At 47.7% G+C, this 144179-nt stretch overlaps 1 protein-coding gene across 1 annotated transcript; it reads right to left on the bottom strand.

Annotated features, from left to right (window-relative positions):
* Positions 1 to 39366: 39366 nt before the first annotated feature.
* Positions 39367 to 110700, bottom strand: LOC144129772 (histone-lysine N-methyltransferase PRDM9-like). Its single transcript, XM_077663847.1, has 7 exons — positions 110274 to 110700; positions 74175 to 74276; positions 73764 to 73840; positions 63399 to 63587; positions 62753 to 63005; positions 42160 to 42325; positions 39367 to 40011 (listed from the first exon to the last, which is right to left on the bottom strand). Exons 1-7 carry the CDS (start codon positions 110377 to 110379, stop codon positions 39501 to 39503), a joined length of 1404 nt encoding a protein of 467 aa, XP_077519973.1. The 5' UTR covers positions 110380 to 110700; the 3' UTR covers positions 39367 to 39500.
* Positions 110701 to 144179: the final 33479 nt, after the last annotated feature.

Raw genomic sequence — 144179 nt, 5'->3', positions numbered from 1 at the left:
GCCGATTTCCCCTGGACGGGTCAGGCCGGAGGCGCCGTCGATAAGAAGCTGGCGCCAAAGTGGTGTGTTGTCTCCGCCGAGGGGCCTGAAAGGTCCAAACGCTCGGCATCGGCTCAACCACCAGGATCCCATTTTCCCCGGACACGGCGATGCCACGCACGGCGAAGCGCGGGTTCTCGGATCCGTGGTGATGCACTGTTTACCATCATCCCCCTGCGGAGATGTCCCTGCGGATGCTCGGGAACCCGTGGTGTCGCCTCTCACTAACGCCTGCAAGCTGCAGACGCCTTCTTGCTGGGTGCTTCAAATTATAGGCCTCTTCCCGGACGTAGTTCTTTTGTAAGACGAAAAGACTTAAAAATCCGCAAATCGCCAGGATCTTTAGACCTAATACATCAAATAAAAACTGTTTTTTCTTTGAATTTTTAAATAGGTCATTCTTGATTCACGGCTTACTACTTTGTGCAGATCTAGGCCTTCTCAAACACAGAGAAATGTGTTTCTTATAACATGAGGTAAAATAACAACGAAGAGTTCAAACGCGGTATCTGCACATTGAGATGCAGAAATAATACTCCAGTCAACTTAGTGCAGTTCCGCCCGAAAGTGGTCAAGGTTTTTACATGTGATTGAACGAAATGTAGGAGAACGCTTATCTTTATTTTTTTACTTTACGATTTAAACTAAAAAAATGGCATGTGGTCGCTGGTGTGATATGAAAGAACACCAGACCTGATATCAGCCTGGCAAGAATTCGTGATGAAGAGATCAAGGCACGTTGAAGTGTCACAAGTAACTCTGCTAGGGCCACTTACGACGTTAAAAAACCTTAAGACAGTAGCAGCAGTTCAAATTCACGCCTCACGGAAGTATCAGCACAGAAATCAATGTTGAGGTCACCACCACGAATGAGGTCACCACCACGAAAAAACAATCAGAATTTCCTTGTGGTGGGCGATAAAAAACAGAGTAAACCGTACGGGCTTGCAAAACAGCCAAAACTTCATAATCATCGGAAACACGTAAGAATTTTTCGACACATTGCACGTTGAAATTGTTTCGCACTAGCATGCTGACACAGCCGCAACGTGAAAACTTCTGATTCGACTAAAACAGTCATCATTTGGAGTTCGCCAGGGAGGAGTGCTGTGGTAATACCAAGTTTCAGATAGCGTAATAAAATGAAATTCCGGGTTCAAGCTGGTAAACATCGCATCTAAGCTATAAGCTGCTAAGCTGCTAATCGCATCTAAGCTCGCGCATCACATCTAAGCTGCTAAACATCAAGCATCAAGCTGAGTATATATACAGGTTTTACGCGAAGGTAAAGCGCAATTTTTAAAAATCTGCTTTCTGAGATACTGAAGCAGCTTCTGCAGCGTTGTTTTGGCGGGCATCTGAAAACGCGCAAATCTGCCATGGTTATTGCATGGTTGTTCGAAATATTAGTTTCGTACTTCACAGAAAAATACAAAAGGCAGTGATATTCCCAAATATTCCGTGCCCATGCGATCGATACTGGGATCGGGAAACTCCTCGCACCGACAGCGACAGCCGTATTGAAATTCTCACGGGACGTCGCAAGGACATGCAGGCCGCAGGGTCGTCTGCAATGCGGCCTGTGGTTTCAGTGGACATGCCTCCTTTCGTCTACGATCGAGGTTGCATTCGCAGGTCGATGAAGATACTCCTGCTGACGACCTGAATAGCTGCGCTTGGCACAGCTTAAGCTTTTTGGAAAAAACGAAACGCTTCGCTAAATGTTATATAATCATACATGAACACTTGCTAGTGATGAGGCTCTCCTCAAATCTTATTCGGTGCCGGCGAGGCCGACTTCTTTCTCGACGAGTAAGCCTAGCAAGTGCGCAGATTCGTGTGGGCGATTTAACGACTGAAGAGAGCGAATTCACAAGTTTCATCTAAGGCAAAGGTTCATCAGTGTAGTTCTGTCAACAGCGACCTAAACAGAACATTACTTACGTCTGAGGAAGCGTGTACAAAAAGCAGCAAGTACTGCATTGATTCGGTGCGGTGACAAAACCTACAGACTGCCAGGGCCAGGTTTTGGCGCTGCCTGTGGGTAACAAACTCGTGGGCATTACTAAATGCAAACGGTCGCCAAGAAAGCTTGTGCGAAGAGACCTTTAAAATCGAGTATTTTTCACATCGTAGAAAGAAGATGCACTCAGAGAGAAGCGCTAGTCCTTAGCGGTGTCAACAAAACCGACAATGAAGCCTCGTTTCCATGGCAGGCGATCGCATCATTGGCGCCTCCTGTAGCGTTACAGTAGTGTGTAAACAACTAAAAATACAACCGGTGCGCACGAGAATGTTCTAGATAAAGTGAGCTTAGCTTGCGTTATATGCAGTGAAAACAAACAGTACCTGGCTGTTGGCTGTTTGTATATGCAGTTATGTAAACAATAGCATAGCGTTGCATGGGCGCAGTCGTAGTAATCGGTGCATTATTGGCGGAATTTTTGCGCTCCCACAGCGAGTGCTCAACGCTGTACTAGTTTCTTGACGTATTCATTTATTTAATAGACGAGTGGTGTTCGCATGAAATTGTATCAGGGTAAGGATTTTTAATAAAGGTAACTAACAAATTGCGTCTTCTACCTCGCGAACGAGCAGCTAATAAAGGAGCAATAATGTTCTGATAAAGCCTCACAAAGAGGTGAAATGCGACCTTATTTGGGAATATGCATATGAGAAGGAGCTCTACACAATGCAGTGTAACAATGCGCTACCGAGCATTTATATACTTCGCTCGTACTGCTCAAGCTTGTCTGTCGCATGTCAATAAAAATCTCACATCTCAATCATTTTCTGATTTGTTGTCTCAAATTCACTCATTGCCGTCAATATGAGCATGAAATACACTTACCTCCATATGGCACAATCCATGCACACTGCTGGTCTTTAGTTTATGGTGTTTTCCAATCCACAACCGCAAACAGCAATGCAGCTATGTATTGACATTTCTCGTTCAACCTGTTTCAGAAGGGGAAGTAACAGAAAAATTGCATGCAGTACATGATTCGTGAGTGGCAACCGCAAAGCAGTTCAAAACTCATTAGCTGCAAGGAATGTCCTTGCCTGAATATGGATCGGTAAACAGCTTAGAGAATGAGCCAACATAACTGCTCTATTCACACATTATCAAAGATCAAGGAAGACATGGACAGCGCACACGAGTTTGAAAGCAGAGCATGTTTTATAAGCCCACGTGACGCATTAAATAGGTTTTTGTTATAGATGCAGCACGAGTTAGTTGCCTCGCTGCAGTGCAAAAGCCAGCGGCTAGTATGATCCAGCTGCTCGCCGGTCGTCGCGTGCCAGGTTGTCCCCTTGGAAACACGTTCACATGCGTGCGGGCAGAACAGCTTCAATGTAAAATGTGGCTCACCTGCTCCTGTACTCGCGAGTTTTGCGCACGGACTGAGAGCGTAACGCAGTGGCCTAGCGCAAGCAGCATCCTGCACAGTACGTTACAGTAGTTCAAGGAAAATACCTTGCGGTACACTCGCAAAAAGCTTGCACGACTTGCATTGGGTCTCCGCTCAGCATAACCAGCTGCTTGTAATGCCCGATCTTCAATGAAGGGTACAAGTACTTTTGTGATACTCCGCCTCCTCTGCACTTAGCCACAGCACATATGTTATATATTTGTCCAGCAGGAAGTTCCAGCCACGGCGCATTTGCCGTTCGCACTTCCCGGCGCCCGCAGCCTTGAAATGTGGTTGAATATCTTCTTGGCTATGCGCGGGCACATCTCTAAAGTCTGACCGCCTAATTTTTTGTTGAAAATGCTGAAAAAATCCCTCACGTCGGTTCCTCCATGCTGCAATCGCGGACACATACGACGTAGCAAAAATTGGATAGAGAAAGGGCGCAGTGGTGGTGGCGTGCGATGAGTATCGCGCAATTGCAGTGAGGCTTCGTCTATGAGAAAAAAAAAAATAAGCGGAACGCGGCGCAAACTCGTAAACTGTTTCGCTAGCTGACAGAACATATCCACTCGCCTTGCACGCTCAATACACAGAAAAGAAAGGCGTTGGTAGACTTGCCCAACAACTCGGTTTTCAATTGGCGGCCGCTAGAGGGACGCCCCATTGGAAAAAAAGCCCATTGCAGAGTTTTGGCTTGCCTTTTGCCGACCATTGTTTAATCAATATTCTTTCTCCAATCTGTGATTAGTTCTCGGAAACATTATTTACCTTTCCTTAACCACTGATTGGTGAGGACAGCCGCTTTTTATCTTATTGGTTGCGGTCCCCACTAAGGGCGAAGACAGACTGTTTAAAAGTAAGCGCTCTGGGTTGAAGCAGGTCTGTATTCGTCTGCTCAACGGTTTAGACATCTTCTAAATAGTTTTCTGCTTGCTCGTTTCTTCTTGTTTTATTTATGTTGTAAATAAATAGTTGCCCTTCTTCTTTCCTCTAGTAACGTGAATGTTTGCGAGTTAGAACCACCGGGTCATCAACACACCCCGATTTCATGATCAACAATGTGTTTCCTCTCATAGCCACCTCAAGGGGATTGCAACTGGCGAAGTCGAGAGAAGATTGCAACTGGTGCAGTCTGAAAAGGAAACTCAAATGGCGCAGTCGACACAGGATCGCAACGTCTTTCTACTCGAGGCTTTGCACGGAAGGTGACAAGAACAATACAAGTCAGTGGACAAGCTAAAGAGCAGTTTGTCCTACTAGAGAAAACGTGAAGCTGCGTCGAAATACTGATGTCGAGAGCTTCAGGAACACTGGTCGTGTTCGACTGGACATCGGAGGCTCAAGTCAGCGAGGAGCTGAAGGAGTCGGGCAACGACAAGCCATGAAGGGTTCGTGTCAGCAAGCAGATAAAAATAACCAGGCGTCAATATCGAAAAGTTTCAGAAGGAGAACCAGGCGACCGACTCAAAAGAGACAGAAATCAGCAAACTGCTGAGGTTGAAGTCAGCGAGCTGTTGAGAGATCCAGGGCTCAAGTTGTCCGCGTCGAGGAGCCTGTCGTCATCACTGAGGATGACGAGATCACCGTGGCAGAGAGGAACGACTGAGGTATGAGACCTTTCTGCTTTCTCCGAATTCGCCATTTCGGTGTAGGCTTACGTGCTAGAAACGGTAGCAAAGAAAGCTGATGTGGTTCCGGCATGGTATGGTTGGGAGTGCATGATGCGATGTGGTGAGCAGGAGGAGGCAGAAGAACTGGGTGAAATTGAGAATTTGAACCTCCAAATTGAGCTGGGAAAGAGAAAACATGCACAGATGTAGTTGAAATTAAGGATGGTTACAAAATCCGATAGCAAGGTCTTATTCGCAGCAGTCCAATCTTTTAACTGCCTGAAATTTGGGCGCCCAATGATTTACTGTCCGAAAAAGCAAGGGCAAGGTGTTCGCGCGGTGATGGGATATTGTGCGAGCTAGTAGCTCAGGTGGAGATACCGGCGCCAGATAAGCTACGTTCCCAGTCGGAGATGACTGCTATTATGGTCAGTCAACCAGATCGGACGGAGGATCTGGCATGCGGCTACTTGCAATTCGAATTTTATACTGAAGCCTCTGCGGATTCAGGGTCCGAAATAACGCTAACAGGAGAACCGGTTCATTCACTTTGGAGGGGCGCATTCTCCGAAGTAACAAAGCAAGAAGGTGTGGTTCTCCACGTAGCAGAAACTGGTCTAAGGTTTTGTCCCGAGCGCAAAGAGAATGGTGAGGGCATAAGCAGTGCCGTAGCCAGAAATTTTGTTCGAGGGGAGCTCAAGTCGCAGCGCGGCCTCCTCCTTGTAGAATGCGTAGAGGGATCAAATGCATTAATCATAACTGCATTGCCATCGCCAATGATAGTGGGTATTAGATGCAGCAAACAAATTATTGAACGCTACGCACTGTCAAGACAAGTAAAATATGTATTTTTCATAAAAGATTATATTCGCATGTCCCAAAAACTGCGGCAGAAATAACTGATATCAGTGCTTCCATCTTTTTTTTTCTATTTAGTAAGTAAAAAAAAATGTGTATGAATTTTAGAATATATGACTTAGAAACCAGCAAAGCAATGCATGTGCCTGATATGAATAATCAAGTTCTGGACAAATATTTAACAAATATTTGTCATTCAAGAGCCTTGTTTACAATTTTGTACATATGAAATGGCCAGGAAAAAATCTGTGACGCTGTCCTTCGTTCCAGTTCATTGCGCGGCTGGAGCTATCACCGGTCGGGTATTGGAAGTAATTGCACCGAAATTGTAGTCCCAACAGAGAGCACATATAGAAAGCAGGAGTTCTGCAAAATATACAATAGAAATGCAAAGATACAATCGAATATCACAAATGCGGAGATGCAGATAGAGAAAGGCCAAAAAGCGGCGCTGGAAATAAAGTTAACTGCATGTATAAATAAAACAAGAAAAGATGACATCAAAATATATGTATATTCTTTAATAAATGTACATACTTAAGGTAAAGTTCTTGTATATAATATGTCAAACACGCCACATACACATGTCATTGCGCAACATGTCTATTGTGCAAAAATAAAACTGATCGCAGAAATTCTGATATGCATTTGGGCCATGCTGCGGTGGAGACAGCACCATATAGATAGAATAATAGGGGAAGAATACAGAAATCAATACGAAATTGTGTATTATCGCTCCCTGCAAAGCCAAAGCAATCATTCCGCACAGAAAATTTATTAAGGATATTGGTCTGGCTCAAAAAAGGCAGTAAAAGCAGGTAGCAGAAAAAAGGAAGGATAAGGGCAAACTAAGGCCCCGCATGAAGGTACAAGTTGCTCTACCCAACATCCGAGAGTGTTTGCTGTGAAAAGCCGTGTGGGCCGGTCTTTCAATGAGCAAGGTTGGTCAGAGTGGTTAACGATGTGCTCGTAATTTTCGCATTCGCATGAGAACTTTGACCATGATGCTAACTGTTACAATAAACGGCAATAATTTCTGCGGTTTTAAAAGGTAGTGAATAGTGATACGTTTCCCTAATTATACGTTTATGGACCTGAAGCAACACAGCTTTTTACTTGCATTGGTTTTGCTGCTTCTCTATATAAAGGAGAAAGTTTATGAGAAGTTGATAGCCATAAAGTTTCAGAACTGACATCCATGTGTTCCGTAGATTCCGCGGCCGCAATGAGATGCCGCGACGAGCCTGCTGCTCATCGAAACGCCCTTGTAGCTTTGTAATCGGATGGTGCTCCATGCATTATGTGACTCCAGGTGCATGGGCGTTAATTGCCACGCATTTCAGCCCGAGTTCGCAATGTTCGGGAGGAAATGTCTTTTCGAGTGTGAAAAAGACATTTTAGACAAAATGCAGCATGACTTCCAGTGCCTTTGGTTCTTTTGGTCGGCGGGGCATAACAGTACGAAAAAATTTGGACGAGGGCTGAAACTCCACAAGCCACTACCCTGGCTACGGCCCTGTGCATTGGAGAGTTAGTCACGCCTGTGATGTACATTTTGTCAGAGCGAACAGACATAGAGCTGACACAGGAGGCACATGAGTGTACTGTTCGCGAACAAGATATCAGCATCTTGCAAGAGCAGGTTGAAGCATCAGTGACACCCGAGATTTATGCCTCATGGCACACTTCTCGAATAAAAAAAAAAGACACCCGAGATAAAACAAGAGCTGGTTCTGATAGCGGGAACACTCTTTGTAGTCGATGCCAAGCTGGTTGCCAGAGATGAAGGGGTTCGCCAGCCGGTGGTGTCACTGTGCGCAGTGACAGCAGATTCAGGTGAGGCTGTAGGAAAGTTGGCAACACCTAAAACGCACGCGCTTATAGTGACGCCAGAGAGAGAGAGCGGCTACATCAAGAAAATGTGAACGCTCATTTTGAAGGGCATTTCAAAATTCTCCACGACCCTTGTCGAGACATACCTGAAGCCCCAGGCGACTTTCAGGCAGATCCGGAAGCTGCAAAAGTTTCTGCAGCTGATTGCAAGCAAAGAGGGACCGCTGCAACGAATTTCTCAGCAGGTAGGGTACGGGGGGATTCGGATACTGCACCCATTCCTGTAGGTTTCGCCAATGGGCAAGACGCCTCATTATCGGAACTGCGGTAGCAATGCGGAGAAGGTTATCGTAGAGAGCTAATGAGTGAGGGAAGGCTTTTCTCTTAGGAGAACGCCGGCCGCCAACGCTGCTAACATCTAGCACTGTCTGAAAAACGATGTCAAACAGCAACCAAAGTTGGCGATGAAAGGCTTAACTCGACTGGCAATTCACAGTAAGAGAGCATACAGATGCGATGGCAGGAGAAAAACGGCGAAGTGTTGGTGGCGCGTGAAGAATATCGCGCAAACTGATGAGCTATGTCTATCTTGACGAGGGTGACAATGTAGACCCGAAAGCGGCGGCAGCCTTTACAGCCGGCGGTGTGCCGGTTAATTCAAAATGTAGGTCCAATCCTGTGGACAATGCTAAAAGGAAACATGAACCTCTGCTTCGAATCTTATACCCCTGTCACACGGCAATTCTTACGGCCTTTGCCGTAAAGTTGTATTATTGCACTAAAGGAGGAAAACTGAAAAGGAGCAGCGGCGCTGCTACACGGCAAATCCAAAGGAGCTAGAACGCGGCCTCCGTGAATGCCAAAAGTGACCGCTGTGTGTGAAGCGGCGCTAGTAACATTATGAAATTAAAGCAGACGGTACCACTTCAGCTAAGAGTGCTTTCGTATATGTTTGAAAAAGTAGCTATCACGATAATAAACGAGCGTTCTGAGGTGAGAAACGGATATTTTGAAACAAAAGCTTCTTTTTTTTTTTCCATCGTTCCCGGTCCGACCACGGTAGGCGCACTTTTCCGTTCGGCTCCTCGTTGTGTGTTTGAAGCGTGCTTTGTTGCTTATGTTCTTGCTAGTATTTCAAAGCAATTAAGTTGTGCCTGGTTAGCGTGCTGCCGTAATCGTGAGCGACGAGCCGCAAGACGTTAGAACGAAGTGTGGAATTGCCATGAAGAGCAAACGAAGAAAAAACAGCAAAGCGAGAAGCGCAAGCACGTGTGTGTCGATGCGGCTGCTGAAAAGCGTTCAATTCCTTTTTTAGCAGTGTAGATGTCTTAAGTCATAGCCTCCTCTGCGGTTAAGTGCACTGTAACGCAAAATTAGCCATTAAATGAGATAAATTAGACATTTTTTTACGTTTTCAAAACTAAAAATTGCGTCATTTTTTTATTCTTTGAGCTCGCTAGCTGGCGCTGCCATCTGGGATGCTGCTTTAAGCAACTTTAAGGCCGCTGACGGCCGCCCTTGCGGCAGCGGACCTTTTTCGCAAAGGTCTCGACGCTTTGCCGTGTAGATGCGCGTCACGCGCCTTTGGGGCAAAGGACCTTAATTCCTAAGGCCTTACAAGTGCCCGTGTGACAGGGGTATTAGGCGGTTAGAAACTATTTGTGCCCGTTTGATGCACCGACATGACCTGGAGTATTCTGGAATGTGCAGATTGGTTTCCTAACCTTGTGTGTGCGGAATGAATTAGCCGCAATGTGGGCACGTTTGTGCGTGTTTGTAGACTCATTGAACAGCCGAGCATACATGTGCGCGTGTGTGTAATTTTGCTGTTCCAGGAAACTGTGGCTGGACTTTCATGTCACACTGACAGCAAGTGTCCTCGCGACATTTGTGTTTTGGAGGTGTGAAGTTCGATGACCTTTCCGTGGCCCTAGTCGGTATTGAGTTCGCGAGGAATGCAGCACCTGTGGAGTTACCTAGACTCAGAAGGACGCCCGATGAGGACTCGGCGGCGGCTGTTTTGTGATCAGCGCGTCGCCAACAAAGGTAACCGTCCCATCCCTGCCTTCCCTTCGTGCAGCCGATGTCTGTTTTCTTCGCGCCGTCACGGGCATAACCCGCCTTGAAGAAGCTTAGGCAGGAACAGCCGTCAACATGTGTGCGGCGTCAAGGGGTTGCCGAGACTTCGGGCCTGCAAGAGATACCTCTGGGTACGATCAAGTGACCAAGAAACCCATTCTTCCCCTCACATCCGTCTTCTTTTTTTCTGTAAATAACTTGAGTGATCGTCTCTTCAGCATACGTTTGTCTCGCATGCACGTGTCCGAAAGAGAAACAAATTAGGAATGTAGTAACTTCACTGCAGTGGGAAATGGTAGTGGTGTTTGTGCTATTTGTCGGTTTGGATGCAACCTCACCTTTCCTAAATCTGTGGCTAGTCGAGTGGAATTGCAGAGTTTTGGCTTGCCTTTCTCCGACCAATGTTTAATCAATGTTCTTTCCCCAATCTGTGATTAGTAGCCGGAAACCTTATTTTCCTTTCCCTAACCACTGATTGGTGAGGAGGGTCGCTAGTTACCTAGCAGCAGCGGCAGGCGAACGCACAGCTAACGCCTACCTGTCTACTACTTGCAAATCACATCGGAGGCGTACATACGCGCCTACTTTTCGAGCTGCGTCAGTGATGCGACTCATCGACGGCGTACCTTCACTGCATCGTGACGTCACCTCATAAAAAGAACTCGCCACAAGGGACAACGTTTCAAAAGGCCGTTCACCTCCCCTGCGGCGACCACTTGGCAGCAGCAGCGGCAGGCGAACGCGCGGCTAACCCCTACCTGTCTACTACTTGCAGGTTTGCTTTCACTTCTGTATTACTTTAAAGAAATTCTTAGCAACCTTTCACACTGCTGCTGCTGCTTCCACAGTTGTCTTTTCATGTTACCACTGAGACTGGGGAGCGCTACAATCAAGGCAAGGGGACAACACCACATAACAAGACCACGAGAAACGAGCGCTCGTGTCTCGTAGTGTTCTTATGTGGTTTAGTCATGTCGTAAATAGTTTTCTCCTTGCTTTGTTGCTTCTTGTTCTCTTTATGTTGTAAATAAATGGTTAACCTTTTCCTTTCCTCGAGTAACCTGGATGTTTGCGAATTAGAACCACGGGGGGATCAAGAAACCGCGGTTTCATGATCAACAAGGTGCTTCTTCTCATCGCCACCTGAACAGGATTGCAACTGGCGCAGTCTGAAGAGAAGAAACACAACTACAGGTGTCAAGGCTTGCCCACGACAGCTCGTTGGCGGGGCATCAGAGCATTAAGAAGACTACAGATTGAAATCTGGAAGAATATTACTGGCAGGGAGTGCAGGGGGAGATTAAGAGGTATGTCAGGTAGTGCGGCACCTATAAAAAAACGTGTCCGAAAGGCAAAGTAGGGAAAGCTCCGTTGGGGCGCATGACTCTTATCGACGCTCCATTTTAACGGGTCGCTGCCGATATTGTCGGTCCGCTGTCACCCACATCGGTGAAAGGGAACATATATATTCTCACTCTCGTCGATTTTGAGACGCGATATGCCAACGCCATGGATCTGCCAAAGGCAGATTCAGCAACCGTGGCAAAAGGTTTTGTGCAGATGTTCTTACGTATAGGTTTTCCGAGAGAGATCCTTTGTGGCCAGGGCTCGTGTTTCACTTCCGAAATGATGAGAGAGCTCTATGATATCTTCGCAGTGATACATCTCTGCACGACCTGTTACCATCCAATGTGCAAAGGGATGGTGGAGAAATTTAACGGCACACTCAAGCAGATGCTGAGGAAGCTCAGTAAGGAGCAACCCGAAAATTGGAAGCATTATATCGCTCCGCTTCTGTTCTCATACAGAGGGGTACCGCAGGCGAGTCTGTGGTTTTCTCCGTTAGAGTTGATCTTTGGACGACATATGCGAGGACCGCTCGCAGTCCTGAGAGAGCTCTGGATAAGCGAAGAGCTGGGAAAAGACACGACGACGACATGCGGTTACGTTCTCGATTTAAGAGAACGTCTCGAGGAAACTGAGAGCCGCACATCAAAATTTATTGCGTGCCCAAAAATCTCCCAAGAAATATTATAACAGGAACAGCAAGAAGCGGCAGTTAAGGGTTGGCGATCCTGTCCTCATTCTTTTGCCGAGCCGCCACAAATAGCTGCTAATGCAGTGGAAAGGTACATTCGTGGTTGGTGGCAAAAAGAACGATGTGGATTATTGGATCGACTTGGGCCACACTAAGAAGCTCTTCCACATATATATGCTTAAGCGATACGAAGAGCGTGCGCCCCAAGAGACTGGGCAGGTGTCATCTTTTGTTGTAATCGGATATGGTTACTCAGTTTCGAACGATGTATGTGCTGTTTGCAAAAGTCATTTGTAATGCGCCTAAGGGTGATGTCCATTGTGCAGTGCTACTGTCCGGTGTTTGCAATTGTTACCTGTGCAAATGTAGCCTGGTAGTGTTTTTACGTTATTTTTTTCTTCGTTCTACGGGTTTGGGTTGTTCAGTGTGTACATATTCGTCTTCATGGTGCAGACATGATAAAATATTCTGTTTGATATTTTGTGCTGTTTCATTTTGCGTTTTGTCACATGTATAAGGCTTGGCATGTTATCTGAGTGCGTCACTATGTTCCTCCATGTGTCACTGTGTAAAGTGTCCTGGGTGACTTCAACGACGTCTAAATTGACAGTTTATCACGTGAACATTGTTGTTCGTGCATCAACGGCGTTTGTCTGCTTACCACGTGAACATTCGCGTTGTGTTCACCGACGGCAGTTTTTTTCTGCGAAAAAACTTTATCGAAGGTAAGGGGGGGGGGGGGTGCATATGTGAGGTGCACACTAAATCATCGTGGATTTTCGAATGTGGTGCATCGGCAGTTGTGCGTCGGACCGCAGAGCGCTGCGCGTGCCAGCCCAGCGCCGCGCGTGTGCGCGTGCGAAGGCTGGATGCGATGTGACGGCGACGAAGAGCGTAGCGAGCACGAGGAGCGGAGAGCTAACGTGTCAGAAAACCGAAGTGTTAAGGAAGACAGCGCAGCGGAGGTTGTGTCATTCAAGCTTGGAGGTGACAGCTGTTGGATGTTGGGTCGGTGCTGCCGTGGTCCTCCCTTGGATCACCGACATAAGCTTACTGCGTTCTTTGCGAGAGTGGAGGTGGCAGCCGAGGGACTGAGGGTCCGTGCTGCCAACAGGTACTCTTGGATAGCCTACTTGAAGCCTCCGGGGTTTCGTAATGCCGTAGACGAGACCTAGCTACGGTTTTTCGGCTGCTGCGAAGTTCTTCGGGCTGATGACGGGAGTAAACCGGTGTCTCCCAGTGTTCCTCTCCGCTCCTAATGCCACCTGGCTCCCTTCCGCCGCTTCCTTCAACAGATCGCCAGCGACGCGTCGCACTACATCGACCCGCGTTTGTACTTTCAGCAGGGCATCCCCGCTCCACCTGGGACGCTCAGTACCTGGTGAACTCTTTCCTTTTATTCTGTCTATAGCGTTGTACGCGTGTTGAGCGCGTGTTTTTCTTGTTTTCGCTCTCATTTCTTATTGGCCCCTTTTCCCCTAAATTATAAATATGGTTTCCTTTTGTTTTGTTTGATATCTTTTTTCTCTTGTCTTGTTCGAACCTGCACGCGATAGCGTTCCCCCGCGGAAAGGCGGGGACGAGCTACCAGTTATCGCGACAGGGTCTCACCTTCGCCGAGAGAATCCTTTCGTGACAGTAATGTTTGTCAATCAGTCGCATGTTTAGAAATCAGTGGGTGAGCTTGCTAAAAGCAGGCAAAAAAGCGCTATATTCTTGCTTTGGTTTCATGAAAAGTGCTAGCCTGTTTCTAAAGCAGATTATTTAAAATTGTTTTTTTTAAGGAAATGGCGCCGCAGTTGTCCGATATAGCGCCAGACACCCGAATCGCGCCGTAAGGGGAGGCATAAAGGTTCGAGTGAAAGAAGGAAGAGAGAAAGAAGTGCTGTAGTAGAAGACTGCGTAATAGTTTCGACCAACTGGGAAGCCGGCCTGGGCTTAACTGAGCAAACGAGCGCATGGGAGGAAGAAAGATGGGGAGAGCGAATTCGAGAGCTCGTGGAGCAAATCCGTAGCGTGAAGGCAGGTCACAGAGCGCAACCTGCGGCAAAAAGAAGAAAGGAAAAGATTCTTCAGGACCACACTCGAAGGCTCAAGCTCGCGCGAGCGCGGCTCAGCTCATGGCCCTGATCCTCTTCTACCTGCGGCCTTGGGAAAGCGGCGCGCACTGACCTACGATTCGTGATGGTTTGATGGAGCGTGCTGCGTTGCGTTATGCTGTTCTTGGTCAGGCTTCGTCGAGCGAAGTAGACAAGCGAAAGACAGAAGGAAGTTCGCGCCGCAGAAGCACAAGCTCTTCGCCGCCATTACTGCCGAGAGGACCTTGCAGTTCGCGGCACGGACGAGAAGACCCTGCCGTTCACGCCGCTATCGAGGGGAACCTGCCGTTCGCCCCTACGAGACAGAGAGAGCTGCGCTCAAATTCGAAGTAGGGAGCATTGTAACCGTCCTCAGAATTTTTTCATTCCTTTTATGCAAGCCCTGCAAGAACCGGGATATGCTGCTTTTAGGTTCACTCATTTTTCTGCAGCAAACAAATAAAAAGGATGAGCTAAAAGATTTATTGCTGCGTATATACGCTGGGAGACTCGCAGACGCAGTCCAGAGGTCCGCCAGAGGTTCCAGATGTTCGACAGGTTCGCCATGGTGCTAAGTACAATCAAGCCCATTAATGCTTGAAAATTAACCTGTCAGCTGAGGGAAGAGTACCTTCCTTCCAGTTTTTGATGAAAAGTTCTGTTAGGGCTTGGGTGGAGTTCTTGTCCATATTTCGTATCGTTTTGTTTGTGATCCTGTCTGCACCTGGCGCAGACGTGGTGCGAAGATTGAACATTGCTGCTCTAACCTCCCACGTTCTTATGTCCGCGTCGAACGCGGGGTTTTCTACGCCCAAGTAGGAAGGGGGGGGGGGGTAATTTGGGAGTTGTTGCGAGGTACCTGTCTTTGAGATTCTGGATCAGGACATCATCATCCATACCTATTCTGAGAACGAGGCGCGTTACATTACGCTGTTGCGTGCTCTTCGTGCTGTGGGGTTCTAAGAGGCAGCGCAGAAATTTTCATGTCTCTTAGGCCCCGGTTGCCCTCCATGCGCTTGCAGAGCTGACCCTATTGCTGACGGGTTAGTAAAGCCGCGTGTGCCTCTATTTCATTGATCAAGGCTGATATCCTTAACTTGAGTGATCTGTTGTGTTTGTTACGAAGCCATCGTTTCTGCAGGCCGGAGTGAGCATCCCACATGCTAATGAGTCTGCTGTCGACCGCGTCCGATTCCCGATTGCTCGGGATCGCAGATGTCGCTGTAGCGACGTCCTTTGTAAGTTCTGCCACCCACATCGCAAGGTCTTTGATTTGGGTAGGGATGCCGTTCCGGAGGTTCCGAGACTTGTCCCAGTCTGTGATCTGAAGCTTCTTTTTCATGAAGGGGGTGAGTGAGTTTTGCGAAAGTGAAGCCTCAATTATATAGTGGTCGCTGCCTAGGGAGGTCTGCGTGTACAGCGACTGACATTTTGTGATATTCATTGTGAGTGTGAGATCGGGAGTGGTGTTGTGTTGCACGCTGTTACCGATGCGCGTACGTTGTTGCGGATTATTGACGAGGGTGAGTCCCTCGTTCTGAATTAGTGTCCAGAGCTGCGCTCCTTTCCTGCAGTTGAATTTGTACCCCAGCTGACGTGTCTGGCATTAAAGTCACCAAGCACTATAAGCGGGTGTTTAGCGCTGATATGGAGCGCTTTGCGTATGGCTGTGAGGAGGAGAGCTGCTTTTCCTTTCGGGCTGCTGTATGCGTTGAGGATGCATAGGCTTGTGCTATTTATAGTTTTGGGAAGGAGCTCTATTAGGTGACAATCTATGTCTTCAACCTCTACGGGGTGACCTGTAGCGGTGTATGCTCTGTGAACTAGGGTTCCTACCATTTGAATGGGTTTGTTCATTGGCGCGTGGGGAGTGTAGTTGACTAATCTGACAGGAGCTTGAGTTTCCTGTAGTGCGATGACTTTGGGGACTTCTGTGTCGGAGAGAGATTGAATGTGGTGTTGCAGATTGGCTTCGCTTGGAGCGATATCCTCTGCAATTCCACTGCCACACTCAAAGGGCCTTGTGGTTTACTGCCATCATACACTGGTCTGAAAACGAATGGGTTGAATCTGATTTATGTGCGGGGAAACGCTTGGTCTATTTTGCTCTGCACCTGAGAAGCAATGGCGTCGTGGGTGCTAGATCTCTGCTCTAGCGTCGTCATTCTGTTGTTGAGATTGCACGTTCATGTGCTCATGTCTTTGGTCATGGCTTCGAATTTCTTTTTCATTTTCTGCTCATGAATAGTGATCGCATTGATCAGGGTTTCTAACGTTGTCACGTCCTCAGTGGTAGTGTTTTCTTTTGCTCTGCGCTTGGCAAGTGTGCTTTGGGTGGGTGAGTTCAGTGGGCTAGCTACCGGGGTGAGAGAGGGGATATCTTGAGGGATATGTTGGCGGGATTCTTTGTAGTAGCAATTGGAGTTGGTGCTAAGGCTATCGATTTTTTTACTCTGATGTTGGAGTTGCTTCCTCTGCTGTTCTAGCTGTGCTTTAAGTTGATTATTCTCACGGACAAAGGAGGGAGATCGCGAACCCCAGCTCACATGTTTGTCAAATGCTGACTGTACGGTCTTTCCATGTTTCTCAGACGTGGTCTGTCTGGTTAGGAGTGGGAAGGACTCGGACCGGGACCGGGACCGGTGACGGTAGTTGGTACGGATTCTCGAGCTTGATCGCTGCCTGCGGCGGGATTCCCGGAGAGCTGCGTTCTTTGTCGTATCAACCTTGGGTGTCCGCCTTTTGTTGCCCAGCCGGTTAAAACGCTGCTTGCAGTCCTTGGAGCCCGTGAAGTGGGATTCGTTGCAGATGATGCATTTGGCTGCGCACGTGGGTGGCTCGACTAGGGAATGAGGCTCTCCACGGCGCTGGCAGAGTTTTTTCTTGGGTTGGATACAGACGTCGCTTCTGTGACCGGCTTTCAGGCAGATGAAGCATGCCTCGGCTTTCGCCAGGAAGGGATAGCGGTTATATACGGCTCCGTAAAAACGTAGTTGCTTAGGAACCGGCTTTGTGTTGACGAAAGTGACGAGTATGGACTTATTCTTGCCCAAACGTCTAGCGTCCATAATGTCATATGAGCTACTTTTGTTGAAAGTCTGAAGTTCCTGTACTATCTCTTCAGGCGTCTGGTCGTAGATAGCGTTGTAGAGAACGCATCCGATGGCGTTGTCTGGTTGGGCGATGTAGGCCTTTAATGGGCAGGTCATGTTGGAGATTTGAAAAGACTGAAGCCTAACGTAGCGTTCCGCTCTGTTCTCTGATGGGGCACTGATGGTTAAGCAGTTGTTTCGAGGATTTATGCGTATGGCGTCTTTTTGACGTACTGCCTGTATGAAGAATTTCAGGACGGTGCATACGAGGGATAGGATGTAGCCGCCATTGCATTTGCGGAGATCTAGGCCCCCACTCGGACGGTAGATGATTTTCCGGTCTGAGGCGGGTAGTTTGGGTAGCGGAACCTGACGCTTTATAGTTGGTGGAGGAGACTTGCCTTGCTTGGGCTGGGCGGTGTGGCGGGTCCGTCCGGTGGCTTGAGAGGCGAACTCGAGGCGGCGGGCTCGTGGAGCGGTGCTGAGTGCGCCAGTTTACGGGCTGTGAGGGCCCTGGTCTATTTAGGGTACGCGGCGAATTCTTCAAGCGAGATTGCTTCTCCGCCGACTTGGTATACCCTGCTGCTGCAGGCAGGCTCGGCGTTTGGTGAAGCAATGTGCGGACTGTGAGGCTAGGCCTAGCCTAGCCCAGGCGTGGCAGGTTCCAGCTAGGCCTACTGCGAGGTCCAGCGAAGCGCCTGACGCTCCGTGTCAAGCACAAATTTCGGACCCAGAATTCCCAAAAATTGGACGAAAATGGTGCACAACACCTTCACGAACCGTTTGCAGCACTTTCAATTTATGAACATTCGAAACAACGCACAAAACAGTAGCAAACTATGAAGCCGACGTGGGACGCGTCCGCATGCTCCGGCAGCCACCAGGCGATCTGCCATGCGCATGAGATGAATAGGACCCGTGAGACAGTTCGGGAACTTTTCGCATAGTCTTGTAGGTGTATCGCCGCTTTTGCAGAACGGGTTTGGAGTCGTCACACCAGCTATCCCACAGCTTTATTGGCTAGTGGCAGGAATTGAGCGTTTGCATGCCTTTATAGGAATGTTCCTCTTTATAGGCATAATAAATAAAGAATCATGTTAAAAAACACTTAAATGAAATTAAACAATCTATTGTCGAGAGAAATGAAAACATTGCACACGCAGTGTAACCAGTTTCATGCAACGCCGTTGGATTATTCAACTTCTTTGATTGGGTGCCACAAGAACCAGAAATTTAGACAACGTTTTTTGGCACAGATGTTCGGCACTGTTCCGGGTGGACGGCAAAGTGTGAGCACTTCTACCCCATGAGAAAATGCATGTTCAATGGAAGATTTTCACGCATTTGACCTCTGCATCCTAATAAAAGAGTAACTGAGTTCATCTTCAGGGTTCTATTAACGAGCACACGTTCAATTTGTATAGACTTATCATCTGGGGCCCTGTAAAGTGCCTGTGTTTTCCTTGATACGCCTTGCAGAAACACATGTTCAGCAAATTGCGGTATACCTCTACCGTCCAAGGAGATTTCCGTGTCGTCGGCGTAGTCAGCAAAAAAGGCTGGGCTAAAAATTGAATGCTACTCCGAATGCAAACCCGCCGCGTTGGCTCACTGGTTAGGGCGCTCGACTACTGATCCGGAGCTCCCGGGTTCGAACCCGACCGCGGCAGCAGCGTTTTTATGGAGGAAAAACGCTAAGGCGCCCATGTGCTGTGCGATGTCAGTGCACGTAAAGGATCACCAGGTGGTCGAAATTATTCCATAGCCCTCCACTATGGCACCTCTTTCTTCCTTCCTTCTTTCACTCTCTCCTTTATCCCTTCCCATACGGCGCGGTTCTGGTGTCCAAAGATTTAGGAGAGAGATACTGCGCCATTTCCTTTCCCTCAAAACTTCTACGTATTGTTAATATATTCGAAGCCCTCCACAACGGCACCTCTTTCTTCCTTTTTTATTTCGCGGCGGCTGCGTTTTTATGGAGGAAAAACGCTAAGGCGCCCGTGTGCTGTGCGATGTCAGTGCACGTTAAAGATCCCCAGGTGGTCGAAATTATTCCGGAGCCCTCCACTACGGCAGCTCTTTATTCCTTTCTTCTTTCACTCCTTCCTTTATCCCTTCCCTTACTGCGCGGTTCAGGTGTCCAACGATATATGGGCCAGATACTGCGCCATTTCATTTCCCCCAAAACCAATTATTATTATTATTATTTTTTATTTCACTCCTTCCTTTATCCCTTCCCTTACGGTGTCAGGTGTCCAACGAAATATGAGACAGATACTGCTCCATTTCCTTTTCCCGAAAACAAATTATTATTATTACTCCGAGTGCAAAAGTACCCGAGTGCACAGAAATTGTATATCATACTGAACACAAAGCAGTCATAATGTAAAAAAATAAAGATAATAAAGAACAGAAACAAAAATAAAAAACAGCTTAAATCGAAAAATCAAAATTAAATAATTGAAAAATTCAAAAAAGAGCCTAGAAAAATATAAAGCTATGTATAAATGGTAAACCTGTTTGAAAAAAGGCCCACAGCATACAGATCAGTACTCGTTTTCATTAAGTAAAACACAAAGCATGCATCAAAACACATTAAATATGATAAGGCGCGTGTGAACAATGGGAACACCATTTGCCAATCCAACTCAACCAGGCACCATTGATGGTTCATGGACTGGTTTACCCTGAGCAGCTAATATCTCTACATTTAGAATTGAAAATCTCAGTGTATATCATACTGATCATAAAGCAGTCATGAATTTCGTTGTGAATGAATAGAATAAAGGGTAATAAAAGTACATTTCACTTGTTTCTGGTTTCAGTCTTTGTAGAGCCCCGTGTGTGAATCTTCAACTGACATCGCAATGGGTAAATGGGTGTCGTTTAACAGCTTCACAGTCCAGCCACCTTCAGAGCGTGTATTAGAGCCACAATTTTTATTTACGTTTTTAGCGGCTGACCCAGGTCTAATCTCTCGAATCAATCTAGCTCGCCTCAATGGACAAACGGAAGCTCCTGGTTGGTGAGCGCACTTGTGTCTGTATACCGCACCTGCCAGAGAACATGGGAAAAACAAACGCGGATTTACGGAATGTACGTAGTTCTAGACTGCTAGCACTAAGGCTTCCATTCAGCCGAAAACCCACTGTTTGTCAGTTCGCTGTGCGGTCCCTGCTTTTGTGGCAGGTTGGTCACTTGTCCCGTCGGTGTGTGGACAACATGTCAGGTGTAACACCGTGGCAGGTGGCAGTTCAATTAATGACTGGTCGGAAGAGTTTGCTCGGGAAGAGAAACTTGCGTTTCACAAGCCGCACCGACGGTGGCACCTGCCATCGAAGTTCAGTGGCGCATTGCTTAACCACTGCAGCACGGCGCCAGGCGTGGTATGAGGACTCCAATACCACTCATACATCACGATCATACAGGATGACCAATTCTACTGTATAACATAAAAATTTCGATGAACACACATGACTCCACAAAAAGCCAAGATAAACATGTAAAACCAGAGCTAACCATGCTAACGCACAATAATTCGTGATTAGCCGGAAGGTAACTATCCCATGGATGTTTTCTGTTTCATGCTGTGGATTCACTGTTGTCATTATCAACGCTCAGAGAATTACATCACGAAATGGGCCTACTCTGACTTGAGATTACCAATGCTTATATAATCTAAGAACTTTGCTGTGTACTGGAAAAAAGGACGAAGCATTTACCGCCGTGGTGGCTCAGTGGTTAGTGCGCTCGGCTACTGATCCGGAGTGCACGAGCTCCAAAAACGCAAAGGCATCCGTGTACTGTGCGATATCAGTGCACGTTAAAGATCCCCAGGTGGTCAAAATTATTCCGGAGCCCTCCACTACGGGACCTCTTTCTCCCTTCCTTCACTCCCTCCTTTATTCCTTCTCTTAAGGCGCGGTTTAGGTGCCCAACGATATATGAGACAGATACTGCGCCATATCCTTTCCCCGAAAAACCAATTTTATTAACTTGACTGCGGCGGCAGCACTTCGATGGAGGCCAAAGGCTAAGGCGCCCGTGTGCTGTGCGATGTCAGCACACGTTAAAGATCCCCAGGTGGTCGAAATTATTCCGGAGCCCTCCACTACGGCGCCTCTTTCTTCCTTCCTTCCTTCTCTCAATCTGTCTTGTATCCCTTCTTTTACATTGCAGTTCAGGTGTCCCCCGAAATGTGAGGCAGACTGCGTCATTTCCTTTCCCCAACATCCAATTTTCAAATTCAATTTTCGAACTTTCTACAGGCTCGCGTACTGTGCGATGTCAGTGCACGTTAAAGAACCCCAGGTGGTCGAAATTTCAGGAGCCGTTCACTTCAACCTCCCTCAGAGTCTGAGTCGCTTTTGACATTAAACCCCCATAAACCCACAAATATAAAAACAAAAGTTATATAGGAAGAAACAATATATATATGAAATAAAAATAAAAATAAAGAAAAAAGAAAATGCATTTAAGAAAATGACCAGATAGAGGAAGGATAAAGGCTTTCGCATTTCCGCTCTTCAACAGACTTAGTGCAGTCGTATAATTTTAGCGTTAGTGAAATATTCCTGTAAAATTTGATCCGCCCATCGCGTTTCGGTCGGTTCCAAACATTCAAAACATTGAAAATTGATGTTTGGGGAAAGAAAATGGCGCAGTATCTGCCTAACTTATCGGCGAACACCTGAACCTCACCGTAAGAGAATGATAAAGGAGGGACTAAGAGAAGGAAAGAAGAAAGGTGCCGTAGTGGTCGTCTACGGAATAATTTCGACCACCTAGGGATCCTTAACGTGCATTGACATCGCACATTACATGAGCGCCTTTTGCGTTTCGCCTTCATCGAAACGCGGCTGCTGCGGTCGGGTTCGGCCCGAGTACTCCGGATCAGTAAGCGAGCGCCTTAACCAATGAGCCACCGAGCTCACTACCCATTGTCGAAATTGTGCCGAAATATCAAGATGGCAATGCATTTCTAGAGATACTCAGCGCCAGCACTTAATCTCAGCACAGCTGCTCAGCCCCTAAACTGCAACGTGTAATCCTGGAGTCGGAGTCTTCTTTTCCCCCTACAGCGCCCGAGTGCTGGTCATCCTCTATGGATCTACAAACTAGCATCCTTGTCAAGAACCACTGCCCTCAACAAGGACGTCTACCGCTTTCCCCTCTTTCAAGCTTGCCAGAAATTCTGCAGTCTGCACAGGATGATTCGGCAGCTAGGCAACTGGAATTTATTTGTACCGGGTGCCGCATCCAAAGTAAACATTATTGGCCACGTCTATTATCCGACGACGCACAATGGGTGAAGCCTACGGAAACTGCCACCTACGGAAGGCACAAATGAAATAGCCTGGAAGACTTCTACACCAATTTCACCATTCAAGAAGCAATTCCAGAAAATGGATGTGGACCTCCTAGGCCTTTTCCAGGTTTCGACGTCTGAAAACAAGTTGATAATAGTCGCTGGGGACCAACTCATCCGATAAGCCGAAACAAATTCCTGTAAAGCGACAGAGCAATTGAGGCCCTGTATTTTTTTATGGAATGCATCCTCCAATGGCATCATAGTGGGCTTGGCAGCATCACCCGGAGCACGATGTTAAACTTGGTGTTTTGCTTCGTAGTTTTTGCGGGTACTGCTCGGAAATACCGCGGCGGCAATCTTTCACCAAGCGACGGTCATGCCTGCAGGGTGACATCAGCAATACGGCTGCAGCACCTGCCTGATTGTCCAACAGACGCGCTGCATCTGATATGGCTACCGCACGTAGATAACTGCTATGTGACGTACTTATTGGAGCGTTCCTTCGGCACTACAGCGACCCCAGTGACATCATCTGAGCACTATACAAATCCCGGTCCATCCCTTGGTGCCTTCCAGTGGGTTTGGGAGCATCGCCAGGAGCATGATGCTAAACTTCGTGCTTTGCTTCGTAGAGGTCGGTGAAAAACGACCTTGTCATGATTCTCTAAGAAGCAGTTGCGTTCGTCTGGTTTTGCTGTCGAGCCCTGGCCTTGACTGTGAAGGCGTGATAGAATCATAGTGCGTTATTTGTTTGCTGTTAAAACTCATTGGCGACGTTGAGGAAAACCTGGTCATAAGGCCGATAAACTAGAACAAAATCTTCATACTATCACATCCGTAAAGGCTTCCCAGAATCTGCGGCAGCAGACAATCTCTAGATATTTATAGACCAATTTCATTAACTAGCTGCGCTGCAAGCAAATGAAGCATATAATCAACTAATCCATCACAACGGATTCCGAAGAAAATAACTTATTTTCAGCAGACAACGTGGCTTCAAATAAGGACTGTCAACAGTCACTCAGCTACTAGAAATAAATAATTTTGCACAAGTGATCGATTCCCAGCTTCAAGTAGATGCCATTCTAATTGACTTTAGGAGAGGATTTGATCATGTTCTACATTCTATATTAATGGAAACGCTCCGTACTATTAGCAGTATCTCCAAAGTGATAGCCTGGATAAAATCTTACCTAACAAGTCGCACGCAATATGTTGAAATTAATAAGGCACAATCCGAACGACTGAACCTTTTCTCCGGGGTCCCACAGGGATCCTTCTTGAGACCGATCCTTTTCCTAATATGTATCAACGACATCCATCCTGCGAGGAACCTGGAATAGCACTAAGACTCTTCGCTGACGACTGCATTATGTATACTACGGTACGTACACCGGACGACCAGTTAAAATTAAATTCTTCTGTAAATAACATTGCCACGTGGTGGGAAACATGGGGAATAGAAATTTATTTTTATTTATTTATTTATAAATATTGCGGTCTTGAACAACAAGACCATCGCAGGTGGGTACATAATTTGTGTAACACCAAAGGACAAAAAAAAAAGGAAATACAGCAGACAAGGCGTCACAGCAACGAAATTAGTACATCACACTGTATTGTATCGTTTCACAACCTCAGAATATATATACTGCAGTCATAGAGCCAAGCATATAATTAAGTAAATCTCAACAAATTACTCATCAACCGAACATTCAAAATTTCGTCACTTGTTGCAGCAGCGCCTCAAAATGGGACAAATTATTCTCTTCGACTATATTAACATCAACAAAACGTCTTGCATCTCATTTACCCATAAAAAAGTGTCTCTTGTATATCTTTACAATTCATCAGGATCTAACATAAGGAGGGTGGACACGGTGAAATATTAAGGCGTTACATCTACCCATAAGCTAAGCTGGAACACTCGTATAACCAACACGCGGGCAAAAGCATTCAAACAGCTCGGCTTTCTCCGTAGAAAACTGTCGGCAGCTCCTCTTCATGTAAAGCTAACAGCCTATAATATCCTCATAAGGCCCATTCTTGAGTACGGCACCATCATTTGGAGCTCTTATCAGTTATACCTCAGCGAGCAACTAGAAAAATTTCAAAATAAGACCCTTCGGTTTATTTATTCCTGCTACTCACGCCATGACAGCGTATCTTCCCTGCGAGGTAAAGCCCGTGTCCCTACCTTTGCTTGTCGGCGACGCGCAGCTTCCATGAAATTTATTTTTATTCTTTACAACGATCGTATAAGAATCGATAAAAATCAGTACATCAAGCTCCCTTTTCATCGTTAAAAGCGATTAAACCGTGCATCAGACGCATCCCAGCGCAATGCAGCACATATAAATTCTCATTTTTTTCCGTTAGCCATTCAAGAATGGAATAATCTGCCTCACGAATTCATGGATGACGTCTCTCTTGATATCCTTTTGGAAAACGTAGAGTCATTCTTTGAAAAACAGAATTTACGCTAAAAAAAACACTCCAACGATGTCTCGAGTTATTCACCGTGCGTGTTCAGTATAATATTATTTTTTTCTCAATTGTGCCTTTTGACTAGCGTGTTGACCTGATTGTATCTCTTCGTGGTTTCGTCGTTCTTCTTTCCAGTGTTCTAGATGCATCGAAATGAACGTGTATGGCAATGCGCACGTCGTTTCACAGTCGATGGTCTCTTAACGAACTGTATATTTGTTACCAACCTACTTGCTATGGTCTATCCTACTGCAGTGCGCATCTTTTTTTATCTTGTTTACGTTATACTGGATATGCTATTTTTTGTATAACTGCCCCAATATTTTTCCCACTCATCTAAGAGCTTAATTAGCCGCCTTACCGTATGCTTAAATAAATAACAAAAATAAATAAGAGCAGCGAGCGCTGCTTAGAAGATCCAAGCCATTTTGCAATAGAGTACGACAAGCCACTGGAGAAAGCCTTCCTAATATCTTTAGACCAGTTTGCCTACGCAGGTGTTGAACAAGGCCATCACTAGCACGGCTTCCATGTACAGTGGCGATAAATATGAAGGTGATCGCTCGAGCGGCGACCGAGGAAAGGAGCAGCGCCGCGTTACGTCATCACCCTCTGTGGCGAGGGGAACATCAGAGTAGATTCCCTCTCTCTTTTCGCTGTTACTTGAGCTGCTCTCACTCCCTTCTAGCAAGTCCCAAATTTCGTTGTTTTTTTTTTTACGCGTGAGCAGACAGATACGCACGTGTCGTAATCTTGTGTTTACTGCTAGACCGGACGCAATCAATTGGAAGTTAATCGTGCGAGCGTCAACCTATGCTAAAAAAAAGCCGCCTGGCGCGGCATTTTTCAGGGATAAAATTATGCTAGGTTCAGTTGCACTCATGCTCTTCCACAAAGAGCGGGCAGTCTTCTCAGTAACGATAGTGTCAGGTTTCACTTTTTTAATTCCTCATTTGCACTGCACACTGCCGCATCTATTAGCTCTGCAAGGGCAGCACATTTTGAAGCTCGCAGCTGATCGAAATTATTAACGCAAAGCGATACATGAGTAATCGGCAGGAGAAAGCAGCGGATGTGGCAGCGTCCAGAAAAAAAAACGACACCGAAAACCGCCCAATGCAGTCGGTCATAGGAATGGAAAGGTGCTTTCTCTAGCCCATTTCCTACGTGGGCTCCGATACTTCGTAATAAGGGATAACTGCACACCTGAATTTCGGTTAGCAATAGAGTGAATGAGGGAAAATCAAGAAAGTGAAGGCATAATCTATGTCATTCTTGGGGGGGGGGGTTGATAATTGAATACTCATGATTGGGATTATTTAAGTCAACCGATTAAAGATCAGATACCGATCTATGACATCTCGAACCAGCACTTTCACATTAACAGCACGAAAATAGTCTCAAGTGCCCCCGTATCGTTCCGCTGCCCTCAACTGCGCAATTTCTCCGTCCTTTTCTTCACTGCCTTCTGTGCCAGGGGTGACATCTACTGCGCCTTCATTTTCCAGTAACTACAATACTACAAAATTATAATACTATCAACTGTTTCGGTGTTTAACACTGCCGTTCGTTTCTACTCTTTGTCTGCAGCCGAAAAAGTTGCTATTACAGTGTCAAAAAGAATTCAGGCATAACATTGATCAATATTTGATTCACTGCAAAAAAAAAGGATAATTTTCAGCACGCTGCACTCATCCATAACATGCAACACAAACTCTGTCGATAATGCCCGCTTCAGATATGCATTGACTTTCTATCAATATTTGATAGGGCGCCCTCCTTTCCTTTGGAGGTCTTCAATTCTCCTGGGCAAAGGAGCATAGAGTGACTCTGCTATGGCCGGGTCTCCTCGATTGCGATTCTATTTGCCTTCTACCGCTTGCCGCAATGTTTCTGGACTCCCTGTGTCCGGATGCACTCAAGCCAGGTTAGCTTTTATAATCCCCCAAATGTTTTCAATTACGTCGAGGTCCGGACTCCGTTGTGGCCTCTCCAGCTGTGCGATGCCACTGCTGTTCCGGTCTACTGCACTACAGATGCAGTGTGTACAGGGCACCCATCATGTTGAAAATAAAAGCAGCCGTCCGGGAAGGGTCAATTAATACCATATGGGAGAAGAATGCTGTTACAAATTTCTATGTAAGCTTCAGCTGTCAGCCTCCCCGGAATGCGGTACAGCGGGTCAAGACCTGCGTAGCTGATGGTCCCCGACACGTTCACAGAGACAAGTCCGCTGGCAGCAAAGTTCACGACGTTGTCCTCATCGTACCTTCCGGAAAAGGGAAAGAAAAAATCAATTTTTAAATGCGCAAATAGCATGTGCATTCCTATCTTACTATTTTACCTGGACCTGAAGACCCTCCAGACGCGGAAGCGCTGATTCCAGCAAGTGGAGAATGTAGACTCATCGCTGAATATAACTTGCTGCCATTGGTGCGACGTCCAGTTTCTGTGACGGTTAGAAAATTCTAACAGTTTCTAAAGGTGAGTTGCTGTAAGGAGGGGCTTCCTTGCGGCTACGTGACTCTTCAGTCCTGCCTCATGAATTCGCTTTGGAATAGTGGGCAGACTAACATCAACGTCGAGCTGCTCGGCAATTTTTTTTTTTGCCGTTGTGAAGGGGTCTTGAACGGCTGCAGCTACGAGGAGGTGGTCTTCATTTTCAGTCGCTTTTCTGGGCCTGCGACGATTAGGGGCATCCGCTACACCGTTCTCTCTGAAATAGGCATCTAGGGTACGGTTTACAGTTTTCTTTGGACAGCCTATTATGGCAGCAATTTTTCTGTGAGAGAAGCATGCCTTTCCCAGACCGATTATTTCGCTGCTTTCCTCCGCAGTCAACCGCCGTGGCATATTGGGAGCGACTGAAGGCGGGAACAAAAGAAACGGCATGTGTCACGAAGAGGCTCGGAGAAGCCTGAAATGCTCGCCGGAAGCTGCACACTGAGGACGCTTGGTGACTTTTTTTTCTATGCATTACCAGTCCGGCGCAAGGGGGCCGTAGAAACAGTGACAGTGCTATCAAAACCTGTGACGACAGAAAAACCCGCCCCTGCAATATCGGCGAAAATGAAAAAGAAATGATATACAATGCCGATAAACCGAATCCCAGAGAACAAACACAGGAAAAAGGTGGCGAGGTAGTGATAGGGGTGACGGTTGTAGCCCGGAAGAGCCTACGAGGGAAAGAAGGCAACGCAATCTTTATCGTCGCAGTTCCGATATCGGCCGCTATGCAGCTGGAAAGGCCCGCCGGTCGATGCTCGCCCGATATCCTTCATATTGATCGCGACTGTACATATGTTCGAGGAAAACATAAAGCTAATCTTTTTGCTCTACGTCGTCTTCGCCTACAACAGCACTCTGCAGGCGGTCACCATAACAACGCTATTCAAGCTCGTCCAGAGCAGGCAAGCCGAACGCTACCAGTGAAAGCAACCTGGATGTCGCTGCTTATCTACCGCGCATACCTTAGGGCCTTAAGGAGACCGAGCTGCGTAAAAACTTGGTGGCTGTGCCATGGCAAAGACCACTAATCCGCTCTTCCTGACAATGCAGGTGCTTGTCACGATCATCGTCGCATTTCTGCCTGGCCTGACGACTGCGCAGTCGGGTTCGTCATCCCTACCGATTTATCTTGGCTGCGGCGGATTTGGGGCTGGCTGCGTCAACGTCACCGCTGCCGTCGACACGCCGCCACGGATCTGCCCAACCCTCGCTGCCTCCTGGATCGCCCCATCACAGTCGACATCATCATCTTCAGCTATAAAACCGCTGCATCCGTCAACGACACTTCGTGGGCTTGGTGGCTGTGCCATGGCAAAGACCACTAATCCGCTCTTTCTGACAATGCAGGTGCTTGTCACGATCATCGTCGCATTTCTGCCTGGCCTGACGACTGCGCAGTCGGGTTCGTCATCCCTACCGATTTATCTTGGCTGCGGCGGATTTGGGGCTGGCTGCGTCAACGTCACCGCTGCCGTCGACACGCCGCCACTGATCTGCCCAACCCTCGCTGCCTCCTGGATCGCCCCATCACAGTCGACATCATCATCTTCAGCTATAAAACCGCTGCATCCGTCAACGACACTTCGTGGGCTTGGTGGCTGTGCCATGGCAAAGACCACTAATCCGCTCTTCCTGACAATGCAGGTTGGTGAACAATACAGCCTGTTCGCTAAGAAAACTAGTAACTACTTCTTAGTGCAGCTACCAAGCCCACAGTGTCTGAGTGCTATCGCTGCCGATTTTGCCCGTTCTCTTCTGTTGTTGTTATCCGGTGATATTGAAACTAACCCCGGTCCTGATTCTGTCGCCATTCTTGCCGAGCTGCAAAAAATTTCAGCCAGTCAATCTCAACTCATCGCTGATGTGGGTGAACTAAAAAACCAACTACTAACGACAAACCAAACCATCTTCAATCTGAACGAAAGAATGACTGATCTCGAGAACCACTACCAAACCCTAAAAACCTTACAAACAGACCTTGATACTGTCCGAACTAACGCCGCCCAGACAGCCAGCTTAGTCTCTGCACTAGAAACACGCCTAGACGACGCCGAAAATCGATCGCGGCGGAATAATCTAATATTTTATGGCCTTGAAGACACTAATGCGGCCGAAACATATGCTGAGGCTGAAGAAATCATCATTCGTCACTGCCAGGATCGCCTTAACATATCAATCGACCCTAAAGAAATAGAACGCGCACATCGCCTTGGACGCCACTCTGGCGACCGCTGCCGCCCAATAATAACCAAATTCACGTCCTACAAAACTAAAGACAATATTCTCTCAAATGCCCGGAAACTAAAGAACACATCCTATAGCATCGGCGAAGACTTCTCTCGTTCCGTCCAAACCGCGCGTAGCCACCTTGTAGCATTCGCCAAAGCCAAAAAAGCTAAATTTTCACTTCGCTACAAGACATTGCACATTGGAGCTAAGCGTTACATGTACGATATCTCATCGCAGATGGTTAAAGAGATGCCATAGCGGTTACCTCCCCCAAATGTAATCAATACCCGTCCCCGCACTTTACCAAGCAATCATCTTTCGTTCTCTGTAACCTACACTAATATTCGCAGTCTTATGCCGAAACGAGAACGCGTGTCTAGCTTAGTCATATCATCTAACAGCAGTATGCTGTTACTAACTGAAACCTGGCTTACTAATGATATCACTGATGCTGAAGTTATTGCCGATTTGCCGAATTTTTCTGTTTATCGGAAGGACCGCACAGATTCTCGAGGGGGTGGCGTGCTGATCGCTGCTGGACCAGAATTATCTTGTTCACCCATCCGTCTCCCATCTAACTTAGAGATACTGTGGCTTTTGTGCCGTACTTCACCGCATTCAGTCATAATCGGCGTGTGTTATAGGCCTCCGCATTCTAGCCCAAACTTTTCTCGTGAACTTAACAATATGCTAAACCAGCTCATGATATCTTATCCGAACGCGCATATTCTTCTGTTTGGTGATTTTAATTATCCAGGAATAAACTGGCTCAACCGTTCTCATTCACAGCCAATCAGTGCAGAATCAAGGGATTTTCTAGATGTTTGTTTGAACTTTAATCTTTACCAACTAGTAACCAGCCCAACACGCACCGCAGGCGATTCGAGCAACATTTTAGACTTAATACTAAGCTCTCATCCTGACAGTTTGTCATCCATTACATACTTAGAGCCCATTAGCGACCATAAAGTCATTCAAGCCGATTTTTCCTTTCGCACCGAGCGCCATGAAACACAAAAGAAAACAATCACCCTGTATGACAAGGGTAACTACAATGCCATTAATCATGAACTGAGCATTTTTTTCCCACTCTTCGAAGCCGGTTATAACCAGAGATCTGTTAACGAGAATTGGCTAATATTTAAAAATAAACTTCATGAACTAACGCAAAAATTTATCCCTAGAATAACTTTTCGTGAAAATCGCTCTAAACCCTGGTTTTCTAAGACACTAAAAAGACTGGAGAATAAAAAGAAGCGGCTTTTTCGCGCTGCCAAATTTAAAAGCAATTCCGAAGCGTGGAAGAAATACTTTTCAGCCGAAAAAGAATACTTGACTTCCGTCACCAACGCTAAACACTCATTTTTTAACAGCGACCTACCGCGCATGCTATGCGATAACCGCAAAAAATTTTGGCGCGTTATCAATCCCGCACCATCACACTCAGTCACTCTCACTCATGCATCCGGTATTCAAGCCTCCGACATAGAATGCGCTAACATCTTCAATACGGCGTTCTCGTCAATTTTCACCCAGGAGCGCAACCCGCCTCCAAGAATACCTCCTACTAATGCCACCTCACCGATGGACGCAATAACTTTTTCTTCAACTGGCATCTCGTCTTTAATCGAGAAAATGAAACTTTCCTCGTCAGCCGGCATCGACGAGATAAACACTAAACTACTAAAAAACACAAAATGTATCAGTGCAGTGTATCTTGAATTATTGTTTTCGCAATCACTCTCTACAGGTCTCATTCCGGAAAACTGGAAAGTTGGGAAGGTCGTTCCACTCTACAAATCAGGTGACAAAAATTCCCCTCTGAACTACCGTCCTATTTCTTTAACTAGCGTCCCCTGCAAGATCATGGAACATGTCATATACTCTCAGGTAATGAACTTCTTAGACGCTAACAATTTCTTCCATCCATCCCAGCACGGTTTCCGCAAGGGGTATTCATGCGAAACACAACTAGCCATGTTCCTCAACGACTTACATACTAACCTGGACGCTAACCTTCAAGTTGACGCCATCTTTCTGGATTACGCTAAAGCATTTGATAAAGTTCCACATCAACGTTTAATACAAAAACTTTCTATTCTAAACATTCATCCTAACGTGCTAAACTGGATCAAGGCCTTCTTAAGAAATCGCTTTCAGTCAGTCATTGTAAATAACCAGTCTTCCAACCCTCTCCCTGTAACATCCGGCGTCCCACAAGGCTCTGTTCTTGCACCCCTATTGTTTTTAATATAAATGATCTCCCTCAATACGTATCCTGCCAAATTCGAATGTTCGCTGACGACTGCGTAATTTACCGCCAAGTAACAAACATAACTGATCATGAAGCCCTCCAGCAGGACCTTAACCAAATTGAACAGTGGTGCGCAGATTGGCTTATGACCCTCAACCCTAGCAAATGCAAGCTTCTTTCCATCACCCGTCGCAAAAAGACTCATGCCTTCCAATACAAAATCGCTAACGAGTTCGTAGAATCTGTATCATCTTTCAAATACTTGGGCGTCACATTATCTAATGACCTAACATGGAATGCACATGTTACTAACGTGATATCATCGGCTAACAAAACTCTGGGATTTCTTAAACGTCACCTTCGCCTCACCTCACATCACGTGAAATTGCTCGCCTACAAGTCACTCATTAGACCTAAACTTGAATATGCATCCGCCATATGGGACCCGCATCATATTAACCTCGTAAACGATCTAGAAGCCGTTCAAAACCGCGCTACAAGGTTCATTCATTCTTCTTACTCCTACGACGTCAGTGTTTCAGCCTTAAAAACCAAATCAGCACTATCGCCTCTTTCCGTTCGTCGTCGCATAGCCACGCTATCACTGTACCACAAGTTCTTTTACTCATCCCTTAACCGTGCCCCTTACATCACGCCAGCATCATACATTTCTCATCGCACTAGCCACACGCTTCAAGTTTTTCGCCCACGTGCCCGAACTGTTACTTTTTCAGCCTCCTTCTTCCCACGTGCAGCTAAGGATTGGAACGGCCTTCCCCAGCACATCGTCGACATCACCTGTCCTTCATCATTTGCAAACAATCTAAACAACATTTTTTGTTCATGATCACTAATGGCATTGTTTTGTGCCTTTTCCTGCTAATCCCACCCCTTATGTAATACCCCGCAGGGGTCTTTAAGGTAATAAAATGAAATGAAATGAAACTGGCGGCGCTTCCATATGCCTCAGGCTACAATCTACGGCGACGGCACGTACTTACAAAACTACGGTTCATTTTGCAAGATTTCTCAGCAGTTATACGATCACGACTATGTGCACCCTTTGCCTTAAAGTTACAAGACTGTGCGCATTAAAAAATGCGTATGACACTGAAATCATCTGTGCAGCACCCCCTCGAAATAGTCTCCCTTGCAGTCTATACAAAGCTTCCAACGCTTCTTGAGGTTTTAGAAACAGTTGGAAAACGCTTCTTTCGGCAGGTCTGTTAGCTCTTTTGTCGTGGCGTCTGGAATGGCCTCCACATTCTCCATCCAGCAACCTTTTAGGGCTCTCAGGAAAGGAGGAAACAGGAAAAATTCGCCCGGAGAGAGATCAGACAAGTATGCCGGATGGGGAAGTACAGTAATGCTGTGCTTGGCGAGAAATTTCGTCATGCTGAAAGCAGTGTGCGGCCTCGCATTATCGTGGAGAAGGCTCCATTGTCCAGATGCCTTTAAGTCAGGGCGACGGCGTTGAATTGCACCACGCATGTGTTAGAGCACGTGGATATAAATCTCTTGATTCACCGTCTGCCCTTGTAGGACGAACTCGTGATGTATGACACCTCTGGCATCGAAAAAAACTATCAGCATCGTCTTGTTTGGTCTTCTGCCGCCGAACCTTTCTCGACGCCGGAGAGCTTGTGGACCGCCATTCGGCGCTCTGCCGCTTTTTTTGAGGATCGTATTGAAAGCACCATGTTTCGTCTTCAGCAATGATGCTGTCGACGAATGCGGCATCTTTCTCTGCCTCAGGGAGTAAATCAGCTTTCACTGATGCCCACGTGTCCTTCTAATCCTGTGTGAGGGAGTGCGACACCAGTCTGGCATTCAACTTTCGTTTCCCCAAGTTATCGCGAAAATATTGGTGCCATGTTGTCTTACTAATGTTGAGAGCAGCTGATAGCATGCGGACTGTAATGGTTCGGTCTTCCTGTACGACTTCCGTGACCTGAGTCACTTTGTTTTCATTCCGTGAGGTTTAAGGGCACCCCTGCCTTGTGTCGTCTTCCACCGACGTTCTCCCCAAAACGAACCTCTTGTGCAGCTCAAGAACTCGCGCCCGCGATAATGTCTCTTTGCCGTAAGCGTCACGAAGGAGCTCATAAGTCTGTGTGGAGCATCTCGCCCTCCTTCTCCCTCGTTCACCCTCATTCGGGGGCATTCTCGCGCTCTTATCGATCGAAATTAAGCACTTTCCGCACTCATATCACGTACAGGCTCTTATGTGAAACCACAGGTTCCATTTTGTGGCAACAAAATGATGGTTGTTCAGCTCGGAAGCATTAATTGTTAAAAATTTAATGTACAACGGACGCTTTGGAACCAAAAGTTTCTCATTCATATGCGATTGTAACTCCTATACTAAGTTTCTTGTTGTAGGCCGCTGTTTGCCGCTTGGGAATTATTCAAGAAGGGAGTACGTGCGAAAGATTTTCGAACTTGGTTTTTCTGCTCTTTCGTTGGAAATGGTAAAATTCGGCTGTTCATAAAAATTGTACAGTTAAAATAAATGAACATGTCAAGAATCTGTCTCTTATGTGGATGAAATTTCTAGTGTGAAGTATGAATTTCAAAAACACAATGCCCAACGATAGAGAATCGGCTCAGTTCGTAATCGTACGAAGCGTGATAAGCATTGTGAACTCCCAACATGACAGACTCGACGAGCACTGTCATTAAGTGAATAGGTGTATCGGGGAAGGATGTCTGATGACACTCAATTGAGCAGTACAAGCGAAGTATATTTTTTTTATTTATTTACAAATACTGCAGGCCCTATTCGGGCCCAAGCAGGAGTGGGTACATACAACAACGTAAATTACCATTGCCAATTAGCAATTAAGAACACAATAAACATGTACATACATCATTGTAACACTATACGTAACAGAAATAAACATGAACGTACAACAGTGCAATACGTAAACAAAATAACAATGAAAAAGCGTAACGCAAAAGAAACTGCTCTCATTGCGGCAATTTTAGAGGTCAAAGAAAAGGTTATTTGAAAGCTGAACGAACGATTCTATTGTATTAGCGTTAACTACTTCTTCGGGTAATTTATTCCATAGTGAAATTGCATGGGGAAAAAGAGAATATTGATGGATGTTAAGGTTACTTAATGGTTGCTTAATTGTTTTGTTGTGGTTTGTACGAGCAGAGCGCATGGGAGGCTCTGGTAAATAACATTCACGCGCTATTTTGTAGTGACCATGGTACAGCTGATATAAAAATTTGATGCGAGATACAATTCTGCGATGAACTAGTTTTTTCAATTTCGCCCTGTCGCGAAAAACGGACACGCTTGAAAAACGCGAGTATGTGTACTATATAAACCGCAAAGCTAAATTTTGCACTCTTTCTATTTTCTTGATTAAATATTTTTGATGAGGGCTCCAGATTAAATCCGCATATTCTAATTTTGGTCTGACAAGAGCTTTGTATGCTGTTAACTTAACGGTTGATGAAGTACGGCGCAATTTCCGTTTCAAAAATGCCAGCTTTTTTAGCGCGTTGCTGCAAACGTTTTCTATATGGGGTTCCCAACTTAAATTGCTTGTGAGTGTAACACCTAAATACTTCACTCGCTGGGTTTTATGAATATAAGAATTATTAATAATATAAGCAAAATCTAAGGGTTCTTTCTTGTTGGTAAATGTAATAGCTGCCGTCTTCAAAGTGTTTAGCTTCAGTCCCCATGTTTCACACCATACGCTAATTGAGTGCAACGCGTCATTAAGTCTTACTTGGTCGGAGTGATGATTTACATTAGTATAAATAACACAATCGTCCGCAAACAACCGGATCTTCACAGGCGATTGAACAGATAAATAGATGTGATTGATATAAACTAAGAACAACAAGGGACCGAGAACTGACCCCTGTGGCACCCCTGAGTGCACTTTCAGTGTACTAGAAACGCAGTCTTTAACAGCAACGTATTGTTTTCTTGGGGACAAATAAGATTCTATCCAACGGATCATATTGCGTTCAATGCCCATTGAGAGCAGTTTAGTTACTAAATCGGCATGCGGAACTACATCGAACGCTTTGGAAAAGTCCAGAAACACTGCATCGATTTGACCCCTCATATTCAGCTCATTCATAAAATCATCCGTTATCTCAGCTAACTGTGTTATTGTGGATAAACCAGCCCTAAATCCATGTTGATTTGCATGAAGTAAATGGTTATTCTCTAAATGTGTTATAATCGCTTTAAATAAAATATGTTCTAGCAGTTTACAAGTTGTGGATGTTAAGGAAACTGGTCTGTAATTATTTAGTTCTAGAGGGGATCCAGATTTGTGAATCGGAACTATCCTTGCAAGGCGCCAGTCATCTGGTATCACACAGGATTCTAACGATGTTTTATATATTACATATAAGTACTCTGCTACCCAGATTGCGTATCTGTTAAGGAAAACATTAGATATTTTGTCCGGACCTGATGACTTTTTTATGTCTAGATTACGTAAAAGACTAAGGATGCCGTTTTTGCTTAAATCTACTTCGGGCATCGAATTACGAAGTGTGTAAGGTTGCAAGTGCGCGTGCGATGCGTTTATGGTAAACACCGATTGAAAAAAGGCGTTAAATTCATTAGCAATGGTCAAAGGATCGTCAATGCCTGTGCCAGATGTTCTGATCTCTGTGATGCCGCTTTTATCTTTAGATAAATATTGCCAGAATTTCCTTGGTTGCTCTGACATGAAAGAAGTCAATGTGGAAGAAAAGAACTGATCTCTTGCAGCGCGCACTTTATCTTTGAAAGTGCGTACTAGACTTGCAAGTTGTTTCCTGTCACCCCGTTTTCGAGAGCGTTTTATTTTGCGTTTCTGATGTATCAGATTACGATCCATCCACGAGTACTCCCTGTTGATGCGCTTTTTCTTCAAAGGCACGTAGGTGCTTTCACAGTATACTCGTTCGTGAATTGTTACCCTGCATTGTGTAGAGCTCGTTCTCTTATACATATTCGCACATTCCGTTGCATTTCACCACTTTGTGAGGCTTTATCAGAACACTATTGCTCCTTTATTAGCAGCTCATTCGCGAGGTAGAACTAGCAATTTATTAGTTACCTCAATCAAAAACCCTGACCCTGATACAATTTGATGCGAATTTCACTCGTGCAATAAATAAATGAATACGTCAAGAAACTGGTACACCATTGAGCACTCGCTGTGGGAATCAAAATTCCGCCAGGAATGCCCCGGTTACTACGACAGCGCCCATGCAACGCTATATATGCTATTCGCTACATAACTGCATATAGAAGCAGCCATGTACTTGTTTTTATTGCATATAACGCAAGCTAAGCTCTCATTATCTGAAATATGCTCTTGCGCAAAGGTTCTATTTTTAGTTCTTTAAACAATACAATAACGCTGCATGAAGCGCGGACGATGCGATCGCCTGCCTGGGAAACGAAGCTTGATGGTCGGTTTTGTTGACACCGTTAAGGACGAGCGCTTCTCGCTGACTGCATCTTCTTTCTCCGATGTAAAAAAAAATACTCTATGTTAAGCGGTTCTATGCACTGGCATTCTTGGTGACCGGTTGCATTTAATAAAACACTCAAGTTTTTTACCCACAGGTGGCGCCATCAACTGCTCCTAGAAGCCTGTAGGTTTTCTCATCGCACCGAATCACTGCAGTACTTCCTGCTTACTGTACGCGCTTCCTCCGCCGTAAGTAGTGTTCTATTTAGGTCGTTGTTGACAAAACTACACTAGATGGTCACTTGCATTAGCTGAAACTTCTGAATTCACTCTCTTCAGTCGCCTAAATCGCACAGACGAATCTGCGGACTTGCTAGGCTTACTCCTCAAGGGAGAATTCGGACTGGCCGGCATCGAATAAGATTTCAGAAGAGCCTCATCACTTGCAAGAGTTCATGTATGATTATATAATATTTTGCTCTTCGTTTTAGTTTTTCTAACAAGCTTAATGCTGTGACAAGCGCAGCTATTCAGGTCGTCAGCGGGGATATTTTCATAGAGCTGAGACTGCAACCTCGATCGTAGACGACAGGAGGCATGTCCACTGAAACCACAGCCCGCATTGCAGACGACTCTGCGGCCTGCATGTCATTGAGACGTCTCGTCAAAATTTCAATATGGCGGTCGCTGTCGGATCACAATATCGATAGCATGGGCACTCAAACTTTGGAAAGGTAATCAGAGCCTCTTGCATATTTCAGTGAAGTTCAAAACTGCAATACTTGGAAAAACCGTGCAACAGCCCGCATAAGAACCTCACCATTTACATGATTTGCGCGTTTTAAGATGTTCGTGAACACAACGCAGCAGAAGGCGCTTCAATATCTCAGAAAGCAGATTTTTTAAAAACTGCGCTTTACCTTTGCTTAAACACCCTGTATATATACTCAACTTGCGCACATGCTGGCCAGTCAATTCGAGATAAATTTTGTGCTAAACAGGGCCCATTTAGGCGCTGTAATGGAGCTCAGCAAGTGCTGGTAACGGCAAGCTGCAAATGTTCATATTTTAGAAATTAAACTAAGCGTTATGGCGAGCTTGTCGCATCTAAGTTGAATTGTGAAATATGGCTTGCAGGTGCAAAGAAAGTGAAAACACATTCAACAGCCAGTGACTGCCACGCATAGGTTCTGTGCTGAGGCGAGAGAGGAATAAAACCGCAGTGGAATGAAGCCACTGACGAGGGCTGTAGCATGTGATAGAAGTTTTTCAGTGATATGAGGAGCAAACAAAAGTGAGTTTTCCAGTGGGCGGTGAAAAACTACCCCCTCCTCCCCGCCTATTTACATTCTTTATTTCGAGCTCTTTGAGATCTGCGCCATTTAAGAGAACGCTGAAAGCGGAGCCAAGCATCGATAGCCGAGCAGAACAACATCAACAGGACGAGTGCGAACAGAGCAGCGTCAGTTTACAATTTTCGATGGCCAAATCATCTGCGAACACCACGCTGACTTCTCCGGCGTTATCCTGCCAAACTGAATTGACCAAGCGGGACGAATACAAGCTTACCAACACATGATTGTCTAAGCATTTGCAGTAAAGTAAAATTCCTGCTCTTTTTTTCCTATCGCTGGGAAAGTACTAACCGAATGTAGACAGCTCCACCCAAGGCAACAATTTTGTTTTTTTTTCTGCTTTAGTGTTTCTGTGTTTCGCTACATGCTATATATTCACGTCAGTTTTTGTATTGAAAACTTTCTGGACAACTTTTTTGTGATGGAAAGTTTTTCTGGGCCATCTCCGATAGAAGTAACAGACCTACTCATTCACATTCCGACACCTGCCACTCAGCGTGGGGGTGCCGCCTGACAAAGAACTTCTGTCGAGACCGGCGCAGTATGCCCTTCCCTATAGTGTACTAGATAGCTTCTCGAAGCCAGAAGTGATTTGACAAGTGGCGCTCCCTTGCAGAGTGCCACAGGTCGCGACTTGGAGGGGTTCTCCGCTACTTTTGCCCACGATATTAACTAGGCTCCTCCAATGGCTTTCAACTCTGTTCGGCTTTGTCCTGCCTCTTGGCCCTCCTCGATCTTTCCTTTCTTCCGCACGAGCTTAACTTGGCTTCGCTTCGCAATTCACTGTACGTTTTATCTGCCTTTCACGTCGGCATTACGACAGAAGCACATACCGCTTCCCTCGCCTGTGGGCGCATAATAGAGCTCGCTCAGTCCTCGCTGTACTGTGGTTCCTCTTTCTCAGCGGAAGAGTGGTGTCTGCGCACGTGGATTCTCAGATGAGTCATGTCCGCAATGCCCAGACCGCAGTGCGGGCAGTGCAGCGCGTACTGGCGGCTATGAACTGCTCTCTCATGTCTTGTGGCATTGCTCTGCGTCGTGAACTTGCGCCCACACTGCGAACAGGCATGGGGCTTCTCTCCAGTGTGCGTCAGTATGTGCGCTTTGAGGACGCTGAGGTGTGAGGAACCTTTTCCGCAGAAGCGACACACGAATGACGCAAGCCTGCCGCCGGAGGAGTGCCGCACTTTTCGGTGACGCGCCATATCATAGGCGAGATTGAAGCGCTGTCCGCAGTCGGTGCACTCGTGAGATCTGTTCTTTGAATGCATCAGCAGGTGGCCGGTGAGGTGCTGCCGATGTTGGAAAGCCTTTTCGCACACGTTGCACACGAAGGGCCGCTCGCCCGTGTGTTTCCGCTGGTGTCTGGTGATGTTGCCTCTATGTGAAAGCAAATGAAAGGAGGAGGGGAGAACACATATTTTCACAGGCATAGTTGACAGCCATTGACAGAAAAAAAGAATATTTCATGCATAATACATAAACAACCAGCGGTACACATCATCATCATCAGCTTGGCTGCACCCACTGCAGGGCAAGGGCCTCTCCCCTGTCTCTCCAATTATCCCTGCCCTAATCTTTCCCAATCCTATCCGCCCACTAAATCTTCTGGCGCCCCTGCTACACTTGCCTTCTCTTGGGATCCACTCTGTTACACTTACGGACCAGCGGTTATCTTGCCTTCGCATCACATGCCCTGCCCAAGCCCATTTCTTCCGCTTGATTTCGACTAGGATGTCCTCAACCCGCGTATTGTAGCAAGAGCTACTCTACGCTAGCACTCCGAGCCTTCAGCCTGGCACCCCTTGAGCTTCCTGGAGGCGCCGTGACCTGTCACGTGGTTGGTCGCGTGGTGCGGAGCAGCTGCCGTTGCTGGCGGTGCTTCGCTCCAGCGAAACCGAGGCGAAGGGAGTAGAGAGGGGAACAGAGTGAATCCACGTCCAGGGACGAAGATGAAGAAGGTACCCCCACCTAAATGGAGCGGCGAAAGACTCGGCCAAATGTAGTCTCGTGTAACTCGAGGTTTAACCTCCGGGGGACTTTGAAGGTAATAAACGGAATTGACCTGAACCAGAGCTAAACCACAGCCATTTCTTTTTGCCTCACCCACTCTTCACGCATCCGGTTTCTTAGCATTACACCTATGTAGAATTGAGCGTAAAGAATTGAGAATTCCTCCCCCAATGCAACTGCATGACTCTTCTCAGTTTCTTATTGTAACAACAAAGTATTGATCCTCTCCAACTGCGTTTATTCTGGACTGCAAATGAATAATACCGGAAAATAACAGCAGACGGTTGAGCATGACTGAGCATGGAATAAACAGCAGAACCACTAGTCACGGTGGTGTATTTCCAAACTGTCAACTATACAGCGTATCAACTCCTTATCTTTTGTCAAGTGGCTGATCTGAAAGTTTTTTTATACGGCACTTTTTGGTGCAAATCCCGTCATAATGAACCCTGAATACAAGGTAAGACACATCGCGACGATGAATATTAAATTATTTGTGGGATGCGGTAATTGCTTTTTCAAATAAAGAAGCGAAATTGACTTGGTTTCAGTGGCGTAAGCAAAAATTTTTCCTCGGATTTCAGAATGCGACCTGACAGGCTACACAACCTCCACAGAAAAATCAGAAATGGCTTGCGTCGTGAAATACTGAACAAAAAAGAAGCAATAAAAAAGCGTTCATGCAAAAATTGGACTCAACCTGGTATCTTACACGTTCGAAAGCAGTGCTCTAATCGACTGCGTCACAGAATAAACGCAATCAGCGGTGTTAACTGCGCACTTCCACGTTCTCAGTAATATTCTATATTCTATACGTGCTGACGCAGCTGAGTTAGTACACTGTACCGCCGAAGGTTCAAAAACACGCGTGAAAAAACGGTTCGAACCCGGCAGGGCACAGAAGAGAAGGAAGCTACCCCATGCAGGCGCGCCGCCTTCTCCGCCTGAAGTGCCTTCCTTCTCTTCCGTGTTCCGTCCAGTGTGCGCTATTAGTGCCTAAGCACTAGTTCGATGGGTAACAACGCTGAGCCGAATCGTCCGTTGTCTCTTCTGCTTGTGTTCGCTGCCGGCCCATCTCGAGGGTTGTTGTCTCCAAAACGATGGCACATACACACGGAAGGGGATTGGCCAGGGTTTGGTGCAGATCCAAACAGGAAAAACTCATCCAGGATTATCTCAAGCACATCATAAATATGAACAGAGAAATCTGAGAGAAAAAAGTAATTACGAATTTTGAGAGACATTAAAAAAATCGGAATGAAAATCGAGGAAACAAAGCGGTCCGTCGTCGTTGTTGTTGCCTCAAATACGATGGCACATACCCACGGTGGGGGATTGGCCAGAGTTTGGTGCAGATCCAAACAGCGGTCCGTTCCGAGGCACTGCCAGCTCGTCGTCGATTTCTACCTAGCAGAAATCCCTGCTCGCGCACCGATTCCAGTATAGAAAAAAGTTATCTGTAGTTCCTTTTTTTACCGTGTCTAAACAACGGCAGCAAAGCACAACTTGGCTTACTTGTAATCGCTGGTATAGGGGCAGTATCTACAGCTGTGCCTCCCTTCCGGCTTCTGTGAGTGGTTCCTCTGGCAGTGCTTCTCCAGAAGCTCTTGTGCGGAGAACAGGTCACCGCATGTCTCGCAGGGGAAGGCCGGAACTGGAGCAGACTTAGTGTTTTCACCCTCTGAAAAGAGATCAGCGTAGAGAGGGATGTGTTGGCCGACACCGAATTGAGACCATTTTCATTTTAGCACTGGCCTTTATTTAAGCGTCAGAAACGCACATCGGTAACGCACGGCAACCAAACAGGTGAAGCAGTTTTTGAACCTCTGTTTTCCTTTTCTTGAAGAATCGAATGAAAACTTCATTTGACTGGATGCTTTCTTGTAAACAAGTTATGACAGCTCATTCTTAGGAAATATTCACGTCACTTCGCGGGGGCCATTTTGTGGTACAGCGCGCAGCTTCAGCGGCAAACACACCAACCTGCCTTTCACTGTGCCCCATGTACACCAACATGGGGTCATTGTGGCTCAGGTGAATTCTCCCTATACTGCTGCTCCTACAAACGACCACTCTACCTGCAGTTTAATTAAAGCATGATTTTGGATAGGGTGACAAAGAGCGCAGTGAAACAGTATTCATCTCACCTTCATTTCCTAACACCAGTCAATCATCTTCCCTTTTCTTATTCTGAGTTAACACGAGGGGGCGGGGTGTTAATTCCAGTTCATTTACTTCAAAACGCATCTATATCTTCTGACCAGGATAGATTTGCTTACAAGAAATTATATAGGATGGTAGCAAAATGTTCAAACTTGGCTCGCAACTTGAATTACAACTACTTAGCAAAGTGGACCATTGTAGATAACATCACGAGCTGCAATTGAAGTTCAAATGAGCTGTTTTTAAAATACTTATTAATTCGGTGATGTGTGAGTAATGAATACCAACGGGTGGTCATATCACGCAGAAGTCAGCAAGCGAGTCAATAATATATAGAAATATTTCTTTACATCGTTACCAATTATTGGCGTGGTAGCGGGGGCAGTGTTTGCATCCGGCTTCAAAAAATGATGCGTAAAAGCCTCTGCTGCATTGATTCCTTCCTTCATGACCGCAACTATCCGGAGAAGTCGGAGTGCAAGACCCGGGCGACGACATTGCGAGCAGTTCCGGTAACACGTGACACACTCTTGACCGCCTCGGAGCAAGAAAAGTCGCGGCCTGCCGCCCCGAGACATGATTCCGAACGCAGCTGCGATGAGCGCAATGACAACATTCTGACGCTGAGGATGTAGTTCCAGTATAAATTAGGCACATATGATGGAACCAGCGAAACTGACGCAGGATAATTCAAAGAGGCACGCACACTGCGCCGTACTCACAGAAACCTGTGCTTTATGAACGCTATTTTATATCGAGCCTTAAAGGAGCTGTGAAGGGGGCTCTAATCAAGTTGCGGCATGCCTGGGATATTGAAGCACGCCGCTTCACTAATAGTGTCCAGCAAGGATTTTTTTAAATGCGCTTTGTAGAAGCTGAGTTATCTGTAGTTAAGATTTGAATTTCAAAGTCTTCGCGCCTTTGCTTCTCTCGTCACTTGTTGCGCGCTGGAAGGTAGGCGCTCCTTCGCGGACCCCCCTCTGGGAGCGGAGCTTCCCGACCCGCCGGAGCTAAGCGGTTTATTGGCTGCGGCCACGGTTGCTGCCTGACGTCTGAAAGAACCTAACCAATTACCAACGGCCACCTCACACCTTGTCTATGCAGATGTGGGGGACGGAGGAGGGCACGAGCATGAAAAAGTCGCCGGGAAGGGCTCGCCAACTTTGACGCGTGATTGTGGGTCGTCTGCTGCGTGTAGAAGAGTATTATTTGCTCTGGTTTTCATGGCAACGCAATGCAGTGATTAAGTTAGTTAATGTGCTCTGCTCGGAAGGCGTTTCAGAGCCCCTTTAAGGGCGCTGTACGACCACTTTTTTTCCGCATGCGCACGTGTCGTTGCGACAGTGCGCAAGGGCTGCGCAGGGGCCGAACAATGGAGCGCATGAACGCATCCGCCTGTGCGCACAAGTCGATTGAACTTCGACTTCTTTCCACACGAGCGGATGGTCGCATCACGTTATTGGCTGCTGTCCCGTGACGTGCCAGCGCAGCAGTGTCAGGCCACGCATCCTCAGCAAGATGGTTGCCCGCGAAGCAGAATGAGAAACCAGACCTACTACGTGGTAGCTGTGCCGAGAAACACAAAATATTGGCCGCATGTGACTATTACGAGTATTGACAGCGACTTCAAGCTTCATCTTGTGCAACAGCGGCAAGCGGCAGTTTCCCCCAAGTTGTTTTGTAGTCGTCTACACTAAGTTGACCGAGCGGCAAACCTACGCTGTCTACGCCAGACGTAACGGTGCCGGTTTTCGCGATATGGTTATTTGGAGCCGTTTGTGATAGTTTCAAGTGTTCTGTATTCGCACGACTATATTCACGAACAGCCGCGAGTAGCAGCTCCCCATGGTGAGAGAGAAAGTGGCTGAGGTATACCTATGAAAACTGAGGCATTCACAGTTTAATAAGACAACCAGCCTCTCGTAAAAAGTTAAAATTATTGAAAATGTCAACAGTTGCTTTATCGCTCAAGAGCAGCGCAGGGTGAAATTGAATGCATTGATTATAAAATTGACTAAAATACTTCTTTCTTAGCTTTTCTAGGTTTGAAAATGGTTCAGTGTGAGCTCGTCTCCGCATCTTTCACAAACAGGTTTGCCTTCTTTTGTAAGTAGTTGTGCGTCAATTGTGTGTGTCCTATGCGAAGACGACATAAGATTACTTCAGTGAAACGTTCTCGTTGTCTGCTTGACTCCCATTCCCCCAAGGTGGGTTTTATGAAGTATAGTTTGTTGTTTCGTTCATTATCCCACTCTTTCTCCCATTTGTTCTTTAATTTGTTATGTATCAACTTCGTGCAGTCTTTAAAAAGTATGTCCACAGTTTTGATTTCACTATTTTGAGCTCGTACTGCTGCTGAGTCTGCTCTCTCATTACCCTCTATGGTCGGGACCCAGCAGGACCTCATCGCATGTCCTTGTGTTGCGAAGTTTTCTATGCTGTGTATGATGCTGGCTGCTAAGGGTTCAACTGCATTGCTAGACTGCAGCGCTGCGACTAGGCTCAGGGAATCGGTGTATATTATACTGTTTTCAATGTTCTCATGTAAATTTTTGTCCACAGCCATACACACTGCATAATATTCGGCCGTAAAAATTGATATATAACTTAGCAATCTTACTATTTTTTCCCAATGCTCCTGCTCTACGGCATTTCTAACGTACATCGCTGTTTTCGAGCCATCTGTAAAAAGCTTCATGTAGCTTAAATATTTCTCTTTCAAAGCCAAGTATTCTTGTAGATGTTCATGTGGTGATTGTTTTTTACGAGACAGTGTTAGAGCCAATCACACGCAACGGGAAGCAAGTACCATGGTGGCAATGGATCATGTCTCGGGGCAATATTTGGTAGAGCATCTGGTATTACCAGGTCGCGACATGCATCATCAAACTGTAATAACAAAGGTATGATTGATTGCGGTTTATTATTGAATAGCCTTCTTGATGTGCACTTGGTAACAATGGAGTAACAAGGGTGTTTTGGTAAGGGTCTTATTTTCAGTACATATGCAGAGGTAAACATTGCTCTTCTGTTTGCAAGAGGTGGTTCATTTGTTTCTACATATAGACTGTTTATCGGAGATGTTCTGTATGCACCAGTTGATAGACGAAGACCCAGGAAATGTACGGGATCCAGTTTTTCGAGGTATGATGGTCTTGCAGACCCTTACACAATAGATCCATAGTCCAAAGTGGACCGTACTACGGAGCGGTAGATCTGCAAGACAAAACCTATCGGACCCCCAGAGTTTCCGTTAGAGTACCTTCACTATATTTAGAGATCGGGAAGCTCTCTTCTTGAGGGTGTTCATGTGGGGTAAGAATGTGAGCTTTCTGTCAAAAGTTATGCCTAGGAATTTATGCTCTTGTTTTACTTGTAAAACAATTTCATGGACACGATTCTGGTTCATGCGCCGCTAGTTCACAAAGCCGCCACCACGCGCCGCACGAAGTTGAGCGCCTCCTTCTTCTCTTACATTCTCCCCCCTCCCCCCTGGTTTGGGAGAGAGACGCCGGTAAGCTTCGCGCATTGTACACTTCGTGTGCCGTCCCCTCACACCGGGGAGCTTCCCGAGCGGGGGGGGGGGGGGGGGGGGGGGGCTTTGCATTTCTGTTTCTTTTTTTCTTTTCTCACCCAGCGTGTTCAAGAGGGGCAGACTGTGGGGCTCCCCTACTCATTTCCTTGGCTGGGTTGTAAGAAAACGAAAACAGTCGGGTCGCGGCTAACGCGGCATACCCGCGCCGTCTTTGTCCGATATTGAGCGGCCATCTGTCAAAAAATATGCCGGCCCGTCACTGTCTGGAGGACGTTGACGTAACCAGCGTTAAGCGCCAACTCCAAGGGCCCTTCCTGGGCGTACGCGTCCTGCGTCGGCGCTCTTGGTGTACGCGGGAGCGGGCGTCGAAAAGGGGACATGCATCTCCATGTTCCTGGCGCTGGCTCGCTAGCGCGTACTACACTAGCACGGACGATATCTAGCACGGACAGATATCGGCGCCTCGCCGAGAATCGCTGGCGTCTTCTTCAGTGCGCATGCGCAGGCCGGTTTTGGCGTACACCAAGAGCGCCGACGCTGAGCGCGTACGCCAACGAAGGGCGCTTGGAGTTCGCGCTTTAGCTGTGTGGTTTACTAGAATTGATATGAACGAGATTAAAGTGAGGGGACACCAATGCAAAAACAAATTTGACATCTTGGATTTATAATTGATGTAACCAATCAATCACCATTGCGATATACTGATGATGTTGCCAGTCAATCACAAAATTGGTTGCAAAATTGATTTACTAAGGAGGCTGCCATCTTGAATTCCTCGGACTTAGAAAATTGCACACCGAAGGGAGCTGGTAGCAGACCCTAAGAAATCGAGAGACGTGATGAGTAAGAGCTCACGCTCTTAAAGCTACTGCAAGTATGCACATCACACAAGAAATGGTCCGCTTCTCGCCTTTATTTTTTACGGCTACGTAAAAGCTGTTGTGGGTGACAAAGACGAGTCTTTATCGTTAATCACTCGTACGCTTTCACGGCACGACCCCTGCGAACCAGAGAACGAAGCGATGAAAGATGATGACGACGATATAGGTAACTCCCACCAACAAGCAATTTATCATAGCGCGGGATGCCACGGCTGTGGCTCAGTGGTATGAAGCGTACGGAAACAAAGAATGTCCATTTTCAGCGGCGTTAGTCACAATCCCTCTCTGCGCTCGTGGTTGCAAAGTTTACTTTTTTTTAGTGCCGTCAAACGAATTTCGGAAGGTTTCGCTTCAGTCTGCTGAAGGTGGGAGCTGGATGAATTTCTGCGCTAAAACTGTATTCGGAAGCTCATTACGGTCATTGTTTAAAAAAATAATAAAATATCAAGACGCTGTAAGACTGGGACGCTTTTTTCGACAAAATTTGCGGGGCAGAGAGCGCCGCGACGCGTCGACGTTCAGCTGGAGATACATAAAGCAAAAAAGCGACGTGCGGTATCGCTCAGTGCTAAAGCTAAATGTCATCAACGAGGGGCAAGCACTGCTAAGCGAGAAGGCCTGCCAAAGCAGCGACGCTGACCCTTCTGTTAAAGTGGCAAAATTTGGTTTCGGCGCCGCTGCACTAACTGTAAGATGCGGGCATAGTTATCTAAAAGAATTAGCGTGTTCGATTGAACGAAACCGGACTAAATTGGGTTGCCCGCCCAGCCGCAAACACCACCAGGGGCGCGGTTTTCCTCCGACGCGGACACCTCGAGGAAACACGACCATTTCGATCCGACATTAGGTCATGTCATCATAAAAAAAGACATTTTATGCTGGATGAATCGCTTATCTTCAAGAAAGTCACGCTTCCGTGCACGGCGACACACTTCCTAGTTTTGTTAGCCAGGAAGCCGCTCTGTTACACACCTGTACATGAGAATGAGTCAACCTGTGTACACACACATGACGCGGCCAATCCTTTCCTTTATTTTTTTTCTTAAATGCCGCATTTTCTTGCACAAATTCTCAACGAACAAGACAATAAGTCTTAAGTCTTAACAAGCACGCGCTCACGTTTCCACGCTGAGCGGTATACGGGCACAGTGACATCACGAATAAAAGAATAGTGGCGCCATCCGTACTCAAAGCAATGTGAAAATATATGGCAATAAAGAATAAGATATCTGGCATTCTGCCGTGGTAACCGAGTCTCATAATAAACTGCACATCTCCAACCAAAAACTTTAATTTTAACCCAATGTTTCGAAGCTCCTTCATCAGGGGTGACGAGGACAGTAGCTAGCGTCTTTAAGTATAAAAGGAGGAGGGGGGTCAAAGCAACGAAAGCTGTGATGCGAAAGGCGTGGGGGAGGGGGAGGGGGGTTTAGGCTGTTAGTCACGCTGGCGCACTGCAGGGAGGTGCTGAATGGCGACTTTTTTTCGTTGAAGTCCCTGGGCATATACTCGGGGCAGGTTTCCTTTTGTGCGGTTGATGTTGTTCGGGGTGGTTTGGATGTGCCAGGAGTCGAGAAAGAGCGTTTTGTGGTAATTTGCTTCGGTTACGAGGATGCTGGTTTTTTCGAAGTTGGTTCTATGGTCTTGAGTCCTCGGAATGTTCCGCTACAGGATTGCTCTCTCTCGCGAATTTGCGGACGTCATTTTTATGTTCCCGCATTCTTTCTTTGAGATTTTTCGTTTCGCCGAAGTAGCTTGCGTCGCAGTCGGCGCCAGGAATTTTGTAGACAATGCCTTGGGCTCTTCCTCTCCGCGGCCGGTCTTTGGGAGCAGGTAGGCAAAGCGCAACAGTGTTTGTGGGCTTGTGCGCCACCTAGAGACTTCCTTTCTTCAGGAATCTGGCGATGATTTCGCTGACACTTCTGACATAAGGTACAGTGACGGATTTCGGTGGTGGCGTTGGCCTTCGTGCGTTGATTTCTTGGCGCATGTTGTCGTGGTTTTGACGTCGAATGGTTTTTTGAATAAAGTTTTTTGGCTAGCCGTTCATGAAGAGTTCTTCGAATATCGTGCGTTGCTCTCTTTTTCTGTCAAGTTCTGTGCTTGTTGTGCAGATGAGACTGAGATGTACAGTTTATTATTTGTCTTCAAACCCAACCAGACACGTAAATCTGTCAAAATGTTTAGTTTTTTTTAACCGAGTCTCCTGATATTTGTGTTGTACTTAGCGGTGTTCTTTTGTTTTTTATATAGTGGCGTTGCAGACTCGATGCACCGTGCTCGACCCCTTTCGTCGCCAAATGATCTCTGGTGCAATGGGCAGTTTGCTCCATTCGACTCATTTCTTGCCACACAAGGCCAAAACACGTGCTTTTTGAAGTTGTCGCCAATTACGTGGCCGCAGAAGGGTCTTGCCCATTCACATTGGTCGGCTTTACTTTGTACTGTACACAGGCCATGACAAGGAACGTAGTAAAGGCTCTAAGTAAAAGCCTTTCAGCGTGCACTCTTTTTCATTGAGTGAGCAGGTGAGAACCATGGCCACTCGATCATGCGGTTCCATCGAGCGGCCGCATTGGTACCAACCGCTGCCTCCACAAGCTGACAGAACAACAGCGGGCTAACGGGGTCGCATTTTTTATTCTGGCACTGAGGCTTCAATTTTGTATTTCGACGTGGTCTGTCTGTATGTCTGATATTTACTTGACCTGAAATAAAATAATCGGAAATATTTTACGGCCGCGAGTGAGTCTCGAACCCGAGGCGGCGAGAACACATTCAAGTGCAGGGTGGGATCAGCCTGCATGCCCCTTTTCGGTGACAAAAGGACGGCAACTGTTTTTTGTGGAGAGAACATAAATCCATTTTGGTCTGCCCAAGTCGCTAGTTTGTTCAGTGTATGCTGTATCTGTCTTTCGCATGTTGGTAAGCTTGAAGATGTGCATGAGAATTGAAGGTCGTCAACATATACGGAATACATGATGGACTTTGGAAATCATATGCGATATTGAGTTCATTTTTACAATAAACAGTGTTGTACTTAGAATGCACCCCTGCGGTACGCCATTTTCCTGGATGGATTTTTTCGAATGCGTTCAACCTAGACGTACACGAAATGACCGGTCAGAAAGAAAGTCTTTTAAACAGTTCAGCATCCTGTCACGGATACCTAGATCCGCGAGGCCATGAATAATCCTAAACCTCCAGTTGGTATCATAAGCTTTTTCCAGGCCAAAAAATACAGCCAAAGAGTGCTGTTTCTATAAGAATGCTCCACGGACTGTGTTTTCAAGACAGACGAGATGGTCATTTTGTACAGCATGGTTTTCTAAATCCACATTGGTGGATATCAAGAAATCTGCGCGATTCATGGATGAACATTATTCTAATATTTAGCACACTTTCAAAACTTTTAGCAAGACAACTGGTAAGTGCTTTGGCATGTGACTGCCAGCCGAAGTTGGCGGTTTTCTAGATTTCAGGAATGGCACAACTACGGCCCTTTTCAACGCCTCTGGCAATTTTCCAGACTGCCATATTTTATTGAAGAGTTTCAGAAGAGCTTCTACAGCGTCTTCGGAGAGGCCAGCGAACATTTTATAATAGATTTCATCTGAGCCTTGTGCTGTCTGTTTGCCCGCCGACAGTACTGTACGGGTTTCTTGTAGTGTGATTAATTTATTGTTATGTTTATTTGCACTGCCACTTGTCGGCAGTCGTTGTTTTTCTGTTGTGCTCTTGTACTTTATAAATCATTGTGTGTAGTGTGAGGAACTAGAAACTGTGGCGAAGTGTTGCCCTAGTTTGCTGGCCTGTTCCTTAATGCTTGTCTGTGTATCCGGCACTGTTAAGAAAGGAATTATAAAAAGATTAAAGCTGGTATTAAATCTGCAGACTTGTTCCCACATTTGCTTCGATGGAACTGAACTATTTATGGACGACACATAATATTGCCATGAGTTTTCTCAGAATTTCCACGTATGTACCGTGCTTTCGCTCTCGCCTTTTAAGAATTTATGAGGTTGTCATGCGTGGGATATCTTCGAAAAGTTCCCCAGGCTTTGTTTTGTTTCTTTTTTGCTTCTCCTCTCTTGTGTGCACCAGAGGTTATTATTTTATGTACAACTCCTTACAATTGAGGAATGGCTGGACGTGCAGCCGCAATGATACCTGTTGTAAAAATTTCATTTAGTTCGTCAACGCTAACATTACCAGAAAATATTTTCTCAAGACAGGCCTTTTCTTGAAATATTGGCCAGTCCGCTAAGTGCAGCTGCCAAAGGATTATTGGTGCTGTTGATGCAAAGTTAATTACCCCTGGAAAGGGATCACTTCCGTACGGGTTATCAAAAATATAGCACTTAAATAGGTAAAAACGGATGGACAGCTAAAAGTCAAGTATATGCAACTCATCTTATCTGAGGATGAAGAGCTATATGTGAGTTTGCCTGTATTGAGCAGGCAGACGTTGTTGCCCAGAACAAAATCTTTTAAAACCCGACCTCCAGTGTTTGTCTGCTCACTCCCCCAAAACAAGGAGTGCGGGTTAAAATCCTCGACTACCAGATATGGCTCTGGTAGCTGCCTAAAAAGCTCCTCTAGGTCTTGTAGTGTTGCAGTGAGATGTGGTTAAAGATATATAGAGCATACGCTAATTGTTTTAAAGTTTAGGACGGCGACTGCAACGGCTTCATAATTCGTCTGGAGCCTTATTTCATGGGTTGCAACGCCGCTCTCAACTACAACAGCAACGCCTCAAGAAAGCCTATTTTTTTGCTCGCGGTCACGATGAAAGGCTTTATACTTTTGAAAATGTTTTTATGAGAAGGTCCCAAGCTGGTCTACTGCAGACACAGTGCTACACGGGGGAAGCCTTGCGGGATGCCGACTTGGTGGCTGGCGGGCCCGTTCTCGGGGGTGGCATAGCAGCTTCCGCTGCATCTGCCAGGGGCGCGGATGGCCCTGCCTCAGCCTCACTAGGTGTGAGCTGGGCAGGTGCCGAAGGCCGCTATGGTGTGCCGCGCCCACGCACCACATCAGCGAAGTTTGTACGTGCAGTGAAAGAGAATGTGCCACGAGTCGTTGCTTAACGCTGTCTTGCCTCTTTAAATGTTATATTTTCTTTGGTCTTGATGGTAATTATTTCTTTTTCTTTTTTCTATGCAGGGCACGACCCTGAATAAGCGGCGTGGTCGCCTTCGCAGTTTGCGCAGCGAGGCGCAGCATCGCAGTCGTTTGACTGATAATCATTGGAGGCAAATTTGGCGCAGGTATCGCGGCCACGGCAGCTTCGGGAGCCGTGGCCAAACCTCTGGCATTTGAAGCAGCGTCGAGGGTTAGGTATATAGGGACGGACGGAGATTTTTGCATATCCTACCTCGATTGATTCGGGCAGGGTGCAGAAGGCGAAGGTCAAACCAGGTGCTTTGTCGGAATTTGTCTTCTTTGCAGATTTTGATTCTTTATACCTTAGTCACATTCTGATTTAGCAGTCCTTCGAGCATTTCTTCTTCGGTTAGTTGCAGAAAGTCATTGTCAGAAATGACACCGCGTACTGTGTTGCGAGATCTGTGTGGGGTCACGGAGACAAGAATATCACCAAAGGTTTCGATGTTTGCCAGCTTTGAAATCTGAATGATATCGATAAGTTCGAGCAAAAGGTCACCACTAGCTAGTTTTGTTACTTTATACTTAGGACCCAGGGAATCTGTGAGAACTTTTCATACTAGAAACAGGGATATTTGCCTGGCTGGCTTTTCTTTTTGTTCGCTATGAAAGATGTGATACTTTGGAAACGTACTTTTCTTTTTGTTGAAAAACTGAGATGTGACAACGGTCCGCCCTCTGTTTGAAAGGAGGGAAGTAGCCATAAAAAAGTGTGTTCTTCGGCCATGGTGCCGGCCACGCATTATTTAGCCCAACAAGGGGATGAGACTGGAGCTTGAAAGTAAGCCCTGCCTCCACCAGCTGTACACCACTGTTGAAACCAAATATGGGGAACTCAGGGTACTTACGCCACACAAGGTTAACCTTAGCCGCCTATGAAAACTGTAAGAAAAAAAACGAGAAGAGCGGAGGAGGCAGGAGAGTTGTGAAAAAGAAAATAGGAAAGTAAAAGATGGAGAGGAGGACAGGAAAAGGCGACTGCCGTTTTCTCCCGGTCGGGTAAAGCCAGAGGTGCCGTCTATAGGAGGCTGGGTCCTAAGTAGTGTGTTGCCTCAATCGAGGGGCCTTTAATGTCGAAACCCTCGGCATCAACTCAACCACCAGGATCCCCATTTCCACGGACAATGCGATGACAAGCATGGCGAAGCGCGGGTGCTCGGGTCCGAGGTGATGCACTTTTCACCATCATACCCCCTCGGGGTTGTCCCTGCGGATGCTCGGGTACCCGTGGTGTCGCCACTCACCAACGCCTGCAAGCTGCAGACGCCCCCCAGCGGGGCACAAGAAACGCGTAGTCGCCGACTTGTCGCTGCCGTCTCCTTAGACATCAAAGGGGCCTAAGATAACGTACTTCACGACGCCATTTTTGATACCCTTGACGACATAGGCGTTGGCGGCCCAATGTACTCGTGAGTTGCGAGCTACCTCATCGGCCGGTCCGTTTCCAAGTCTACGCCTGATGGAAGGTCTACCCGTCATCAGGTTTGCAGTGGAGTTCTCCAAGGAGGAGTTCTCAGTCCAGCCCTGTTTAATAACACTTCTGTTGGGCCTAGTTGGTGAATGGTGATACAGATGAACGATGTGCGCAAAACATTCGACGAATCACATACCCGTTAGAAACACAAGGACTGGCGCAACACTAACAACTATTTTATTCTTCTCACACCAACGCATAGATATACATTTTTCCACACTTGCGCAAGCTAACGAAAATTCCAGTCATGCGAGATTACTGGCGACGATGTGAGCACAAGAACTTCAATTCAGCGGGGTAAAGTGATAAGGAAGTATCGCTAACATATCATCCAGCCTTTTTCTTAATATGGAATGCTTCGAGAGTCAGCCGCCCGTGTTCGTTTCTGCTCCTGCACAGAATCGCCGTCTCATCGAATCGCGGTGCACCATTGCTGCAGTTAATAATGTGTGACACAAGATGTGCACCTTTGTCACTTTTGTTCCTTACATTTTGCGCATGCTCCTTGAGTCGCTCATTTATGCAGCGCCCTATTTGCCCGATGTATACATCTTTTCACAGGAGAGTGGGAAAGCATACACGACTCCGGTGGAGCAAGGGACAAAGGTTGTCCCATGCCTGATTTGGCAGCCATGCTTTCCGTCACCGCACGTGCGGGAGCACAGCTTATAGAAAGCTTGTTCGGCGCAGAAAACGCCAGAGGGATTCCATGCCTGATAGCCACTCTCTTGAGTTGGTGGGAAACCTGACCTTATGTATGTACAGCATCACCACAGGCCTGTATGTTTCATATTCGGCCACCCTCTTTTTTGGCGCTCTGGTTTTTTGTTTCTAGATCAGCGCCTAAGCCACAGCTGTCAAAAGCGAAACAGGGTAAACTGCTGCCAAAAGCCGGCGCACCTGATTATCAAAACTTGCTTGCAATTTATGCGCACACGATTTTCTGAGCGCCGATTCCATACATAAAGTTGCTATGCCCCTTTTCACGATCTTTGAGCAGAGTGGTTGAGGCCCTGACCCGGAAACAAAAAACCAGAGCGCCAAAAAAGAGGGTGGCCGAATATGAAACATATAGGCCTGTGGTGATGCCGTACATACATAAGGTCAGGTCTCCCACCAACTCAAGAGAGTGGCTAGCAGGCATGGAATCCCTCTAGCGTTTTCTGCGCCGAACAAGCTTTCTAAGCTGTGCTCCCGCACGTGCGGTGACGGAAAGCATGGCTGCCAAATCAGGCATGGGACAACCTTTGTCCCTTGCTCCACCGGAGTCGTGTATGCTTTCGCACTCTCGTAGGTAAAGATGTATACATCGGGTAAACAGGGCGCTGCATAAATGAGCGACTCAGGCAGCATGCGCTAAATGTGAGGAACAAAAGTGACAAAGGTGCACATCTTGTGTCACACATAATTAACTGTAGCAATGGTGCACTGCGATTCGATGAGACGGCGATTCTGTGCAGGAGCAGCAACGAACACGGGCGGCTGGCTCTCGTAGCATTCCATACTAAGAAAAAGGCTCAATGATGTGTTAGCGATACTTCCTTATCACTTCACACCGCTGAATTGAAGTTTTTGTGTTCGCATCGTCGCCAGTAATCTCGCATGACGAATTTTTGTTAGTTTGCGCAAGTGTGGAAAAATGTATATCTTTTCGTTGGTGTGAGAAGAATAAAATAGTTGTTAGTGTTGCACCAGTCCTTGTGTTTCTCCCTGGTATGTGATTCGTCGAATGTTTTGCGCACGTTGTTCATCAGCCCTGTTTAACGTGGCGTTGATTGGACTGGTGAGCGAACTTCCCACTCGCTTTCACATCAGCGCCTATGCTTACGATATGTGCACCTGCGCTTCGGATTCGACACGTGCGCAAATGCGCGCAAGATTACAACGTGCAGTGTCATCTACTTCAAGGTACCTACGGCGTCAGGGTTAGCACTTTGCAGCTGAAAAATGTGCTGTGGTTGCATTCACGCGCAAGTCTGTCTGACACCACCCGGTAACACTTCAAGGGGCTGCAATACCGTACGCCTCGCACCGCAGATTTTGGGCATTATCATTGACCGCGATCTGTCATGGTCGAGGCGTATAAATATACTAAAGAAAAGACTCACTCTTTTTTGCCATGTCCTTCGTTTCTTAGCAGGCATTAAATGGGGCCCAACGAATGCTCCTTGCTAAGACCTTACTATACTCTCTTTATAGTCTACAATCGTTACAGCCTTCCTGTACTCACTAGAATGAGCTTTCCTCTTTGCGGATATTAGAGTGTTGAAGCCCAGGCGCTCAAGATATGCCTCGGATTACAAGGTTGTGCCTCGAACAAATTTAGGCTCGATTGAGGAATCTCGTGAGTGCCCGATATCGAATTACCTATCACACGAACCACTTCGTGTCACCAACGCTGGCTTCAGTCTCGTCGCCAGCAGGCTCCATCTCCATCCCCCAGCGGTCGTCCTTCACCATCTACCGCGAGTTTTTCCCGGGCGGCGCAAGGCCGGTCGCCCGGCCCACGGCGGGGAAAACTGCAGCCAGCGACCTCAGGGGGTGGGCTCGCTGGACATCGTTGTGCGAGGCACCCCCCATTGACGCGGACACGACATGCCGATGCCTCGACGGTTCCGAAAGCCGCGGTCACCGTTCATTCCGACACAGCGACTCTTCCTCGACACAACGACGCTTCGACGGTTTTGTGGTCCGCAGTACCCGCTCGCTTCGACACATCGACGCTGACACATGACGGCGCCTCGACGACTACGATGCCTGCGCTCTCCAATACCTCCGACGCACTGACGCCATTAGAAAGCACACACCACGCCGACGAATTTCCGGTGCCAAAGCCTGCAGGCAATGACGCCTGTGCCCGATCATCCCCTCCGGAGCCTCCAACTCGCGAGCGGCTTTCCTTAGGCATACCTGTGATACTGGATGGTCGCCACGTTCGAGCTTTATTAGATACTGGCGCTGATTATTCGAGTCTAAGAAGCCAGCTCACCACCATTCTCAAAAAGGTTATCACGCCATGGGCCGGCACACATGTTCGCACTGCGGGCGGTCATCTGATTGCACCTCTTGGCATGTGCACTGCCCGAGTTCAAATCCGGGGGTCCACATTTGTCTTCTGCTGTCGTGTTCGGAATAACTGTTCGCGCGTTCTCATCTTAGGTGTCGATTTTCTGCGTGAATATGGGGCGATTATTCACTTACGCGATAACAAGGTCATGTTTTCAATTGAGAATGCTGTCGCCCTCAGCAATGCACCGCGACCAAGCCAGACGCTTCGAGTTTCTACGGACACTGTCACCCTGCCTCCTCGAACCAGCGCCTTCACTACGGTTGAGAGCGAATCATTTCAGGACGGTGACGCCATCGCCGAAACCAACCTTCCATTACTGTTGACGCAAGGCGTATGCGTAGCCCGCAGTCTGATCCATCTTAATAGTGACCAGTCACAGGCACTTGCTACCAATTTTACGCGCGAGCATCGGCATCTTTTTCGTGGCACTTCCGTAGCCTTCGTCGAACGCATCTCCGAAGTTTCCGAGTGCTTCTCATAAGAACCAGTGCAGCCTCCTTTCTCCCTCGAGAGCCTCGATGTCAACTCCGGGCTGTCAACCAGCCAACGGGAACAGCTGTGTGCACTATTGCTCGAATTCAAGGAGTGTTTCGCCTCCTCGTCAAAAGCGCGTCAAACTACCATAGCCATGCACCACATCGTGACGTACGATGACGTACACCCCATCCGTCAACATCCCTATCGCGTATCGTCTACAGTGCGCGACGTCATTAAGTCCCAAGTTAAGGTTATGCTCGAAGATGACGTTATCCAGCCTTCCAACAGCCCATGGTCCTCGCCGGTCGTCCTCGTTAAAAAGAAAGACGGCACACTGCGTTCTTGTGTCGACTACCGGAAGCTGAACGCAGTCATGAAGAAGGACGTTTACCCATTGCCACGTATAGACGACTCTCTCGAACGCCTTCGGCGCGCTCAGTACTTTTCGTCCATGTACCTAAGAAGCGGCTACTGGCAAATTGAGGTCGATGAACGGGATCGTGAGAAGGCAGCCTTTGTCACTCCTAACGGCCTTTATGAATTTAAAGTTCTACCTTTCGGTCTTTGTTTTGCGCGTGCCACCTTTCAGTGGATGATGGACACTCTCCTCGCCGGTCTTAAACAGCAGTGTTGCCTATTCTATCTCGACGACGCGGTGGTTTCCGCCCACTCGTTCAGTCGGCATCTTGTACGCCTGCGGACGGTCCTCGAAGCCCTTCATTCAGCTAACCTCACATTGAAGCCCCAGAAATGCCACTTCGGTTACCAGCAGATAAAATTTCTCCACCATGTCGTCAGCGCCGCCGGCGTGAAGCCCGACCCCGACAAGCTTGCGGCGGTTGCGGAATTTCCACCCCTACGTGACAAGAGACCTGTTCGGCACTTTCTTGGGCTCTGCAATTACTACCGGCGTTTTATCAAAAATTTCGCTGACCTCGCAGAACCGCTGATTCGCCTCACCCGCGACGCCACACCTTTTGTTTGGTCCCACAAGCAAGACGTGGCTTTCGACGATCTCCGCCTGCGTCTTCAAACGCCGCCTGTTCTTGGCCATTTTGATGAGCGGGGTGACACTGAAATACACACCGACGCCAGCAACATCAGCCTCGGTGCGGTTCTCGTGCAACGCCAGGATGGCGCCGAACGAGTCATCGCTTATGCAAGCCGCGCTCTGTCGCGTGCAGAGATTAACTTTTCCACGACAGAAAAAGAATGCCTCGCCATTATTTGGGCAGCTGCGAAATTAAGCCCCTATCTTTATGGTCACCCTTTCAAAGTGGTCACTGACCACCACTCCTTGTGTTGGTCGGCCAACATGCGTGACCCGTCTGGACGCCTGGCGCGATGGAGCCTTCGCCTGCAGGAGTTTGACCTTACCATTGTCTATAAGTCCGGACATAAGCATGAAGACGCCGACACCCTCTCTCGTGCGTCTGTCGAACTCGCTACACCGGACACGGATGACATCAGTTTCTTTGGGGCTATCCATTCTTCTGATTTGTCAACTCAGCAGCGCGCCGATCTAGTGTTACGACCCTTCATCGATTATCTGGAAGCTCAGCCAGCCACAGTTCCTAAATGTTTTTCTCGACACCTGTCATCGTTTTCACTGCAACGAGGCGCGCTCTATAAGAAGAACCCTGGTTCCAGTTCGCGAGCGAACCTCCTCGTCGTGCCGACAACACTTCAAGAGGAAATACTTTCTTCGTGCCACGACGAACCAACCTCTGGCCATTTGGGATACTCTCGCACGTTTTCCAGAAAACGCCAGCTGCTCTACTAGCCCAAACTTGCCACTGTTGTTAAACGCTATGTGCAGAGCTGTCGGCAATGTCAGCGGCGTAAGGCCCGGCCGCCAAGCCTCCGGGGCTCCTCCAACCTATTCCACCACCACGTGCCCCATTCGATCAGGTCGGCATGGATCTTCTCGGCCCTTTCCCTTGGTACTCGGGTGGCAATCGTTACATCATCATTGCCACAGGCTACCTCACTCGATACGCCGAGGCCAAAGCCTTACCTCGTGGCACAGCGTCCGAGGTTGCGGATTTCTTCATGAATCAGATCGTACTTCGGCACGGCGCACCGACCTACGTCATTACCGACCGAGGGACCTCCTTTACATCCAAAATGATGGCCGAAATTTTTCAGCTAAGCGGTACGACCCACCGTAAAACTACTGCTTACAACCCACGGCCAAATGGGCTGACAGAGCGGCTTGATAAGACCATGGCGGACATGCTGGCGATGTACGCCGATGTGCAACACAGGGCTTGGGACGTGATCATACCGTGCGTGACATTCGCCTATAAAACGGCAGTTCAAGAGACGACCCGTTTCAAACCGTTCCGCCTCCTCTACGGCACGGAGGTTCAGACGATGCTCGACGCAATGCTCCCTTGCACAACTGATGGCCAACTTTGTGCTGACGCTGAGAATTTTACGCACGAAGCCGAGCAGGCTCGTCAGCTAGCACGTGTTCACATTACACAGCAACAAGATAAAGACTTGCGCCGATACAACCTCCGCCACAGACAAGTCTTCTACAATACCGGCGACCAGGTTTGGGTATGGATACCTGTTCGACGGCGGGGCTTTTCCGAAAAACTCAGTTGCCGCTATTTCGGTATTTATAAAGACTTACGGTGCATCAGCGACGTTATTAACGCGGTACTACGGCACGCAGCACATTCACAGCAGAGAAACCGTTGACAACCCCGTCCAGAGATCGTCCCCCCCCCCAGATACTTCGAGCCTTTCTTGTGCACTTGAGTGTGCTTGTGATCGCGCGCCCTTCTGCCCGCGTTTTTTAAGAGGCGTGGAATGCCAAGTGACGCTGCAGCAAAAAGACGTTTTGGCGCGCTGATTGAAGGACGTTGAAGTTCGCCGTTTCTCCCACCGAAGGACGTGCTGCCGAGCCCTCTCTTGCCGGGTCCCTGACTTGTGACCAACACCGTGACAATATTTACGCGCACTATCACGGCACCACTGCCACCCGGTGACTAAGATTCTTGATGAGCGCCCGGACAGCAGTTTTGCACGTGCAGTGCGCTTCCATAATTCCGAATTGCAATTAGACTGTGCCCCTTCGCAACATCCCTAGCAGACACCACAGGTGATGGCTCGACCTTCAGTACACCTGCATGTCTCTGGCATACTAAAGAAATCTGCGATGCCGTTTAGCGGTCTGAAGCAACTTGTTCTTGCCTACATCTGGTCAGAATACCAAAACTGTGTGCATGTATACACGGATGGATTTGTGTCACCATAGGCATCAACATCAGCTTTGGCAATGCCCGCTCAGCAGGCGACCAGAAGATTCATTTTAGGACACAAGTCTACTTCAACCGCTGCAGAGCTTGCGGGCCTTCGGGAAGCGATTCGCCACATCAGCGGAGAACCGCCTCAGGAGTCAGGAGTGATGCATTTTAACTGAACTAAACGTATGCTACAAATTTTTAGATGCTTCCTACGCCACACCGCCTACCAAGCCCTGGCTTTTGATATCATTAGACTGCTGTCACTTGCTCAGTAAAAGGCCACCGTATAGTGTTGCAGTGAATCCCTGGACACTGCAGACTCGATGGAAAGGAGACCGCTGACGCTGAAGCAAGGAGCGCCTTCAGCAGTGGCCTGCGCACAGCTGCGCCGTTCTCTAGACTCGACACCACTTGTCTCGTTTCGGATATGACGAGCGATACGGCTATAGATACTTGGTCCTGCCAGGCACTCGACACATCCGCCTTAAACGGCTAGATCCCGCGATGAGCTTTTATGATTCTCGTTGAATATAACGCCCTATTGCATGTATAATCCATAGATTACGTTTAAATGCCGCATTTGCGCGCAAGTACTTGCACTTAATTACCCAAGCGGACTGTCCGGACTGTACCACATATGGCGTGCTAGAGGCTGTCGAGCATGTTTTAGTGGCGTGCCCAGAATATGCACGAGAAAGACTCATGCTAGCATATGCTTTGAAGTCTTTAGACACCAGGCCCCTCTCAGAGGATGTGATCCTCGGGGCTTGGCCAGATAGTTTGAAAACTGTACTGGCAACGCGAGCGCTCTCGCGTTTTTTGAGCGCCTTGCCTGGCGTTTGTGATGTAAGCAAGTGTGGCTTGTTTTTTTTTTTTCATCTGCCTCCTCCCATCATCATCATCGCCCATCGTGACCCTCTTTTTTCTCCCCTTCCCGTTGTCCAGTCCAGAGTAGCAGGCCAGATATTTATTTTTCCGACCAACCTCTCTGCCTTTCCAGTAAAAAACCCTCTCTCTTCGCATAAGGCTCTTCCACACTCACAGAGCCTCAACATTAGCGCGCGAGCGGCGCGAACTTGATTGCTTTATGTGTTTTGTAAATAGTGTACAAAGCTCTCCCCTGTCCTTTCTTGCTATCGCCCACCTCTATACTTCTCCTCGCTATCCTTTCCCTTTCCCTTTCACCTCCGCGGCCGCAGCTCGGGTGCTTAAGATATTGATAGCAAATGCCGCAGCCAGCCGGCAACACGCTATTCCTTCTGACTTCTTATTCATTTTTAAATAAACTACTGCTACTACTTCTACTACTACTACTACTACTACTACTACAACAACTAACTCTGAATCTGCAATGCCTGCATGAATGCTAAGTTTCCATTGAGTCAAATGCTTTGTCGTAATCAATGAAGGCTACATATATAGGGGTCGGTTATCTACTTTGCATTTTCCTATCACCTAATCGATAATGTGAATATTGATAAGTTGTGTAATGCGTTTTACGAAAGCCTGCCTGGTCGTTTGGTTAATTGAAGTCTAAGATTGCGCTGATTCTATTAGCGATTACATTAGTAAATCCTTTCTAGGCAACGGACACTAAGCTGATCGGTCTCTAATTTTTCAAGTCCTTGGCTTCTGCTTTCTTACGAATTAAGATGTTAGCGTTCTGCCAAGCTTCTGGTAGTAGTAGTAGTAAGTGGTTTTATTAAAATAAAAATGAAAAAGAAGGAAAAGATTTTTGCTAACCCCGGCATCTGCTTTCGATACTGAAGCGCATGAGCTTGGGCACCGGAAATAAACGATAGCATGCCGAATGAAGAAATGAAATCAAAGAGGTGAGGGGACAGGAAGAGAGGATGGGGGAGGGGTAATATACACAAACTATTAACACACTAACAAAAAAGCTTCTGGTGCACTCGAGGTCATAACTTAAGGTTGTCGCGAGTTTAGGCAAATCGCCAGAGCATTATGTAGAAGCAGTCATCTTATTCCATTGGCAGAAAATTGATTTATTGTTGCGAGCCCGGGGTGATATCACCCTGCCCTCCTGAAGTGAATCGAATCCGCGAAAAGTGACGAATCCCTCACCGTCCCGTGGTGGCCGCGAAGCTCGTGGCTTGGTGAGCAGCCCTCGCTCCCGGGCGCACGATGGGCTGCATGACACGAGAAGCTCCTCGCCCGTGCCGACAGCCTTGCACGTCCTGTAGTAGATGTTACCTTGGCGCGTGTAGGCCACCAAGTTAGGTTCCCGCGGGCTGGCCGCACAGTTCACGTATCGCATCCAGTTGGAACTGTCGAGTGGACGACCGTCCACCAGGAACTCCTTGCCGTTCTTGCGAACCTGGGAACACCACGAAGGAATTTGCATGTGTGTCAGGCCATGAGGTCAAGGTAAAAAGGCACGACGAAATTCTATTTGGTGACTGGAAACTCTGCCTATCCTTCTGCGCTGGACACCGCTATCTCGCTGGAGGCAACAATGGAAGACCTGGAGCTGTATAGTCAACTCGTCCTGAGAAAGCTTCATCATGAGTACTTGAATGGCAGCACGCGTGATATCTGCTGTTCGTGGAAATGGAATACACTCAGACATTTCTCTGAACCTCATCAGATGGCGACAAAGCCACAGACTAGAAAATATTTCACTTTTAGAGCTACTATAGTAGAAGACAGAAGACGCCTGCGCTCTAAGCGCGGCCATGGCGGTTCTAAACAGGCCTCGTATTAGACGTACCTTCCAGGTGTAGGCGCTGCTTTCGCAGTTGTCTTCCACCCTTAAACCCTCGTAGGGGCCGAAGAAGACCCTCCTGGGCAGCGGTTTTAGCGTGAACACCCCGAACGCGGTGCGCTTCAGGCCGCGGCGGCGAATGGACAGTCCTTTTGGGAGGCTCTTGTTGGCACGTAGCGGATCCCCGGCTTCCACCTGCGACCAGCACCCCCTCTCGTGAATGCCTGCAAGTGCTCTAAGCCTCTATTTTTGAAAGCATTCACTAGAAAACCACACTCCCTATACAGCACGCTGCTTCAGTGGAGCTGCAATTTCATACACGAAAACTCTGCTCAGTTGCAAATGAAAGAACGCCGCAATCCCAGGAATCTATGCTGAAAAGAGGTCTCCCAGTTATTGTGATATGCTGGTGGTTAATCATGATAAAACGAAGGGAGCAGTATTTCGCTAAGAAACGGTTGTCCGCTGAATAACGTGGTCAGGCCATACCTCGTCACTGTGAGATGTGGCTCAATCACACTCACATCCACTCACTCACACTCTAGACCACTCACACTCACGTCTACTCACACACACAACCATTTACTGACGCTCATGTCCACTCGCTCACTTTCGCGTTTACTCACCGTTTGCTTGTTTTCGGAAAACGGAAGGAATAGAATATTTACGTCCACGGCCGACTACGCTCGTGGCTCCCCTTGCAGAGCCTGGTTCGTACAGCTGTGTTGGTGAGCAGCCCGGGGCTCTGTCGGGTTCTTTAGCCAATTTTCGCAGTTTCGATGCTCGAAGGAAATTATCATATATCACGCATATTCATGTCCCGGACCAATCTTACGCACGTGTGCTTCCGCGCTTGCTGCTAAGATGAATAGTGCGTGTTTAGCGTCAGCTAAGATGCTTAGACACGTTTTTGAACGGTGTCCATGGCATGGAGGGTGCTAATACTGCACGTAATTATTCTCACCGTAGAATGCCTCGTCGTTCGCCGAGGAAACATCATTCATAAAAGAATGAGCAAGTAGCTAACTTTTGAGCCATTTTGTGGTACAAGCCTTTCTCAAACGGCACGACTTTACTGGCGGAAATCGCATTATCCGGTTGGAAGGATTCTTCATGCTGCCCAGATATCAGTGCAGCTAGAATTTCTGAAATCGGAGCGTGCAAACAAAAGCTATTCCACTCAAATACAGAATTTAAAACACAAAGGTAAACATTTCAGAAGCCCATGCCACTCGACCAGTGCTGTAGCGCTCGACGCTTGCCGCAAAGTCGTGTATGGACCAGCAATGAGCTGGTTCCTCGAGCCAGCCTTGGTACAGTGGAAGAACTTCAGTAATGAATGGTCCCTCTAGGGTAATGCCCGTTTCGCATGCAAGCGAAAATGCCAGCGAATCCTGTCGCCGCGACGTAAAAACCGATTTCGACCCGTCGCGGCGACTCGGCCGGCCAGAGCAAATGGGTTCCAACAAGTTGGAAATTTTCGCAGCGACAGCTCCACCCTCTGACCAATGACTGCATGGCGCAAAAGCCACGTGACAAGAAGAGGATTCGTGCGGAAAAGACAATGTTCGTTTGCTACACGTGGTTCCAATCCACTGCAACAGGTCGCGTGGACTTTTCAATGCGGCGCTTATCATCGAAGTGTCCCACCCACTTCTATGGGACGTGAGAGGCAACAACTTCAAGTCAAACAAGGAGTCCCGATGGGAAGAAGTGAGGGACGCACTTCGAGAAATTGACGACACAGGTAAGTGAAAGAGCGCTTTGTGGCTAGCTCGACGATAGTAAGCCATATTTTTTAGTGTGCCGCCAACAAATTTTCATTGTCACTCTGGCGGGATTCGGCAGCCTGTCAAAAACTGTTTTATGTCCCCGCGCATTCCTGCGTACTGCTCGGTACTTTTTTCGGTTTGCCGGCTATTGTGCGTAGAGGAGCTGTTTGAAAATTGTCAGCATCACGCAGCCGTGAGCAAACGTTTTTGGTTCTTACGACACACTAGCAACATCGTTTTGTACCCTTCACGTTAATCGTGAAAGGCACGACGTGCACGTTGCCATGTTCTCAGCTACGTTTGTAAATGCGGGAGCCGACCTTTCCCAGGCGTGAAGTCAATCCGGATGCTCAGAGCCTAGTAAAATCGTCTCTTGTGTGTATGTACCTAGCGCGAGCGCTCAGTCCCGCGGCACTGCCCACTCATCGTAGTTTTCTACGTAGAATTAATCTGCAGGGTCTCACCCGCGCAAAATCGTCTCGTGCGTGTCCGCAAAATAAAGACAGAAAATTCATCGTATGTGTGCCTGTTTAGTCATGCATGCATGCAAAATCAGTAAAACTGCCTTTTAGAAGAAAAAAAACTCATGCTTTCTTACAGAATTGTCTTGTAAACATTTTCTGTAATTATTTTCTTTTGTGCTAAAAGATGACAATTTCTACATGTTCATGCTTAACTTTGGGCCACTAGTCTTCCATTGTTTGTTTCTTCTTGTACTTGTTTAAAATCATGCTCTCTACTGCTCCATATTTCAGTAAGAGTTGAGGAGATCATTGAACGATGGAAGAATCCTAAAGACAACTACAGGAGAAAAATTAAAGATGAAAAATTTGACAAAAAGAGTGGATCCGGAGCCACTGCAAAGACGGCCTGGCCTTCTTTAAAGCAGATGGAGCTCCTGAGGGACTCCATGGAAGCGAGACGGTAAGCTGTGACTGATACTAATGTTAATTAAATGTGTAAATGACAGCAAATAACAGCCTGTACATTCTACCCAGGAGCATGTTTCAAGTCCAAACCATTCGCGATGAACCAGGTCCATCCTGTGCATCAGTAACTGCAACAGATGTGCCCCCGCATAGGAGGAACAAACGACAGAAGAAAAGGCGGCAGGAAGTGGAGGCTGCCGACAGGGACCTTCAAGCCGTGTGAACTGCAATTGCAGCGCACAGGCCAATAGACGCCTGCAGCCATTTTCTGCTCTCCCTACGGCCACTATTGGAGGCAACTCCGCCGCACATGCTTGTGCATCTAAAGTTGAGTTGATGCACATTTGTGAATTGTACAGCCAGGGGAATACCCTGCTAGCCTGGCTCTGCTTCAGCAAAGAATAAATACGTTAATTCTTGTATGTCTCTATCTTTTCCTGCAGTTGTTCTACCACAGACACTCATAAACATTACAGAAGCATACACGTCATATATACATACGAGATTTCTACACAAATATATACAGTAGCCAATGTAACCAGAACGTTAATGATAGAGACAGTAGCGCACAGCAGTGGCACGTCCCGCCAGTAATGAAAGAGGAAATTAAGAAAGCCTTAGGAGCAATGCAAAGGGGAAAAGCAGCTGGTGACGAACAGGTAACAGCAGATATGCTGAAAGACGGAGGGGAGATTCTGCTATAAAAACTAGCCATCCCGTATACGCAATGCCTTATGACCTCGACCGTACCAGAAGCTTGGAGGAATGCAAACGTTATCTTAATCATTAAGAAACGAGACGCCAAGGACTTAGAAAATGACAGACCGATCAGCTTACTGTCCGTTGCCTGCAAGGTATTTACTAACGTAATCACTAATAGAGTCAGGGCAACCTTAGACTTTAATCAACCAAATGACCAGGCAGGCTTTCGTAAAGGATATTCCACAATAGATCATATTCACACTATCAATCAGATGATAGATAAATGCGCAGAATATAACCAACACCTATATATAGCCTTTATCGATCATGAAAAAGCATTTGACTCAGCGGAAAACTCAGCTGTCATACAGACATTACGTAATCAGGGTATAGAAGAGCCTTATGTCAAATTACTGGAGGATATATATAGAAACTGCACAGCTACCATAGTCCTGCATAAAGTCAGCAGTAAAATTCCAATAAGGAAGGGCGTCAGGCAGGCAGACACGATCTCGCCAATACTATTCACCGCCTGTTTACAGGAGGAATTCCGAGGCCTGAATTGGGGACAGTTGGGGATAAGACCAAGTTAATAGAGAGTATCTAAATAATCTGCAATTCACTGATGACATTGCTTTACTGAGTCACTCAGGACGTGAACTGCAAATCATGAGTTAGGCAGTGGAGAACGGTGGGTCAAAAAATTCCCATGCAGAAAACCAGAGTAATGTTCAACAATCCAGCAAGGGAACAGCAGTTCACAATTGGCAGCGAGGTTCTGGAAGTGGTCAAGGACGTCTACATTTGGGCAGGTAGTGTGACAGCTGATCTGGATCATGAGAGGGAAATAACTAGAAGGATAAGAATGGGGTGGAGCGCATATGGCAGGTTCTCTCGGATCATGAATAGCAGGTTACAAATATCCCTCAAGAGAAAAGTGCACAACAGCTGTATCTGACCGGTACTCACCTACAGGGCAGAAACGTGGCGGGTAACGAAAAGGGTTCTGCTTAAGTTAGGGACAACACAGCGAGCCACGGAAAGGAAAATTATAGGTGTAACATAAAGAGACCGGAAGCGGGCAGAGTGGGTGAGGGAACAAACGCGTGTTAATGAAAGCCTAGTCGAAATCGAGAGGAAGAAATGGGCTTGGGCAGTGCATGTGATGCGAAGGCAAGATAACCGCTCGTCCTTAAGGGTAACGGAGCCGATTCCAAGAGAAAGCAAGCGTATCAGGGGGCGGAAGGAGCTTAGGTGGGCGGATGAGATTAGGAAGTTAGCAGGCACACGGTGGGCGCAGCTGGCAAAGGAGAGAGTTAATTGGAGAGACATGGGAGAGGCCTTTGCCCTGCAGTGGGTGTAGTCAGGCTGATGATGATGATGATGGTGATGATGATGATATGTCAGCAGCGTATCGTCCTCATCGCCCCAGCCCAGCTGATGGCCACTGTCATGGCACTGCTCCTTGACTACTCGTAAAATATGATTTGAATAAGTCTCTTGTCTCGGCTGCGGAACGACTGTTTGTGCTCTACAGGTGGCTCAAGATTGAGCACGGCTGCTTCTTCTGCTGCTGCCCGCCACTGGCCTGCAGTAACACTGCCATAGGCATATTCCACGTCGGCATAGTTTGCCGGCATATACAGGGCGTCCTCCACAAGAAAGTTGTGAAGAACACATGTAGCCATTACAACGTAGTCGGCGTTTTCCGGAAGGAGATTAATAACGCGGCGGAAGATCCGGAACCTAGACGCCATAACGCCGAAAGCGCTTTCAACTCACCTTCTGGAAAGAATGAAACATCACTGAGTACTTTGTTGTTTTTTTGTCAACTGCAGACACACATGAAAAGTATCTGCACTCATAGCCGTCAAGCTAGTGATGAAATCCATGCAGTAGATCAGTTTTGTGCTGCAACAAACCTTGCACGGCTGAGCCTGTAATTGAATATTCCTTTAGCCTCGACCAGGCCGCTGCCGGGGTAGGGTCGGAGAAAATCAGGGCGCAGCTGGAACGCTTCGTCCCCAAGAAAAACGTGAGGTGCCACTGTTGATCTTCTTGGTAGCACTTTAGGAAGTGGCAGATTTGGGAGGCCACGCTCAAGGCATTTTCCCATCCTTGATGCGCTAAGGGTCTCTGCCTCCCATAAGCACCGTCAGTAATGACAAACTTAAGATTGCTGTCGGCCACAGCCATCAGTACTATATACTACGTACCCTGTAATTACATGAGTTTATATATACAGAAAAATAATGTAATTTATAAAAGACCATTCCATGTGTACATTACATTATATGTGAAATAAAGGTTGCCTGAATTTGGTGGGGCTTGAATTTGATTATATTTTCCAGCCATAAGGCACCACCACCGTGTGGAAAATGCCACTTTTCATTAAATCCAGAGGCAACCTTCTCCCAGTCAGCAGTGGTTGGTATCTGCGGTGACAATGAAGTAGAAACATGAAAGCATTTTCAGTCTAAAAATAGTAGCAGCAAAACAATGGAGCAGTGAGAAGCACTCATCCAGTCTTCTCTTCATAACCCTGCCTTCAGTTTGTGCCCATTTTCTCTGTAGTACAAAACGAGCACGGCAACATGCACTACTCAGATGTTTTCAGTACTTCTAGCAACTGGTCCTGTAAAATTTTCTTTTTCTTTTTGACAGTAGGGGGAAGGCATGTAAGCTGCAGTAGTCATTAAATATACTGTTCATTTTAAAGAGAACACACGACACACGTTATAAACATTCTGTTCTCTTTATAGGATTCACATACGTGCATTCGGCTGGGAAGACTGCCTGCGGTCAGTTTCTAGCTGCTACAACAATTCCACGCCTTCAAGTTTCTACCATTTACCAGTCCTTAATGTTTTGAAATTAAAAAGCAAATTTTTTGTTTAATGCGAGGTGTTGCATACGCCTTTTACTCAGGTGCAGTGAGATGTGAAAGAGAAATGAGCACAATAATGAAACACCAATGGAAACGATGGAGGCAATGATAATAAATGGTTGCAACACATAAGTCAAAAGGTCCCAGTAAGCACAGCAGGCTTCGTTTGAAAGATCTCATGGTTTTAATGTCCCAAAGCGATTCGAGCTATGAAGGAGGCTGCAACTGAGGGCTCCTGAAATTTCAACCGCCTGGGGATCGTTGACGTGCACCGATATCGCACAGTACACAGGCAACTAGAATTTACCCCCCATCGAAATTCCCTTCGCCTGAAAGAGTATTTCCCTCCAGCTGCAACGCACATTGAGGCAAATCGGCTGGAGGACTTCCCACAGCAGCTTGCAGGTGTCGCAGATGATGCCGTTCGCTGTGCAGATGCTCATGCGGAACGCCATGGCAACCTCCTGAATCTACATTCCCGATGCCAAGTACCCACAATGAATCGCAAAAACAATATCCGCTAGCATGCACTGGTCAGAGAGTCATCAATGAAACGTTTGTAGCACCTCAGTGTCACGGCAAGCCTTGCTCGTGATGGTGTCGGCTCCCGTATTACGTATTGTTTTGTGAGAGGCCCCTCAACAAGGGCGTGAAGCTCCTCGAACTTGCTTGGGGACATCTTGTAGTGCTTCTGGAAGTACTCACTGTCTCTGCTCATGAGCAGTGGCATCTGTGCAGAAAACTTTGCAGTTTAAGGCGCCAGTATCAGGCAAAACTACAACGTGGAACTCATCGCGGTGTAGTACTCAGAATCTTTCTTGCGGTTCTCCCAGACGGGCCTCACCCACCAGCGCCGCGGCATTGGGAGCTCCAGCAGCGCCTTATTTTTTCTGAGCAGGCAGTATTCCTCTACAAGAGGAGATGGGTGTGCGACGAGTCAAATGTTTCGCATACATCCATTTCGGACGCCTTCACGTCTGCTCCACGGCCTTCCCCTCCGATTTCACGAGCGTTCATGTTTACAAATGACTTCAGAATTTCCCAACGCCGCCGGTTACACTGCACGTACGAACTTAAAAATAATATCAGCATCAAGATAAGAAGTAGTTGCTATTTAAAAAGAAGAATTCTTTATTTCTTAACAAAATTTTAGTAATCTTAGCAAAATAATGCACGAACATTGTCCATGTCGATGTTTGCAAACCACCGAAACCAACCGCAAGCTCGTATTCTTTGCCAGCAGCACTGAGATTCGCAGCGGTAGTAAACGTTGTGGAGCGACGCATGTGAAACGGAACCTTGCGAAAAGCGTCGCTGCACCGAACCGCTGGTCGCCCAGTTCGCTCAATCGCTTGCATGTGAACCGCCCTTATGGCCTGCCAGCAGAGAACGTAACCCACGTGGCGGCGAGACGTGCTCTTCCGAAGGAAACAGGGGGAGAGTTCGGAGGCAGTGACGAGCCATCTGCACGCGGTGGCGGCATGTGCACAGTGGCGAGTCTTCGCCGGAGTCTAAAAGGATTAGCGCTGCTGTCGGGCCGCTTGGTAACCCCGCCCCCATGTATACAGAGAGGGAGCGCGGATCGAGCCTCAAGCCTGAAGGCCGCTGGCTTACCAGTTGTGCTAATGTCGGGTTGCCCAATTTGGCAGAAATTGAAGACTCCAGCGCTGAGGTCCTTGCCTGGGTGCGATACGAGAAGATTCGTGTCCGACTTTGGTGGAGACTGTAGCTGGGCCGCGGCGGTGATATGGAGAACGCGCAGCTGTGGACCAGCTGTGTGATGGTGTCCCCTATGTGGCGAGACCATGTATCCGATGTTGATATGCCGCCATCTCCGATGACAAGAAAGAACATTGCCGGAGGACGGGCGTCTCAGCCTCAGTGCTGAACCTGGCCCTTTTGGAGCACGTTGTGTATTTAACCACGTAGAAGGGTGTAGGACGAACTTTTGGTTCGAATGATGATGTGAACGAATAAATTTAAACCTGTAACCCGATGCTTCTCTGGGAAGCTCTTTCCATGTGTCGACAGACAGAACGAGCGTATGAAGAAATGCAACTGGTGCCAATGATTGGGTGCGGCAAAACAGAACCACGCCTTGCACACAGGCACCAAAAGCTCGTATGACGTTTTTGATTTCCAGGGCAGCCTCAGAACAGGCCAAATCGCCAGTGGCGTATTTCCGCCTATATTGATCCTGACGACAGTCTTTTCATGACCTTAAAGGAAGGGCTTTTTGGACTCCGGGGAGATCGTGGGGAGCTTTATCCTCTGCTCCTTCCTTCTCTTCGAACACAGTCCAATGGCTTCTATTGCTTTTTTTCCTGTGGTTATCTTTTCCAAGAGGGAATACACAACACTTAAAGACGTAAAGACGTTATATTTTCGATCCCTTTCCCGAGTGCAGAAGGGTTAAGTTAGAACTCTACGTCCAGCCAACAAAATGAGTGCGGCCAGTTTCGCTCCCACGTCATGTCCACTGCAGAGAATCGCCGCAAGGTTTCGGTACCATCGCCAAAAAAAAAATCAGTTATTGAGCAGATTAAAGCATTAAATATTACCACTTCAGCTATCTCCTTGCTTTTCGCGCCGTTTTTGGGCTTGAGCAGAGCTTATGCAGTTCAACAGTCGTGCCAAAAGCGTCAGGTTGTTCACCTGGGCCCAGGTCAATAAAAAAAAATACGGCCTGAGCAGAACTCTACAATGCCCACGACAGGGCACAGAAAAACTTGTAGGGGACACTTAAGCTCTCCTAAGAATACGACGTGATAGCATAGTGCCTTATTTCAATGTATGCACAATTGGTCATTCTCTTCAATACAATCATAGAACTCCGGGCCCAGTGGTACAGGGGTTAAGCGATGCGCAACAGCACTGGGATGGCAGCTGCTGCCACCGGTCGTCTTTGTGCAACCCAGGTTTCTCTTTCCGAGTGACCAATCAGGTCGACCGCCACCTGCCAGGACATGCAGTTTGCTCACAATCCGGCGGGTAGGTTGTGATGACAATACAAGATCAAGTGACGAAGGTGGTCCACCAGCATCCAAGGTTGCTTTTCTCGGGATTCGTGATTTTTTTGCTGCTTACAGTCAGTCACGACGCCGGATTTTCTGCGACACGAGCTCCTTAACGCTCTCGCGTAAAAAACCTAAGCGTCCACTCCCCTACTCGAGATACCACCTTACGCTAGTTATTGCAGGTCGTTTCCCCGTCGTTTTGTAGCAGCACGCATTGAAGCTCTTCGTATATGAGCTCAAACAGTGTAGGAGGGCTGAGAAGGGACATCTATCTTTCTAGCAGTGGCAAGGCGAAGTTCGATCGAAGGATCTGACACAATTCGTAGCGACTCATTGCACCCACGAAGGGCGTGCGCCCACGCCAACGGTGAACTAGTAAGGCGAACAGTAACGAAAGACTGCCGTTCCTGCGCCAGCGATGTGCCCAGCTCCGGTCGTCCAAAAACAGTGGCTTGGTGTCTTATGCGGTCTCGAGGCGCCTTCGGCAATCAATATTTGCTTCCCTCAGCTGCCAACAACATGAATAGCGGATACCTTCATCGCGAAACAAAAGCGAAAAACTTCGTTGTCGCGTCCACACGCCACTCACTTTAACTCACGACCACTCGCACTCATTCACGCCAGATCGCATCCATTCCTCACTCATGTTCATTCACCACTCATCAGTACTCACACTCACACCCACTCACTCTCACTCATATCCCCTCACTCGCACTTACACGCAAATGCACTCCCACTCCCACTCACACTCACAGGCGTGCGACTGAGTGAGTGAGGTGATGTGAGTGCACTCATGAGCGATGTGCCGCCCTGTTCGTCGGGTAAGACACAAAGATACGGTGACAGGAGAGAAACAGGAAGAGTGGCTGCAGTGGACAGTTCCCGTTATGCATGCATGCTATGCCAAGTGAAGGTAAATTCTGGAATCAAGGACTGCCCTCTCCACTCGGCACATTGCCTGTATTGTTTTGCGTCGGCTCGGTCTGTGCGGACTGAGAATAGCCAGATACGAATGGGACTCCAGGCAGCGTTTCACTCTCAGCATGCACGTGCTTCGCACTCACCTCGGTGTCCTGGATGTGTGTCAACGGTCCGTGTACGGGGCAGTCGCCGGGGTGGTCGCTCCCGCAGTCGTCGCAAACTGCAAGCAGAGTGTCCAGGCCGAGGTTTCGCAGAAGGCGCAACGAGAAGGCGGATATTTTTTATGCACTGCTTGCTGGCTAAAGTCAGAACGAGGGACAGCAGTAGGAAGTAGTTTCCATTCACATGAATTTGTGTGTCTACAGGTGCCTTGGCCTCATTTGGTCATCATTTAAAAGGCAGTCTTCAACGGGCTCCTTCAAAGCGTGAGACATGGACAGCATAAAGTAGTTTTCCAAATGCTGCTCCGGAACGTAAGACCACCAGTAAACTTATTTACGACGTGCACAGGTTTCCTAAGGAAGGTATAAACAGGATATTTTTGGACAGCTCACACAGGTATTGTTCGTCGGAGTTCTCCTGGGAGTCCATGGGCTTGACACTCTTTCGTTTTCTTCTCGGGTACCGGGACTCGCCGGTATGCTCCCTGGAGGAAACTGCGATTAATCGGAGGAGAGTTGCTGTAAGAATGGTTTCGACACCAAATCTTGCGAGAACTTGTAAACTCAAGCTGCGATTGTGTGCTAAGAACAAGAGTGGAGGCTTGAGCTTAATCAAGTGTTGGGAATAAAGTTGTAGGGAAAATAAACTTAACAGCCCCGGACACGGTAAAAAAATCAGTTCTGACACAAATTCAAGTGCTGTTCAAAAAGTTAAACTCGTCTTATTGCCTAAAAATATGCTTCCAGGACTAAGAAGCGAATAATTGATTGTATAATTGCTTCATTACTCAGTGTCCTATGATGGATCACATTAGTGCTATATACTGGGGGAGATTGGCTGAAACCTCTTCGTATCAATCAACATTATTTTTTTATACATAGCCGTGTAGTGAGCTATACTCAGTGGGAGCTTCGCTGTGCAGGTGCACGTTCTGCGGGGTTTTGCAGCTTTGCGTTACATTTGCGAACGCCATCTCTGCTAGAACCAAGGCTGCGCAATCTCGCCCTCTCCTCCCAGCTGCTATTGTTCTTTCTCTCACTCGTGCTTTGTGAGAGAGCCGAGTTCGCTGTGCGCGGCGAGATTTTTTCACCTCCAACCTTACACCTCAGCTCAGCAGCTTTCCGACACCCGAGAGAAAACGGTTATACTTCTTCAGTGGGGTTACTGTTCCGTGTCCCATTAAAAGGCGGCCCATGAAGACCTCTCTCCCTGTGAATTACGGCGAAAAACTGGTTGTTTAGCAGCACTGCAGTGGAATATAACTCAAGAACACAGCGGTGAATGCATTTCAACAGAGGCCCTCCAGCAAAACCGTCGAGAGGACTGAGTTGATGTCACAACTGACTTTCTTGCGCCTGTCTGCTACCATCAATGTCACCCTAGTAGGCAAAAGGACAAGCCGCGACGTCACGACACTCAGTAGACGCCGATGGCTGAAAGGCCTTCTTTGAGATGCACTAGCTTCTACTTTACTATATATAGCGAGTCCCACGGCGCCCCATGGCTCACTGCCACAGGCTGCGGGTGCCGAGCGCGCGTCATGGGTGTCTTTCAGGTGTGAACGGGGTGCATCCGCGTGCAACAAAATGGCGCATGTCAGGCAAGTGCTTCGCCGGCAGCACGGTGAGCAAGCGTGGGGTCTGGTCATCGGCATTCGGGGGAAGCGGCGTCCTTCCCAGCCAATCGCGTAGTGTGGAAGCTCGACTGCCGTCGCGTAATTCGAATTGTTGGAGCGGATTGTCTCATCTGAGCGTGGATTTCAAAACCCAGCCCACCGCTGCGTAGCTCAGACACTACTGAGTTGTTCCACTTGTGTGAGTGCTGCCGCGTTGCTTGGACCGCGGTACGAGCGCATTGTTTTTTTTTTGTTTATTACTGTGTTGTTCGGTTACCCCGCAATAAACTGTTCTGTCTGCTGCTCGTGATGTGTCACTCATCGGGCGATGCCTTGGCTCGCGAGTCTTTCAAACAAGGGGCTCAACTTTCGGCTTTTATTTTTTAAATTCCGACGAACTTTTTTTACATCGTTATTTCAGAATAATAATAATAATAATTGGTTTTTGGGGAAAGGAAATGGCGCAGTATCTGTCTCATATATCATTGGACACCTGAACCGCGCCGTAAGGGAAGTGATAAGGAAGGGAGTGAAAGAAGAGAGGAAGAAAGAGGTGCCGTGGTGGAGGGCTCCGGAATAATTTCGACCACCTGGGGATCTTTAACGTGCACTGACATCGCACAGCACACGGGCGCCTTAGCGTTTTTCCTCCATAAAAACGCAGCCGCCTCTGTCGGGTTTGAACCCGGGAACTCCGGATCAGTAGTCGAGCAGTTTTCATTTTTTGCTCTTCGTCGAATAAACTACTGGATTTTTTAAAAAGTTATTTAAGTGTAACTTCTGCGTTGTTAAAGGTCACTCACACTGTTTCGGCGTTTTTTGTGAGCATGAAATGTTTAGCTACCAATAATTAGCGTTCATATGGCGGCACTTGCAGGTATGCTTGTGGAAGGAACTGCAGTAGTCATTAGATAACTTAACGTATGTTAAATGAGATAGATGGCAGACAAAACCCGATGAGGAAGTTAGCTTCGAAGGACTAGGTTGGCATATGTCGTAGGTAGAGTGTTGCGCTAGGTCCAGCGAGAGGTCCGGATTTAAGACATTCTGCATGTTGATGGCTGTGACAGAACTGCCGGTCGGTCGGTCAGTCATCTAGGTAGCTCGACATAACACTTTCTCGTGACGTCCATACAACGTGCCGTGGCAATGTCGGACATGAATTTGATAGAACTATTTAAGCACCGAACAGGTCTAAGCAGGTGACAATACTGAAGAAACAGTCCTTAGCTCATAAATGGCAATGAGGTGGTGTTCTCCAGTCTTCATGCACGTGGAAGTGAGCGACACAATGCATACAATCGCAAAACCGCGCTGCTTATATTCAACACCAGCGCGTCTCATCAGGCTCCAGCTTCCCCACTTATTAAAATTTCATCTTTGAGTGTAAGTCGTACTCAATCACCACCTAGCAATACATTGCTTGCAATAATGCTTACCTGTTTCTTTTAAATCAAAATTCGAAAAGTTAATTTGATGCACTATTATCGCTTTTTTCTGGGGGGAGGGGGGGAGGGTGTCCAATTGAAACTGTCAACACCAGAATATCAGACTGTAATGGTCTGATGAAGTCTTTCGATTACCGGGGTCGTAGCAGTCAAAGACTGCTGCTCCGTACAGAACCACACTCCAATAAAACTTACTTTTATTTGTCCCTTTCATTTGCCAACAGCCAGTGAAAATCCTTGGTATGCTCTCCAGGGTGACTTAAAGCTCGATTTTCCACGGCTGTCGCCCGAACACAGCCAGGCAATAACACAATTCCATTTTGCATCACTTGATACATAAGGAATCCGAACACTCACAGGAGGGATGGCCGGACGCCCCTTGGCCGCTATGATCTCTGTCGTCAGCGCAGCTGGCTTGCTTGGCGACACGCTTCGGGAAACACTTGTCGTCAGCTACGATGGCGCCCGTTCCTAAGGCAAATGAGTCGGGATATTAGGGATTACAATAACGTGCGGTGAATGCACACCCACCGCGGAAACTCCCTTTGTCTATGGTAACAGAAGTCTAGCAGCGCTCATAAGGGTTAATTACTTTCACGCATTCTAGGAACAGCCATAATGGTTACATTAAGTGCGTCACTGGTTTGTTCGCCACAAAATAAGAAGCCTATGAACACGATTCAAAGACGCGATCAGCCTGAATGAAAGAATGCGCACAAAAGACAAAAAAATATAACGATATTCCAGCAGAAGCAGAGGCAAGCAAAGCAAATTTCTAGAATGCGTAGGAACTGGCTCCATTGCGTTCCAAGGGTGGTATTTTCAATTATGTTAGACAGGTCAGAACATGGACTTCAAGACCATTTGCGCGGAAAAGTGGAAGACATAGCTGCCCCCCCCCTCCCCTGTTTCCCAAGTGATGGGGCTAATTTCACAGCCAATGCAGATAATAATATTACACATGTGCACGCGCATGGCGCGTGCCGCAGGCCTTCAGACATCTCGTCGAGTTTCTGGACTCCATGCAGTTCGCATCTGTGCTCTGAGGTGGCTTACCCCAAGCAAGCCCCCGAGACACGACGACCAGCATGTATCCCATCCCCCTCATCCCATCGACTTCTCTCACCCCCGGATCTAAGTCGTGAAGGGCAGCCAGGCGGTATCCTTCTATTGCTCACCACTGCTAGCAGCCCGAAGAGTAGGCCGCTTTGTGTGCCCGAAGTGCGGATTGGCCGCCGTTGCGAAAGTCGATGGTCGTGTTTTTGCGGGATTTCCAGCGAGACAACTTCTTTATTCGACTTAAGTACTCGGCGCCATTATAGCTTTCTCTAGTTCTAATTGAACGACTGGGATGATAATCGCGCCTGGTCGCTGTAACTGCTGCCGCGGTGCGACGGTGATGCTCGCCAAATTGTACCCCATCGTAAGTGAAGCTACAATTCAAGCGCCGCCATTTTATTCTTTTTCCTCTCTGCGTACTATATTCTCGCATCGATCCCTGTGTGTTGTAAGCACTCGTTTTTACCGATCTGCAAAATAAAAAAAAATCAAGCCAAAGGAAGCCGCCCTATCCGCGCCGTCCCTTCTTCGAGGGCGCGCCTCGAATCGATGGCGCCTTGTTCACGCCACAAACGTATAGGCGTGGACAGGCTTGTATGGTAGCGCTCAGGCGGTCGTCTGCACAGCACACGGAGTGAAATTTTACAGAAGGTGCTGCGCTTCTTAGCCTGACCCCACGCTTACGCTAAAGGTGTATCCAGATGGCGGGCCACGGACTGGCCCGCGGACTGGTCACGTGGGGTCGACCGCGCGTGGCCCGGCCGGGTCTGGCCGCGACAGCATCCACACGACGGACCAAGAGAGCAGACGACAAGGCGGGCCAAGCCTCTGACCAGCTTGCCAGCAACGCTCGTTTCACGCTTCGATATTCAGCGGCGAGAACAAGCGGAATCCGCCGCCGTGGCAGAGATTCCGCCTAAATACCCAGCGGAAAACTCGATCTATACGGGACCGATTTATGCCGCGACGAGAGGAAGTTGCATTGCCACAGCGACAAACATGGTGGTGCGCTTCGAAGCAGGACCCCTAGCTTTGGACTGGTTTCATCGTTGTTACTGCCTTTTTGGTTACGTTCACTGGCCATAAGTGGCGCACCTATTTCTCGCTTGATCTCACCTCGCCTATAAGAAGACGTATCAGAGAAAGACTTGCTTTATTTTTTTATTTAGAGGGAAGATTGTGCCCCTCCTAGGCTTAAGCGGAGCGTAAATTGGTCGTGAAAAACTTACCCGTTCTTACAACTAGATGGCGCCACAAGGCTGAGGGTATCCTCCCGTCTGTGTTTGCATACGCTGAACTAAATGTGGAAATTGTGAAAAATGCTGTAACCTGCCGTAAAATACCTGTGTTTAGCGTACATGGGAGTGTATACGCTTATGGTACGTAGAAAGCGTCACTTGTTCTTTTCTAACCATATCTGTGTGCGTCGCGAGCACCGACGTTGCTACTAATTTCGCTCGCTCGGTCAATGCACGGTCACCTTGCATGGTAGACGTTTAGAGACAGGTCGACGATCTCCAGTTTGTAATCGGCTTTGCGTATAATAATAATAATAATAATAATAATAATAATAATAATAATAATAATAATAATAATAATAATAATAATAATAATAATAATGTTTTTTCGACACTGAATACAGAGGAGCGAAAATAGGTGGCTGGAGAAAAAGCTGCTCTATCGGCAGCTTGACGGCGCTCCAGCCACCTTTACATCAGGAGCAATGGCGAGGCATAGAGTGCACCTCTGAAACACCATTGTTGTTGTTTTTTTGCTTTTTTTCAAAGGCCTATCTTGCAGTATAGCTGCACTTGCAAAGCGAAATGAAAAACGAAAATAAAGGATTCATTCTTATACATGTGCACAACACATAAATGATAAAATAACACTGAAAGACTGAAACAGAAGGGGAAAAGAGACATGAAAAACAACATCAACATGGTTCTCCCGACAAAGAGGTTGGCGATGTGTCTACGCGGGATTGAAATGACATCCACGCTCTGGAAGTCGCAATCATTTAAAATGGATGGTAATGCATGTCTAATTCTTTCGGTGCCGTAGCAAGTACGCGAAAAGGGAACAAACCATGGTGGCTGGTACCGAAAAGAGTAGGTTTTTGTATTTTTTGTAAGGTGTGCTAAATTTAAAACTGGTTCTGATCTTCCTTGCACTGCTTTTCTGTAGGCACATAGGAGTTTGTGTGCGTAAATATTATTTGCTGTCATAACCTTGTGTTTTCGGAAAAGTGGCTGTGTATGTTCAAGCCTAGATTTGTTTTCTATTGAACGGATTGCTTACTTCTGAAGTAATAAATGTTTGGTAATGTTAGTTCCGAAGGTGTTTGCCCACACTAAGGCGCAATAGTATATTTGTGAATTAAATAGAGCGTAGTATAAAGGTTTCTTAATGTTACTGGGAAGTATTTGGCGACATGGGTTCAACATACCTACGACTCTGCATAGCTTCAATGAAATCCTTTTAATGTGTTCGTTCAAAGCCATATTTTCAGAAAAGATTACTCCAAGTGTTTTTACATGTTTTACTGATTTTATGCAGTAGGGCCCTAAGTGAATATTCTCAGGTGGTGTAATGGGGGTTCCTGGTGTGCGGAACATAATCCATAATGTTTTAGATTCATTCAGAATTAATCTATTTATACGGCACCATTCCTGAAACCCATAACAGAAAGTATCTGCTAGATCTTTTATTTCCGACAGGACCTTGCCTGAAACCAGCACTGTGCAATCATCTGCGTATATTATGCGTTTATATTTTCCGGGGATTCTTACCATATCATTTATATAAAAAGAAACAGGATAGGTCCCAGAATACTCCCTTGTGGAACTCCGGATCTCACAGGCTTTCCACTCGAATTAAGGTGGTTTAATTCTACGAACTGGTGACGCCCATGAAGATATGATTTAATTAGGCGATGATAAATTCCCCGAAAACCATATCGTTCTAGCTTGTCAACCAGTATGAGATGATTAACAGAATCAAACGCTTTTCTGAAATCAATATAGATTTCTAGTGTAGCTAATTAATTTCAAAGTTTTCTAACACCATTTCCTTATGAACTAAGAGAGCGTGTTCTGTCGAGCGAAACTTCCTAAATCCAAATTGATGTTCGGTTATAAAGTCGTACTTTTCTGCGAAAGCGATAATGCGTGAATTGATTAGTTTTTTCAATCCTTTTGAGAATATGGGCAGCATAGACAAGGGGCAGTAGTTTGTCAGTTCATTTTTATCTCCACTTATGTGCATTATAATTACCCTACCAACCTGCATTTGAAGAGGAAATTCTCCACTTGAGAGTGAAATGTTGTAAATGTGTGTTAAAACAGGTGCTATTTCATCTATTACTTGCTTGATGGGTTTAATTTCTAAACCATCTGAATCGTGAGCCCTGCTGTTTTTAAGGGCTTGAAAGAAAGAGCTTTGTTACCTCTGATACAGAAGCGGGGCTAAAAAATAAGGTATTTGGCACGCTCGAAATATTTCTGGCTGCTTCAGAGCAGTATGTACTGTTTCCAACTTCAACAAAAAAATCGTTGAATTTATTAGCTAAATCTATGCCACTCAATTCTGTGTCATCAATAACAAGGTTGTCGATCATTTCCATTTGTTTGTTTTTATTGAGGATGTCATTTAATTTTTTCCACACTACGTCACCGTTTAGCAAGCAGCTGCCGTCAAAAAAGCGCAGATAGAAGTTGTACTTTGCTTGCTTTAAATTATTATTTAGTTTGTTTCTGAAACACTTGAATTCCTTCCATTTTGATTCGTCGCGAGACTGGATAAATGAATGATAAAGTTTGTTTTCTGTTTAATAAGCTTGACATGTTGGCGCATAACCCAAGGCTTACGCGACTTTTTGTGTTGCCGATGTGACTTTATTGAAAAGGAGGTGAAATAGTGACCTTTGAAAAATTCCATGAATTTGTCAAACGCCTCGTTTGCATCATTAAGGGCGAAAAATCGCTCCAATCCGCCTTTTTCATATTCCTGTGCTGCCACGTCGCGTACAACGCTGAAAGCTCATTGGAAGGGTACTGTGCGCCCAACCCGGCCGGACTGAGTGCCGCTGCGGAGCACGTTTTGTTGGAATCTGTGAACGATAGCGTGTCCTGGGCAGCACCTGGTACCTGGAGGATTTCTAGGATTGTCTGATGGCTCGGTGCGAAGTCCGAATCAGGCTGCAGTGCCCACCGAAGAGCAAATTCTTCAGTATCTTCGATCAACCGGCATGCGATGAGAACGCCAGCTGAGCAAGGGCCGCCGCTTTGGAGATGAAGGCTACATTCGGAACATAATGTTCAATGAGATATCCCCCATCAGTGAGGTTGGTATTTTCCGCTGTGTATGCCTGCCATCCATTAAAAGGTGGATACTACATCGTGCGCGCCGTAGCACAGAAAACGACTGGAGATAAACAACAGTTTCACAAGCAATCGTTGTGCTCAAGCCCTGCCGAATAGCTACACGAACTACAAAAGCACAAGCGTACTCGCAACATGGCAGCTCTGCTAGAATTTCACTTTATTTTCCCACAGCACACCGCTGCATAGGTTAAACAAGCATGCGCGTCCATAAAGACGAGCGCGAGGGACGCACATTGAGTCATTCCGGCGATACCACGCAGCGCTCTTCATCATGGATATGATGCATGCGAACACGCGCATAACGCACCTTCTTCTTCTTCTGCCTCTTAATACATGGCACATACCCACACGGGGGGATTGGCCAGGATGTAGTGGCATAAACAAGGAAATTTCCATAGGAGATTATGACAAAATTCTAGCACCATGCATGAATGCTCTCGTAGCTTCTTTTTCGTTGTCCGCTTCATCGCGCGTTGAAAGCGGCTCACAGCACTTGCCCACTAGGTCTTCTTGCTTGAGAAAGCAAAAAGCGTCGGAACGAAGTCTAAATGCCGCGGTGACATTCCAGGCCTTCCTGGCCATGAATAAAACCTTTCGTGATAGACTGCACACGCATTTAACCACAGTACCTCGTCCGTACCTGTCACAAAGTGATTCCCGCACTGTCTTGATGTGCTTGACGGTGCCCAAGGGCGGCCACGATCGTCGAGCCGGCGAACTGCTTTTATCCACGCTTTGCGTCGAAGGCGGCCCCGGGAAGCGTTCGGAAAGCGAAAAAATCAGTTTGCTTCCCTTTACATATTGGGCATTGCAGCCGTATGCAACACATGTAGGCATCGCCAAATGCGTCGCGCTGAACGCCCGACGGCTGCAGCAACGCACCCCGCGTAGGAAGCCGGATTGTTTACACTTCCACGGCCGGTCTCGAGTGGAGCGCGCGACCCTTCCAATATGTTTCGCGACACCGCCGCCAGGGGTGGGCGCATGCGCAGTCGCGTCGTGAAAAAGGCGGATTGGTCTGCATGATTGCATGTTGAAAGCCCTCTATTGCGTGAGGCGTAATTTCACTATATGTTATTGTATTTGACATATTAGGTTTGGAAGGCTGAGTGTTCTTGATAATGAAGAAAATTGGCAAATGGCCACTAATGTCACTGCTAAGTCTTCCCGATATAGTGTCGTCAGCGGAGTGGTTAGTAATAAACAAGTCAAGTAGGGTTTATGTGGAGCAAGTGATTCGCGTCGGACCGGTAATGACATTGCGGAAACCATTGCTTTGCATGATCAGTAAAAAGTTAGCAGCTGGACTAGTTTCTTTTTGAATATCTAAATTCATGTCACCACCAACTGTAAAGATGCCTGCTGTTTCATTGGCGTAGAATAGCAAAGAGTCACAAAAACACATAGATTCAGAAAGGCTTCCGTTGAGTGGTCTGTAGAGTACAGAAAAATGTTAGCATTATTTCTAATACATAGAACTTCATAATTTTCACAGATCACGCTATAGTCATTTTATGATAACAAAACCTGACATCGAGATCAGGATAGATATACCACCCCCTCTGCTATTCTGATGATTCCTATAGAAATGATTGTAACCAGGTAGCAGCAATTGTTCTGAGTAAGTGGTATACCAGGTTTCGGTGAATATGATTACATCAAATTTCACACCGCAGGATTCAAGTAGAAAACGTATGTCATCATGTTTTGACGCAAGTGACCTTGCAATAACGTGAAACAGTTTCGTCGATTTGCTTGCAATGTTTGCTGCCACAATGTCAGCTAGAGTGCCTGGAAGGACGATGTCGTCTGCCATCACAGCGCTCAAAGCCTGGACGACCGCACAACCCAACGCCTTTTAGCCGATAGAATTAATCTTATCGATATCACTTTCACGGAATAGCTGTACCACGGCCGATGTTGCAGTGCGGCGAGCAAGGGCAGTGCCATTTCTCGTCCACACAAATTTCCAGTTGTGCTCACGCTTCCGAGCGATAGCCGTCCCTAAAATTTTCTTCACCAGAGGGCAGAGGTGTTCGTTGGTATAGATTGGCTCTTCTGTCAATGACTCGTCCGCGGAATTTGTGTGCAATTCAATGTCAGCGTTCGTGATCCTTTTCTTGCGAGCTTTCTTAAGAAAGTTGTCACGTTTCTCACGCTTCTGAAATTGCAAAACAATGTTCTTTTGATCTTTGTTTTTTGTTGCTACTCTGTGACAGACGTCTATGTCGTTTGCTGATAAAGGCACACCGACAGCTTTGCCAATCTTATCAACGATGTCTGGTAGGTTTTCGTCCTGCTTCTCAGTGACGCCCTTAATTTCGACGTTTTGGTTTCTTGTGTATTGTTCTGATTTTACAAGGTTAATTTGGCACGCATCGAGGTCTTTTTCCAATGAGCGCACTTGCAGCCGCAGGGCTTCATTTTCCTTCTTCAATGACTTGCTTTTACTGAGAGTGGCTTCAATTCGCTGATTTGCCTCATCTAGGCTCTTACTGATGAAGCTCATACTTTGTTTCACATCCTCTAAATCAGTGCGAACCCCTCTGTCCTCCGTGCGACAGTTTAGTTCTACTGACTCTTTGAAAGCCTTTAGCTCTGCCGTAATCTGATCACGTAACGCTTGGAAAAGCTTCGAAATTTCTCCATTCATCATTTTGACACAAAATGAAACTTTTACAGAAACAGGAATGCCAGCAATGCCCGAAAAGAAAACCCAGATGGCAGCAGCAGCAGCAGCAGGGCCGACTTTACAAAACGTTTAGCTGAACATGAACCTATAGGCGCCTACCTTGAATAAAAAAAACATGAGTCAATCGTTCAATCAAAGAAACCTCTTAATGCGCCCAGGTTGGTGACAGACGGAGTCCTCTTTCCGGATGCCATTTTGTCCCGACTGCCACGCCGCATGGTCACTTGGCATTTACACCATGGTATACGGGATGAAACTCTGCACCTTGCTTGAACACTGTGGTCGCTGGTGGTCTCCGTCAGCTTTGCTGCAGTGCTCAGCTGACTTTCTTGTCTTGACACACAATTTTCCTTCCTGTTCGCGTAAAATAATTCCTTATTCGCAAATACTTTTAGAGAGAGTACCGGAGGAGAATACATTAAATGTAAAAAAATTGCAAAGCCCATAAACATTCAAGCGCCAATCTGGAACCCGCCCAGCCAACTCTAGAGCTGAAGTGCGGTAAATGTTCGAATTGTCATCGCAGGGCAGGATAACGTAAATGAACGACACTTCGATTGGGTAGTTGCGCTTATCAGCGCAAGCGGGTCAAGAAAGAAAGCGTAGCGACCAAAGATGGTCGCGCGTTTGGTTACTACATTCTGGGATCCGAGCTCGGATAGTGCAGACCTTTGGGCTAGTTGGTGCATTGCAGTCAAGTACAAGCGCATAACACACAGGGACAAAGAAGGATGGGGCACCACGAGCGCTTTCGGATAGTGGTAATGATAGCAGCGCTTCCTTGAAGCAAGGGCGCGGCATGTATAGTTCATGCACATTCACGGAGACGAGATCGGTGTCCCGGCCACTCAATATCTACGGCGCGTCTGCGGCGCTCCTTGCAGAACTGTGGACTGCGTATATGCACAGACCCCTTGATTTCTCAGCTCTACCACAGATCGGACCTCCAAATAATACTTCCAGGTTAAATCTTACGGTGACCCACGAAATTTTAGGACAAAGTGAACCGCAAACAAGCGTAGGGCAGTCACCAAAGTTTGCTTCAAAGTTGAACTTATGTATATAATCTAGTGCTATCTTGGGCCTTGAAATGCATGCTTGGGGCATGCGCTTCGTTTTTGTGTGGAGTCGTCGCCCCTGAGGCGGCATCTTTTTAAAGTGGGCGATGCGAAATCCGTGCTTGCGTGAGGGTGATACCAGAAGCTCGCGAGCTGACACAGCAGGTTTGGCTTGTGGGGTCTTGCAGTCCCAAAGCGACTCAGGCTGAGGGGCGCTGTAGTGAAGAACCCTAGAAATTTGGACCACCTGAGGTATTTTAACGTGCGCTGACATCGCACAGTACACTGGCCTTTAGAATTTCGCCTCCATCGAAATTCGACCGCCGTGGTAGGGATCGTACCCACGTCTTTCGGGTCAGCAGCCGAGCGCCATAACCACTGAGCCACCGCGGCGGCTAAGCCGGCACAGAAGAACAGCACACTAATTTCTACAGTGCTCTGTGCTGTGAGAAGCCGACACGAAAAAACACATGACACTGAATAAGCGCGGGCTATCAAGTGTCAGCTACCAGATACTTCAGTGTTGAAGTTCGTGAACACAGCACAGAGTCTGCAAAAGTAAACAACTTCCTAGCCCACTCTGCTATCTTTGGAGCGGCCGTTCTGACAAGCTACGACCACCTTTGTGTAAAAAAAAAGGCTTCTCCAAAGTGGTAAAAAGGCTTCCCAAGTCTGGTAATGCACAAGCGTTGTTTGTAGAGCACTCCTACGCTTGATAGAATCGTCGTCTTAGGGCTAATTCACACTTGAGAGTCGCAGAGATCGCGCGACCAGCAATCGCCTGCGACTACACCGCAGTTCGGCAACACTGATGTTCACACTTCCACGGGCGACCTGCGGGTAGCCTTCTCGTTCGATTCTCGTTTAAAATGAGAACTTTTGGGAATGACACCGTTCGCACGCTTTCGAGAGTTTCGTCTGCTTTGGCCGTCAAAAGTGCTCTGGTCCCTCGATATTAGCAATGTACTGCGACGACCTGAGCGAAGAGGAAGATGTAGCAGCAGTGTGTTCAGTTCCGAAACACCCTCAGCTGCGGCATCGATGTGAAACCTAGGCTTAGCGACGGCTACGGCAGCCAATGCAGGAGCAGATAGCGCAGTTCGACGCTCTGCGCACCCGCGAGCGGCGTCGTTGCAAAAGCTCGGCTCGCTCGCTGATTGGCTCAGCGGTTTGCGACTTGCAGTCGCGGGGTTGCAAAATCGAGCAACGAGCGACTGGACCGCTGTGGCTTTTCGACCAACGCGACCGTTTGCGACTGTCGCTTTTCGACCAAAGCAGTCGCGCGACCTCTGCGACTCTCAAGTGTGAATGAGCCCGTTCATATGCAAGCAATCGAGCGGCGCGTCACAGCAAAAATTTCGCACGTGTTAGAACGTCGCCGCTTCTCGCCGCGGCAAGTAGAAACAGGTTTTCGCGCGGAGGCGGCAAGATTCGCTAGCGCTTTCGCTTGCATGTGAAACAAGCATTACCGCGTGAGCTCATGCCCCGCATACGCCGTGGCGAGTGGCCGGACCACCGATCTCGTCTCCGTAATAGTGCCTTAAGGTGACGGTCCCAATCTGACGGTGAATGGAAAACATTTTGTGATATTTGTACGTCGACTATACATCGCTCCTTAGCTTCATAAATATGGTGCAGATATTTCGAAATAGCTAATTTCCTCTGCTTTGAAAAGATGCATATGATTTAACGATAGCTGCAAATTTGTTTGGACTGTAAAAGAAAACGCAAAGATGAAAAATGCAATTCGAGCTCAACTTCTCTCAGGAAATGAAAAGTTGGGAAAAATCTATTGCGCCTAGCGTAAAATCTTTCGAGATGCTTTGAGATCTGATGCTAAAGAGCATGGTTAAGCATGTATAAATATGTGTACCGGTTAGTTTATTAGCCACGCATGTCTGAAAAACATAGAAAACAGAACAATGTAATCTGCAATAACTTTAGGGATATGCATTGTCCTGCGGCGACTTTTTGTGTAGATTGAGATCGTGCATTCGTCCTTTTCTGAAATGATCATTCATCTGCCTCATTTAGTTTAAATTTCATTCCTGATCAAATTTAGGGTTTTTTCGAAAAAGTTGAAAACGAAATGCTATACTGTTGAGGTAATCAGCACTTGGCAATTCTGAGATTTTGCGCGAAGAAACTAATACTTCGCTCTATATGGCTAAGCATCGCCATTACTCTACGCCTTTTGGAGAATGTGCACTGTCAAGTTGATTTTAGCTACCTTTTTCGTTGTGCTTGTGTAGGGCACAATAAAGCTCCTGAAACGTTCCGCGGCGTCTTTTCTTTTAAATGCACTCTTAAAATAATCGGCTCTCATTCTTTTGATCAACTTGTAACAACTACCAACTGCAATGTCCACAAAATACAAACAATAATAGCAATAACGCAGCGACATTCCATAAATGTTAGATAAATCTAGTACTTAGCGCCATCTACATTAGTGCACATGTACTAAATGCTTATCGTTAAGAAAAATGAGGAGTGTGGCGCCGCAAACAGCTAAAATTAACTAAAATCGGGAGGTGTTCACGAGGCTACCGGAGACGTACTACCGAAAAAGTATAACGGACCCCTCTTGCGCATGCGCAGTGGCATTGTTGAGGTGAGACGGAGCCACTGATCATGCGCAACCGGTAGTACGTCTCCGGTGTGCTAAAACGTCTGATGTCTCCACGATGTTTGCCCCTTACCCTCCATTTTGTCCCCTGTACTCTGTGTTGAACATGTGTTACTTCCAAGCAGATTGCCGCCATATTGCTTTGATGGATTGCTTTTTCACCTGACGCTGTGAAACGCATTCTGGGCGTCGTCTTATTTTTCGTGGACAGCTTTGGCATTGCTAAAGAGATAGGAAAGGGAAAGAGACAGGCTTTTGCGTCGTGTCGTTGGTTGTTTGATGTTCCGGCTAGCGGTGGGGAGGGGAAGTTGGAGAGTGCTCGATTCACCTGCACTCGCTTCTCCAGTTCGGCAAAGTTATGCGGCGGTGCCGCGAGTGTTCTGTTCGGTCTCCACCCGGTGGAGACTGAAGCCGCCACGACCGACTGATGCCGAACACGACACCACCGAGAACATTCAGCGCTTTTGCGCAAAGACGCTCTCACGCGGACATGTACGAAAGGTGAGCGCCCCCCCCCCTCCCCCTCCTGCAGTGGCCAGTGAAGCTGACACAATAGACGGGGGCGCCACACCAACTACTACGCTCTCCTTTCTAACTGTCTTTTCACATTTTTATTTCCCTCCTACCTGTCAGCTCGCTGTCCCTTCCCTTTCTGCCGCCCCGGCTTAGGTGCTCCTAGAGACGATGACAGATGCCGTTGGAGCAAAAATCTTTTCCTTCCTTTTGTGTTATGATAAGGCTACGCTCAGACTTATCCCGAACAAAGAAAAATGCACTCTCGACGACACGGGGACAAAGCGCCGTCTCCTTCCTTCTCTTTCGCAGACTTGGCTGCATGCATAGGCACAGAAATGGACGTCATTGGCTGAAGGTCTCCATCAGAGTTGCATAATCCGCTTCGTTCTATAGTTGTAACCGACTATAGTGCTGAGAAGTCCCCTTCCCCCGAACTGGCACGAAGGACCGCCTCCTTTCCTTGCCAGCTTAGCCCAGAGTTGCGTGCCTGTCCTGCAGGCGGGGTACAGTGGTAGGGCCAGGTACAAAAGGCACAGATTGGAAACGTCTAACTTCTTGACGCCTGTTTCATCTCTATCGTGTAGCGACCTAAGAGGTCGTCAGGCTGTGCGCTTCGAGAATGAATCGGTCCGTATCTCAACCAAGAACGGTTTCGGGCCATCCGGGTGCCGGAGCCATCCTCCGAGTGAGCGCCCATTTTGTTCCGCTTTCATTTGAAGCTCGCTTTATTATGTCGCCTTGCTGCGTTCTGAAAGGTGGCGTCTGACCATGCTAGCAAGGCTTGACATGGAAGAGCTTAGGCGTATGTTCTTTTGTCTGTTTGTCCGCATACGGCATGCATAGCCGCTGTACTGCATTTGTGTGGACAAATTCATTAAAAAATTCAGATCCAACACAATGCGATCTGGTCGATGTGTTTAATCATTTAGTGTTTACAGAAAAAAATTGCTTCGCAAGCAGTGAACGGTGCTGTATGGAGTAAAAATCGGAAGCCAATTATTTTGGTGCAAATGTGTGAATGCATGGCAACTGCCCCATCTCAAAATTATTTGTTACCAAGCCAAGAAACCAAAAGCAGGACTCAACACAAAAGCACACACGTTTCTTCCGTGTTCCGTGCGCAATAAATACGACAATACACTCTGGTTACATTAATATAATGAACAGTAGTCCACCCAATATATAGGTTCGAAGACTACCAAGGCATGCACCCTGCTTTTAGCGCGTGCATTATCACGGGAAGCTGAAGCAAGACAGCGGAGCAGCTGCCAACGTTCTTCCATAGCGTGCCACTCTTGACATCACGTTTCAGTGTCGAATAAAATACTGCCAGAAAAAAAATATCTGAAAATGATTACAAGCGTGTAATAGTGGCCTGACAACAGGCGGTATGAAAATTACAGCTGTTAATTCAATTTCCAGCTACGCGCGCGCGAATACCCACACACACGCGCGTGCTGTTCGCATCTGTGATCAAACTCAAATCGGGGAAAATCGACGCAAAGCGAGTAAGATATACATTTCAAAACGCGATGGAAATTTCTAGAGGCAATAAGCAACCTAATGGTGTTAACTGCATGCGAGAAAGACGTACGTCTAACATAAATAAGAGCACGCAGTTGAGGGTCCAAGCGGGAGAGGGGAGGGGGACGCCCTATGAGCCTACAGAACTATCCCTTTGTAGCCGATCCCTTATTCGGCAACGTTCCTGCACATCCCCCCCCCCCCTTCGTACAATGTTTAGTCTGACTCCGCCTCGTGAATGATATGCATCTATACTGCATTTTTGTAAACCTTGGTAATTCTCTCTAAGTTGATCAGAACCGGTTACAAAATGCCGCCGCATGTACGACGAATATCTTTTCTGAGGTCAACACGTTCCGACACCCTACGATGCTAACCATCTCGGCAGCAATTTCACGTCTCTTGCGCAATGTCTATTCATCTCAATGGTAAACAGGCATTGGCAATTGCACACTTCTATATATACCTTGTTGTCCGAGCGTTGACAGAAGTTGTCAAGCTGTCTTTGTTATAGTTGTATTATCAAAGATTTAGTATAAGTTGATAAAAAAATAATTTTTTGAACACTACAGTTGGCAGGTTGCACTCTAGACCAGGAGTGCTCGGACTAGTATTATTGCTGTGCATCAGCAGTGGCGAAGTGTTTGCACGCTCAAAAGATGAGGGTAGAAGGAAGGACACAAGAAAGGCACCGACTTCAACTATAAGGTTCATTGAAAAAAAAAACGCCAGAAATATGTACATGGGACATAAATATAACAAATATAATTTGCATAATATCAAACCTTTCCTATTTTTGGCATCCGCTTTCCCTTTTCGCTTACTTAGAAATTTGCGCTGTGCAATTATGTCGACTATGTATCACTAACTCTCCCAAGTTTCCACTTTATCGACGTTGTGCCTTAGGTGGTGCGGACTGGGCAGCATTCTTTTCCTTTCTTTTTCTTTGCCCATACTAATATATGTACAACTAAAGGACGAAGTGGCACATACGCTCATAGGAGTCCCTCCAGACAGTAACGTCGACAGTACAGCTTTCTGTGGCTATGCGGGAAAAGGAAACAATACTTTTTTCCCGTGCCGCCCATCCTTATCCCGAACAAAGATCACCCCACCTCTGATGCCGTTACGACAAAGACGGTACCCTCTATGTCCCGGCTCTCTAACCCTTTCCCTTGACCCTTCTACAACCATAGCCTGAATAAAGGATGCCCCACTCGCGACAAGGACAAAAGGGCCTTCTTCCCTCTTTAGCTTAGCATTGGCTGCATAGCCGCAGAAAGTTGTTAGGTTGACGCGCTGGGCTGGAGGACCACTTTTGAGAGAATATGCTGTCTCGTTCTTGAAGTGTACCCAACTATAGTTGGTGATCAACGTCCTTTATTTGTCTCACGCGCATTAGGCAAGCTAGCAAGCCGTTGTTCAGCTACCTTGTGCGGTTGTGGAAAACCTAGCAAGGGGCAGGCAGAGAAAAAACCATGCCGAGTCACCCCAGCCAACTCCTGCCCCTACACACGACGGGCACAAGCTGCCGGGTTTGCCATGGTTCGTTTGTAACCCTCCGAAGGCACCCGCAGCAACAAAAGAAAAGCCTGCACGCAGCAGGGGTCACGAAAGGAGGGGACCCATACCTCAACATCTCAACCAAAACAAGTCTCCCGTCCCTCGGGGGCAAGACGGGAAGAGACTTTCTCAGTCACGGATCAGTGTCGTAGCCTGTTGGCAGGATCGGAACTACTCGCAAGATGGCGGCAGTGGAACAGCCACCTTAACTACTTGCGGTTCTGGTTTCACTTAAGCGCGGCTGTCTTTGACCACTATTCGAGCTTCGATCCCAGAATCGAGGGGAACCAAACCTGCGAACCAACTTTCGCCGCTGTGCCTGTTTTCTCGACAGGCCCCAACAGCACTAGCAAGCGCATCTGCCCAATCGCAGCGACGTTCGTTTATGACATATTACATATAGACCTCCTTCACCCTACGACGTCACGAAGATGCGGTGGCGCTGATGTCAGCAGCGACTTTCGCATGGTAGGCAAAACAGGTTCCACCTGCCAGTGCCTACCGCAGCTGCCGCAGCTACCGGCGGCTGCATCATGCCTGCGCACTGTAGAAGCAGCTTGTATTGACGTGCTGCGTCACTGTTGAATCCGCGTAGTAGCATAAAAGGAAATTTAAATTAGCCTCGATAGATTTCTCCCATATAAATACCACATTAGGAAACTGGCTAACAGGGAATGGGCCGCGGTAGTAAAGCGCAAAGTCTGGGAGTCGATCGGCACTGCCACTCAATGTACTTAACAGCATGCAAGTTACTGCGTTCATTCACCTGAACGTCAGCATAGTAGGCTTGTAACTGCGCAAGGAAAAAAGCACATACGTAGCAGCGCAGGTATTTATCACCTTGAGCCGGTGTGCACGGGGCGCCGGCAGGCTCACTCGCCCCCAAGGAATGCGTTCTTTTGTTAACTGTACAGCATGTTTTAATAGCGCGTTTAATAGCGTACCTTAAGTGTGCTAAAAGCCACAAGCTTTTTATTGCATGCGACATGCATGTGTGATAAGCTGTTTCATGAGGTAGTACATGATCGCGCAGCTTGTTTGGAAACAAGCAGCCACAGCCGGACTATTAACAGAGGCACGTAGCGGGATTGAGAGAGGACGCGGCAAAGAAAAGTGTTTTGGTGCGTTAACTAAAATGGTGCAAATGTGAAATTGCTGCGCTAGTTTCAGTAATGCGTTTTATTTTTAGCTATACCTGGTGCAGTTCTTGGGTAATTATGATTAACACCTTCGTCAAGTCACCCGCGAAGGCCTTAAATAATTGTGTAGAAAGGGCGCAATTTTTTTTATGCCAGCATGCTCACAAAGCCCTGTTCTGTATGATAACGCTATTTGTTCTTTTTTAGATGATCAGTACTTATAAGCATGCATAGTTACATGAAAACATTGCTTACAAAAATAACACATAGTACTGCACGTGTAGGAAAAAAAGTCGAGAGATTTACTACACTCCTCAATGTCTCAGGAACCATTTGCGACAAATAGATCATTCTATTTTATTCGTTACGAAATTACGACGGGGTGAGTAATGCGAACGCAGAAAATGTGAAAGGTCACAAAACGAACCTTAAGTTTATTCCCTCGTTTATGGCCTCTTCGCCTTCGCTTTGGTCAAAGAAATGCGGCACTTAAATTAAAGGAAACCTCAAATAAATCAAAGAAGTTACCTCACAATCTTCCATGACCACACATTTAAAAAGCGTAATTTATAGATTTCTATTGCTATTTTGCTATAATTTTTCTTCACGAAACAGAAGACCCCAGGGATAGGAAATAAAATAATTCCAGAAATCAAAAATTTTCACCAAGTAGACCAGTTTAGCAAGGGGAGAGAGAAGTCGGCCTGGCTGGTGCGTGGTTATGCGACAAAAAAGAGCGCTTAAGCGAGGCAGAGGAGATCGGGTACACAACGCTGTCCCCACTTTTCGCACAGCGCAGCGCGTGTGTCAACAGATGGTGAGCCGACGTCTGCTCCGCCGAAACAGCGCCAGTACTTCCCCTCACTACTGTCCCGAAGTAAAATCATTCCGGCAACTGCAGAGTGTCAAAAACTTATTTTATCCAATGCCTAGCGTAGTAAACAGAAACGCTTTCGGTTTACTACGTACCATATATACAATACACTTGGCGAACTATTTCTCTGAATACGCCCCACGTGGCCAATGCGAGCGCGTGTACTTCGAGAAATTACTAAGTTGGAAGCATCAACCTTTGCTGTGAATCGCAGAAACTGAAAACGTGCCTACAAGCCTTGAAACCCGCACTCAACACCTCTCCGCGACGCCACTCCCTGGCCTTTAGCCTACCCCGAGCCCGCTAGCGACTGCAGCGCCACCTCGTTTGTTTGCAAACATGAAGGACGTCTATACGGCTATGGCGCCCGGCGACTAGCGGCCGAATCTCCGATATTCGCGTTTTACAAGCGGCAGTGCTACACGCGAAGAGCACGCGCTTGCGGAGTAAGAGTTCGTATGCTATGTTCACCTCAAGTTCACTATACCTAGTTCACTATGCCGCAAGTGTGTATGTACAGATGGATGGATGGATGGATGGATGGATGGATGGATGGATGGATGGATGGATGGATGGATGGATGGATGGATGGATGGATGGATGGATGGATGGATGGATGGATGGATGGATGGATGGATGGATGGATGGATGGATGGATGGATGGATGGATGGATGGATGGATGGATGGATGGATGGATGGATGGATGGATGGATGGATGGATGGATGGATGGATGGATGGATGGATGGATGGATGGATGGATGGATGGATGGATGGATGGATGGATGGATGGATGGATGGATGGATGGATGGATGGATGGATGGATGGATGGATGGATGGATGGATGGATGGATGGATGGATGGATGGATGGATGGATGGATGGATGGATGGATGTACGGATGGATGGATGGATGGATGGATGGATGTACGGATGGATGTACGGATGGATGTACGGATAGATGTATGGATGGATGGACGGATGTACGGATGGATGGATGTATGTATGGACGGACGGACGGACGGACGGACGGATGGATGGATGGATGGATGGATGGATGGATGGATGGATGGATGGATGGATGGATGGATGGATGGATGGATTGACGGACGGACGGATGGATGGATGAAAGAGGCTTAACCATTTAGGCCGGGCGGTGGTTCAAGCCACCTAGCCATGATTAGTGAAATTTCACTCTTGTCTTGATTTTAGCCACCAATCAGATAACCTTCGCCTGGTCACTTCTACCCGCTTAAAATCTAGTTTCCTTTCACTGTCCTTAAACCCTAATGCCTCGGATAAAACCCACCACAACGGCTGTTGCAAATGGGTCGCAAGCCCCAAGGGTAGCGTTGGCCTGGTGGCCTGGGGCACAGCTGGAAACATCCGAAGGTCCTGGCAAAGGATGAATCGACTGCCAACAGAACAACTTGTTTATTCTAGCATCGCAAAAGAGCAGCCGGTCAGGTCAACCGAAGTGGAGAAACGGGGGACCACGTTACTGGACAGAAGAAATCGAAGCCTCTCTCTTGGCGTCCGGGGCAGCTGTCTTTATACTCTCGGAGTCGAGGGCAAGAAGGAACGGCTCGGGATGAGGCGCACGAGACGGCGACGCACGGACACGTTGAGACGAGAAGTGACGCGTCCGCCGGGCCGGCGCCGGTCAGACCTCCTGGCCTCCCAGTTGGGGAGCTCCTCTCCCCGGCTGCCGCGCTTTGACAAGCGTGGGCACCAACATGCACACACACACACACAAGAAGACACGTGGCATTGAAACCTGCCTGGACGCGCTTGGCGGGAGGCGTTGCGGCAGCGCTGAACGGGCCAAAATGACCGCCACTTTGAACGAAGCCCCGGCGTCCGTTGCATCCGCGCCGGCTATACCGCGCGTCGTAGGCGAAACGTAACACGGCCCACCATAGCGTCGCGGCGTGGCGGTGCGGATATGTTTTTTCTCTTTGTAGCTTTGATTTTCACTCTGTATGGAAATTCATTTGTGTTTAGGCAGTCCGTTCATTTCCTGCTTGCATCCTCGCGTCGAAGAAACGATCAGTATGTCAGTGTTTTATGGAAGTAGCCCTCTAGATATGCAACGCGGGAAAGAAAAGAATAAATGGGAGCGTGGCTAACAGCAGGTCTCGGAAGTCTCCCTTTTTAGGGGAAAAGCCCCGTTCAGTTCACAGAGACCCTACGGAGCGCACAACAGCGACAACGGCTGAGTGGTCGGGCTCTCCAAAAAGCTCAACACACCCTCTATTCGTCACTCATGAGCAGAGTTGTACGTAACGTGTTGCGGGTAAGCGATCACTGCGAGTCAATTACATTTTATTTTAAATTTAATTATTCGAATACTTTTTCAAACGGTAACGTGTCGCGTAATTCAATTACCTTTATCCCTAATTGATTAATAGTGCTCAATTACTTGTTTCCAAAAACCAAGCTGTAACGCCCGGTACAGGTTGGAGGTTGGAGAGACTAAACCTGACTTAAACACAGGTGCTAACGGAGATAATTCCTGCCTGGCACTTTGACAACCGACCATCTGTGGAGAATCATCTTGCGTGATCATGCCCGACCCGCCGCGGTGGCTCAGTGGTTAGGGCGCTCGACTACTGATCCGGAGTTCCCGGGTTCGAACCCGACCGCGGCGGCTGCGTTTTTATGGAGGAAAAACGCCAAGGCGCCCGTGTGCTGTGCGATGTCAGTGCACGTTAAAGATCCCCAGGTGATCGAAATTATTCCGGAGCCCTCCACTACGGCACCTCTTTCTTCCTTTCTTCTTTCACTCCCTCCCTTGTCCCTTCCCTCACGGCGCGGTTCAGGTGTCCAACGATGTATGAGACAGATACTGCGCCATTTCCTTTCCCCCAAAACCAATTATTATTATTATTATTATCATGCCCGCACTGCAACCCAATCACCGCCATCATTGCCGCCTTCTACGGCAGTCCTCGTCTCGAGAAATATCATGTGGCCGCTCTGTGTAAACCTCCGTCCTGTCTGATAACGCCACAGCTTGCCTCCACTACAGCAAACCCGGACGCTTCCACAAAAACGCGGATAAACAAAAAATCGTGGCGCTTAGTAGAGGACTTTGACTCTATAGCATCTAAGGACTGCTCAAATATACAACCTGTTGCGTAAGGTGTTGAAACGTTTTAACACTGTCCTCTCCATTGCATGCATTGAGAGGGTTCAGTACATCTTTTCAAAATCAATTTCTATAGAAAATTAACAACGTGTAACAAAATATCAAGCAAGCCGCAATAGTGCATTGTATTCTGAAAAATTGATGTGATGGCAATAAATGTTGGAAGGAAATAACACAATAGTAATCGATTATTTTTTATTAATTATTCAGTCCGGAATCTCAAACCAGAGCTACGCGGTGATTACACGCGGCACAAAGCTGCTTGCCCTAGCATCCAACTATGAGCTGCGGGACGAGCGCTCATGCGGATTGTATTTGCGCTTCGGCCAGCCCTTGACACCACTGCGGGTAGCCCCGCGAACGCTGTCGGCTTCGCAAGCACAAACATGCAGCCTTACTGCGAAGAGGTGGAGCAGGCTAAAAGATACTTGCAGCTCTGCTAGCGTCCTCGAGATGCTCCAGCGTGAACATAAGTGACCAAAGTGTCTGCTTAAACTCGTTGTTTTACGCGATAGCATAAAGAACCCGTTGAGCCGTTTTGCGTTGACTCTTGTTGCACACCGCGAAATAATAAACAAAAACTATATAGCCGGAAGCGCAATTTGAACCCAGGCCGATACGAGCAGATCCGTTTCGCTAGCCAGTGCTTCAGACCACTACGCAACTGCCAAAGGCAAAAAAAAAACGCCTTTTAAAAAGCCAGTCTCTGGCCAATTGATCTGGATGTCGCGGTCTTCATCCACTTATCGTGGTCTGGCCACTGACGACGCCGCAAAAACACGACACCGGGTTGCTTGTGCTATCGGTAACCGGGCATGTGATTGAAGGTTTCGCCTTTCTTTTATTTTTTTAGTGCAGATCCAGGTCTAACCTTTGATCTCCCGTTACAAAGGGAATGACACCAATATTGTCCCCATTAAGATGCCTCCACCCCTTAAACGAACTGACACAACAAACTGTGGATGTGTTCCGCTACTCCGAAATAGACATCTAATTAAACGAATAGCTGTCTAGCTGGACCGCCGCAATCTTGATACGCGTTCCATTTGCGCACTAACCAGGCAGCGAAGACATCGATGCAGGCAAGCTTCCTTTCTAAACATGGTCGGACAATTTGGTGATGAGACTGCCGAGCCATGTGGGTGCCTAAGTAGGGATAGGCACCATCCATCAAGCGGGACTGATAGCGTTAAGTTAATTACGTGAACTCTCGGCTCATTACGCAATAATCATGGACGTGCGCTTCCGGCTGTGCATATTCGTGAATTGTGAAGAAAGGAATCATTCCGAGAGAGGATTGATAAGCTAGTTGTGATGACCCCCATAATGCGCAGGTCCACACGGGACGGAGAGGCAAAGAGACACCGTATGGCTCAGTTTAAACAAACAGGTATATTCAATAATTACACATGCTTAAGGTTATACATCAGAGGCTGGGGCGTCCGAGCTTACGTGCCGACGACTTCATGGGGGCGATGGAGTGGCTCCGGAGTTGGGCTCGAGCGGTTGCTGGCAGAAGCTGCACGCTGACGGGTTTCGGCGCTGAAGGCCCTCTTGGCAAACGATGTCGTCCTGAGCGTGCTTGCAGTAGAATTTCAATAGTCGTCCGTTTCTTCGAGGATGGTTCACAAACCCTTCCTCTAGTGTCGTTCGGCTTGGAAGATGAACAGGAGGCGAGCTTGTAGATGATGACAGCAGAGCATAATTTTACAACAGAACAAACTTTGCACTTCTTTACTCATCGACCGGGCAGGTTAGTGCCTAAGTAGCATCACATTACATGCTAAGCATGGAGCCCCAGCTCAGACTGCACTGCATCCGTTTACATGCGCTTTTAAGCACTTGATTAACAAAGGACTAAGGGCGGTCATTTCCAGTGGCCCGCCCAAAGCATCAATTCTCCAATCCAAAATAACATGCGAGATGGGGACCACCCCTTGGGCTGGGCTTAGCCTCGACCCCAGAGTCTGTCAACAATACAAACTAAATAAACAACAAAAACGCCACCACTCTCTCTCAAGTGAGAGTACACACAGGCTCTCTCCTCGGAGCCAATTCACCAGCGCCTGTCCCTCCACATTCTTGGCGAGTACTGCCTGTCCGCCATGACAGGTGTCCGTCGCGGCCCTTCTGGGAAGCTGTGGGTGCCTTCCCGGCGATAGCCCACGACAAAGGGGGGGGGAGGGAAAGAATGTCGTCTTCGCTGTATCGCATAACGTCGGCTGTGGTACGGCGCGCTCTGGCCCGCTGACAGCTCCATTGTCCTGGAATGTAACCGGAAATTGGGGAGGATAAAGCCTGTTTCCCCGGGGCGGCGGCGGGACCGGTTTTTCTGGTCGTCACTCCAAGAGCATGGCTGAGTAATTGATGATGCCGCTGTCACGGGTCTCCGTCTACGCCGCGCCGTCGAACGTGGATCCTCGTAGCATACACGGAATGTCACACTCGCTCACCCTCCAGAAGAATGTTCTCCGAACATTTGAGTCCACGCAGCTCCCCTTGTCTTTCTGAATCGCCTCGCACAGTGCGTCCGACAAAACACTTTTCGCTGCACTCAACACCACTGCACAACACCATATGCCTCCGCTGTCAATACTGGCGTCTCCAGGGGCAGCACTGATCTTCTTTTACAGATAAACATGAAACTCAGCACCCAAGCCTCTCCTTTCTAGTCCAAACTGGACGAAATAAATTTACCACAGTTACAAAGGAGCTCCCACTTCTAGCACGATCACGGCACAGACAAAAATATCGATAACGAAAGGAAGTAGGGCAGGTTCTGCATGCGCTCCGCATGCTCTCCTGTGCAGGTGTTACTTAATGACAGAAAGGTTTAACTACCAACTCCGATAACTTAACACATAAGCACATAGCAATGTTATGAGCTGCGGCATTACACAATTCTAACCAGTTCACAACTCCGCTCTGTTTACGCCATTAGTCCGACTTAGCTTTCCGATTTCGCAGCGGATATCGGCCTTCATGAGTCATACTAAGTAAGTCTGTGCCCCTTTGTCTGCTTTGGGACTCGCGCGGGCTCGTGGCAGGAGCCTCTCCTGGCGTTATCTGCGCGGCAACCTCGCGCGCTTCTTCTTCTAGCAATGCATGAAGTAAATCCGGTGGCATTCCGGCCGTCACCTCGGGCGCCTGCCGAACAAATGCAGGAGAGGGCGTTTCTTGCGAACTATCTGCGCGCTCCGCTTCACTTCTGTCCCCATCAAAATCCGTGCTTTCCCTTTCCTCATTTCGTGAATACTGAACCGGTGCCGACTTGAGGCGATTTGCGTGTATCCTTATCAAACGCCGGTTCACGTCTCGGACTCTGAAGTTTACCGGAGAAAGCTTCTCGACAACCTCGCACGGTCCTCTCCACTTCGTCTGGAACTTACGAGCTAGCCCAATCTGCCTTTGGCAGTTTTCAATGTACACGCTGTCCCCCACATCAAACGGCGCGTCTCTAGCACTGCGATCGTGCACCTCCTTCCTGCGCTTTGCCGCTTTCTTTAAGGACTCCTTTGCGATGTCCCTCGCCACTTGCAAGCGCGATTCTAGCTCAACCTTATAGTCGTCCAGTGAAGCGTATGGGACACGACGGGGGCCCTCTGGCACTTCACTAGGCTGGTCCGGGTCTCGGCCGTAGAGAAGAAAGAATGGCGATTCGCCCGTGCTCTCGTGTGCTGCGGAATTGTAGGCAAACATTGCATACGGGAGCCACAAGTCCCAGTCCCGCTGGTCGCGCGAAACAAAATGCGACAGGAACCCGGCCACGGTTTGGTTCAGTCGCTCCACCGCGCCGTTGCAAGCCGGATGGTACGGTGTTGTCTGCTTCTTAGCGATCTTAAGCAGCTCGCAAACTCTCCTCATTAGCTGCGACACGAAGTTCGTTCCCCGATCTGTCAAGAGTTGCCTCGGGGGTCCATGTCGGAGCACGATCTGTTCGACAAATGCTCTTGCAACCGTGTCTGCCTTCTGATCTGGGAGTGCTACCGCTTCCGCGTATTTTGAAAGGTGATCGACAAATACTAAAATGTACTTGTTTCCGGAAGTGGTCGTGGGCAAGGGGCCCATTATGTCCATACCTGTCCGCTCGAAGGGAGCCGAAACCTCAGGGAACGGCTGAATTGGAGCTGGTCTTCGTCCCTTGGGTGTTTTTCTTTCGAGACAGGAATGACACTTCGCACAGTAGTCTCTAACATCCTGTCGCATGCCACTCCAAAAGTACAAACGCTCCACACGCCTGCGTGTCTTCGCTACGCCAAAATGACCGGCGCATGGCGCATCGTGAAACGCGCGAAGAACCCTTTCTGTCCACGACCGAGGTATGACGACTCTCTCCCAAGCGGTTTTCTCTAATCTCCCTTTCCTGGTTGGCCTCGTGCGCCGACACAGGGTGCCGTCTTTGTCAATGAAATAACCTAGCTGTTCGGGGTGAGACGGTGCGCCCTCTAAGCTTTCGATTATTCGCTTCAGGTCAGGATCTTTGCACTGCTCTGTGCGTAATTCGGCGGGGTCGACTACGGGGACAAACTCATCTATAGCTGCCACGGCAGCTGTGAGGCTGAGTGCATCAGCATTCAGATGTGTCTTTCCTGACTTGTGCTCAACTTCAAAGCAGTATTCCTGCAGGTGTAGATTCCATCTAGCGAGTCGCGAGCTAGGGTCCCTGACACTCATCACCCATTTCAGAGGATGGCAGTCTGTGACTAGCTTGAATTTGCGGCCGTAAAGGTAGCATCTGAAGTGCTTTACTGCCCAGACAACGGCGAGGCACTCCCTTTCCGTAGCTCCGTACTTTTGCTCTGTGGGGCTCAGCTGTCGGCTAGCAAAAGCAACGGGATGTTCTTTGCCCTCGATAACCTGAGATAGCACGGCACCAACTGCGAACTTTGACGCATCTGTGGCCATAACGAAGGGCAAATTAAAATCCGGGTGGCGCAACAGCGGTGCACTCATTAGCTTCCTTTTCAGGGCCCCAAAAGAATTCTCCGCGTTTTCGTCCCAGCGAAAGGCGACATTTTTGGCTGTTAAGGCGGTGAGCGGCTTAGCGAGCTTGGCGAACTCCTCTATGTGCCTTCGGTAGTAACCGATCAGGCCGAGAAACTGCCGGACCTGGCGGACGCTAGTCGGGGATGGAAAATCTGAGACACACCTTAGTTTCTCAGGGTCCGGTCGCACGCCGTCAGCTGAAACAACGTGCCCGAGGTATTTCACCTCGTTTTTGAGGAATTGGCACTTAGAGGGCTTCAGCTTGAGACCCGCTGCTCTTAGTCGCACCAAAACCTGCTCAATATCGCGCAAATGGTTATCAAAACTGCCACTGTATATGATAATGTCATCCATATACACGAAGCACAGCCTCCCCAGAAGACCTGCCAGGATAACATCAGCGGTTCTCTGCCAGACAGCAGGGCTGTTGGCCAGACCCATCGGCATTCTTTTCCATTCATAGTGCCCTGAGGGCGTGTTGAATGCCGTTTTCTCGGCATCTGCCGGATCCATTGCTATCTGCCAGAATCCCGCCGCCATGTCCACTACCGTGAAGTACCTGGCAGAGCCCAGCTGAGATAGCGTCTCCTGTATATTGGGGATGGGGTATGGATCGATGCGAGTTACGGCATTTAGTTTGCGGTAGTCCACTACCAATCGATACGAGCCATCTGGCTTTTCCACCAATAGTGCTGGTGCTCCCCAGGGTGACTTTGAGTGTTCGACAATGCCGCGATCAATCAGGTCCTGCACCTGCCGCTCCATCTCCTCACGTTGGGAGTAAGGAATCCTGTACGCACGCTGGTAAACGGGCGATGAAGTGCCGGTTTCTATCCTGTGCTTTATAACGCCACAGCAGCCCAAATCCAGGTTGGACGCGGCGAATACCTCCGAGTAGTCGTTCAGCAAACCAGCCAGAGCCTCCCTCTCCCTGGATTTTACGTGAGAAAGATCGAACGACACCTTTGGAGCAGCCGAAGGACTAGCATGCTCTACAGTTGCGAGTACCGTATCGGTGGGCTCACGTTGCTCTATCGCAGAGGTGAAGAAAGCCAATGTTTTGTTCTTGGGAAGGCTCAGTGGCTGCTGGCTACAGTTAACCACCCGTAGGGGCACTCTGTGGGCGTCATTAACTGTCACGAGGCACGCGGCTGCCTTCAGGCCATTGCTGAGAGAGTCGACCGGCTCAAGCACTCCCACGGCGCCGCTCTCTACATCTGAAGGCACAAACGCGTACAAAATGTGCTCCGACCAAGGAAGGACGACCGCCTCATCGACCAGCCTGACGGCAACCCGCGAATATACCTTCTCCAATGATCCCACTGTTTGACGGGTGTCAATATCGGTAATGCGAATCTCAGCCCCTCTCCTGTTCAAAAACGGAACTTTTGATCCGCCCGCATTAACCTCTTCCTCAGAGAATGAAACTACTACCTTCCCTTTTCTCAAAAAATCCTGCCCTAATATACCTGACACTCCGTTTGGCAGAGACACCGTGTCCGGGCATACGTAGCAGGGGTGCTCCAATGCAATTCCGCCGAGAGAGAAGTGTAACCGGTAGAGTCCACTTATGCCAAGAGGATCCCCCGTTATGCCTACAAATTTGGTTGCCATACCACCAGACGCTTCCAACACCTCGCGGTCCCCCTTCCTTCGAAGCGTGTTAAAACTGCTCTCCTTAAGCAATGTCACCTTTGACCCCGTATCTATCAACAATTCCATACAACAACCATTTAACTTGCAACGCACAACAGGGCATGCCTCGTCGGCCACACAAACTACCACCACCTCATTATCTACTGCTCCCTCCCCACGCTCCTCAGGCTGGGGAGGACTAACTAGTTTTTTGACTCGGTATCTGGAGCCCCGCTGTAGGCTTGCTTAGGGCGTGTCTCGCCTGCTTCTCTTTGTGGCTCCCCACGGCGCACGTTTTGGCAGAACCTGGCGATGTGTCCGCGACCCTGGCAAGCGAAGCATACGATTTCTTCAAAATCTCGCATACCGCGCCTGTAGCTTTGTGGCGGTCTCCGGTTTCCAGCGAATGGGCGCTGTTGAGCGCGCGCTTCAACCTGGCGTTCTACCTGATGAGTTAGCAGCTGTTCCAAGCGATCTAACCGCTCTGTCAAGAGAGCAACCTCAGGGTTGAGCACCGCTCTCTCTATGACGCGTACTCTCGCTGCGGCTGTCGTTAACGCCTCATTTCGTTCCTCATCCAATGCGGCCTCCACGGCTTGGTCGAAATTGCTCGGCTTGCGCGAGAGCACGAACCGGCGCACGGGGTCTTGCAGTCCAGCCACGAACAAAGCGGTCATTTCCTCTTTAAGTATATCCTCCGCGTATTTCTTCCTTAACTGGTCTCCTTCCTCCTCCCTGCTTAACGTATCGCGTGCTAGGCGCTGAAGCCGCGACGCAAATGTTCGCACGTCCTCCCCTACCATCTGTCCGGCGTCACGGAACCTCTGTACCCGCACGTGACGTGGTTCAGTGTCGAAATGCTCAAACGCGAGCTTCTTAAATTCCGCAAATGATTTTGTGGATTTTACTTTTTCGTCTCGCCAGGCAAAATCATGAGCAGCTCCTGCCATCTTACACCTCGCCATTCCCAGCATTTGAGCATCGGACCATCCCCCCATTTTCCCAATCTCTTCTAGCATGGAAAAGAAATCGCAGATTGGAACCCCTGTCTTATCTCCCGTAAACGTCGGAATGACGCTTCCTAATGCCAGCATGCTTGCTCCGAGCGACGGCTGTGGAGTGGGAGCTCCCTCAGATACAGTCATTTTTTTTTTTCAAGCCCTCCAGTGCCTCAAGCCTCTCAAATGGGGGTAAAAGTCCCACAATCAGTCCCGTGATTCCCTTTTGATTACAATTTTGAAGTCATGAATGTCACAGCATTCAGAGGACATTTGCTTTTGAGACCCCACTTCTGACACCAGTGTGATGACCCCCATAATGCGCAGGTCCACACGGGACGGAGAGGCAAAGAGACACCGTATGGCTCAGTTTAAACAAACAGGTATATTCAATAATTACACATGGTTAAGGTTATACATCAGAGGCTGGGGCGTCCGAGCTTACGTGCCGACGACTTCATGGGGGCGATGGAGTGGCTCCGGAGTTGGGCTCGAGCGGTTGCTGGCAGAAGCTGCACGCTGACGGGTTTCGGCGCTGAAGGCCCTCTTGGCAAACGATGTCGTCCTGAGCGTGCTTGCAGTAGAATTTCAATAGTCGTCCGTTTCTTCGAGGATGGTTCACAAACCCTTCCTCTAGTGTCGTTCGGCTTGGAAGATGAACAGGAGGCGAGCTTGTAGATGATGACAGCAGAGCATAATTTTACAACAGAACAAACTTTGCACTTCTTTACTCATCGACCGGGCAGGTTAGTGCCTAAGTAGCATCACATTACATGCTAAGCATGGAGCCCCAGCTCAGACTGCACTGCATCCGTTTACATGCGCTTTTAAGCACTTGATTAACAAAGGACTAAGGGCGGTCATTTCCAGTGGCCCGCCCAAAGCATCAATTCTCCAATCCAAAATAACATGCGAGATGGGGACCACCCCTTGGGCTGGGCTTAGCCTCGACCCCAGAGTCTGTCAACAATACAAACTAAATAAACAACAAAAACGCCACCACTCTCTCTCAAGTGAGAGTACACACAGGCTCTCTCCTCGGAGCCAATTCACCAGCGCCTGTCCCTCCACATTCTTGGCGAGTACTGCCTGTCCGCCATGACAGGTGTCCGTCGCGGCCCTTCTGGGAAGCTGTGGGTGCCTTCCCGGCGATAGCCCACGACAAAGGGGGGGGGGGAGGGAAAGAATGTCGTCTTCGCTGTATCGCATAGCGTCGGCTGTGGTACGGCGCGCTCTGGCCCGCTGACAGCTCCATTGTCCTGGAATGTAACCGGAAATTGGGGAGGATAAAGCCTGTTTCCCCGGGGCGGCGGCGGGACCGGTTTTTCTGGTCGTCACTCCAAGAGCATGGCTGAGTAATTGATGATGCCGCTGTCACGGGTCTCCGTCTACGCCGCGCCGTCGAACGTGGATCCTCGTAGCATACACGGAATGTCACATAGTGGAGGCTCGAAACAAAGACTGAGGCCAGTGGACGCTGTAGGCCTGTTTATAATCTGAGGATGCTAGCTCTTTAAACCTTGATTTTATTGTCTGTTTAAGGTTAAAGATAGTTGCTGTCATTGGTTCCTCTACAGGTAGGGACGGCTAGTAACGGCACGCACATGTTTCTTTTTCTGTGGTATCGGTATGTAACCTTTTTGTGCATATTCATTTTTACTTAGCCTCGTAAAAAAAAAAAAGACACCGGTAGTCGAGGGCTTGACGGCATACCGTTTGGTCAGGTATCATGGTGATGAGGACAGCTGGTCACTGGCCAAAGTCAAAGGATGAAAAGACGTGAACAACAGTGAAAAACACAACAGTGAACAAGGGAGCCGTAGTGATACCGAAACGTCTTTTCATCTGTGAACAAAGGAGCCGTAGTGCTCCCGAAACGTCTTCTCATCTTTTGACTTTGGCCAGTGACCAGCAATTCTCATCAAAAAGAGACCTGACGATGCCGTCTAGCTGCACCTTAAATTTTGACAGTGTAAGATTTAATCTAGTTGCTTTTTCTGCTTTTCTCGCCGGGTGACACTGCACACAGCAGGCGCAATGGAACGCCACTGCGTTTTTTTTTTTCGGCGGCTACAGTAGCAAAATCTTTCGTGTTTATTGCTTTAATGCGTATAGTCTTTCGTATCCTTTTTTATGTTTACAGGACAATCTAAACCATTTGCATGAGCAGATTCGGGGAGAACGAAAGTGTGACATCAAAAATAAAAGAATAAAACCGTCGTGTTCATAAAAGTGCTGCCACCAGTCATATCATATGCACAAATTAACAATAAAACAGGCAAAATTATAGACCGTTTACAGCGTGCAGTTCTCTCGTTTGAGACCAGATGGCGCCACAAACGCCCTCGGAACTCTGCGCTGCTGCATATCGTCACTGTAGATTATGCACTGGAAAGTCGTACGAGTGGACAACGCTTACTGTCAGTCAGCATACTGCAAGCCTCCTAAGTAGCCATCGTGAACGCAGCGACGCAGTAATAGAAGTATCGCAGGTGGCTGCCGAATGTGTTGTTTCTACGAAGACGTGGAAAGGCAGAGGAAGAAGTTGCTGTGTTGGGTATTGCAATTGTGACAAGGAGTTAACGGAGTCGTATGAGATCGTTCGCAAGCTTCCCGGCCCCGAACTGCACAAGGACGCTCTGCCCCTGTTCGCGCTCGTTCGCCATGCACCTTTCTGAACGAGCGAACACAACGAACACGCCCGCCAGCACTAGATAGCTAATCTACAAAAAGGCTTCGATCTCGAAAAGTCTCGACGGTAAGTGCACAACATAGCCGCATGAAAAAGGTGTCCCGCCGTCGAAACCATGGCGTCGTGATGTCAGTTGCTGGCGGTTTCGCCTGCGTGTGTAGCGAGACCGCATTGCTCGCAAGTTAAGGAGTGTGCCCATTATTAACACAAGTTTCAGAAGCCGAATCGCGAACGGGAAAGGGCGACATGCGCTCCTGCATATGGTTACTGTAGATTATGCAGTGCACAGCCGTACGAGCGCACAACGCTTACCGTCACTCCGCGTATTGCAAGCCGTCCGCGGGCTCCTTTTGAACTTCGCTCCGGGAAGCGCCGTTTGCGTGGACCATGTTCGGAATAGAGCATGTGCGTTACGGCTGCTGTGCCGGCTGGTTGTCCCTTCCTCGCGGTCCATGAGAGACAGTCACTAAAAGTGACCTCGCAGGTCAGAGCTCACCGTGAAGCTCATTACTTACCGCTAAGACATCGTGCACGGAGCGTGCCACAATTTTGTGTGAGGATGACGTAATTGTGAACTTATTGTAGCATAAACGCGTTGCCATGCACGCGTTATTATATTTATATCGAGAAATACTACGAAACAATTGCACGCCAGCTAGTGAAGGCTGCCGCCATGAATGTTAACCATGAATGTTAGCGCTATGAAAGGCAGCCCCATGACACGGCGCTGTGAACCTTCTATAGCAGCAAGATGTGCAAACAGTTTGAAACGCGTTTTAATCTACACTATAAATAAGTGTCGCAAAAAGCACTACAACTGTCCTTCAGCTTTAGTCCATATCTAACCTTGTTCCTAGATTTTGAGCAGAGGTCTTGTCGGAAGTCCTTGAGAAGGCCACTATAGCGAAACACCGAAGTGCCGGACACTTTTTTTTGCTGCAGTCGAATTTTCATGGAAGCGAAATGCTAGAGGCCCGTGTACTGAACGATGTGAGTGTACTGTACGTTAAAATCCCCAGGCGGTAAAAATTTCCGGAGACCTTCACTACGGCGTCCCTTATACCCTGAGTCGCTTTGGGACTTTAAACACCCCATAACCTAAAATAAACTTTTTTTTTTCTGGGCTTGTTGCACATGCACACCCTTCCAATATTTTAACATGAACGCTCGAGGGTCGACTGCCCGGCGCCAAGGCGAAGCAGAGCGGAAATCGGGAGAGGGCACAAGCATGCGCGTCGATTATGTCCCAGTCGCTAGCGTCGTCTGCTTGGCTGTTCTGTTTCGTGCGAAGCAAGTTTTATAGTCAAGTTCTGAAAGCGTTTGTTTTGTGTTCTATGTGCTGCGTGTTTGTGACTCTGGACTGGTGGAAATGCTTAGCTTTCCAAGCACGACTCTATGCCCCGCTTGCATTTTCGGGGTAGCGTCTTAACGATTTAACGCGGCAACATCGACGGTCCTCTTCAGTCAGTTTTTCGCAAGCAACAGTCGCAACGCGATTAATTGGACATGATAGGTTGTTCCCAAGTGTATGCTCTTTTCAGAATCACCCACGCTATATGCAACGGATAAAAAATATTGGTTGCAGATTCTTGGGGCTCCGGTGCTTAACAGCCGATGATGGGCAGGGGTTGCTGCACACTAATCTGAACAGCCTCGCAGACGAAGCTGAGCATGCCCATGCATACGCACGCTATCTCCTCTCCTTCTTCCAGCGCGGTAGCGTTGGGCAGTCGACGCTCGCCCGTTCATGAATGATAAAATTGGAAGGGTGTGCGTACGAATTTCACCGGGAACAAAATAGAAATAATACTGACCCGAAGTTGAGGGACACTACAGTACAATGCACAACAAAGGCACTGAACATATATTTTTATAAACTTGAAATATTTCAAACTTGCCTCGTGCATACGACTCATTTTTAGCGAGGTCAGCCCATCGCGAATGCGGCTGAAGTCGATGATTCCGAATACCTCGCACGTAATAAATTTTGAAATGCAGGCGCGACAGGCCTCGTAGTGCTCCCCTCTATCTCGGAACGCTTTCACCTAGTTGTATGCTGCGCGTGCCCGTACACTCTAGAGCATGCGTGATGAAGCCCTTTTCAAGCGGCATGTCTCAAATGTGCCGCGAACTGTAGGGGAGCAAGGACATTGCAGTAAGCGATAACATGCTGTAGGCATTGGAAATCAATGTCTTAGAGCACTTGTGAATTCTTGGCTCATAGCGTTCATTGTTACCGAATTCATTTTGAAGACAGTACCAACGCGCTCTCCTTAGAACCATTTTAGTGGCAAGTCAGAATTCGTCATATTGCTCAATTTATTTGCGATTTGCACGGGTACACCACCATGAGGTCCTCGCGAAAAGTAATCGATTGACGCATGTCCAACTGAAGTTAAGTTCCCGCCCTTTCCCACCCGGACCGAACGCGCACAAAGGAAAGCAAGGAAAACTTTGGCACAAGCCTCGCGACGCAATCGGCAGTAGGCTCTAGCGGGCAGCCGCCGCAGCGAGCACTGCGTCGACAAGCTCACCAGTTGCTGCGCTGCCGCAGTCGCGGAGGCCGGCACGTGTCCGAGACTGAGGAGACGGACGTCGCCGCGATGAGCGAAGCTCCATGGCATCCGCCACTGGTTGCATCCGCAAAGTCCTTCAGCACGCACCACCTCAGTTCGCGCACACTCTGAAGCACTCACTGCACACCTCAGGAGAGGCAAACGTCTGGAATACGCAAAGATTAAGCGCGTCAGTGCACAGCTCCTTGCGCATGCCAGCCCCGCGGAATGGCGGAGCGATACACGATGAAAAGCTCCTCACAAACACAAGCCGCGGTTACATAGCAGCGTAGACACAGTGGAGCGAGTTGGCGCAGCCTCCACTGCGATAAGACACTGTTTGTATGGGAGAGCATGGAAGCGTCCGCGATGGTGACGCCGTCTTGTGTCGCAGCTGGGAGTTCAGGCAGATTCCACAATGGCCAGTAGCAAACGTCGCACGACAGTACGGTTCCCGAAGGACGAAGAAAACGGGGAGAGAGCGTAGCAAATCGATTTAAACCTGTCGCGCGACTTCCAAGACTCGCCAATGTGAACCTGCCTTAAGGTATAGAGGCTAGAAGTTTTGACTAGTGTCGTGAGCAGGCGCCCTCGCCAGCCGCAGCGCGCCGAAGCCTGTTTCGATGCTAGCGTAGGTGGCGCTGTTCGCGGCAGGCGAGTTAGGCGAGCAGAGAAGCCGATGCCGCCGCTGCCGATGCCGCCGCCTCCCGCCGCAGCTCCTCGTTTCGCTCGTCGAGTGAAAGCGCGTCTTTCTGGTGCGCTTCCGCTTCGCTAATCTGTGTCTGCATTGTGACCACGATATTGTTTATTGTGTTAATCGAAGCGCATTTCCATCTTTCCAGCATTAGCCCAGGAAATCAAGTGCAAGGTTCAACATCCCGTGGACAAAACAAGGAACCTTCATTTCATTTCTGATTTTCCTAACATCGTAAAATATATAAGGAATGCATTTACTTCTAAGGGAGTCCAGATCCCAGGTGGTAATGCATACGTCGGCGTTATGAAAGAAGCGTGGAAGTTTGACAAAGACGCGCTTACATTGAAAGTCATGCTACATTTAACTTTGTCTCATTTGCAGCCGAATGCATTTGACAAAATGCGTGTCTACCTTGCCTTCCAGCTGTTAAGTGATGAGGTTATGAAATGACTTTTTTTTTACAAGGATAAGCTAGACAACATTTTTCGTACAACTGAGCCAACAGAACGATTTTTGAAGCTCGTGGAACGCTTGATATTTGTCATGACATCAAGGGCTTCGCCCAGAGTCAGCAAGTGCGAGATTTCTAGAATTTCTAACCTTCTTGAATGAATGGGAACGGTATGCCGCTCAGCACGGCGGTGTATTTCTCAGTGCAGGGACTGCCTTCGGACTTAGTGACGCTGAAAAGCACACTGTCACTTGTGAATTATATGACATCATCACTAAAATACAATTATTTCCTGACAGCCAATTTGAGCCAAGACCAATTAAATAATTTATTTGGAATTGTAAGACAATCATTCGCCTGCAAAGACCACCCCTCTCCAGAGCAGTTTTTGCTTATAGTAATAACCTTGCCTTCTACAATAATTGGCAAAGCCGCCAAAGAACGGAAATTCACCAGCTGAGGTCGTAATTTCTCTTCTGCAGCCCTGTGATGCAGGGAAAGAAAAGGCGGCACAGATAGCAAGCCTAATTGATGACCTGTTGGACGAGGGAAACCTGGCACATGCTTCAGCAGTGCTGCAAGAGCAGGACAGCATGTTTGACCATAAAGGCTGCGTAGAAAAGAAAAGCAACAGCCGACTCATTTTCTATGCCATGGCTACGTTGTCAGGAAATCACTGAAAAGATTCCCATGCCCCGCATGTGTATCTGCCTTGGCTATTTATTCTGCACCTACAGGCTGATAAAAATGAGATTAGAATGCCTCACTGACGAGGCAGGCTGACCATGGAGGTTTGGTGCACGCTCCAAACCGCATTGAAGTGCTAGTAACTAAACTAGAAAATGCATTCACAGCCTTTTTCAGCAGAAACGAGCTGCATGCTGGGAGCATGATGTCGTTTTTACATTTTCTACAAGGGCATGAACTCCAAGAAGTCGGCTGCAACGAGCACTCCCGCGCTCTTACAAGGGATGTGATTAAGTGTTATGTTTGACGAGGTTGCATTTTTTTACTAAGGCAATGAGCAAAGATAAGGCGTCCAATCGCGAAAAGCAAAATTAAAACTGCTCAATCTGAGGCGATGCCGGTGAAACTGCATCAGTGAAATGTTCCTGTAAATAAACATTGCGTTAATATGTTCTGTTCCCTTATTTATGTGATTACATTAATGTATTCGGGGCTGTAACGACCATCCGTGAATGGTGCCTTCCACACGTGAGGCCGTAATTTCGCTCATTCGTTATATACAAGACGCGCTCAATCTCTTGGATGACGAGCCTTTCTTGTTTCTACGCATGTCGTGTTGTGCTCGTTCATTTCCCTTCGTCAGTGTCTTGTTGCGCACCTTTCCCTTGTTCCTTTTCCCGCGAAAATGTGCTAACCAAAGCATAAACAAGCAAAAATATAAGCGCTCGCGGCTTCAACAGTATGTGCCCACCTGGAGCAGTAGCTTCGAAAGTGGTTTGCTGAGAATATCGCTGCTGACCGACGCCGCATGCACCGCAGAACATATGGACACTCGTATTATATTTTGTGCTTTGGCCAGACGAACATCGCAGCCGTTACAGCGAGATGCGCGCAGCGAAATGCGTTTCCCGGCATTGCTGCCGAGCGCGCGCGCAACACACCTGCAAGCTGCAGCGCCATCTGTGAGCCGTCATTGCAAAATTATTTCATCTCCGCTGGCGCGTTCACGACACTAGTCAAGCCTTCTAGCCTCTATACTTAAGGCCGCTGTTGCTCGACAAGCGTTTGCGGGTCGGTAGGCTGCAAACGCTGATTGGTAAAAAAAAGTGACGTCACGCCTGTAACGTCATGGTCACGTGACCTTTAATGACTTCCTGTCCGGTTGGGGACAGACACATTTTCCCTAGAGTTTTCTCGGAATTCCCCACGTTTGTGACAGCGTGCGCGGGATAAAAAAGCGCATCTTTACCTCCACCCCACCCAGTTCGACCACTTTGCCGAGCGGGGTGCAGTTGAAGAACCCTTGCCTAAATGCTCCCGCCATTCACGCTTACCCCCCCCCCCCCCACGACACTTTCCCGAACTCCGATGTTTTGTCGTCTTTTTATTTTTATTTTGTGTGTTTGTGTTTGCATGCACAGTGCACGTGTCTCTACTTAAGCTAACTGCGCCGCTGATTCCGCATTGACTATTCCTGCCGAAGAGGCTCCAGGGAAGTGTCCTGCCATGTCTGCGCTTCTGTTTGTTTTTTACTCGTTCTGGCCAGCGGCACGCGAGTACACGCATCTCCGCGAATCCGCCACCGTCTGTTTCTGTACTCGCCGCCGCTCTGCCTTGAGGGGCGACCATTCTCCCCTACCGCTCCTCGTTTTCCTTTTTTTCTTTCTCTTTTTTTTTCTGCACGCTCCCAGCGGCTTTTCGGTGGACAGGGTGCGACAGCGCGTTTTCTTTTTCTATTTATTACTCTTTCTTCCTTTTCTAGTATTTTTCTTTTCTCTCCATCTTTCCAGCACCCGATTGCTTGTTGCTATTTTCATGTGGCGGACATGTGTGCCAATTACAACTCCTCAAGAACGGGAGGAAGATCGCTGTAAAAGGACAGGTTCTGTCCGAAACGTCGACTCAAAATAAATCTGTCTAAATGAAGCGTCTCTCAACTTTGCATATATATATATATATATATATATATATATATATATATATATATATATATATATATATATATATATATATATATATTAGTTACCCTTGATGTAGTGTCTCTGTACACAAACATACCGCATGATGATGGCATCCGAGCTCTGGTCGCATCCTGTGGAAAACACAAAAACGCTGATGCTCCTAGCCAAAGTACCATCGCTGCACTTACTGATCTGGTCCTCAAGCTCCACTTTTTTTAATTCAACAACTCCTTTTACCTACAAACGGGTGGTACCGCTATGGGAACCAAAATGGCGCCATACTATGCCAACATATATATGCATAGCATTGAATCGGAGTTTATCCGCTCATACCCAAGAAAAACGGCTTTTTACAAACGCTTCCTAGAAAACATATTCATGGTATGGACGAAAACAGAGGACCAATTCATCCAGTTTATTTCAGCATTTAACAACGTACATCCAAACATCTGTTTCACACACCTTACTCCACCAGTCAAATTAATTTCTTGGACGTCTCAATTCGAATGGAGAAGGGTACCTTAATCACCAGTGTCTATAGAAAGCCCACGGATAGGCAACAGTATCTTCGTTAGAAGAGCTGCCACCCACGTCACTGCAAAACTTCAATTCCATATTCCCAAGCCATCAGATTCAAACGGATCTGCTCACGACCAGAAGACTTCGAAGAAAATTCTAGCCGTATGCGGGAGGTTCTGAGGGACCAATACCATCCGGCCTCCACTATTGATGATGCCGTTACGATAGCGGAAGCAACAGATCGTAATGAAATGTTTGGGGGATCCCCCATCAGCAATTGCAAATGGACACCGCTCTAATCTCGTCGTAACATTCGCAAACAACCTTCCTAATGTCAACAAAACTCTAAAAAAAACATTTCAACATAATCGAACAAAACGATCGACTGTCAAAAATTTTTCCAACAGTTCTACAGGTTACCTACAGACTACCAAAAAAACATGCAGAATTATGTAGTTCACTCTACTTTCAATAAGTAAAAGCCTGTGGTTTGCCTACCTTGCAAGAAGAATCGCTGTCATGTTTGCCAGCACATGCGGACAACAACACTAGCTCAAAGCACACACTCTAACTTCAAACACTCCATCCGTGAAATCTTGAACTGTGACAGTAGTAACGTAGTATGCATGCTCGAGTGTGGCGATTGTCAGAGGCAATACATTGGCCAAACCGAGAATTCCTTCCGAATTAGATTCAACAACCACCGCGCGCACACCAGATCTCTTCCTCTCCTCCTCTTGTCGAAACACCTTTCCCAGGAAGGTCACGAGTTTCACAAACTAAAAGTTACGCTGCTACAGAGCGGCTTTCAAAATACCCGTGAGCGTGAGCAACGAGAATCATACTTTATATATAAGTTTAATACTGTGCAGGCCGGTATGAATGAGAACCCTGGTACTCTCTCCACACTTCTGAGGTCAGTGTCCTAGCCCTATTGAAACTAACCCAGGACCTAACAATCTCGAGGCTGTATTCGCAGAACTAAAAAAGTTATCCGCCGGTCAAACTCAACTAATCTCCGAAGTGCAAGGTCTCAAAAACCAGCTTATATCCACTGACGGTGCTATAGCTGGTTTAAGTAAGCGCATGACCGATCTTGAGACACATTTGGATGCCATGACAGCCATAAAATCTGAGTTAGAAATTATAAAATCTGAAAATACTCGGCTATCTCGTCAGATTGAAACCCTTGAGGCCCGCATTGACGATAGTGAAAATAGATCTCGCCGTAACAACCTCATATTTTATGGAATTCCGGATTCTAACCCCTCCGAAACGTTTGCGGACTCTGAGGGAGAGGTCATTCGTCACTGCGCCTCAACACTTGAGCTTAACCATTCATCCTGAGGAAGTAGAACGTGCCCACCGACTCGGCCGCCATGAACCCAACCGCTCTCGACAAATAATAGTCAAATTTAATTCGTACAAAATAAAAGACACAATACTCTCTAACGGCCGCAAATTTAAAGGAACGAAATTCAGTGTCGGCGAAGACTTCTCCCACAGAGTTCGTAGCGTCCGCAAGCAGCTAGTCACCTTTGCTAAAGCTAATTCCGACAAATTTGCCCTACGCTACAAAACCTTGCATATCGGTCCCAGGCGCTACATTTTTGATGAGATCTCGCAAACTGTGAAAGAAATAATTGCTACACCACAATCAGATTAGCAATCATCTCTTCGCAAACAACTAAAAACCCGCCCCAAAAATATTCCCCTGTCCGCTGTGTTCACCAACATACGTAGTTTCCTTTCCAAGCGCGAACTTATTTCCAATGTTGTCTTGTCATCTAGCAGCAATCTACTGATACTAACCGAAACCTGGTTGAACAGTGCCATCGCAGATAGCGAAGTACTAACTGACTTGCCAGACTTCCAAGTCTTTCGGAAAGACCGCCAGGACTCACGAGGAGGGGGAGTACTGATAGCGGTGAGCCAGCAGTTATCAATGTCGATAATTGACGACTCGTCCGACCTGGAAATCTTATGGCTCCACTGCCACGCTGTACCACACACGATTTTACTCGGTGTCTGTTATAGGGCTCCACATAACTCTCGTGATTTTTCCTGTCAGCTTAATAATTCCGTAAGTAAACTTATCACGAAGCACCCTAACGCACACATCTTCCTCTTTGGCGACTTTAATTTTCCTAATATTGATTGGCAGCACCAGCCCGCACCGACAACTAATAATGGCGAAGCAAGGGAATTTCTAGATTTCTGCTACAATTTTAACCTTACTCAAGTAATATCCAAACCTACGCGCGTAACACAAAACTGTGCGAACATTTTAGACCTATTACTGACTAATTGCCCAGATAGCGTTCAGCCCATTACGTACCTCCTTGAGATTAGTGATCACAAAACTATGCATGTCAACATCGACCTTAAAGCAATTAGGCGCCCAAAATACAATAAAACAATCCGCCTTTACAACAAAGGTAATTATGATATAATGAATGCCGAACTGACAACGTTTTTCGTAAGTTTTTCCTCAAGTTTTCATTCACGAAGTATTCATGAGAACTGGCTAGCATTTAAGAATAAACTTGATGCCCTAGTCAATGAATTCATTCCCCAAATAACTTTCCACGCTAATCCACACAAACCATGGTTTACTAAAAGTCTTAAAAGGTTGGAAAATAAAAAGAAACGCCTGTTCCGCTCAGCAAGAGCCCATGGAGCGCAAAGCGCATGGGCGAAGTACCGCGCTGCGGAAAAATCGTATCAATCTGCTATCCATAACGCCAAGCACAACTTTTTTCATCAAGACCTTCCTAATATGCTCAGCGATAACCCCAGGAAGTTCTGGCAAGCCGTTAACCCTCATCATGAACACACGATTACCCTCAAAGACGAATCAGGCATGGCTATGACCGACTCTGAGTGCGCTACTTTATTCAACGCAGCGTTCTCATCCGTCTTTACTAATGAAACCGATACGCAACTTCATACATCTAATTTACTCTTTGAGCATGCTATGCCGGTAGTCGCATTTTCCTCACTGGGTATTGCGTCCTTAATTAGAAACATGGAAATCTCATCTTCATCTGGTGTAGACAATATTAACTCGAAACTTCTAAAGAACACTAATGATATTTGTGCCGAGTTCTTATGCTTACTTTTTACCCAGTCACTCTCAACAGGACAACTACCGGACGATTGGAAAACTGGAAAGGTCGTTCCAGTCTACAAATCAGGTAACAAAGATTCGCCGTTAAATTACCGACCCATTTCCCTTACTAGTGTGCCCTGCAAACTAATGGAACACGTCATCTATACTCATATTATAAACTTCCTCGACTCGAACAATTTTTTCCATTCGTCTCAACACGGTTTTCGGAAAGGTTTTTCTTGTGAAACGCAGCTAGCCCTATTCATTCATGATTTACATGCTAATCTCGATTCTAACCTACAGACCGACGCCATTTTCCTGGATTTTGCAAAAGCATTTGACAAGGTACCTCATAAACGCTTAATCCTAAAACTTTCCCGTTTGAGCTTGCCCCCCGACATACTAAAATGGATAGAAGAATTCCTGACTAATCGCTCACAGTTTGTCGTTGTTAACAATCAAAATTCCAATCCGCTACCAGTAACATCAGGCGTCCCTCAAGGTTCTGTACTAGGCCCGCTTCTATTCCTAATTTATATTAATGACTTACCGACCAATGTGTGCTCTAATATTCTGTGACATTCCTTGTGTGCTACGAGGTACATTCCTTGTGTGTGCATCGAGTTGGGGCTTAAGGCCGCCCCTCTTTTCCAGCTGCATACCTTTGCAGAAAGCAGGACGCCGGCACACGCGGAAACCGCTCCCCAGTATAAGCGAGAGCCCCGAGTACATACCGGGAACGAAAATTGTCGCTTGACGCACGGACCCCCCACCCCCTTACGACGTGGGCTATCGCCGGGAAGGCACCCACAGCTTCCCGCGGTGCCTCGTGAACAAAAGCGCATTCCCAGAAGGGCCGTGACGGACACCTGTCAGACAGACAGGCAGTACTCGCCAAGAATGTGGAAAGACAGGCGCAAGTGAACAAAAGCGCATTCCCAGGATGGCCGTGACGGACACCTGTCATGGCGGACAGGCAAGACTCGCCAAGAATGTGGGAAAACAGGGGCGACCCTTAATCTGGTTTCCCGGAGCGACAGACGAACCCCTTCATGATTATTAGCTGTGTCCCGCCGTCGGTAGCGCGGCAGCATCGAGGGCGCTTTCGCCCCCTCCTCTGTTGCTGACGAACGACGCGGACCGATGGTGGGTGGCGGTATGCATGCCTGAGGCAAGGATTAGCTCCGAAGGGAGAGCCTGTGGATACTCTCACTTGAGAGAGAGTGGTGACGTTTTTGTTGTTTATTTAGTTTGTATTGTTAACAAGAATCTGGGTTCGAGGCTAAGCCCAACCCAAGGGGTTGTCCCCATCTCGCATGTTATTTTTCATTGGAGAATTGATGCTTTGGGCGGGCCACTGAAAATGACCGCCCTTAGTCCTTTGTTAATCAAGTGCTTAAAAGCGCATGTAAACGGATGCAGTCCAGTCCAGTCTGAGCTGGGGCTCCATGCTTAGCATGTAATGTGATGCTACTTAGGCACTAACCTGCCCGGTCGATGAGTAAAGTAGTGCAAAGTTTGTTCTTTTGTAAATTCAGTTCTGCTTTTTCCAGTTTAACTCTCTGTATATGTATGTTGTAAAATTATGCTCTGCTGTCATCATCTACAAGCTCGCCTCCTGTTCATCTTCCAAGCCGAACGACACTAGAGGAAGGGTTTGTGAACCATCCTCGAAGAAACGGACGACTATTGAAATTCTACTGCATACACGCTCAGGACGACATCGTTCGCGAAGAGGGCCTTCAGCGCCGAAGAGCGTGCAGCTTCTGCCAGCAACCGCTCGAGCCCAACTCCGGAGCCACTCCATCGCCCCCATGAAGTCGTCGGCACGTAAGCTCGGACGCCCCAGCCTCTGATGTATAATCTTAATCATGTGTAATTATTGAATATACCTGTTTGTTTAAACTGAGCCATACGGTGTCTCTTTGCCTCTCCGTCCCGTGTGGACCTGCGCATTATGGGGGTCATCACACTGGTGTCAGGAGTGGGGTCTCAAAAGCAAATGTCCTCTGAATGCTGCGACATTCATGACTTCAAAATTGTAATCAAAAGGGAATCACGGGACTGATTGTGGGACTTTTACCCCCATTTGAGAGGCTTGAGGCACCGGAGGGCTTGAAAAAAAAATGTCTTTATCTGAGGGAGCTCCCACTACACAGCCGTCGCTCGGAGCAAGCATGCTGGCATTAGGAAGCGTCATTCCGACGTTTACGGGAGATAAGACAGGGGTTCCAATCTGCGATTTCTTTTCCATGCTAGAAGAGATTGGGAAAATGGGGGGATGGTCCGATGCTCAAATGCTGGGAATGGCGAGGTGTAAGATGGCAGGAGCTGCTCATGATTTTGCATGGCGAGACGAAAAAGTAAAATCCACAAAATCATTTGCGGAATTTAAGAAGCTCGTGTTTGAGCATTTTGACACTGAACCACGTCACGTGCGAGTACAGAGGTTCCGTGACGCCGGACAGATGGTAGGGGAGGACGTGCGAACGTTTGCGTCGCGGCTTCAGCGCTTAGCGCGCGATACGTTAAGCAGGGAGGAGGAAGGAGACCAGCTTAAGAAGAAATACGCGGAGGATATACTTAAAGAGGAAATGACCGCTTTGTTCGTGGCTGGTCTGCAAGACCCCGTGCGCCGGTTCGTGCTCTCGCGCAAGCCGAGCAATTTCGACCAAGCCGTGGATGCCGCATTGGATGAGGAACAAAATGAGGCGTTAACGACAGCCGCAGCGAGAGTACGCGTCATAGAGAGAGCGGTGCTCAACCCTGAGGTTGCTCTCTTGACAGAGCGGTTAGATCGCTTAGAACAGCTGCTATCTCAGCAGGTAGAACGCCAGGTTGAAGCGCGCGCTCAACAGCGCCCATTCGCTGGAAACCGGAGACCGCCACAAAGCTACAGGCGCGGTATGCGAGAGTTTGAAGAAATCGTATGCTTCGCTTGCCAGGGTCGCGGACACATCGCCAGGTTCTGCCAAAACGTGCGCCGTGGGGAGCCACAAAGAGAAGCAGGAGAGACACGCCCTAAGCAAGCCTACAGCGGGGCTCCAGATACCGAGACAAAAAACTAGATAGTCCTCCCCAGCCTGAGGAGCGTGGGGAGGGAGCAGTAGATGATGAGGTGGTGGTAGTTTGTGTGGCCGACGAGGCATGCCCTGTTGTGCGTTGCAAGTTAAATGGTTGTTGTATGGAATTGTTGATAGATACGGGGTCAAAGGTGACATTGCTTAAGGAGAGCAGTTTTAACACGCTTCGAAGGAAAGGGGACCGCGAGGTGTTGGAAGCGTCTGGTGGTATGGCAACCAAATTTGTAGGCATAACGGGGGATCCTCTTGGCATAAGTGGACTCTACCGGTTACACTTCTCTCTCAGCGGAATTGCATTGGAGCACCCCTGCTACGTATGCCCGGACACGGTGTCTCTGCCAAACGGAGTGTCAGGTATATTAGGGCAGGATTTTTTGAGAAAAGGGAAGGTAGTAGTCTCATTCTCTGAGGAAGAGGTTAATGCGGGCGGCTCAAAAGTTCCGTTTTTGAACAGGAGAGGGGCTGAGATTCGCATTACCGATATTGACACCCGTCAAACAGTGGGATCATTGGAGAAGGTATATTCGCGGGTTGCCGTCCGGCTGGTCGAGGAGGCGGTCGTCCTTCCTTGGTCGGAGCACATTTTGTACGCGTTTGTGCCTTCAGATGTAGAGAGCGGCGCCGTGGGAGTGCTTGAGCCGGTCGACTCTCTCAGCAATGGCCTGAAGGCAGCCGCGTGCCTCGTGACAGTTAATGACGCCCACAGAGTGCCCCTACGGGTGGTTAACTGTAGCCAGCAGCCACTGAGCCTTCCCAAGAACAAAACATTGGCTTTCTTCACCTCTGCGATAGAGAAACGTGAGCCCACCGATACGGTACTCGCAACTGTAGAGCATGCTAGTCCTTCGGCTGCTCCAAAGGTGTCGTTCGATCTTTCTCACGTAAAATCCAGGGAGAGGGAGGCTCTGGCTGGTTTGCTGAACGACTACTCGGAGGTATTCGCCGCGTCCAACCTGGATTTGGGCTGCTGTGGCGTTATAAAGCACAGGATAGAAACCGGCACTTCATCGCCCGTTTACCAGCGTGCGTACAGGATTCCTTACTCCCAACGTGAGGAGATGGAGCGGCAGGTGCAGGACCTGATTGATCGCGGCATTGTCGAACACTCAAAGTCACCCTGGGGAGCACCAGCACTATTGGTGGAAAAGCCAGATGGCTCGTATCGATTGGTAGTGGACTACCGCAAACTAAATGCCGTAACTCGCATCGATCCATACCCCAACCCCAATATACAGGAGACGCTTTCTCAGCTGGGCTCTGCCAGGTACTTCACGGTAGTGGACATGGCGGCGGGATTCTGGCAGATAGCAATGGATCCGGCAGATGCCGAGAAAACGGCATTCAACACGCCCTCAGGGCACTATGAATGGAAAAGAATGCCGATGGGTCTGGCCAACAGCCCTGCTGTCTGGCAGAGAACCGCTGATGTTATCCTGGCAGGTCTTCTGGGGAGGCTGTGCTTCGTGTATATGGATGACAATATCATATACAGTGACAGTTTTGATAACCATTTGCGCGATATTGAGCAGGTTTTGGTGCGACTAAGAGCAGCGGGTCTCAAGCTGAAGCCCTCTAAGTGCCAATTCCTCAAAAACGAGGTGAAATACCTCGGTCACGTTGTTTCAGCTGACGGCGTGCGACCGGACCCTGAGAAACTAAGGTGTGTCTCGGATTTTCCATCCCCGACTAGCGTCCGCCAGGTCCGGCAGTTTCTCGGCCTGATCGGTTACTACCGAAGGCACATAGAGGAGTTCGCCAAGCTCGCTAAGCCGCTCACCGCCTTAACAGCCAAAAATGTCGCCTTTCGCTGGGACGAAAACGCGGAGAATGCTTTTGGGGCCCTGAAAAGGAAGCTAATGAGTGCACCGCTGTGGCGCCACCCGGATTTTAATTTGCCCTTCGTTATGGCCACAGATGCGTCAAAGTTCGCAGTTGGTGCCGTGCTATCTCAGGTTATCGAGGGCAAAGAACATCCCGTTGCTTTTGCTAGCCGACAGCTGAGCCCCACAGAGCAAAAGTACGGAGCTACGGAAAGGGAGTGCCTCGCCGTTGTCTGGGCAGTAAAGCACTTAAGATGCTACCTTTACGGCCGCAAATTCAAGCTAGTCACAGACTGCCATCCTCTGAAATGGGTGATGAGTGTCAGGGACCCTAGCTCGCGACTCGCTAGATGGAATCTACACCTGCAGGAATACTGCTTTGAAGTTGAGCACAAGTCAGGAAAGACGCATCTGAATGCTGATGCACTCAGCCGCACAGCTGCCGTGGCAGCTATAGATGAGTTTGTCCCCGTAGTCGACCCCGCCGAATTACGCACAGAGCAGTGCAAAGATCCTGACCTGAAGCGAATAATCGAAAGCTTAGAGGGCGCACCGTCTCACCCCGAACAGCTAGGTTATTTCATTGGCAAAGACGGCACCCTGTGTCGGCGCACGAGGCCAACCAGGAAAGGGAGACCAGAGAAAACCGCTTGGGAGAGAGTCGTCATACCTCGGTCGTGGACAGAAAGGGTTCTTCGCGCGTTTCACGATGCGCCATGCGCCGGTCATTTTGGCGTAGCGAAGACACGCAGGCGTGTGGAGCGTTTGTACTTTTGGAGTGGCATGCGACAGGATGTTAGAGACTACTGTGCGAAGTGTCATTCCTGTCTCGAAAGAAAAACACCCAAGGGACGAAGACCAGCTCCAATTCAGCCGTTCTCTGAGGTTTCGGCTCCCTTCGAGCGGACAGGTATGGACATAATGGGTCCATTGCCCACGACCACTTCCGGAAATAAGTACATTTTAGTATTTGTCGATCACCTTTCAAAATACGCGGAAGCGGTAGCACTCCCAGATCAGAAGGCAGACACGGTTGCAAGAGCATTTGTCGAACAGATCGTGCTCCGACATGGACCCCCGAGGCAACTCTTGACAGATCGGGGAACGAACTTCGTGTCGCAGCTAATGAGGAGAGTTTGCGAGCTGCTTAAGATCGCTAAGAAGCAGACAACACCGTACCATCCGGCTTGCAACGGCGCGGTGGAGCGACTGAACCAAACCGTGGCCGGGTTCCTGTCGCATTTTGTTTCGCGCGACCAGCGGGACTGGGATTTGTGGCTCCCGTATGCAATGTTTGCCTACAATTCCGCAGCACACGAGAGCACGGGCGAATCGCCATTCTTTCTTCTCTACGGCCGAGACCCGGACCAGCCTAGTGAAGTGCCAGAGGGCCCCCGTCGTGTCCCATACGCTTCACTGGACGACTATAAGGTGGAGCTAGAATCGCGCTTGCAAGTGGCGAGGGACATCGCAAAGGAGGCCTTAAAGAAAGCGGCGAAGCGCAGGAAGGAGGTGCACGATCGCAGTGCTAGAGACGCGCCGTTTAATGTGGGGGACAGCGTGTGCATTGAAAACTGCCAAAGGCAGATTGGGCTAGCTCGTAAGTTCCAGACGAAGTGGAGAGGACCGTGCGAGGTTGTCGAGAAGCTTTCTCCGGTAAACTTCAGAATCCGAGACGTGAACCGGCGCTTGATAAGGATACACGCAAATCGCCTCAAGTCGGCACCGGTTCAGTATTCACGAAATGAGGAAAGGAAAAGCGCGGATTTTGATGGGGACAGAAGTGAAGCGGAGCGCGCAGATAGTTCGCAAGAAACGCCCTCTCCTGCATTTGTTCGGCAGGCGCCAGAGGTGACGGCCAGAATGCCACCGGATTTACTTCATGCATTGCTAGAAGAAGAAGCGCGCGAGGTTGCCGCGCAGATAACGCCAGGAGAGGCTCCTGCCACGAGCCCTCGCGAGTCCCAAAGCAGACAAAGGGGCACAGACTTACTTAGTATGACTCATGAAGGCCGATATCCGCTGCGAAATCGGAAAGCTAAGTCGGACTAATGGCGTAAACAGAGCGGAGTTTTGAACCGGTTAGAATTGTGTAATGCCACAGCTCATAACATTGCTATGTGCTTATGTGTTAAGTTATCGGAGTTGGTAGTTAAACCTTTCTGTCATTAAGTAACACCTTCACAGGAGAGCATGCGGAGCGCATGCAGAACCTGCCCTACTTCCTTTCGTTATCTATATTTTTGTCTGTGCCGTGATCGTGCTAGAAGTGGGAGCTCCTTTATAACTGTGGTAAATTTATTTCGTCCAGTTTGGACTAGAAAAGAGAGGCTTGGGTGCTGAGTTTCATGTTTATCTGTAAAAGAAGATCAGTGCTGCCCCTGGAGACGCCAGTTATGACAGCGGAGGCATATGGTGTTGTGCAGTGGTGTTGAGTGCAGCGAAAAGTGTTTTGTCGGACGCACTGTGCGAGGCGATTCAGAAAGACAAGGGGAGCTGCAGGGACTCAAATGTTCGGAGAACATTCTTCTGGAGGGTGAGCGAGTGTGACATTCCTTGTGTGCTACGAGGTAGATTCCTTGTGTGTGCATCGAGTTGGGGCTTAAGGCCGCCCCTCTTTTCCAGCTGCATACCTTTGCAGAAAGCAGGACGCCGGCACACGCGGAAACCGCTCCCCAGTATAAGCGAGAGCCCCGAGTACATACCGGGAACGAAAATTGTCGCTTGACGCACGGACCCCCCACCCCCTTACGACGTGGGCTATCGCCGGGAAGGCACCCACAGCTTCCCGCGGTGCCTCGTGAACAAAAGCGCATTCCCAGAAGGGCCGTGACGGACACCTGTCATGGCGGACAGGCAAGACTCGCCAAGAATGTGGGAAAACAGGGGCGACCCTTAATCTGGTTTCCCGGAGCGACAGACGAACCCCTTCATGATTATTAGCTGTGTCCCGCCGTCGGTAGCGCGGCAGCATCGAGGGCGCTTTCGCCCCCTCCTCTGTTGCTGACGAACGACGCGGACCGATGGTGGGTGGCGGTATGCATGCCTGAGGCAAGGATTAGCTCCGAAGGGAGAGCCTGTGGATACTCTCACTTGAGAGAGAGTGGTGACGTTTTTGTTGTTTATTTAGTTTGTATTGTTAACAAGAATCTGGGTTCGAGGCTAAGCCCAACCCAAGGGGTTGTCCCCATCTCGCATGTTATTTTTCATTGGAGAATTGATGCTTTGGGCGGGCCACTGAAAATGACCGCCCTTAGTCCTTTGTTAATCAAGTGCTTAAAAGCGCATGTAAACGGATGCAGTCCAGTCCAGTCTGAGCTGGGGCTCCATGCTTAGCATGTAATGTGATGCTACTTAGGCACTAACCTGCCCGGTCGATGAGTAAAGTAGTGCAAAGTTTGTTCTTTTGTAAATCCAGTTCTGCTTTTTCCAGTTTAACTCTCTGTATATGTATGTTGTAAAATTATGCTCTGCTGTCATCATCTACAAGCTCGCCTCCTGTTCATCTTCCAAGCCGAACGACACTAGAGGAAGGGTTTGTGAACCATCCTCGAAGAAACGGACGACTATTGAAATTCTACTGCATACACGCTCAGGACGACATCGTTCGCGAAGAGGGCCTTCAGCGCCGAAGACCGACGGCGTGCAGCTTCTGCCAGCAACCGCTCGAGCCCAACTCCGGAGCCACTCCATCGCCCCCATGAAGTCGTCGGCACGTAAGCTCGGACGCCCCAGCCTCTGATGTATAATCTTAATCATGTGTAATTATTGAATATACCTGTTTGTTTAAACTGACCCATTCGGTGTCTCTTTGCCTCTCCGTCCCGTGTGGACCTGCGCATTATGGGGGTCATCACAATTCGCATGTTTGCGGACGACTGCGTCCTTTATCGCACAGTTACTAACGCCTCCGACCCAACATACCTTCAAGATGACCTAAACCGCATACAGCAATGGTGCGACCGTTGGCTAATGGAACTGAACCCTCATAAATGTAAACGTTTGTCCTTCCACCGCCGCCGTAACCCGCTTGATTTCCCATATGTAGTCGCTAACGTTCACCTGCAGTCCGTTTCATCATACAAATACCTAGGCGTCACACTGTGTAACAACTTATCATGGGCTACACACGTTACTAACGTCATTTCCTCGGCTAATAAAACTCTCGGATTCTTACGACGTCATTTTCGCCACGCCCCACAACAGGTAAAATTACTAGCATATAAAACTCTTGTCAGGTCAAAGTTAGATTACGCATCGCCAGTTTGGAACCCTCATCAAGTTTACCTTATCAATGCGCTCGAGTCACTTCAATACAGAGCAGCCAGATTCATTCATTCCTCCTATTCGTACGATATCAGTGTAACATCTTTAAAAGCGGAATTCAGTTTAGCGCCCCTTTCACTTCGTCGTCGTATTTCTAGCCTCTGCCTATACCATAAATTTTTCCATAGTTCGCTGCGCTGCGCTCCCTACATTGCCCCGCCAGCCGGCATATCCCACCACATTCTTCATCCTTTCCAAGTGTTTCGCCCCCGTGCCCGTACTGTTACCTGTGCCGCTTCTTTTTTTCACCGTGTTTCTGTAGACTGGAACGACCTCTCCAATGACATCGCTACCATCTCATGCCCATCCACATTCGCCGAAGCTGTTACCAACCATTTTTCAACATAACACTTGTTCATTTGACTGTATGTACCCACCCCTTATGTAATACCCCCAGTGGGTCTTTAAGGTATTAAAATGAAATGAAATGAAATGAAATGAAATTCACAGCACCCCGACTGCATCGCCTGAGGTCATGCCAATTTGCGTGCTTGCTTCCACATGCCGCCCTTCTCCTCCCCCTGCCATTCTTTCTTGCTCATGACCAGAGAAAACAGTTCTGAGAGCAAAGCATATTGCCTATTCCCCCCCCCTCAACTTTTTATATTTTTTATATATTTTATTTATTTCTTTTTTCCTGCTTTGCAGATAATAGAGCGTGATGCTCCATATAGGGCAGTAACCCATTGCAATAACGGACACTTGGGCGATTTCGCACCTTCGTTCCCCATTTTCTTTCTGTTACTCTCCCCTCTCTCCCCGTTTTTAGGAAGGAGCCCTCTTTTTGTCTCCGCGACGGAAGGCGGGCGGAGGCACCTTCGACGCATCTTCGCGTTTCGTAACTTCACTTAATTGAGGTCACCGTTTTAAAATTGCGCTCGTGGCGGGAGGCGTTCCGGAACGACGCTGACCTCCGAGGCCGCGCGAATGCAGAAGCATCTATAGCTTTGCGCATGCAGGAAACTCAGGCGCCAGACGCCTCTAAGTAGGTAGAAAGAAGTGCCTTCCACTGGTTCCATGGTATTGGTGGCTGATCCGGGGTTTTCAGGAATGTACGAGGGGGCGTAAGATCCCGTGAAACTCATAGTAAAGGTTTAACTCGTCGGCACGTTGTTGTATTGTAGATGCAAGATCGAACGACACACCGGAGCGAGCGATGTCATGCTGACGCCAAGTTTCCTCCGACCTTCCCCCCCCATCTACTTTTCCTGCGTCACGTTTACGCGATGTCAAGCAACATGCATGTGACTGAAACTGTAACTCGGAAGAAGAGAAACTGAATGTAAGAGAATTGAATTTGAAAATAAGAGAAGAGAAACTGAAACTGCCGCACAGTTCATTACCTGATGGACACAGCAGTATCACGTATTACTTAACGTCTTCATAACACCGCTGTTTGTTCTTCTATAGGATTAGCAGCAGTAGTATATGTCTGCTATTAATGACACCCAGGTAATGAACATGATTTACCAACTTAAGTAGTGTTGGTTCTGGTGTAACACACGAATAATTTATAGGCATGCCTTTGTGTATACGTTAAAAATCAAATTGTGAAGCAAGCCTTGAAATTGCCTGTGCATTTCTCATAAAAAAAGGAAAAAATTATCTTGATTTCATAGCATGCGTGTCATCTATATCAGTTGTGATTGTAATCTTGAGCTATAACTTGAAATGACCCGCACTAGCTGCCATCAAAAATCACTTTTTTTAATTGTTCAACAAACCTCATAACTCATTTCTGTCACGAAAGCAATGAAATGCTTCACTTATGTCTAATTGCTTTGGTACAGTCATGGATCAATATGCAATGTAAAATCTGATTCAGGAATATTTTTGTTACTTGTTGCACGGTTTGTTCCTGAAATTCAGCACATCCGCCAGTGTTGCGTTCCCGCGTGGTTTTCTTTTTTGTTATTTGAGTACAAATGAATAGCCACCGGATTCTTCGCCGATCGCCCAGTGTGGGAATGTGGGTTTTTTTATAGGCTAACAACAACAGTAACATTGGCCACGCTATCAGCTTCCGCAAGTTAGGTTCACGCAAGCTCCGCTTCAGGTTGATCTGATCTCCTTGCAACGAGTTGCTGATACGCAGGCTGACCCCGTCTTCTATTACGACCATATTTACCCGTCCCATGCTAAGCATATGCCCGCAAATATCCTGAATGGTGTTCTTTCTGAACACCTAGACAATTTTCCTGATCATACTGTTCTCTCCACTGACAACTCCGGCAGCTGTGAGAAGGCGGCGATTGGGATATGTTCGCAGGATCTGGCTTGGAGCTATTCCGTTCGTATCCCTGATTATACTTCTATATTCTTCGTAGAGTTTTTGGCTATTGGTTTGGTTCTTCTCAAAATTCCCAGACATGTAGCACGGGTTCTTATTCTTGCAGACTGCCTTTCAGTTTCAGGCTTTCTCCAAAACTCCGGAAAATCTTTATTGAATCGGCCGCTTAGGTTTTTTGTTCCGTGCACGGTGCGTGAGATCCGATTTGTCCGGGTACCTGCAGGCATTTGGGAGTCTATTTTAACGAGGTGGCTGATTTATTGGCAAGGTCAGCTCTCAGCGCTCCTGTAATCTATCCTGTCCCTCACCTCATTCTGTTAGCAGCTTCACGTTTCCAGCGGTTCCAACATATTTCAGCCACCTTGAGTGATCCGTTGCTCAATACCGTGGACTTTCAACACCTAAAGTACCCATGGAATATCCGGTGGTGTAAGTCAAGGCTTTGTGAAGTGTCCATGACGCTCCTGCGATGTAGAATCCCTCACTTAAATTTGTACTTATGCAGGTGCGGGTTCGCTGCGACAAACGTTTCTGTCTCATGTGGGCAAGTTGAAACATTAGACCATTTTCACCTCTGTTGCCGGCGGTTGTTCAAGAAAATCAGTATTTGGAGGTCCCTCTTCCAGTCTCTTCCAGTTCTTCTCTCGTTCGGTGCGAGCGCCAAGGAATTCCCGTTAAGCAGTGTTCGTGGCTACCTTCATCATTACATAAGTGCGACTGATCGGTTACCTTGTTAGCTGTATACAAAATTCTGTCTCATGTCCGAAACGCTTGATTCTATTCCTGGTAATTCATATTTCTTAAATTTAATTGAATTTTCCTATCTTGATTCAGCCTTCTACGCCGCCGCCTCACGTCTTTTTTTTCCCCCGTGCAAATACCTCATTGGCAAATCTCCACTGTACCTTGGCCAATCCCCCCGCGTGTGTTTGTGCCATATTTACTGAGGTGAAGAAGAAGAAGAGGGTGGACTACAAACACTATCTGTACTTGTGCTCTGTGTTTTTTTTTTTGGTCTGTTTGCAATGTAAGCCATTACTAGGTGGAAAGGCATGCACGTAATGGGCATACCCTGTGCACATGAATGCGGAAAGCTGGCCATGGTTGTCCAAGCATTGCCTACAAAGCAACGGGACCTTCAAGAAACAGGATATGGTTGTGACACCTCACATGCAATGATTTTCATACAATTTGAAAATGTGGCAATTTACAGCAGTCCCGTGGTTATATTGTTGCAAAACAAGCCAGCTCATTTAGGCGGAAACATTTTTAGAGGCTGCCAAAAAGGAACATGTCAAAAAGTTACACATCGCATCCTGTTTCATTGATGATGTTTATATGTGTGGTAAACGATAGGAACAAGCATCTCTGTGTTGGCTAACTGCTCTGCAATCCACGCACTGACATGTAGTGCACACACAATCACAGTCCAGTGACTGCAGAGCGTTCTGCAACCAGTAACTTGCAACTATAATACGCAGCAAGCTTCTTTGCACGGTACTTGTTACATTTATTGAACGATGTGATGGAATTGGTATGGCTATTTCTACACAGTGCATTTCCTAAAGACTCCTTTCTGCCATACTGTACTTTTTACCCAAAAAGCTTCCTACAGAGTCATTTAAATTGCTACGTATAAAGATGTTTGTAGCACGTGTGTGAGCCGTGTGTGTGAGCACGTGTGTGATCTATAAGGGCTCTGAATTATCCGGTCAGGCTCTTGCTGGCCATTTCAACAGCAATTTTCAACTACCCATTTATCTATGATGCATCTACCTGATGTTCCTTCATCTTGTAGCCCTTTCGAAAGCCTTTTCCTTGAGCCCACCAGTGAGACCGAAGTATGTGCAACCTTTATGAATTTAAGTAATAGCAAAGCCTTAGATGTTTGCAATATTCAGATAAAACCAGTCAAATATGTACTATCTTTAATTATAACTGTGCTTCCATACATCTTCAATTTGTTAATTGAAACGGGAGTTTACCCGGAAGAAATGAAGAAAGCAAGAGTGACAGTTGTGTTTAAAGGGGGAGATAAAGATGTGTCCAATTATAGACCAATATCTGTGATTCCAATGTTTTCAAAATGCTTGGAATAAGTAATCTTTTCCCGTGTAGTGAACTTTTTAATGCAAAACAAATCCTGTCTGATGCTCAATTTGGCTTCCGAAGAAGCAAGTCGACGGAAACGGCTTTGTTATCACTTAAGGAATATATCCTGCAAAACACTGAAGCAGGTATTCTCACTGTCGGACTCTTCATTGATTTTAGTAAGGCTTTCGATTCTCTAAACCATCAAATTTTACCTCATAAAATTTCTCAGAACGGAGTTCGTGGAACACCTTTAGACCTCATGAAATCATACCTGCAAAATCGAAAACAATCTGTCTATATCCACAACCATCAGTCTTCTTTTCTGGCGGTACGAAATGGTGTGCCTCAAGGCAGCATTCTGGGCCCGATGCTTTTTCACATCTATATAAATGACATTGTGCATATTAATGACAAAGCGAAATTTATTATATACGCCGATGATAGCAGTATACTAATCTCTGGTCACGACATAAACAAGGTAATTGAAGAGTGCAACGTAATCCTTACGAAACTAGAGAACTGGTCCTCTTCTAATTGCCTCTAAATAAACCCTACAAAGACTAAGGTAATTTTCCGTGCAAGGAACAAGCCAGTCGAACTACAACGCGCTCCTAAATACGCAGGTCAAGAAATTCAAATTGTAGACAGCCACAAAATCCTTGAAGTTACTTTTTCGTCGCATCTCAGGTGGGATCGGCATGTGGAAAATATTTGCAAAAAGCTCTCTTCAGTAGCAGGTGTTCTAACACGATGTCGATGGCTCCTTCCCACTTACGTGAAAATTCAAATTTATCATGCTCTTTTCGGTTCCGTAACTCTGTTTGGGCAACCACCACAAAAACAAATGTGATAAAAATACAGGTTCTGCAGAAGAAAATGATCGGCTACATTGCAAACTTTCCTTATCTGTCTCTCCAACGCAAATTGCTTTTAGAAATTATAACATAATTCGTTTTGAACATATATATGTTTTTCGCATTTTGAGGTTCTTTTACCATTCTTCTCCTGGTTATAGAGATTTTTTAATGCGTACTACACATTTAAGGACTGCTTCAAATCGACTCTACACCTGAAACACCGATCTCTGGTATATTCCATATTTTCGAATTAATTATACACTACAAACGCTTGAACACAATTTACCGACCACTCTTAATAAGTACGAAGTTTTGGCTAGTGTTAAACCAAGCGAGTTAAAAATGTATTTTGTTAATATATAGCCAGGTTGCATTTTATGTGCCTCTGTTGTCTGCCGGTGCCATGTATGCCTATTGAGTGTTTCTTTTCTCTTTATTTTTCTCGGGTCTTCTCTTTGTTTCACTTGCTTCGTTGTTTTTGTGTTTGTTCTACACACACACACACACACACACACGCACACACACACACACACACACACACACACACACACACACACACACACACACACACACACACACACACACACACACACACACACACACACACACACACACACACACACATATATATATATATATATATATATATATATATATATATATATATATATATATATATATATATATATATATATATATATATATATATATATATATATATATATATATTGTTTTTTCTGCTGCTTTATAAGTAATTTTCTTTAAAAAAGAACTAATTGATTGGCACTAGATATTAAAAAAAGACAGAAAAGAAACATTTCCCTATGCACCTTGATTTCGGTGACTGTTGGCTTCCTTAATATGTTTGTCAAACGAGCCCCTCACTTCATTTGCATTGTCTGCTAATAGCTTAACGGGGGTCTCGGTTCTGGCAGTCTTGATGCCATAGGTAGCATAAGAGGGCTCTCGCACAGTTTTCCGCCCTCGCCGTTAGATGACGTTCTACGCCACACTTGCGGTATTACAGGACGTGCTACGTCCACCGCTATGGACGAGGGTGGCGCTGGTGAACACTCTCAAGGTTCGCTTACACGCAAAACATAAATACCCACGAAAGCAGCAGATTGGACAGCCGTCGCCGTAGCTCAGTTGGTAAAAGGACCGGACGCGATATTCGGAGGTCGTGAATTCGGATTCCACCGGCGGCATGGTTGCTTTTCTGCTGCTTTATAAGTAATTTTCTTCATCGGTGCACCCTTCAGTGGGCTCGGCAGCGCATCCACAATGGGCATCACTAACCTGCCTCGCGTCTTCGCTGTGCAAGTCGCTCGAAGTGTCCAAGTGTCTCTAAGTGCCCAACTTTCTCTAAGTGACCTAGTTTCTCTTAGCACAGAGTTTCTATTAGTACCAACTTATTTATGTACCAAATTTCTCTATGTATCAACTTTCTCTGAGCGAGATAAAAGCTGCTGTTTGGGCTTGTTGGCCGGTTACCATGGTTAAATAATGCAGCGCAAGAAGTCAAGGACAAACAAAGAAGTGCAGAGGACTGGCGCTGACTACCAACACATTTTATTAGAGAAAAGAGGAGCTTATAAAATGCCATCCAGAAGGCACGTGACCAAATAAATCAGCAGTCATGATAAAACTATCTAACACAGATACAAATCATTGCCCACAATATCAAAGTAACAGCACACCGAGGCCACGTAACGTCAGCGCCGAACCCAAAACTAGAGGGCCAGGAACAGCCATAAGATAGAAGAATACACTCCCTCGCAGCGAGAGGCAGATGCAAGAAACAAGAAAGAAACAACCAGCACAAAATCGAAAACAACACAGCCACCGCATAACTGTGTCAAAACTCGTAAAAAAGCAGAGTGAAAGGACGGAACGCTTAACAAAACCAAACAAAACGCTATGTTAAAGCTGTGTCAACCACTCGAAACCATACAGTCATAGAACAGTAAAAGTTCTAAAGAACAAGGCGTATACCAATTTACATGCGAAACACAGCCGTAATTACAGTGGGCCTAGAAATCTCGACTCCTTCTCTGAATGTAAAATCAAAGGCGTGCTAAAAGACTTATCTGCTGCTTCGGCGATCATCCGTGCTTCAACAATGACCCTTTCAATTTCGGTCTTCGCACGTGCTCTGACAACCGTTCGTGAATCGAATGGTTCGCACCCTTTGCAAGTCTTGCAATGGTCGTCCAAGTGCCCGCCGCTTTTGCTACGTACAGGCCTGCAAACGGTGCGAACTCTCCTACTCGCGAACGGTTATCAGAGCACGTGCGAGGACCGAAATAGAAAGGGTCGTTATAAAGGCGCGGATGATCGCCAAAGAAGAAGACAAATGCGTCAGCACGCATTCAATTTTAATTTCTGAGAAGCAGTCCAGGTCTCTAGACCCACTGTAATTACGGCTCTGTATTACACGTTATTTAGAATAAGTCTTGTTCATTAGAACTCTTTAATTATGACTGTTTTGTACGTCACATAGAATAAGTCTTTTTCTATAGAACTTTATAAGTTTTAAATAACTCTGTATGGCTTTTAGCGGTTGACCCAGCTTGAGCGGCGCGTTTTGTTTGGTTTCGTTAAGCGTTTCGCCGCTTGACTCGGATTTACTTCGAGTTTTGACACATTTTTTGCGGAGACTATGTTGTTTTCGTCTGTTTTGGTTGTCTGTTCCTTGTTTCTGTCATTTGCTTTGTAATGCGAGGGCGTGTATTCGTCGATATTATGGCTCTTCCTGGTCCTCTGGTTTTGGGTCCGGGGCTGACGTTACGTTGCCTCGATTTGCTGTTACTTTGATATTGTGGGCAATAATTAGTGTGTTAGATAGTTTTATAACTGCTGCTGATTTAATTGGCCACGTGATTTCTGGATGCCATTTTATAAGCTGATCTTTTCTCTGAATAAATGTGTTGGTAGTCAGCGCAACTCCTGTGCACTTCTTCGTTTGTCCCCGTCTTTTCGCGCGGCATTTTTAACCATGATTTCGCTAAGTGACCAAGTCTCTCTAAGTAACCAAGGATCTCTATGTAACCATCTATCGCTATGTACCAAGTTTCTCTGTGTACCAAGTTTCTCTAATACTAAGTTTCCCTAATACCAATTTTCTCAAACACCAAGTTTCTCTAATACCAAGTTTATCTAATACAAAGTGTCTCTAAGTACCAAGGGTCTCTAAGTATCAAGTGTCTGTAAGTACCAAGTCAGTGGGCTCGGCAGCACATCTACAATGGGCATCACTAATCTGCCTCGCTTCTTCGCTGTGCAGTGCCTTGGCATCTGGTGGCTTCAGTCCCTGGGCTCCTACGGCGGGCAGGTCTCCGGTCCTGCCCTTGTGACCGGTCCGCTACCGGGCGTCCCGCCTGGCCCGTGGTCGATGCCCCGTTGCGTCGCTCTTTCCGAGCCTGAGGACTTCAACTTCACGCCCAAGCGATCGGTGTACTCGGACAAACTGCGTCTCTCGGAAGGCGCTGCATCATTTGACGGTTCCGCATACCAGTGTGCGCAACCCCACCTCCCTTCTCTGGATCAAAGGTTGTGCCTATCTTCACATCTGGTCACCGGAATTTCAATCATGCTATCGCCATTAAGGACGGCCAATATAATCTCTTTGCACATCGGTGCACCCTTCAGTGGGCTCGGCAGCACATCTACAATGGGCATCACTAATCTGCCTCGCTTCTTCGCTGTGCAGTGCCTTGGCATCTGGTGGCTTCAGTCCCTGGGCTCCTACGGCGGGCAGGTCTCCGGTCCTGCCCTTGTGACCGGTCCGCTACCGGGCGTCCCGCCTGGCCCGTGGTCGATGCCCCGTTGCGTCGCTCGTTCCGAGCCTGAGGACTTCAACTTCACGCCCAAGCGATCGGTGTACTCGGACAAACTGCGTCTCTCGGAAGGCGCTGCATCATTTGACGGTTCCGCATACCAGTGTGCGCAACCCCACCTCCCTTCTCTGGATCAAAGGTTGTGCCTATCTTCACATCTGGTCACCGGAATTTCAATCATGCTATCGCCATTAAGGACGGCCAATATAATCCCTTTGCACATCGGTGCACCCTTCAGTGGGCTCGGCAGCACATCTACAATGGGCATCACTAACCTGCCTCGCGTCTTCGCTGCGCAAGTCACTCGAAGTGTCCAAGTGTCTCTAAGTGCCCAAGTTTCTCTATGCGACCAAGTTTCTCTAAGTGACCTAGTTTCTCTTAGCACAGAGTTTCTATTAGTACCAACTTATTTATGTACCAAATTTCTCTATGTATCAACTTTCTCTGAGCGAGCTAAAGCTGCAGTTTATTAATGAGTGCGTGGTTTCATTCGACCTGCCATTTAGATTTCAGCGCTCGCTTAATTGTTCCTTTATAGTCCTGTCAGGGGATCTTAATTTTCCAGACGTCACTCCTGGTTGCATTTCCTGCCACGGAGTCTGCGAGCTCGTTTCCAGGAATTACAACAGGGCTTACAACCCAGCAGAAATGTACGTTGTACCCGCGTATCGCAAGCTACCTGATGCAGTTTTTGCAGTATGTGCAGTAAAAGAGGGTTTTTTGATGTATTTCTCGAGCTAATTGCAGTCATGGCACTTCTGAAGTCTGTATATTACTGCACTTTTATTGTGTTCATCACTTATGTCGTCCAGTGCTGTCAATGTTTCATATATTTCCGCGGTGTACACACTTGCTTTTCGGTTAAGTACAATGACACGACTGGTTGAACACTTTTGCAAGGCAGCTGCACCAACTCTATCGTGAGATTTTAAGCCGTCTGTGTATAAAGCTGTAAATTCTTTATATTTTCCTTCAATTTAAAAAAACTCGCTTTTTGTAAATGCCAATGGTGCAGCTTTCTTGACGCACTTACCTAATGCAAAATTACATTCCACGGACGTTTTCATCTAAGGTGCGACATCATTTTCGTACGGGAACAGATGCTTTACAGAAAGATTGAGTTCATATGATTCGGCGATCTGGTCTATCCTTGTTCCTGTGGTTGTTATATATGTTGTCTTATTTCGGAAGAGAGCCGTCTGACAAGAATTTTCCAAAATAGGCTTGGAGGGGTATACCAGCAATGAAAAAATCTTTAGTGCGTATGTCAGTGTTAAGAACGCTCTTCGCGATTGCAAAGATGGTTCGTGGCATTCCACATATAGGATTTGAATAGGTGACATTCAATATGCGCCTAGAATAATTCTTCGTCCGGAATGATATTCGGAGTCTACAGCTTTCAATGTGGATGGTCGGGCTGAAGAATAAACAACGCCCCCATAGTCCATCTATGGGCGTATCAGTGATCGATATAGGCAGAGTGAGCAAAGCCTGTCTGCACTGCATGTCTTGTGGGACAGAACTTTCAGGATATTTTGGCTTTCTGAGTGCGGAGCTTGAGCTGTTTGATGTGTGGTCCGAAAATTGGTTTTGAATCATAGATCAAACCAAGAAACTTTTGTTCGGTTTTTACGGGAATGGCTTTTCTATTGAGATGCAGGGATGGATGTGGAAGTAGGCCTCGTTTGCGTGAGAAGCAGACTGAAAGTTTTTTCTGGAGTGAACCTGTGTGCATTTTCATCCGCCCACTTTTTGAGGCGATTGAAAGTTGTATTCGTCGTTCGCAGATAGATACAAAGCTGAATTGCAGATCATCTATGTACAACGAGTATTGTACACTAGGTGTGATGATATTAGTTAATGAATTTATTTATGAGGAAAATAGCGTCCCACTCAATACGCTACCTTGGGAGACTCCATTTTCTTGAAAGAACACGTCAGAAAGAGTGTTTCCCAATCTGACTCTGAAGGTGCGGAAAGAAAGTCTTCAATACATCGGAGCATTTTTCCACTAATTCCTGTGTTTACGAGGTCCTCGAGGATTCCATACCTCCAGCTTGTGTCGTATGTTTTTTCTAGATGGAAAAATACCGACAGACAGTATTGTCCATTTGCGTGAGCCTCCGGGATGTGTGTTTCAAGGCGCACCAATAGGTCTACCGTAGATCGGTGATGTCGGAAACCGCACTGGAATCGATCTGTTCGCTTGTTCACTTCTAGAATGTAAGCTAGCCTCGTATTGACGAGACGTTCAAAGGTTTTGCAAAGACAGCTGATGAGGGTTATCAGACGATAGCTTTCTGCAAGGCATCGCTCTTTTCCCGGCTTGAGTATTTGGATGACTATTGCAGTTTTCTATTCGTTAGGCAGGTCACCTTCGATCCAAATACGGTTAAAAAAGGACAGCAATGATTCAAGTGAAGAAGGGAGATTTTGCAGCATGCTTTAATGAATTCCATCTGGACCAGCCGCCGTGGCCTTGCAGTTTGCTAACACGAGTTCGCGTTCATACAGTGTGAAATGGCAGTTTTACTCTTCGCTTGCACTTAAGTGCGGTACCCTCTTTTTTCGGCGTTTTCTTTATGTTTCAATAACTTCTCTGTGTAACCTGCAGAACTCGATACATTATAGAAATATTCTGCAAAGATATCTGTAGGTTCTTTAAGGAGTGTACTCCCCGCGTCAGTTTTGATAAGAAGAGGTATCGTAAACGCCCTGTTTTCACCATCCATCTTGCGTATTTTTTCCCACACTAGTTTATCTGAAGTACGACAGTTTACTCCAGAGACGAACCTTTTGCATGACCCGTCCTTTGCTTTCCGCCGAACATAACGACCTTTCGCTTATGTTTTTTTAAATGCTCTGAGATTTGTGATGGTTGGATATCGTTTGAAAACCTGCCAAGCTTTGTTTTTTGCTTGCCTCACTTGACGGCAGTCTTCACCCCACCTCGGTTTTGGATGTTTTGCAAGATTTCCACTAGAGCGGGGGGTTTATCTTGAAGCTGCAGCAATTATTATCTTTGTGATCGCCGTATTTTCCTCGTCTATAGTTGGATGTGGGAGACCTTTGTGTGTTATTATGGCATATTCTTCAAATACATCCCACTTGGCATGTCACAGCTTCTACCGAGGAGGCCGAACAAACTGCGTTGCGCATAGAGTAGTGGCTTGAAGGAGGATAGGAAAATGATCGCTACCAAAAAGGTTTTGCATCACCCTCCGCGAATAATTCAGGGATAATCCGGGCGATGCTGGCGACACGTCTTTTGAAGAGTAAGTTCTGTTCGGGGTGCTAAAGAATATCGCGTCGCCATTGTTCAAGATGATACTGTTCGTTGCGTCAAGTAGCTCTTCGATGATTTTCCCATGCATATTACTCTTATCGCTGCCCCATAGTGGGTGATGAGTATTCACATCTCCAAGGATCACAAATGGTTTTGGTAACTGATTGACTAAGGCTAGGAGGTCATTTACCGAAGAACAACTATTTGGGGGAACACAAAGAGACACCAATGTAGACAGACATTTCAGCTGGGTTCTTACTGCGCAAGCTTCTAAAGGAGTGTTCAGGTTTAACACATTGACTAGTACACCACATTTCGCGACAATGGCAACACCACCACCATCGGTGCCAACGCGATCCTTTCGAAACACTGCGTGGTGGTTAAATAGATTTGTGTGTGTGTTGTTTAACAGTGTTTCTTGATCGCAGAATAGGTGCGGTCGGCTTTACTCTAATAATATTCAGATATCGCCACAGTTGTGTCTCATGTTACGACAGTTTCACTGCATCAATGAAACAGCTATATTTAAAATGAGGGAGTGTAGTCGCAGGCTAAGTATGAAGAGTAACACAATTCGTATTTATAAACTATGCCTTAAAGACTACATCACGTTTTCATCTGGAGTTGTGATACGGAATTTTTCTTTGCCGCTGCAACAACGGCCGCCAGATGGGCGGCGGCCCTTCGGCGGCAAAGATGCCGTAGGGTTGCTGAGACCTCCATGTCCTCCACAGAGGATCTGGAGGCTAGTTCAGTGCTGAGATGGCTCGTGGCCTTCGCGTGAATTTTTTTGGGTGCAGCAGCTGCATCAGCCTCCGCTCCAGGAGAAGAGTTTGTTGGGGCAGCCATTGGCTGCTTTGTGAGGGGGGAGACAGGTTCAGTTCAGTGCTGCTTTTCTGGGTGCCTGTCACCGAGGAGGTCACTGCCGATGACGCCGAGGATGGGCCTCCGGCGTAGATCACATGATCTTGCCGAGAAATCTTCAGGCCTTAGGATTGTACTACGGCCTTTTGTGGATGGGGTTGGGACATTGATGTCGACACCAGGTCCAGCAGCTCGACCTGTGTGCCAACTTAAACTGAACGCGGTTGGCATCCCCGCTTCACTGCCTCAGCAAAAGTTCCCTTCTCTTGGAAGGTGAGTAGCTTCCTAGCCCCTGTGTAAGTTATGTTCTGTTTTGTCTTCAAGCTAATTATTTTTTTCTCGCTTCCAGATAGGGCACGACCTGGAGTACGCGCCATGTGCGCCAGTGCAGTTGATACATTTCGGAGTGCGCTCACATTTCTCTTCGGTGTGTTCGTATTCGCTGCATGTGACGCATGCAGGCTTTCCTCGGCATGACATCAAGCCATGTCCAAAATTCTGGCATTTGAATCAACGCCTTTTGTTTGGTATATAAGGGCCCACCTTGCAATGTAAGTATGCTGCATGAATGGAGTCGGGTAAAGTAGTGGTAATAAATGTTAGGACAATATGTTTGGTCTTTATTTCTGCATTGTTCTTCCTGGTTGTGATCCTGCGGGCGGAAATTACGCCTTGCTCGGCAAGTTCTTCAATCTCTTCATCAGTGCTTTGTAAAAGCTCGTGTCCTGAAATGACTCCTTTGGTATAGTTAAGGCTGCGGTGAGGTGTGACCTGCACATCCAGTTGGCCAAGCTCTTTCATACTTAGCAGTGTGACACTTTGGTATTAGTCTTTGGTATTAGCTTTGGTATTAGCCCATTCGGCTGGCGCCGCTAGGTTGACTGCAAGGTGGGGAGAGCGAACGACGTGCACGCGTTTCATCCACCTCCCAGGGCTCAGTGGACCATGGATCTCGGGACTGTCTCCTGAAATCCGGGATCGTGGTGGACGTTGTGAATGGCGGCTATTGTGAAGTACGATTTTCCAGGTGAAGCGGTTCTTATGCCCACAGGAGTCAGTTATTGCCTGCGCAGTGAAGGCGTTCGGAGATTGCCACGCTGAACGACCGGGCCAAGCCCTTGTGTCTAGAGTTCCACCGTTCACTGTCCTCTTTGGGACCGAAAAGCGCGGAACCACCAGGCACCACGTCAGCTGGCTGCCTTTGCGGTAACGTTGGATGACACATCGAGGCCTCTTTTGACAGCACTGTTGCGTCAGTACGATGTGCTCTTCACAGATCAACCTGGAGGTACAACTTCACTGAGTCACAAGATTCACACCGGAGATGCGCTTTCTTTGAAAAGCAACCCTTGATCCGTGACCCTTGTTAAAAGGCAGGTGATCGATGACTTGATGTGTGAGATGCTGTCAGCTGACATTGTCCGTCGCTCGTCCAGCGCTTGGGCTTCTCCTGTTGTGTTGGTGCCTAAGCAAGATGGCAGCCACCATTTGTGTCTGGATTATTGCCGTCTGAATGCGCTGACTCGAAAAGATGCCTATCCGGTCCCGACGATCAGCTCAATCGTAGGAAACCTGGGCAGTGCGCTGTACTTATCCATGGTAAATGCCTCTAAAGGTTACCTACAGGTCCAGATGGCGGACGCTGACCGGTCTAAGACCGCGTTCACGTGCCACAGAGGACTCTTTTAGGTCCACCGAATGCCCTTTGGTCTCTCCAATGGTCCTGCGACTTTTCAGAGGCTCATGGACCGCTTCCAAAAGGAAGGAAAATGGTCCAACGCCGTGTGCTACCTGGAAGATATGATTTATTCACTATCCTTCAATGAGCCCTTAAGCCAAATTGCCGACGTGTTCGAGAGGATACGGGCTGCTGGGATGATTTTCAATCCTGCGACAGCCCAAATAGCGCGGACACGAGTACAGTTGCTAGTGTTTACGCTGCGTGAGAATTCAATTGAGCCAGATGCAGACAAATTCCCAGCCATTTTCGAGTTTCTCGTGCCCAAGGACGTACGCGGCCTCCGCCATTTTCCGGGAATGGCCAACTCTTATCGGTCGTTCATCCCGTCCTGTGCCCGCGTGCAGGCACCCCTGACCTTGCTCTTCTGAAATACTGCCGCGTGGCGATGAGGTCCCGAGGAAGAGCGATCATTTCGCCTCCTGTCTAGTATCATTGCCGAGACAGCACAGCTCAGGCTACCCGACCTGACCAGGCGGTTCGTATTCCAGACTTACGCGAGCTATCTGGGTTTAGGAGCAGTTCTCCTACAGGTTTTCTATGGCGAGCTCCACCCACTGCCCTTGCCAGCTGCTCCTTACTGCCCTCGGAGAGGAATTATTCCGTGACTGAGGAGTGCCTCGCCATCTTGTTTGCCTTGCGGAAATTCGACGTCTACCTTGATGGAGCACAGATCGTGGTGCAGCAGACCACAGTGTGCTCAGACGACTGATGCGGCTCTGCGAGCCTGCAGGTCGGCTGGCGCGCTTGGCTTTCCGGATACAGCATTAATACTTTTCGGTGCAGTATCGAAAGGGGAGCACAAACTTTGTAGCTGACGCGTTATCCCGTGTCCCAATCGCTAGCGGTGCCTTGACGCCGGCTAGCAGAGGGAATGAAACAGCGGACGAGCCGCCGGGCGGCATGGAGGGGGAGCCCACAAACGGGCCAACCCAATCCGCTAACGAGTCAAGCAGCGCTTCGGAAAGCGGGCGAGAGGAAAAGCTCCTCGTGAGCACCTCGGAGGCGCTGACGCGAACGGAAATTTTGGCTGACAACCTGAGTGGGGACAAGACCAGGCTCCCCTCCAGGACGACAAATTGTTTTCAGCCGGAAAGAGCTGCTGAAAGCCCCGCAAAATGATTCCTATAGTCGCGAGGTGAGAGACGATCTCCGGAAGACGGAGCGCCGTGACCCGATAGTATTGTAGCGTGCGCAGGGGGCAAAATCCAGCGTGTGTGGCGGCAAGCTCCGGGGATTCATATTTGCTGGACCATGACGGGCACGCGCCGAATTGCAAAACCACCCATTATGAGCCCATTGACCCGTTCAAGGTGGTTATCCCCAAAAGTCTGAGAGGCGCACTGTTGAGATTCTCTCATGACGACCCACTGGCCGAACGCGTGAATGGCTCCAAACTTTTGGAAAACTGAGTCAATCGGTAACATAGCCCGGCATGAAGCGCGACATTTTCCGCTGTTGCCGTTCCTGCCATGTCTGTTAAGAGGTGAAGTCACGGGACGGCAAGCCGCCCACAATGATGAGACCAATTGACCATGTGCATCTATGGCAGATGGCCACCTGCGATCTGATGGGGTCTTTCCCCAGGAGCAAGTAGGCGTTATTTTACCTGATGGTAGTCGCTGACCATTTTTTTTTTTTCAAATGGGTCGAGTTGTACCCGCTTCGGAAAGCGTCAGTACGAGTGGTGCTGGATAAACTAAAGGAAGTGTCCCGTCGGTTCGGCTTTCGTAAATACTGGTCACGGGCAATGCGTCCTATTTCACCGCTCGTGTGTTCGGTAAGACGTGCAGTTTGCTCGGAATCGAGCATTACACCACCTAACCCTACTATCCCCAGTCCAACTTGACCAAGCGAATCAACCGAATGCTCAAGCCAATTCTGGCGGTCTTTGCCGAGTGTCAAAAGATTTGGGCAGACCATATGTGTGAGTCTGCTTTCGCCATTCGAAAAGCTCAGAATCGCTCCATTGGTTTCTCTCCCGCCTTTCTCAATTTCAGGAGGAAGCCGGCAAATACGACGTCAAACATCGTGCAGAGCAAGATTGGGGATGAGCAGGCGCGGGCAGACAGCTCAGCTTATGCGTCGGAGCTTCGGGACCGCTTGGTCGGTAGCTGAAGAAAGGAAGGCAGAGCTTAGCAGCAGCCAGAGCCCAACAGAAGGCTCAGTATGACCACAAGCACCGCAGCCTGACTATTCAGGCGGGCCATCTTATCCTGAAGCGCAACCATGTTCTTAGCAATGCGAGCAAGGGGTTCTCA

Source organism: Amblyomma americanum, chromosome 4, assembly GCF_052857255.1.
Source record: "Amblyomma americanum isolate KBUSLIRL-KWMA chromosome 4, ASM5285725v1, whole genome shotgun sequence".
Taxonomy (NCBI): Eukaryota; Metazoa; Arthropoda; class Arachnida; order Ixodida; family Ixodidae; genus Amblyomma; species Amblyomma americanum.
Note: the sequence above shows the minus strand (reverse complement) of the source record. Positions and strands in the feature narration are given on the sequence as shown.

Excerpts from the sequence above, each read along its gene's own strand:
- LOC144129772 (XM_077663847.1), bottom strand. The coding sequence starts at position 110,379 with ATGCAACCAGTGGCGGATGCCATGGAGCTTCGCTCATCGCGGCGACGT. Across the intron at positions 63,006-63,398 it reads GCAGCGCCTACACCTGGAAG|GTTCGCAAGAACGGCAAGGA; the intron begins GTACGTCTAATA and ends TGGTGTTCCCAG. Across the intron at positions 42,326-62,752 it reads TTCGCGGCCACCACGGGACG|AGGGTGAAAACACTAAGTCT; the intron begins GTGAGGGATTCG and ends ATCTCTTTTCAG.